The 144179-nt window shown below is 41.6% G+C and overlaps 5 protein-coding genes across 10 annotated transcripts in view; 3 read left to right on the forward strand and 2 right to left on the reverse strand.

The window, feature by feature from the left end:
- Positions 1-2240: 2240 nt before the first annotated feature.
- slc38a5 (solute carrier family 38 member 5) lies at positions 2241-56373 on the reverse strand. Of its 5 annotated transcripts, none has more exons than XM_062971652.1 (17): positions 56140-56373; positions 35925-35965; positions 32236-32458; positions 29299-29383; positions 26626-26741; positions 24247-24320; positions 22394-22486; positions 21933-22014; positions 18540-18622; positions 17844-17902; positions 17514-17636; positions 16265-16344; positions 15132-15232; positions 13120-13244; positions 11458-11602; positions 8290-8393; positions 2241-7776 (listed from the first exon to the last, which is right to left on the reverse strand). In XM_062971652.1, the coding sequence occupies exons 3-17, from the start codon at positions 32325-32327 to the stop codon at positions 7672-7674; spliced, it is 1467 nt and encodes a 488-aa protein (XP_062827722.1). In that variant the 5' UTR covers positions 32328-32458; positions 35925-35965; positions 56140-56373; the 3' UTR covers positions 2241-7671. The 5 variants fall into 5 exon arrangements, with proteins under 5 accessions (XP_062827722.1, XP_062827720.1, XP_062827719.1 ...); XM_062971650.1 differs by having other exon boundaries at positions 35356-35965; XM_062971649.1 differs by lacking the exon at positions 35925-35965.
- A 36958-nt stretch (positions 56374-93331) lies between these two features.
- Positions 93332-110811, reverse strand: tbc1d25 (TBC1 domain family member 25). Of its 2 annotated transcripts, XM_003216713.4 has the most exons (6): positions 110592-110811; positions 105115-105224; positions 104149-104303; positions 101875-101999; positions 101320-101508; positions 93332-101045 (listed from the first exon to the last, which is right to left on the reverse strand). In XM_003216713.4, the coding sequence occupies exons 1-6, from the start codon at positions 110721-110723 to the stop codon at positions 99672-99674; spliced, it is 2085 nt and encodes a 694-aa protein (XP_003216761.2). In that variant the 5' UTR covers positions 110724-110811; the 3' UTR covers positions 93332-99671. The 2 variants fall into 2 exon arrangements, with proteins under 2 accessions (XP_003216761.2, XP_008101787.1); XM_008103580.2 differs by lacking the exons at positions 104149-104303; positions 110592-110811.
- A 3623-nt stretch (positions 110812-114434) lies between these two features.
- Positions 114435-124944, forward strand: LOC134296520 (lysozyme C-like). Its single transcript, XM_062971655.1, has 4 exons — positions 114435-114785; positions 117300-117458; positions 121624-121699; positions 122768-124944. Exons 1-4 carry the CDS (start codon positions 114650-114652, stop codon positions 122919-122921), a joined length of 525 nt encoding a protein of 174 aa, XP_062827725.1. The 5' UTR covers positions 114435-114649; the 3' UTR covers positions 122922-124944.
- A 5360-nt stretch (positions 124945-130304) lies between these two features.
- On the forward strand, positions 130305-136421 carry LOC134296521 (lysozyme C-2-like). The gene is made up of 4 exons (XM_062971656.1): positions 130305-130739; positions 132461-132616; positions 133595-133667; positions 136182-136421. The coding sequence occupies exons 1-4, from the start codon at positions 130604-130606 to the stop codon at positions 136324-136326; spliced, it is 510 nt and encodes a 169-aa protein (XP_062827726.1). The 5' UTR covers positions 130305-130603; the 3' UTR covers positions 136327-136421.
- A 2333-nt stretch (positions 136422-138754) lies between these two features.
- The window catches only part of LOC103277705 (lysozyme C, milk isozyme), a 15155-nt gene continuing 9730 nt past the window's right edge, over positions 138755-144179 (forward strand). The window contains exon 1 of the mRNA XM_062971657.1: positions 138755-139437. Coding sequence (XP_062827727.1) covers positions 139302-139437 — 136 coding nt within the window. The 5' untranslated portion in view covers positions 138755-139301. The remainder of the gene's footprint in view (positions 139438-144179) is intronic.

Consider the following 144179-nt stretch of genomic DNA (forward strand, 5'->3'; position numbering starts at 1 on the left):
TGAGTTTACTCCTGTGTAAAAAAAATGTACCTCAGATTTTTTACAGTGCAAAAATGGGTATGACTGTTGTTCAGTTCCCAAAAACATATTTTAAGAGCAGGGTTAATTCTGAACTCAGCACTACCCACCTTGAACTTGGCAGGGAAATACAAAAGTTCCCAAGTATCCTTTTGTATCTTTAAGAAAAAACTAGAGTCAGCTTTTGTGGACTCAAGTTTGCTTCATTAGATGCAACAGAAAGGATTACCACTGCATCTAATGGTAATGGTAACCATGGAATGGCAGTGTGTTAGCTGCATGACGGACAGCAAATGTTAAGGGAACGTCCAACCACAAAGACCTTGTGGGAGTTACCTGGAACACCAAAACTCCGCTTTTCTAGCACTAAAGTTTTGAGCACAGCCTTTCAACACATATCCTCTTCAATATAGTGAAATACAGAAATAAAACCGAGCAGCTCAGTGCCACAAATGTTGCTTTGAGGATCAGATTTCATATCCTATTCTCCTTGTTTTGCAAAGTTATCTTGAATGAATGTCGGGGCAGAAACAAGAGTGAGGTGAGCATCAGATGTGGACTAGCACTGAGGTACACATATGTTACTCTTCCTTGGTGTTATGGATCCAGGAAAAAAATAATTTCCCCTGCTTTTGGATCTGGTCCTGCCACTGCCTAAAAATAATTATTATTGACTGGCTGCTTTCAATTAGGATGCACTTCTTGGCAGACTTATTGTCTGTCCACTTACTTCTTAATGTTTTTATGATGAGCCACCTCCCATCTTTGAAAAAGGGGGCTGAAAAAGAAAGGCACAATGGATTTTTATTTTAAAAAATGCATTTGCCCAAAGCCCATTCATAGAAAATATGACAAAAGCAACACAAAAATCCTAAGAAAAAAGCAGGAGCCTTGAAACTATGCCGTTTTCACTCTGGAGGTTTAATAGGAATTTGGACAGGAAAGTGTCCCAAACACAAAAATAGGTTTAATTAGGTGGGAAGTTGTAAAACAGTCAGTGGCTATGAGACTGGGATAGAAAACCAGGAGACATACTTTTGGGCTCCTTTCCTAAATTAGAAATGAACTGGCACTTGGCCTCATTAGACTGCTCATATGTTCAGCCCAGGTACATATTTAATAGCTGCAGGAGGATGCTGAGCTTATTTAGGAATGCAGTTATTTGCTAATACTGCATCTCACTAACTTTTCATTTGGTTACCTTGATTATACTTGGGTCACCCCCAACTCAACATTGCTGGCTACAGGCTTAGGAAAGAAAAATTGGGAAGAACACTCTTACTCTCTTTCACAGACAGAACTTTCTCTCACACAGACACAGAGCCAATGAGGCCTAAATGTGTTCATTGGCCAGGATAAAAGACAAGCGCAAGGAAGTTTTCCCTCCATATTCTGCTTTTCTGATAAACGTTGCAGAAAACACTTATACACACGTGCCATGGTGGCACAGCGGATTAAGTTTCAGAACTAGCTGACAAGAAGGTTGAAAGTTCAAATTTGCAGGGTGGGTGAGCTCCCATTGTTAGCTCCAGCATCTGCCAATGTAGCAATTCGAAAATATGCAAATATGAGTAGATCAATAGGTACTGCTTTGGCGGGAAAGTAACGGTGCTCCATGCAGTCATGCTGGCCACATGACTTAGGTGTATATGGACAACGCCGGCTCTTCAGCTTAGAAATGGAGATGAGCACCACCACCCAGTTAGACATGACTAGATTTAATGTCAAGGGGAAACCTTTATATATATTCACGTGCACACACATGTAAAAGTATGTATGTATGTATGTTTGTCTGTTTGTAAAACAAAGGCTGTTGCTAGGTAAAATGGCCCTCTGTGATTTCACTGGATTGGCTGTTGCTAGGTGAGGTGGTCATCTGTGATGTCACTGGGAAAGAATGGTGACGTGTATGAGGGGAAGGGGGGAAGGAAGGAAAGAGCCACAATGGAAGCCTGCCCACTGTTCCTGGTGGGCCATGAAGACATTGTAAAGAAGGCCTTATCAGAGACGGAGAAGGGAGAAAGCAGGTAGGCAGAGATCCCAATGACTCAGGCAACGTCAGGTATATACACTAGTATTTACATACAATTGAGCATATAGCCACATATGTAACTGTCATTAAAACAACTGTAGCAGCATCACATTGTTTTCCTATACATATGAATGTTGGTACAGTATTATAAGCATTAAAAACAAATAAATGACATTAATAATGGCATGAATCTTTCTCCTGAAAGTCAGCAGTTTTTATTGCATTCCAAAATTATACAAATACTGTGTCCTTGCATCCATGTTCACATTTTGAATCTGTGATTCCCTCCTCCCTTAAACCCGAATCCTGCCCTGACCCCAACCAGAATCAAGAGCTGTTAGGTCTATACGGGAAGAAATCCTGAGGTTTCCAGAGATAGAATGAAAAAGGGAAATGGCAACTTGCAGTCATCCAAATACAATGAATTGTATTGAGACACAAACAGTTTGCTATGAAAATGAAGAGAAATGTAAACTGGATGGGTCAGGCTCACAGACAGAACCCTTCCCAGACATTTGTCACAAAAGCTGAAAGTAACAAATTAAGCAAGGTTGTTAAATATAATTAGTTGTCTTAATGTATCCAGAATATACCAAAGTTGCATTTTAACACTAAAAGCAAAATATTGTTGTAAAAATTACAGTTTCTAATTATTTTCAAGTTAATGCATTTCAAGAGGCATTATGACAGGACGGTTTGAAGTGTTATGCTTCATTCTTATTGGTGAGGATAATTTTGCCATCTTCCCCTTATAAAGTAATGAAAAATACTGGAAAAGTAATGAGAAAAGCAACAAGAAATGTAACTTTCCATCATCATTATAGAATCACAGAATTATGAGTGATTGTAATAGGTTACTTTTTAGCCACTGTAATGACTAACCAAACAAATTCCTTTCCAAATTCTCTTTCCCAGCATTTCAAAAACAAAAGCAAAATATTGTTATAAAAGGTAACGGTTTCCAAATTTGAAGAGCCTTTTTGACAGGACATGCTGAAATTTTGTCCCCTTATCTTATCAGTCAGGAGGATTTGCCATTCCTTTATAGAATATCAGAATACTAGAAAAGTACTTGCAATGTAACAATTTAACTTGCTCATCAATTTGTCTTTCTCATCATCATGATAGGTTACTACAATGGATGAAGTTTTAGTCAGTGAAATAAGAAACAAAACAAATGATTGTCCAAAGTTATTTTCTCAGCATGTGCAAGTGGAAGCACTGCCTTGTTTGTCGTTGTCAAGGCTCATGACCAGAGGTCCTACCAAGAGTCTCCAGTGCCACCAGTTATACAGTCCTAGTTACAGAAAGAGTTGGATTGTCATTACTACCCAACTGCAATGTTCTCTCTAAGGCTCAAAATGTCAAACAACTCAAGAGAACTGGGAGCGCTCCTTTTCTTATTAAATAGTTGTGTAAAAGGGGCAAAGAGTTTATGAGGTTTAGCTTGCAATGCTCCCACCTAATGTGTCCTATAAATGACACAAGGCAAAATAATGTTTCGTGCACAACTATTAATGATACAGAATGGTGTCCTATCCTCTCTTGCATTTGGCCACCCTCTGGTCAGCTGGAAGATTAAAAAACTGTTACAGTGAGCCCAAGATCAACATCAACGGTCATTGTATGTTAGGAAATGCAATGCAATATGGCTATCACTGGCATCCAGAAATGTTAGCCACGTTGTCCTGCACCTCCATATATAATGCAAATAGCAGAGGTATGGGTTATATCAAGCAGTACAATAGGACATATGTCCCAATGTAAAAAGGTGGACTATATGGTGTGAGCAAGGATTTTCATCTCTAATTCAGATTACTGACAGCTTTAGGGAAGGATGCAACCGCTGCAGAAATTCAAAATGCAATGTATGCAATGTAAGTTCCAATGTACTTCACATTTTTGCAATTTCAAACCTCAGCATATATATACTTAGCAAAACTGCTAGTCCTTGGGTGGGCAATGTGCGTCCTTTGGATATTGTTGACCCACAAGCCATGAAATCCCTCAGCATTGACAATCCCAGTCAGGATTGAAAGAACCTCTGGTTCATCACCTTGAAGGTGCACACTGTCCACCTTGTACTAGCAGATCAGGTAATTTGGCCCAAACAAGAAACAGGTATACCATGACACATTTCAAGTAAAAGCAATGTGTGCTGTGCTGCTAAGTAATGACTAAAATGACATGATCAACACAGCTTTTTTCATTCTGTAATGCAGTGGTTCTTAACCTGGGGTACCCAGATGTTTTTGGCCTTCAACTCCCAGAAATCTTAATGGCTGGTAAAGTGGCTGGGATTTCTGAGAGTTGTAGGCCAAAAACATCTGGGGACCCCAGGTTGAGAACCACTGTGTAATGCATACCATCCAGATCTGTTGGGACTATAAATTTGGTTTTATTTTCCCCCAGAAGGTAAAAGCCAAATTAACTGGTTCAATTTACTACGGGAAACTGACTAAACAACAGGAAGGATTTCCAGAAGGTATGACCTTTTTGATAGTGGAGCAGACTGTCTCAGACTTTGCTTCAGGAGAGATTGGGTGACCACTGTACTGGCCATACCATAATGATAGCAATGAATTTCCAGCACTTAACAAAGGATATTTCCAATTCCAGTAACTTAAAATGGACACCCACCAGCAGTTAACAAAACACACCTACCCATATTGCAACAGTGCCAAAGAATGTTTAATAGCTGGAGAAAACTAGGTGATGTGTTGATGTAATAGTACTGGTGATATTACAGGAATCTATATGGAAGCCAGGAAGAGTTTGGGACATCTGTATAAAGGGTTGAGAGAACAAAACTAAAGAACTAAAGTGCCAAAGGGAAAAGAGAAACCAATAGGCACCGGAGTGGGTTAGGTTGCAAATCTAGAAAGTCACCCTAGCACAGATCCTGATCAGATTTGTAAAGGAAGCCTCTTGAAGATGGGACTCAGTGCCAATGCCTCTACTTGACTTGATCCCCCAGTGTATTAAAGCAGTCCAAGCCATTTTAGTACTTAAGGTAGAAAATCCAAATGGTACCTCCCTTCCATTCACAATGGCAGGAAATAAAGATTTTAACTGGGTATTTCTTGCCATGAAACTGCCTGAGGAAAGCCATACCACAGGGCTAACCCTGACCTAACAAGTAAAAAGACTCCAGGGCTATAGCAGACAACACCTTAAAATTCTGCTGCACAAAACTGGAAACATATTTTGTTGTTGTTTGGACAATATGTCCCAGAATTTCTTAGCCTGCATGGCCTAAGAGACATGTTGTCCAAGTTCTTTAAGCACAATGTTGTGGAGATAAGCAGTGCAGAAAATTCATACCATACCTTTCACAACCATCAGATGTTTTCAAATTACATGCTCAAAACATTACCCCATTTTCTGCTGCAAGCTTTATCAAAAATGGAAGGGCTTTCTTTCCTTCAAAACCTCTTCAATGATATTTTTATTATCTTTTTTGGTGTCTTCTGATTTGGATAAGCACTTAATTAATTGTAATATTGGGTTTACTCTGCCTTTATCTGATTGTTGCTTTTGCCTTATTTGAATATATCAATTTCATTTAAAATTTAAATGTTGTATTTTGATATTGTTTACTGGAAGCTGCTTTGGACACAGTCCACCGTGGAAAAGCAGTATACAAATAAGCTAAACACAGACTTTGTCTATATGCATCAAACCTATCTTCTAAATAGACCTTACAAGGCCATGTGACAATTCATCTGGATCTTTTAATCATTCTTTTTTTAAACAAAATTTATTTTAATAATTATTTCAAAGTTCATACCAAAGCGCTTTAAAAATTCCAGTACAAGTGCACCACTTACACCAATATTAAAAAACAGAAGGCAGAGAAGGACATGAAGGCAAAAACTTCTTTCTTAAAGCAAGTATTTTTGAAATTTAAGTGCTATTGTGCAAATATTTTAAGTAATGAAACATACAGAGGCAAAAAAACTGAACGAAAAAAACACTGAACAAAAAGCAGAATTAAAATGTCACAGATAAAAAGGAAATAGGGAAGATGTACAGAAGTACAGAAGCCTCGCTCAGCCATGAGACCCCACTGGGTGACTCTGGGCAACTCGCACTCTCTTAGCCTCAAGAGTCCCCATGATAGGTTCACCTTGGGGTCTTCATAAGTTGGAAATGACTTGAAGGCACACAACAACAAAACAATAACATAGATGCATGGTGAAAGACTGCACTATCAAAGCATGGCATGCCCTAAACCACATCACTTAAAGCAGATGGGAGAACAGTGGGTTGGCACTTCACAAATATGGAGAATGCTCTTTTGTTTTGCTTTCTCTTTGTTTCATGAAAATTTCTTCCATTTAGGAAGACAGGAAAAGCTCTCTGGGATCGATGTTTGATGTTTATGTATGTGCCTTCAAGTTGCCTGTAGACTTATGGTGACCTCATAAATTTCACAGGGACAAAAGAAGGATTCCCTCTGAACAAGCAATGGGATTTCTGTACTTCTTTCTCACAAGCTTGTTGCCAAAACTTTTTGCTGTAACTTGTGAGACTTATTCCACACACCTCACCCACAAAGCTGGGGAAATGACCCAGGAGTCCAGGCTTTGCCACATCCTTTGTTTTAACACCTTAGACCTCAACTCTATTTGGAGAAACCTGAAATCCTGACACGAACGGCTGGAGGCACTAGGATGGTAATATTATAATTCTTTGGTCTGGTAGCCAAGTCCAAATTAAATATGAGTTAAAAAAATAAATTAGATTGTCAAGTTGAGGGCATATCATAGAACCATAGAGTTGGAAGAGACCTCAAGGGCCATCCATTCCAACCCCCTGCCAAGAAGCAGGAAAATCACATTATCATTGGCTTTGCTGCCCTAACATTGGAGCTACACCCCCAGGAACAGATGGTATCACTGATCTAATGGATAGCAGACAAGGGAGAAGGCAGGTGAATGAAGGCTAGGACGTTGCTTATAAGTAATAAAAGGGCAGGGGCTGTTACTCAGCTTACCTACAAAGCAAGGGAGACAGGACATAAATCTATGTCACTGAAAGAGCATAGGAAAAGGAGACTAAAGGGAAGACTGACTAGGGATTCCTTAATTTGTGGAGAGGGGTGTCCCCATTTCAGTTGAGCAATAGTAGTGTTACTTTGAATCAACCCATCCCCCTCCCTCTCAACAAACCCCACACAGTTTTTTGCTGTGACCCACAGCAGGTGGCAACAGGTATCATACTGCCAAGGAGGTAAAAATGGCTAGGAGTGAGCACTGCACTGCTCCCACCCCCGGATCCAAAAGCGCACAGTGGTCAGTTGTGTTCTCGTAGCACCAAAAACCGACAACAGAGGAGAGTTTATCCATGGCCTCTTTTAGGTAACTGGATTTGCAGCCCCAGAAGGCCAGAGTGACCAAGAAGGAGGACTTCTTGCCTTTCCTGGCTACTCTGGGGTGCTCCTGCAGCGGTGGCAGCAAAGGGGGCCTTCCACTGTCTTCCCAGAAGGACAGGCAGGGACGGAGACCTCTCCAGGAGGAGCAAAGGTAGAACTGGAGGCAGTTGACGCTGTTTCTCTGGCACTGAATGGCCCGCCCTGGTCACAAGCACTGTGTCTCTTGGGGGAGGGAAGGAGGGTGTTAGTGCCCCACCCCACTGCTCTTTCCTGTCGTAACCCAGTCCACAATGATAAAGCTGAGACTCATCACCATGAAAATGAAGCCTAGGGCAGCAAAACAGGCAGCCTGTGGAAGAAAAAAGAAGAAGAAATTACATACACAACATACAACCTCATCTCAACAGCTCTGCCTGTTTCTACGTGGAATGAAAGAGCAGATGGGGAAGGAGACTGAGAATCTCAATCCATATAGGTTGAATATCCCTCTTTATTAATTCCTCATGTGTTCCTGTCAAACCAACTCCTGCAACCATTCACTATATTCTATTTTTGTGCAGACACTCCCATTCTCCACTCACTTTGCTACAATTCCTCAAGTTCATAGAAGCCTCACAAGTACAGTCAACCAAACAAGAGGTAAATGACTTTGTTCTGTTCATAGATTTCTAGCCATTTTGACAAAGCTTTAAAATGCTGACCAGCTCCACTTTGGCTTGGTCTGTCATCTTATTGCATTCCATGCCAAACTGAGTCCCTGGTTGCTTTTGGGTTATCACTGCATCACTTTCCCATTTAAAGTATCTCCCCCTATGCATACACAATGGTGTCCTATTCTCACCCATCTCATACTATCTAGTACCTGTATTTTGGACCTGGACAGCAATGGCTCCTTCTCATTAGGGACAATGCGGATGTAGAAGATGCTGGGAAGGATGAAGATGAGGCTGGGGGCTGATGTTGCACCTGCAAGTGGAGAAAGAGAGATAATAAGGAGTCTGAATATGCAACACGTGTCCTGGCCTCTGACTAGTGACAGCTAGGAAAAGAAGACTGCAAAACCAGGAACAGCTTGCTAGAAAACAAAAGGGGAAAGAGAAATGCTCTACAACTGGCTTTCTTATGGCTGTCGCTCAGTCTCCCCCTGCTTCTCTTCTCCTCATGCAGGCTTTTTAAATTCCTTTTTAAAAAGTTGTTGCTTTTCATTTCTATAATTCTCTGTAGTTTCCCTGCTACAAAAACAGATGGAAGGGGATTTGGATATAATGGAGTGAGTCTAAATATCCTCTTTAAACACCCCAAGTATATGTATGGTAACAGCTTTGAAATGAGCCAGCACAGTGAAGTGATTTGAGTGTTGGCTACAACTACAGAGAGTGTTTGAATCCCCCCTTCTGCCAGGGAAACCCACTGAGTGACCTTGGCAAGTCACTCTCTCTCAGCCTCAGAGAAAGGCAAAGACAAACTCTCTCTGAATTGTGCCAAGAAAACCCCAAGATATGTTTGCCTTGTGGTCACTCTATGTTGGAAACGAAATGAAAGCACATAACGATAGCCTTGAAATATTGTTTATAAAATCGAAGGAAGACCCAGATATTGAAGTATTACTCAAGCAGTAGGAATATGTAACATATTACTCAAGCAGTAGGAATATATAACGTCTACGTGAGATTATGTCTTTGGGAAAAATATAGTTGTAGATCCTATGTCTAGATACAAGGGGTTCCAGGTTCAATTTCTGTCACTGTCATGTAGAACTGAGAAAAATCTAAAGACACAGGAACCCACAAATAATACTGAACTTGAGGACCCAATGGTCTAAACTGGCTTTTTTTCTCAATCTTTCTTTTGTAGTTATGCAAGCTATCAATGTCTTTTGAAATGTTTTACCAAGATAATTAGCATGTGGTGGAAGCTCCTTCTTTGGAGGCTTTTAAACAGAGGCTGGATGGCCATCTGTCGGGGGTGCTTTGAAGGCGATTTCCTGCTTCTTGGCAGGGGGTTGGACTGGATGGCCCATGAGGTCTCTTCCAACTCTACTATTCTATGATTCTATGTTTCTATTAGCCTTATAATTTTCCAGCAAGTTTTTTTTATGGCAGCTGGCCATGACAAATGAAATAAGACCCATTTCTTGACCATGGATCTATTTTTAAGTATTGCATACTCTCCAGGGGCTATGGCTGCCAACTCCATAACCCAGTTTTCTATATTGGGAGATGAGGAATCAGGAAAAACTCCAAGGCTGCAGCAATAAACTCTGAACTGTGAATGTGGCTGAATACAGATCCTATTCGCTTGGTCCTATCCTGGCTTAGACTTGGCTGAAATGCATTGAGTAAACCCTCAAATATCACAACCAGAGCTAGGAATCTTTGGCCAGCTGATACACAACTATCCAGTTTGCAAATATTTATTCTGGACACTATATTGGGTTGACTCAATTGTTTCCCCCTTCAATGGGGAAAGGTAACTTCTTTAAATCTGTTGTCCTGCTGTGTTTAACAGGAGATATGGAAGGGTGAGCTTATGGATTCTGAGAGCGAATAGGAAAGAGGTAGAAGGGAAGATAGTGCTCCATCCCTTTCTAGCCACCCCTTTTCTTCTCAGTGCCCTGCCATGTTTTCCCACTCAGCTGTTTTAGCTGAGAAACAAATACTTTATTTTCTCAAACATTCCATCTTACACTATATATAAACATGCTTTTAGCATCCAAGAGGAAAGGGGGGAGGAGATGGAGATGTAATAGAGTTTAAAGCAGAGAAACTACATGAGAAGTAGCAACAAGACAATAAGTATGAATTACAGTGAGCCCTTGGGATCCACTGTGGTTTGGGTTCAAGGACCTCCTCCCCCCATGGATAACAAAATCTGTGGATATTCAAGCCCCATGATATTCAACAGCACATGAAAATGGCAACCCTTATATAAAATAGTGAACAACTCAAACAAATGACACATAGAACCTGGGGATCTGTGAAATGGTAGAATATAGCAAAGCCAAGCTTACATACATCAGTGTAGTGATTAGCAAGTGGCAAAATAAGATTTGCTTTCTGGAATCCACCCCATCCCCAAATATTCTTGAGTTGTGAATGGTTAAATGTGTGGATGCAGAACCAGTGAATATGGAGTGCTGGGTCTACGTGCATTTGAGTGCAATGTAGAATTGTGCAAATTCCACTTCAATGAGGTCTGGCTTAAGTATTACAATTATTGTTATTTGGCACCAAAGCCTTTGTTTTCTGCTAGTATTTTCTTAAATATGCTTTATACTTACAGCAATATATTCCATTTTATCTTAATGATTGTGTTTATTTTAATTCTAAATATTAACCTTGTGAAAGGTAGAACTGAAATCACAAAATGAATAAATGAACAAATATGTCATTGACCCCTTACGGGCTCTCGCTATGGGCAGCAGATGGGGAGCTGCACCTCCAGAGAAAATATCAGGATTCTCTCATTCTGTGATGTACATTTTTGTTGTATTATTTCTATTACTGTATGTATATTTTAGTCAGTAAAATAAAAAAAAGAAGAAAAAGAAACTGGGAAAAAAGAGGAGCCTAAAGGCAATTCGCTAGTCGGTGTTCACCAGCACCATAAGAAACTTTCACCTTCTCATCCTTTCAATATGTATCATGCAGAAATGATTGAATTACAACTCTAATAAACCTTTGCAGACACAGCCAAGCAAACAATGAAAATCTTCAAGTGTAACACAAATTTTAGACTTGTGCAAACAGTGCAGTTTTGGAATAACCTGACTTCAACCTGACTCTGGCTCATGGCAATCCTATGCTATAGGTGTCTTGACAAGATGTATTCAGAGAATATTTAAACAACCAGTTTTTAGATTTAGCTCTGTGAGATGCTTTGAGTCCCAACCATGTAAGAAAGAAATGAAATGAAATGGTCTCAAAGCATTTTAACAAGAATGAGAGATAAAAAGGCAGTTAAAGGAAAGCCAAAAGGGCCAATGCTGACTATCCCTAGCATGTGAAACTGAGGGCTCAAGAATGCTTACCAATGACTCCAAAAATGTCCTTGATGTTTGGTACAAAGATGACAAGGAGGTTGACAGTGACAAGTAGGCAGCAGGCAATGATGACATGGCGGACCCAGCTGAAGTCTTTCTTGTGAAACAGCAACTGATGGATGGCCCTGCGGATCTAGAAGGGAACGATAGTGTGAGCAACGCCCAGGGCTCAAGGGGAAATGGTCACTCTCTGATGCTGCAGGATGCTTCTCATCCACTGTCCAGCAACTGCTTAAGGACAGACATGTTACTAAGCAAGGAGGACTGCGGGAAGCAGCTGCTGGAATAAGTATTCAAAACCCAGTCCTGTATGACAGTCAAGCCCTTTCCCAGCCTTTTCAATTGCATCTAGAAAGATGTGTGTAGACAGATCTATAACATGAATCGCTCAGATTTCCTGGGTCTCTTCTTCTCCATGTAGCCTCAAAACACTGCAGGACAGACTGGCCAACTTTACAGGACTGTCGCACAATGATGTGAGAGCTGTTTGGCAGTGATGGAGGCTCCTTCTTTGGAGGCTTTTAAGCAGAGGCTGGATGGCCATCTTTCAGGAGTACTTTGATTGTGTATTTCCTGCTTCTTAGCAGGGGGTTGGACTGGATGGCCCATGAGGTCTCTTCCAACTCTATGATTCTATGATATACTGTACTTATTTGATAAACACAGAGCTGTTAATGTGTCATGAATGCACATCTGGGATAGGCAATTGTATCCTCCACCAATTGTATCATAATCTCATGCCACTGTATATATTCTTGGCCAGAGCAAAGGGGGTTTGTGGGCTAAATATATTTTAACTGTGATCTTTGAAATGAAATTCAACTATAAAATCCTTAATTCAATACAATTGGCTATGCTGGCCAAGGTCAATGGCATTTGTAGTCTGAATTCCTCTGGAGAGATAATATTTCCAACTCTTGATGTACGTGAAGCTTCCCAAAGAATGGGAAAAGTCAATCTCCAAAGACCCAACAGTCTAGAAAACATACACGGGAGGGGGCACAGACCATGGGAAAAGAAATGGAGGAAGAGTGCAAACAAGATAAAAGGAAACATGGTTTTTTAAGTTGTGTATAATTGAAATTAGTTACAGTAAGATTAAATATAAAGGCTCAGTATTATTTCTGATCATGCCAAACCTCTTCCATGGAATCAACTCGCATTAGTTATTGTCAAAGCCAGCCATTCTAACACCTATGTGAGGGGAAGTCATAGGGAGAAGGGAGAAATCTTGTTTTCTGCTGCCCCGCAGACTAGGACACGGAACAATGGCTTCAAACTACAGGAAAGGAGATTCCACCTGAACATCAGGAAGAACTTCCTCACTGTGAGAGCTGTTCGGCAGTGGAACTCTCTCCCCCAGACTGTGGTGGAGGCTTCTTCTTTGGAGGCTTTTAAACAGAGGCTGGATGGCCATCTGTCGGGGGTGCTTTGAATGCGATTTCCTGCTTCTTGGCAGGGGGTTGGACTGGATGGCCCATGAGGTCTCTTCCAACTCTACTATTCTATGATTCTATGATTCTATGACCTTAAACCATGGAAGCAGATTGTAGAAAATGCTTTTGCCCGAGGCTCAAACGCACACACTTGACGGGAAGGGACATTGGGATTCACAATGTGGACAACAAATACAGAAAGAGAGTCTCTTACCGGAAACAAAACCACAGGTACAGTGAGTGTCACTGCCAACAGCACAGCCAAACGGACACAGAGTATGAGCTTGTCCGCAGGGTCAACCTTGATGTAAGTGTGCAACATTTCTGCTTCGACGCCCCCTGTCAGAAAACAGAAGGTTTAAGCTCAGGGCATCAGGGAGACTATAGATATAAAATGGGATGGAGGGCCCAGAGGGGAGGACTCATTTCCTCTCTTCTAATTTCACATCAGAAGATCACATCAGCACAGTGGGTTAAACCACTAGCTGCAGGAAATCTGTTGACCGGAGGGTTGACAGTTCAAAGCCACGAGTTTGGCTGAGCTCCCGACTGTCAGCCCTAGCTTCTGCCAACCAAACAGTTTGGAAACATACAATGTGAGTAGATCAACAGGTACCACCTTGGAGGGAAGGTACAAGCGTGCCTCATGCAGATAGGCAAAACATGCCTGCAACAGATCTGAGATATCTATGGATAACAGGCCCCTAGGCATGGAAAAATGGAACAAGTGCACCTCCCCATGGCCGGAAGTTGAACATCGCCTCCGGATGCCAGAGATCTTTGTCTGTGTACTGTATGTCATTGTGTAAAAGAAATTGAAGATTTATCTTATATGTGTTTTGTAATCTGCTTTGCCTGAGTCTATCCAGGGAGATAGAGCAGAATATAAATAAAGTGTATTATTATTATTATTATTATTATTATTATTATTATTATTATTATCATTACTAGCTGTGCCCGGCCACGCGTTGCTGTGGGGAAGTATGGTGGTATGAGAAATAAAGTATTGAGGAATTGGTGATAGTTAAGGTACAGGGTAAAGGTGCCGGCCTGTTTATGTTGGATAAGTGAGACTCTACTGTATATTTATAATCTTATATTATCTGCTTAGAACTGGATTATATGAGGCCCCTTCTTCACAGCTGGATAAAATGCACACTGAAGTGGATTATATGGCAGTGTGGAGTCAAGATAATCCAGTTCAAAGCAGATAATATAAGATTCTAAATGGGTTATATAGCTGAGTCTACACTGCCATATAATCCAGTGCAAATTAGATAATCTGTGGAAGAGGCCTAAGTAAAGCCTAACTCTGCCTGTCCCCTGGGCTGAGTCGGTTGCTAGGAGACCAAGTGGGCGGAGCTTAGCCTTCTAACTGGCAGCAATTGGATAAAAACAATTATTCCTCTCCCTCTAATTAGGACTTTATTTTTCTTTTCTTTTTGTTGTATCAACCTAGAGCAGTGGATGATGGGTTGTGTTGTCAAATTTCGAGGTTGGGGGGCCTGTAGTTTTGTTGTTTTGTCCGCTGCCCTGATGCCATCACTCATATATATATATATATATATATATATATATATATATATATATATATTATTATTATTATTATTATTAAATCTATATCACCAATGCTGGTATCAAGACTCATGGCTACAAAAGGGAGTTTATTCTGAGAGTGGGTTTTTTTGTGTGTCAGGAGCAATTTGAGAAACTGCAAATCGCTTCTGGTGTGAGAGAATTGGCTATCTACAAGGACAATGCCCATGGGATACCTAGATGTTTTACCATCGGGTGGGAGACTTTCTCATGTCCCTGCATGGGAAGCTGGAGCTGATAGGCTCACCCTGCTCCCCGGATAAGATCACCCTGCTCCCCGGATTCAAACTGCCGACCTTTAGGGCAGCAGTCCTGCCGGCACAAGGGTTTACCCCACTGCGCCACTGGGGTCCCATTCTAAGAGTGTTGAAAAATCCAGAGTCAAATTGCCACTGAACCATGGAATTCACCAGATGGCCTTTGCATCAGGATTATTGTGAAAATGAAGCCAGGCGGAATGCCTTGAGTTCCTTAGAGAAATGTTAGAACAGCTCTTGATTTTTTTGAAAGCTTAAATAAAAGAAGGGCACAATAATGGGGAAGGGATTTAGGGAATTAACAAAACATAGCACCTTTTCTGTGAATGAAAAACAATTAAGCTTTATCCCTTTAGGGGAAACAGTTCCTTACCATAAAAAGTGAGGTAGCCAAAGATGGCAGTCAGGAGGTACATGCAAAACATTGCCAGGATAGAGACGTTTGCTACATTTTGCATCCGGTGCTTTGACGCCCTAGGAGAAACACAGAGAGCCCAAACACCTTGTTACAACCCGTCAGCCCCAAATGTTTCAGATAGAGCCCCTGTTGGCAATCTTTAAAAAGAATTGGGGCAGGATGCCATTTCTTCTTGCCTGTCACATGCCACATTAATTGTATACTTCCAATCAAGATGAAAAAGAACACAGCTCATTTTGTGCTACAAATTTGATACAAATGAGGGTTGAGTAAAGTAGCAAGAGAGAACTGCACTATTTATATATCAGTTTCATTCTCCATTAGTAAATGAGAACCCTCTGTGAAGCACCATGCTGGAGCACCCTGATTTTGGCCTGGTTGGTGGGTGCTGGCCCCAAAGCACAGCTGCTCTGGGATTAGTGTAAGGCAGCAAAATGTGCCACACAGAACTTCCCCTCTGAAACATGACTATGCATACGAGAATACTCTGGAATAACCAGAGAAGGGGCATTCTTCCATTTACTTGAATCAAACCCCAAATAGTGGTGATGATGTCAGGGTCTGGAAGGGAAGCATTCCCCTGGCTTCTTCCCATATTTGAAAAAGTTGTCCTTGATGACCCATGGCAGAGTGTTGGACTGGATGGCCCTTGTGGTGTCTTCTAAGTCTACGGTTCTATGGTATGATTATTTCCTTTGTCAAAAAGATGAACAGGATGCGATAGATCATTTTGCCCATAAGTGAGCCCTTTTTCTTTTTCCTCAGTGTTTTCTTTTACTCTGTGTTGTTTAAACTCAATCTTTGGTGGATATGGCCAATTGCAATGCTCCCTGCCCCACATTCGGACAGCTTTAATATCACTTTAACTACTCCAGTTACTTCTTATGGAATCATGGGATTTGCTGTATGAAAAAGAGAATTGAGAGTTCTCAGCAAGGAAGATCCTCTGGTGCTTTCGACCAAACTACACATTTCCACCCTCTGTAGAATGTAGTGGCAACAGTTAAAATGCTATATCTGGCCAGGGTGAGAGGCCTAAAAGCATTTTACTTTCATTCAATATCCTCCCTTGACTTCAGTTTACTCACCTGGATAGCTCTGTGTAAATAGGAAGCACCTCCGGATGGCAAACAAAAGCAAAGGCCAAGATAGGAATAGCATATGCTGTCTGTAAAAGGAGAGGAAATGGAAGTTCATTCTCTGTTGCTCCAACTTCACGCTGGAAATTCCACCATATGTTTTATCATTATTACTATGACTACCCCATCATTATACTCTACCTGATCTTCTGTTTTTAAAATGCTAAAATAAGATGTAAACATTTAAAACAACAATGTAGGGGTTGTTTTCCTAATAGTGCTTCTAATACAGGCTGAGTATCACTCACTTCTGCCTTGAGGGGAGTGTTCTGGATTTGGATTTATGCATGAAACCAAGTTTGTGTATATTGTGAGCCATCAGAAGGTAAAAGTATCCCTATATCACAGGCATCCTCAACCTGCAGCCCTCCAGATGAAAGGGCCTCCAACTCCCAGAAGTCTCTGCCAGCTTATTCAATGGTCAGGAATTCTGGGAGTTTGAGGCCCAAACAGCTGGAAGGATACAGTTTTAGGATGCCTGCTATATCAAATACCCATTGGACAATTTTGGATTTCTGAAGCATTTTAGATTTCCTGATAAGGGATACTTAACCTGTATGAGCTCTTGGCTGCCTCCTTGATGTGAAATCTATTCCCAAAATATTTAACTGCTACTTGCCTTTTCAAAAAAACCCTGTCCACCAGTAAAGTGTGGAAACTATTAATGATGGCTCAAGTATGATATAGATCTAAAGGCACCCTAGCCTGTTTCATGAGTAACTTCAGTCCTAGCTTCATTCAACAATTCTGATCTCAAATGCTCTGACAAACTTTCAGTAGGGATATTAATTCAGGGCTGAATTAAAATTCTCCTTTATTCTTGCAGTCATTTGTAGGGATTTGATATGTTTTTATTGCATGGCAAAAATAAACACGTAGCCCCTATTTTTGGACTGCCATGATCTGTGCTGTGCTGGTGGGCTAGATAGTCTTCAGTGCTAGTGTGTTGTGCAGCATGTGTTTTCTGTCTTTACTGGAGCATTAAAGGCTTATCTGCATCTGACACCGCTGGAATTTCTTGATCTTGTCTTATCAAAGAATACAATATCCTCTGCACTAGAGCTTTCAATGGGATATAATTTCTCAAGTAAAAAAAGTACAAATGTTGGTTTATAAAATGTAATTAAATGTAGCATTCTATCACTCAAAGGCCACTCTTCTATAGGTGAATTTCCCCCAAATGCTCTAGGATCCAAACCTGGGAGTTGACAGTGAAGACCTCCACACCACAGGCATCGTCTTCTGAAACCACAACGCTGCCATTCCCCAAAGTGTTGTTGAGAGAGTGAGGGCAAGAGATCTGGAATTTTTTGTAGATAACCTTTGGGCAAAGAACAAAGCAGTAACAGTGAGAACCACAATTTAAAAAGAGATGAGGAGTGGATGTAGAGATAAGTGGGTAAAGAGGTCCCTCTTGCCATATCTCCCCCTTCTAAACCATGATTAAAGTCTCCAAATACCCCAATAATGAGGAGACACAATCCTCTTGGGAAAAAGTAGAGTTTCTTATAATTTCTTGTCAACTTACCGAGATGAGAAAGAAAATCATGCAGGTGAGCGAGAGTCCACTGGTATAACCAAGATAACCTATATGAAAAAGGAAAAAGATACCAGACAATTTATACAGAGAATCAAGCTTATATGCAGAATCTATCAGAAATGTAATCAATACTCTAGATCAGCACTTGATGCAAGGGACTCCAGTGTTTCCCCCCAATATGGCAGAAAAGGTACCATATTTGTGCCCATTGGGGATAAGAAGTGCTGAGATGGGATCCCTGCTTCCTTCTTCATTTTAAGCATCTGACTTTGGAGTAAGAGGCAAATTAGTTTGTTACTGCACTTTTTGACACTGTCCTGAACAGTTCTACAGGTCAAAATTCAAATGGTGAAGTTTTTCTTTTTCTGGTATCACTATGTTAGTCAACCCCCACTGTTTGAATTTCCCTATAATGAAACTGTTAATGAGCATACAAACCCCATCTCAACTTCCAATGCCTCAATATGGACTGATTTGGGATGTACACCAGAATATTCATATAGTAATTCCTCCAGCAGGGGGCAGCAAGGGATGTTATTAACCTGAATCAATACGGTGGAAAAATCAATTCAATATTGCCTTGGACTCTCAGGTAGAAAGAACACCAGGTGTGACGTGGACAGACACACATCATCCCAGGTATGTTTATCCAAGCAGACCACAGCTGGCGCTCGTGTCACTTACCCAAATGTTTCATCATAGCCAGGGGCAAGATGACACAAACACTGACAATGATGATGAGGACGTTCCCATTCATATACCACTCACTGAAAACAAACAGTATCAGAGTCACTTTGAGTAGACAGAGGGACATGGCTACTGTTTCCCCAAAGAGGAAATCCTTTGGAGGGAGAGTCAGATTTTGTCACCCTTAACAAACAAGTTTCTATGTATAAAGAAAAGCATATTTTGTTTTTCTGTATCTGACCACTGATGCTCTAACCCTCCCATAACCTTAATGTAACTATTATAGTTGACCCTCTACATTTCAGGATTTGATTACACTATGTAACAAAATATGAAACATTTTCTGTTCCTGGTTTGAAAACATTATTTCCTGTAATTATGCAGTACTTAACTTTGAAAGCAATTGTTATACTCCAGAAATTTCGTTTTTGTGGCTGCCACAAGCTATGTTGAATTGGTTGAGATTCTAGGAGATATTCATTGAAAAACTAAAGCAAAATGTGCTGCAGATGTCCCACAAAAACAACATTTTTGCAGTTTAATAAACTTTTTCCATGTTTTCATGATAGAACCAATTAGGAAATGGCATTTATAACCCAAGAACAAAAATCATGTTACATTGTGTTATTAATGGATTTGATTAAAATGTTTTCTTGAAGAATCTTTTGGGGCTCCACCGTGACTTTATGGTGAACCTCTGCCACACAGTCATTCTGGAGAACCTGGAAATTCCTGCAGAGAACACCTCTCTAGGAATATCTAGGTCCTCCAGAATGATTTAGTGGACATTGACCCTTGAGTCTTGTGGGAAGACCAAGGGATTCCTGGAGAGGTATTCTTCCAGGTTAAAAAATAGCAATATTATTTCCAGTTTTTCATTTTTGCAGGAGTTATGTGCCCCCAACCCTAGTAAATGTGGACAGATGACAATAATCAGTACGAATAATTAGAAAAAAAACTTTGTTTTTAACATATAAGGGAAGGCCCACACATAGTGAGGACCCAGATGTATGTGTGTGTATATTAAATGTCCAATTGATGTCCCATGGGGTCCTCCTCCAAGGCCACCCAGTGTCTGGGGCAACAGGTTAACATCCGGCACATTCCTCTAACATCCCCAAGGGCAAGGTTTTCCTATCATCCAAAGAAAACAAAAAACAGCTGATTTCCTATGATAGAAAGCACACAAATACCAGATTCTAGGGATGGGGTGAAATCTATGGCCTAGCGACTCCAGTTTCTGGAGCAGGGTCTACAATCCCTCCAGAACTTTAACTTCATAGTATGAAGTTATTGGAGTTTCCTATAACACCAAGATAAGAAACATCCAGTCCTCGAAAATTTTGCTAAACTGCCATGGAGGCTAAGGCCAGCAGTAGCTGCGGTCTTATAACATCTGGGAACGCTGCACATTCCCTTAGGTGTCTTGTGTTAAGTAACAAGGCTATAACAAAGTCACACAATTCAAGAATAACATAACTTTTTTCACAACTATGAAGTGATGGTTTCTAGTTACATTTAAAAGTCAGCTTTAAAAAAATTAAAGAAACAATTGGACAGGAATTTTATACCATTCTCTTGTAAATCCTACCCCTTACCTTCCCATCTACAACAAATAATAATGAAAAGGTATGAAGTAAATGCAACAAGTAAAGCTGGTGTTAATAATTCTAATATTTTTTAAATGAGGAATTCCTCTTAAAACAGTGAATTAACTACAGTAGAGTCTTGCTTATCCAACGTAAATGGGCCGGCAGAACGTTGGATAAGCGAATATGTTGGATAATGAGAGATTAAGGAAAGGCCTATTAAACATCAAATTAGGTTGTGATTTTACAAATTAAGCACCAAAACATCATGTTATACAACAAATTTTACAGAAAAAGTAGTTCAATACACAGTAATGCTATGTAGTAATTACTGTATTTATGAATTTAGCACCAAAATATCATGATATATTGAAAACATTGACTACAAAAATGCGTTGGATAATCCAGAATGTTGGATAAGTGAGTGTTGGATAAGTGAGACTCTACTGTACTTTGAAAAAGCAAGCAGTCCTAATAGTCCAAGTCTCCATAGTGCTAGGCTTACCCTGTCACAGTGAAGTTATGATACACGTTGTTGACATAGGAATCATGCAGCTTTCGTGGTGTTGCTGCACTACAATTCCCAGCACTAGCCAGCAAAGACAAATCATCAGGAAGGGGTGATTTACAGTGGAAGGAGGAAAGAAAACTGAACCCTTTTCTTATACCTGCTATTTATTTATTTACTATATTTATATCCCACTTTCTCTCACTCCAAAGGGGACTTCCCTTCTAGAAATTAGGATTTTATCTTAGCAGATCAGAGAAATGGGGCCAGGAGAAAACATTATACACAATCACTTCATGACATGCAATGTGCCCACCAAGTTCAACATTAAAACACAAGTATGCCAGGGTTGGGGACAATCTGTTTCTTGTTCTAGTAATCACTGCTTCCTTTCTCCTTTTTTGTTTAAGAGACTTGTTGGAAGAGTGAATCCTCCCAAATCATTACACGGTTGAACACAGAGAATGGAAGCTTCAGCCCATAATTCTCCTCTCGGTCAGGAAAGGCATGTGAACAGGGCAGCAAGCCTCAAATGGATCCATTTATAGAAAGGGGAAGGGAGCCAAAAAGACCAGCTGCTTCTCTCCATAAAACTACTCCGAAAGCTTCATAGTAGCAGGCCTATCTTGAAGGAAACGCCAGCAGGAGACAGAGAAAGATGCACCCATACATTACATGTATCTATTCTTTCTCTCAATGTGGTGTGCAAACATATGTATATACACACACACAATCCAGGTCACAACAGCTGTAAGCTCGACCCACAAGAGAAGTTCATTAAAAGTTTGGGTTCTGATATGACTGAGTGTTATCTTCATGGTGACACCGAGATATTATTAGGTTTTTTCACTGAGCCAACACGTAGGAATGACACCATCTTGATTTCATATATACTGCTACCACCAAGTATTTCAATTCAACTCTCAGGCTCCTCATGAAGTGGCTAAGGAAATGCTCTAAGGAAGTCTTGCTAAACTTGAAGCCCTTTCACACTATGCAGTTATAGTGCTATGATTCCACTTTAGCTGACATGGCAACATCTTAGACCAGGTTGGGCAAGAGCACAATACAAGTAGGAGAAATCCAATACTTGAGTGCTTTAGTAACTGCTCCCAAGGCTTAGATAAGAATGACGTCCTTTAGGAAAGAGAGCTTACACTGACAGATTGATATCAAATTTTGACAGAATCCTCATTGAGTATTGATTGTTTTACATAGTTGCTGAGTCATCTGTACTTTAGAATGAAAAGAAATAAGGAAGCAGCGGATCAAAATGAATGCAGTTTTGCTTACCTGTTGTTCTTTGTCAGCCCTAAGAATGTTTGGATCACAAGTGGCAGTTCAGATTTAACAATAAACAAGTAACTGGACATTGCTGTGAAACAGAAAGAAAAACTGTATTGGCTAACGGGGAAGAAAAAGGTCAACAGATTGAGGTATATTTCCATTTCATAAGTACATTATTGGATACTGGCATGATATAAACCCCAAATCAAGGTTTGGGACCCTGCAGACTTCTTTATCCAACATTTCTTCACAGCTATCAGATCCCCAGGTAACAGAAATAGGACAAAGTTTGCAACAGTGGCAAATTAATGCAAATACATTTATTGCACAACACATATACAACATTAAAGTTCAAGCTTTTTTTAGTGCGGAGAGTAAGTCACCATTGAAGGGATTTATTTAACCTTAAAGTACACACCGTCCTCCACTGACCTGCCAGTGATCTATGAATAAAAATAAGACCTCACCTCCTATGTTGTGTATCGAGATTATCACAGCAGCAACCACTTTGCCACCATGGCCAAATGCCCTGAGTCCCAGCTGTTCATATGCTCTAATTCCTAGATTTATGAGAGATTGAGAAAGAGAGAGAGAGAAAAGTATTGAGATGAGAGATGTAAGGATTTTAAAGATATTTTCTAAAAAAAGTGGCTAAGATATTACTAATTATTATGCACAACTCCTGGTTGATATCACAATTGGTGTAACCACAAATGAATCTTCTCTCATTGGAGGCCTCATCTAACCTGTTATGTCAAGAAAGTATGCAACTTTATGGCAATAATGGTGCATGAATTTAAAAACTAGAAAACTGCAAACTGAGCATCATGTGTGAACTATATTCTTTATCTTATTTTACAGAAGATTGCTTGGTTGTCATAGCATCATCCAAAGGATTTTAGGAGCTGTAGTTTGGTGAAAGAGCCAAGAAAGGTCAGCTTGCCTCAAAGCGTAATACCCCTAAACAATACTTTCCAGCAATTTATAAATGTAGAAATTATGTCAGAGTATTTAACCCATGTTCAGTGTGTTATACTTTCTAAAAAGTAAGCCTCCATAGTCTTTTAAATGTGTTTTATGTTTATTTATAACTGCCCCTGAAGAAGGAATTACATACCTCCAAGAAATGTAACTGACATTTGAACTTGCACGGGCATCACACTTGTCTTGGTTTGTTTTGTAGATTCCGAAAATGTGGCCTTTCTCTTTGAATGAATACCATGGCCTGCCAAACTGTCATTTTATAAGTTAAGTGTCCATAACTCATAAAATGACAGTTTGACAGGATATGGTATTTATTCAAAACCCATTTGGCTTCTCACTGACATTGATACAGGATCACAATAAATATCTGAGTAGCCACATCATAAAAAAACAAGCCACACTGAGTTTTATTAAAAATTTCCTCTCAACTCACAGCAATTAAGACGGCTTAGATTCCAATTCTAACTATATTTGCAGGTTTTCCCTTTTGCGGATTTGATTATTCACTGATTTAATTACAGTAGAGTCTCACTTATCCAACACTCGCTTATCCAACGTTCTGGATTATCCAACGCATTTTTGTAGTAAATGTTTTCAATATATCATGATATTTTGGTGCTAAATTTGTAAATACAGTAATTACAACATAACATTACTGCATATTGAAATACTTTTTCTGTCAAATTTGTTGTATAACATGATGTTTTGGTGCTTAATTTGTAAAATCATAACCTATTTTGATGTTTAATAGGCTTTTTCTTAATCTCTCCTTATTATCCAACATATTTGCTTATCCAACGTTCTACCGGCCCGTTTATGTTGGATAAGTGAGACTCTACTGTAATATGTTCTCTCTAGGAATCTCTAGATCCTCAAGTGTGACCTCATGATTAACTTACAACTAACCACAGACTGGCACTGGAGGATCTAGAGCAGGGGTCTCAACCTGTGAGTCCCCAGATGTTTTGGCCTTCAACTCCCAGAAATTCTAACAGCTGGTAAACTGGCTGGGATTTCTGGGAATTGTAGGCCAAAACACCTGGGGACCCACAGGTTGAGAACCACTGATCTAGAGACTCCTAAACGAAATATTTCTCTAGGCCATTTGCAGGTCCTCCAGTGCAATGTCTGGTGGAAGCTTACCATGAAATTGCAGTGAAGGACCTAGATATTCCTAGAGAGGCATTATCTCAGATAAAAGAAAATTAATGTTTTTCAACTTTCATAGGGGTCCTGCATCCCTATGTCCCAGCAAATGTGGAGGGCTAACTGTACCATCTTGACCTTCTGTACCCCACTACTGTTAGAAATGGTCCCACTGCAGCATACTACTTACCCACAACCCCAGCACATTTCAGCAGCAAATGAATGGAATAAGAAGAAAGCAATGCAATGCTGATCAAAAGCACCCTGATAAGAGAAGAAGGACAACAGAGGTCAGACCCAAATTGTGCACTCAGGAAAGGGCAAATTCTAAAACTTCACAAGTCTCAACTTGAAAACCAAACCGAATACTAACTCCCATGCAGGGATGGCATCGTGTGTCTTGTGCAGGCAAAAGTCAACCTTGTATCTGCATATGTCTTCTCTGGTGAGAATCAGTGCTAAAGTTGGGATCCTCCCTGCACACTGAAAAAAGCCCCACTCCCAGACTTAGTGGAGAGTTGCTGCAGCCCTTCCACAGCCTTGTGGGCAGCATGTGAAATCAGAGAAGCATCTGGCTGTGTCCCTACAGATAGTCAGATGCTTGTATCATCTGCCGGGACTGCTAGAGCACTGCTTCTTAAACTGTGGGTCTTAATCTCAAATGGGGTCTTCTCAGCTTAATGGTGGGGTTTGGCAACAGTAAAAGGTTTCTGAATGCCACTTAGTGGCTGTCTTAGACATTTGCATATATTTGTTGCGCAGTGTTATAGTGGACTTCGCGTAAACATTTCTCAAGCCAAAAGGGATCATCATAGAAAAGTTCATGCTCTAGAGCAGGCCTTTTCAACCTGTGGCCCTACAGGTGTTTGAGCCTCAGACTCTCAGAACCTTAACCAGCTTGTTTAGTGGTCAAGAATTCTAGAAGCTGAAGTCCAGAACACCTGGATAGCCACAGGTTGAAGAGGCCTGATCTAGAGGACCCTGGCTGCTTTCAGCAAATGATTTCATCATTTTGCATCTGTCTACAGCAGAGCTGCTGAGTGTTTTGGACGTGAGTTCCAAGAATTCCTAGCCACTGAACAAGCTAGATAGGGCTTCTGGGAGTTGGGAGGCCCAAACCCCTGGAGGACCTCAGGTTGTGCAGGCCTGGTCTACAGGAACATAGCCAGATGCTTTCCCAATATCTCCCTGCTCTCTGCCAGTCATGGAGTAGCCACTGGGAGAGCAATTTGAAGAAGCTCTACAGTAATCCCGGGGTCAATGAATGATCAGCAGTAGCTTAATTCTGCATGCAAAACTACTAGGCTATGAACTTCCATATAGGGGATGGACTAGGCAATGGAGATGGGAATCCATCTGTCAATGAAGTAGTGAAACCACTCAAGATATTAGTCTGAATGTTAAATGAAGTATTCAGGGATGTGGACCTACTTTCAGAACTCCACCTCCCACCTCGAAACCCCCAGCATGTTCTTCAAATGTTTTTTTTTAACTAAAAACATCTCAAGGTACTCCACTTAAGCAGAAAAAATGAAATGCAAAGATACAAAATGGGGGATGCCTGGTTCAACAGAAGTACTTGTGGAAAAGATCTTGGAGTCCTCATGGACAACAAGTTAAACATGAACCAAAAATGCAATGTGTCAGCTAAAAAAGTCAATGGGATTTTGGCCTGCATAAATAGGAGTATAGTGTCTAGATCCAGGGACGTCATGCTACCCCTCTGTTCTGCCTTGGTCAGACCACACCTGGAATCACACTGCAATTGAAGGGAGATGTTGGGCATTAAATTTTGCCAATTTTTGTAAGCCGCCCTGAGTCCCCTCGGGTGAGAAAGGCGGGGTATAAATGTTGTAAATAAATAAATAAATAAATAAATGTTGACAAGCTGGAATGTGTCCAGAGGAGGATGACTAAAATGATCAAGGGTCTGGAGAACAAGCCCTATGTGGGAGTGGCTTAAAGAACTGGAGATGTTTAGCCTGCAGAAGAGAAGGCTGAGAGGAGACATGATGGGTCATATATAAATATGTGAGGGGAAGTCATAGGGAGGAGGGAGCAACTTTGTTTTCTGCTGCCCTGGTGACTAGGACGCGGAACAATGGCATCAAACTACACAAAAGGAGATTCCACCTGAACATCAGGAAGAACTTCCTCACTGTGAGAGCTGTTCAGCAGTGGAACTCTCTGCCCCAGAGTGTGGTTGGAGGATCCTTCTTTGGAGGCTTTTAAGCAGAGGTTGGATGGCCATCTATCGGGGGTGCTTTGAATGCGATCTTCCTGCTTCTTGGCAGGGGGTTGGATTGGATGGCCTACAAGGTTACTTCCAACTCTATGATTCTACTTTCAAAACAGAACATAAATGTCCAAAGGGGACTCAAGGGGATACAGTTCACATTCAGTTACCCAAAATGTTAGCTCTCCAGAGGACTGGATATCAAGTCTTGCAGCCATCTTGGTTCTGAAGCGTTCCCTCCCTGTCTTTAGTATGTCATGATATTCTTCTTTAAAGTAATTTTCCTAGTTTAGCTCCTGGTATTGTATGGTATGGAGAGAGGGGATCACTTACACAAAGAGGATGACGCCTGTGTTCCTCATAGCATAAGCCAGGCCCAGGATCCCACTCCCCATGATGGCGTTGCTTAGGTTAAAGACTGACATCCCAAACGAAGTCTTTCCCTCAAACTGCAAGCCAGAACAAAAGACACAGAAGCCAGGTCAGAGGAAATAGTTAGATATTTTTGTTTGTGTGAGGTTTTTTCTTTCTAGGCAGAACATAACCACTAACCTTTATTTAAGAACATTTCACTTTATTATATCAAAGTGATTTACTATAAAACTAGGTACAATAAAACCAATAGCTACTACTACTACACTAATAGTCATCCTTTCAATGCAGGAATTAATATCATTAATACTATAAATAAATAAATAAATAAATAAATAAATAAGAAAACAAAGAAATGATTACATGTCTGGGAACCAACAGCAAAAGAAAATAGAATGAGACAATGTTTAGGTTGGCAGGATCATAGGTGGGTATATGGAGAACAATTTTAGCAGATAAAAAGATCCTGGAAAGCAACTAGCTGCAAATTTTAAAAAATACATAAATATAAGTAGCACAAGGATTTAACTGGAGCTGTGGAAGAACTGGTCTTCCAAGTGTTTGTAATACATTTCCCAAAACCTTTTATCACTGAGGGAGCTGAAGGTCAAACCAGCTGAAATAACAAATCTTCCCATCATTTGACTGAGAATATGAGACCAGTTATTCTCATTTTTTGCAATAATAATAAGAAGAAGAACAGCAGGCAGGCAGGCAGGCCTCAGAGTCCTTTGAAAAAGACACTAAGCATTTGTCTCTAATAAAAGTTGTTAGCTTGTCCATTTCAGCCAAGTCCACCAGTTTAACAGTGACTTAGTTAGGTAATAGTTGCATTCTTAAACCAGTGGAAGGACTTTGAGAGATAAGGTGTGGAAGGGCAGCATATCTGAAGAGAGATTGGATAGAAAATTTGATTTTCTCTACTTCTCTTATTTTTGAAACAATACATTGTACAGCATGAGTCTCAGGCAAGTGCATATACCATGGATTTTAATGTACACTGGGTTGTTCTATATACAATACAGGTATGCTGGCAAATTTACTCCATTGAGGATGTTCTCAAGTCACCATCAGTCCCACTTTGGGGGGAAAGGCAGGATAAAACTGAAGTGACAGATAGGCAGACGTAGGCCAGCATAGTGATAGGATTAAGTGGCTGAACCTCTAAACTGGTATGGAATAATGTTGACCCTCCAGATGGTTTAGACCACGATTGCTTACCACTTGACATACTGGGCTGGAGCATGAAATGAGTGTAGACCACAACATCTGGAAAGCCAAAAGTTCCCAACTCTGTTCTGCAGCAAGAGGTGGCCTTGCATGCTGGGTGGTCTAGGGAACTGTAGTCCTCAGACCACCCATTAACAGCTTATTCATGTTTAATAATGTAATAGTAACAACATCAATAGGAAATGATAAAGAAGCAAAAGAGCAACAATAAAATAATAATAATGAAATGATGGTGTCTTTAAAAGAACATGAAGATGCATAAGCATGGTTGGAGGGGGAAATGGTAGTATGCCACAAACCACATCACAACCATTGTCTGACAGGCACTTGCCACAACACTTTATTCTATTGTCGTAATTACAAATGCAACAGAACAAGAATGGAGGGATTCAAATGGGATTTTTGATGGACATCTGGTTAGGGCAGGCAGATCTCAGGATCTAATGCCCTTCTCTGAGCCTCAGGCCAAAGAGGAGGAACCACAGGGCAAGAGCACTACACTGAAAGTTGTGTGTTTCCTCATTTGTTACACTTAAATGTTTTCTTTCCCATTTGAATGGCATACTCTGTAAAAAATATATAATATGCTTAATGACATCACCAAGGGCTGCCCCTTGTAGCATCACAAGGAGTTATCTCTAGGTCTCAGGTTTTGATTCTGAGACCCTAGGCCCTGGAGATAATCTTAACCTGGCAATCCTACAGTTGGTATAGGGAAAAGGCTCCAGTCTTGCTTCTTGTGTGAAAGAAGCAAATAACAAATATGCATTTGCTGTACTAAACTGAACTGTTACCACAGAATTAAGTACATCCAGACTCATTAATCCAAAGTGCATGAATGTAAATAGATACACATATCCACAGTAATTAAAAAACATTTTTATGGAGAAACAGGCAAAAGTAAGTTTAAAAAGTAAATAAAGAAACAAAGGAATGATCTCTGAACACAATAAAAAACAAGAATCCCAGACAAGGGAAGGAAAGTTGGCACATTCTATCTAGACAATTGTGTTTGGTAGCCATTGCTAACAAACACATGGTATTTAAAGTAGAATCATAGTGCTACAAATGGTTAGGGAAAAGGACTCTGTGTGATCTTCCAGGTTGGTTGTGTACTTAAGCTCTTAAGCCGCAAAGAGTCAAAAGCACTGGCAGAAGTGTGGACGAAAGAGGGCAAAGGTGAAAAGGCTGCAGTATCAGTTGGCCCTTTCAGATCTCTCTGCCAATAAAAATCTAGAATACAAATCCTATATATAGTTGGGAAAAGGTTAGAGAAGTCAAACAAATCCATTAGAGGCCAAAGAATCAGATCTCCTGCATTCTAGTCTCCAAAGCCAGGGAGTCAGGATTTGTATTCTACCCAGGGTGAAATGGGGTTATTTGGCCATGGCCCCAATCACCTACGTCAGTGAACTGGCTCAGTTTCTTGCTGTCAATATGGGGCAGGAACTCCTCTTGCTCGGGCAAACCATGCTCCTCATCCTCGTAGCTGAAAGGGAAGGAGATACAGAATGAGCACGTTGGACCAAGCCCTAATGATATGGCTGTTCATATCCAGCATCAGCCACAAAAATCCCCACGCCCAGAAAACAACCACGTGGCTCCATCAAGTAAAGGCATTCATTTTGTTATCAATTCAGATGCTCTGTTCCAAACTCAGAATTTGAAATTTGAGAGAAACAGAGGGAGAAAACTGAAGAGGAGACAAAGGAAGATACTGGAGTTGTGGATATGTATGCAAAATTTACAGGAGCCAGTGTGGCATTATGATTTGAGCACTGGACTACAGCTCTGGAGGAGACAAAGATAGAAACTAGAATTGTAGATATGTATGCACAAATGCCAGGAGCTAGTGTGGTGTAATGATTAGAGCACAGGACTATGATTCTGGAGACAAGTGTCCAAATCCCTGCCCAGCCATAAACCCCACTGAGTGACTTTGGGCAAGCCACGCTCTCTCAAGTCTTGGAGAAAGTAAATGGCAAACCTCTTCCCTGAACAAATCTTTCCAGGAAAACCCTGGGCATAGATTTGCCTTAGGGTCACCATAGGACAGAAATGACTGGAAAGCACACAACAACACATCAGTAGCACAAGAGGATATATAGCACAGGACATGGACCTATGGTAAACCAGTGACTAGACAACAGAGCCTTTCTGTTTATGTCAGTGGTTCTCAACCTGTGAGTCCCGGGTGTTTTTGCCTACAACTCCCAGAAATCCCAGCCACCTGGGGACCCACAGGTTGAGAACCACTGGTTTATGTGATGTCAAAGTATTTCTCCACAACTCTTCAACTCCAAGGGTAAATAAGCACAGAACAAAACCCACGGGGCAGGCACAAAGGGGAATTTCAAAAGAAATCTTCCTGAAATATTTCAGCATAATTTGGCAATCTGGATATTCCGTCAATGTTTTTGAAACACCTGCAACATGGCTCTGAAAGTAATCACGGATGTGGTGAATACAGTTATGAAACTCTGCTTTCAATGTAAATACAAAGAGAGGAATGGCTGCAGCAACTCTGACTTATCATTAGTAAACACAAACTTGTGTGCACTGCATGATTAGCACCACTCAGTTTTATCCAGCAAAGGGAATTGATTAATTAACAATGAAAAAAAATCCATTTATATCTGAAACTCAGACTTGCAGCTTGTTACTCCCTAACAAGCCACAGTTTATCATCAGTTTCCCTTTTTTGGTTTGTTAAGTGACCAGCAAATCAGGATTAGAGAAAACATTTTAAGCCCTGTTAAAATCTAGTAAGTTTAACCGCTTTCAGTGGTGAAAAAGCCAAGCGGAAATGGTCAAGTAAAATGCATAAAAGCAGATGATGCTATAGGAATTAAAGTAGAATCACAATGCTATACTTGTACAATGGGAAAGGTGACCTGTGCTTACAATTCAAGTATTTTATTCTCGAACAAGAATTTATCTAAAAGTGGAGCCTCCCCTTCTAGCTTCAGGTTGAGTATCCCTTATTCAAAACGTCTGAGGCCAGGAGTTTTGGAATTTTACTTCGAAATATCCATAGGTGTTAATGTCTATGTCTGATCTCCTAAACTGCACAACTGAAGGTGATTCAGTGTTCATTGCCATCAGTAGGGTGGATTGCTAAAAACAAAAGTGAGACTGTCACCTCCCAAAACATGTTGTTAATGGCCATGAAATGCCATCAGAAGTTATTTTAACATCTTAAGGCAGAAAGGGAAGCTGGGCTTCTTGCAGTTCCCCAGTTTCTGTGCTCTTTCAGTTCTTAATTAAGAAAATAAAAATACTCCATTCAACTCGGCTGTAAAGAACATCTGCCACGAATTTTCACATCCCATCAAGTACGAGTAATTTGAGGCTTTGCAAGTTTGATACAAATATAGTGTTCAGTTATGCAAAATAGTGTAGTCTAAGAAAAAACAAGCCAACCAACCAAATAATGGCTTTTGACAATGTTTCCTGATTTGTTACACTGCTTGTTACTTTTCTTTTAAAGAGAAAGTCCACTCAAAAAAGAAAATGGCTTTTAAAAAACCCCTCCAAATGCCCCCAAAGTAAGAATTAGCAAAGTGTAAACATCATGTGATATTGTTATTGAAGGGTAATGCTATTAAAGTTTGTAATGTGAAATTCTAAGAAAACTCACTATGCCTTGCTGCCCCCTTCCCAATCAGTTGTGCCTGTTACTGTACCATGTCATTTTTCAAGCATTAATTGGGCTGTGCCTTATTGGGCAGAGGTGAAAGAAAGCATTTTACAGTGTATCAGTAAGTATAATAATAATAAGCATGTAAATTTAAATTTGGTTGTGAAAGTTTGTGGTTTCTTGCTGGCAGGCAGAAGCTTTTAAGATTTTGTATGTGTTACTTGTGACTACTAGTAAGTGTACAAGCTTGCTATCTCTTCAAACAATGTTGTTGTAAACAAGCAGCTGATTACAAAAGGAACAATTTATTTTCTTTCCCATCAAGGAAACTCATCTCATAAAAGGAAGTCCTGAAGATTAATCTATTTTTTAAACATTTATATCCTGTCTTTCCTCCAATAAGCCTATGATGACAAACAAGAGTCTCTTTATTCCTGTTTTGTCTTCCTAACAACCTTGTGAAGTAGGTCAGGCTAAGAAAGTTAGACTGAACTGGGTTTCCCCCAGTGAGCCTCATTGTTCATCAGAAACTTTGACTCAATTTCAGTCATCTCCCAAATCCCACCTCTTTGTGTAACACCCTGAAATATATTCCTGGCTTGCAACATGTTGTCCCACCCACTTCAATTGGACCAGGTCTTTTTCTCCTACTGGTCCTCCCTCCACCTCCTTTTCCATCACAATTACCCCAAAAGACTCACCCGTCCTCCAAGACAGCCGTTTTGTCACTATCAAGTATGGTCCCATTTAGCCTCTCAGTGCCCATGTCATCTCCCATCTTCTGAAGCTCCATCCTGGATGCGCAGATGGTCCTTGGTTTGTTCAGGTGTGTTTGTGCGTAGTGTTGTCCGGAAGAGATTATGGTAAATCACCAAGTGGAAAAGGAACAGCAGCAAGAGTAATGCACCTGGATCAAAAGCACACCTGGAGACATGGGAGAAGATAAATTCAGAAAACCATGTGCTGTAACATTTGCAGCGGCTGCCGGAAGGGTTGGGACAGGGTGGTTCTTGGACTCCAAATACCTGCAAACTGGGTGTGGATGGGTAGCAGGGCAGGGGTGGGGGTATTGCCAGGAAGCCCATTATCCCTTTTCATTTCATTTTCTGCACAGCAAGGAACACATAGTGATTCCAACCCCACGCCTGAGGGAGAGTCTGTCCCAACAAAAGGTGGGTGAGGAAGGATGTTACCCAGCTCCCCTCCCACCCACACCTTCAGGCACAAACTGGCAGGCTGCCCTGTCTAGCATTTCCACACATCCTCATTTGTTCTTGTACGTGAGGCAGAGGTGACAATCTGCCAAACTCAGTTTGGATCAGCTTTCTTTCTTTTAGCCATAAATTTGTATCATTAATTTGTTTCGCCCATTAATGGTTTTCATTTTTAAAATTTGAATGGAAGTGTGCATTATCTTTTCACCCATTTGTTAATGTCTCCATTAGCATACTGTTTTGCAAGAAATGTCACCTTATAACATTGAGATTTTCTACATTCATTTTTGATGGTAATTGCCATCAAGTTGACTTCAATGTCTCGAGGCCTTATGAACGAGAGACCTCCAATTCACCCTACCATCTTGCAGAACTGGGGCCTCTATGGCTTCTCTAATTGACTTTATGCATCTTGAATGTGGTCTTGCTCTTTTCTTACTGCTCTCCACTTTTCGGTAATGAAATGAGCACATTTTTGTGCAGGGTTGCTTTTAATGTTGTTGTCTCATTTTTTTTTTTTTTGCCAATTTTGAAAGTCTACTGTGTCCCTATCACATGGTTTTCCTGGCAAGATTCACTCAAACTGTTTTCCATTGCCTTCCTCTGTGGCTGAGAGAGTGTAATTTGCCCAATCTCACACAGCTGGTTTCATGGAGGCATGGTGTCTCCAAGATCATGGTCCATTGCTCAAACCACTATACCATGCTGGCCCTTACATGACAAATAAAAATTCAAAGGGATAAAGTGCCAGGGAAAAACATAATGGCAAAGCCACAGTCTTGTTCTGAAACAAACTAAGGGTTACACCCAACACACTGTTGGATTTTTATCATGATTTTCTATACACTCAAATAACTGATGAAGGGTTAAATTCTCCCTTTCTTCTCAATGAAGCCTCACCCCACCTGCTATTTGCAATGGGAGGAAGGCTAGTATCAGTACTAACTGGACCTTTTCTAGTTTTAGAAAACCTAACAACTCCCATTCTGGTACTAAGGGGACCCTAGAATGAAGAAACTCAAGGGTTAACCTTGCCACCTACACCTGGGAAAGAAATCTGGAGGCTGGGTGTGGCAGCAAAAAATGGGAAGAGAGATGTCTGGTTGGTGTCTTGATCTTTAACCGCATCCTTTGCTCACAGTCATATTCCCACAGAAAGTGCAGAACACCTGCCAGGGACAGGTTGGTTTTTGGCCCAGATCTGGCAGGAGCATAGGGCCCAACAGGCTTGGGGAAAGTGAGCTGGTGAGCCAGAATTTCTTGGTTTCTGCTTCAAGCTCAAGGAGGTGGGATACATTTTGCCCTCTGGCTGTATTGGCCTACAATCCCTGTCAGCCCCAACTCAGTACTGCCAACTGTAAGGAATGAGAGAAGTTGTGGTTCAAGTTGTTGTAAGCCGCCCTGAGTCCCTTCGGGTGAGAAGGGTGGGATATAAATATTGGAAATAAATAAATAAAACCTATGGAGGACTAAATCTTTCTCTATGCTGTGCTTTTGGAAGGTGGCAGATGGTAAAAGCAGTAGATAAGGAGTATTTCTGGACTCTTGAAAATTTCCTTTGCAAGGTTAAAGAACACCTCTCCCTTTCTTCTGCCTGTTGTTTTCTGCCTTGTCACCTTTAATTCCAAAAACTCTTACCAAAACACACCTGGATGGGTGTTATCTTATCTAGAGAGCGTCTCCAGGAGCTGGGATCTAGGTAAAAGGTGATGCCAGTTTTCTGATATTGCTGCTGCTGTACTTAGACTGGGAAGCTGCCCACAAGGACCGTGTTCCCAGGGCACTGCAAGACCATGAAATGATAAGACCCAGGAGTGTGAACTCCTACCTGCTCTCCTTCTCAGCATCCTTTTGCAGTATTTCCTTTATACAATGAGAGAGACATGGCCAAAGCATGCCTGTTGGTTAAGTGTCATAGCCATCTGGGTAATGGTCAAACTGAAAGCAGAGGCAGTGAGACAGGTAGTACATCTGCTTCATGGTTTAATTTTAACTTTGAAAGTCCAACCCAAAACGATGAAGGCATTTTGGGGGATAGATCCCTTGAATGGCTCATTTAAAGTTTACACTATAGTCTGGAGCAGATTCACTACTTCCACTGACAGATGCTCATGAGTTGGACCTCCAAGGGGAGTTAATGCAGGAAGTTATATGTTTATTACCTTGTAATACTGGATAGCAGAGCAGGGATGTTCATAACAATAGATCATAGTCAGAAACTTTCATTGTTACCTCTGCTACAAGTATTGCAGTTAGGTTCAGATAGAATAGAGCAGTGGTTCTCAACCTGGGATCCCCAGATGTTTTTGGATGTCAACCCCCAGAAATCCTAACAGCTGGTAAGCTGGCTGGGATTTCTGGGAGTTGTAGGCCAAAAACATCTGGGGCCCCACAGGCTGAGAACCACTGGAATAGGGGAAGTCTGACTGGGGTGGCAGATAACATAATCAATGTTCAGCTTTGAGGAGATGTTGAGAGGAGACATGATAGCAATGTTTACATTTTTGAAAGGATGTCATATTTGAAGATGGACCAAGCTTGCTCTCTGCTGCTTCAAAGACTAGGACACAGAGAAATGGATTTAAACTACAAGAAAAGAGATCTCACCTGAATATTAGGAAGAACTTCCTGCAGGTAAGAGATGCTTGAGAGTGGAATATAGGCTTTAGAATGTGGTGAAAGGCTTCTTTTTTTTAAAGCAGGGACTGGATGGATATCCATCAGGACTGTTTTAATTGTGTGTTCTTCCATGGCAGGTGGTTGGATTGGGTGGCCCTTGGGGTCTCTTCCAATTCTGATTCCAAACAAAAAGTCCCAGTACTTCAATCCGGTATGTGCTGATTCTACAACACTACTGCTCATAAATTTAAAAATCACTGCAGAGTTTACAATAACCACAACTAAACAGGAGAGGAAGCATGCAGGACTATGAACCACCTCTCATGTGTAATCTCCACAAATTTAGGGAAATAATATTTTTGGGCAGCTACCACCAGATGCCAGCAAGGTCAGTGGAATTATCCAAATCTCTGATTGGATAATTATCTAATGGAATAATTTGAAATAATTTGAAATTATCCAACTCCCAACACAAATGAAAGGCTTTAATCTTTTTCTAATGGCCAGAAATATTACAGCGACTACAAGTCCTTGAATGACATCTGTGCCACACACACCTGGCAGCATCACAATGTTCACTGTGCACTGAAGTTTTTGTCTGAAAGATATAAGACAGAAAAAGTAAATAAGACCTCAGCTGTCATCATAGCCCACCTCAGAGTAAGGTTGCCATGTTTAAAGGGAAATGAAACAAAAGTATGTTCCTGTCTCATCCATGGCCTGATCTGCAGGCATTGGTTGGTGTGGTCTGCTTATCCCTCTTTGCCAAGCGTGAGAAACCTTTATAGCCGGAGGACAATGTTCCCTCTCATGGGAAACCTTCCAGTGAGGAGCACACCAGCCTTGGATGGGACCCGATCCAAACAGGGGAGAGGCCATAGCTACACACTCAATCACATCCCCCCCCCCAACCTTCCCCATGCTGTCTCTTCCTATCCTAGTTTCTCTCTGCCGGCTTCACCCATGTTCTTCACCCAGATCCTTCCTTCTTTCGCTGCCACTTTTAAAAAAAGATTCTTATTACTGCAAGACTAGTGAGGGACAGAAATGGATATGGTTTGAGAATGCTTCCTTCTTCTTTCATTAGGACTATCACACTAACCATGCAAAAGTTAAGCTTCTTTAAAGCCTCTGTTAATACAAACAAAGGCTTCTGGAATACCTAATTTGGAAAAGATTGTACACAGGAGGGGATCAAGGTACATGAGAGCCACTGTGGTGTACTGTTGTGAGTTATGGTCTAAGAATCTGGATTCAAATTGCTGGCAGCTTATAAAAAGCAACTGAGTGGCCCTGGATAGGTCGCACTCTCTCAACTTCAGGGTAGGCAGTGGCAAATGCCCTATGTAAAAATGTTGCTTGGAAAAAACCCATCATAGGTTCACCATAACTTCAAAACAACTTGAGGACACAGAACAAAAAACAGTAACATATAGGACACGGTCAGGGAAGAAGATAATCCTCCTTCTACACGCCATAGATTTCCCCTATGAAGCAATGGCATTTTAAAGCACTTATTAATAATAATTTAAGAATTTTAAGATTCTTACTGCCACAAGAGAAAGGGGAGCAGAGGTCCCCATTAGCCCTCAGTGCTATGAAATGCTTCACCAGTTGGTTTCTGCACATCCTCCTGCTATTTAAGGCCAATATTGCGATATCGCAATAAATCTAAGGATTGCTCTGAGGATAAACTCTCTGAATTCTTTGGAAGTTAAATAATATGCAAGCCTTTGTAAATAATGACATTTGCATTAATACGTGTTATTGCAGAAAGACAATCTTCTAGTACACACACACACACACACACACACACACACACAGGGTGCATGTACACTAGAATTAATGCAATTCAATGCCACTTTAACTCCCATGGCTCAATGCTATGAAATCATGAGTTATAGTTGAATGAGGGACCAGCACTTTTACCAGAGGTTAAAAACCTTGTAAAATTATAACTCCCATGGCTCCATAGGATTGAGCCATGGCAGTTGAAGTGGTGTCGAATGCATTAATTCAACAGCGTAGATCCACCCAGAGACTCTGTTCTAGAATGATATAGACACTGGATTGTTTCCATTGCAGGCTTGTAGTCTGGGATAGTCACAACTCATTCCTTCCAATCCTGAGAAGTAATTATTTACAGACATTAAATGAAAGAGATTCCTCAGACTGATCCTAATATTTCATGTTACTTTTCTTTTTTAAAGGGTGTGTTTTCATGTGGGAAGTGAGACAAAGGGGAAGTCATCTTACTACAGCTCAGAACATCATTGTATGTCTTGTAGTAGAGAACATTTATGGCCCTGTTTGTTCTTTCCTTATGAGAGTGTTTACTTATACTAAAATGTGTTGGGGCGATATTGTTTAGTAATTGGGGATTTTTTTTAGCAACAGGCAGATATAAAATTGTCAAACCAAATTGATATAATTATTCATTTATTTTAAATGATATTTTGGCAGGGTAAAAATACAGCATTATGCTATTATAGCACTATTGCCATCTTTCATTTCTTAAATATAGTCTGAAAAGCATTTTAGCACTACTTAAAAGAATTAAAACCAAATGGAGCCATAAACTTGTGCTCAGTACCATAGTTAAAATGGATATTTGTTGAGCATCAAACATCCACAGCTGTTATAACATGGGATGAAAAATTGCGGAATATATGTTGAAAAACAAAACATCCCACAACAGGGCTAAAAACCAACTTTTTCCTCATGGCTACATCAATTTTTTGCTGCAACATAAGTCTACCATCTCTGCCACTAGGTCTATCTTCTCTGCCACTAGGTCTACCATCTCTGCCACTAGGTCTACCTTCTGTGCCACTAGGTCTACCAGAGATGGTAGACCTAGTGGCAGAGAAGGTAGACCTAGTGGCAGAGATGGTAGGCCTAGTGGCAGAGAAGGTAGACCTAGTGGCAGTGAAGGTAGACCTAGTGGCAGAGATGGTAGACCTAGTGGCAGAGATGGTAGACCTAGTGGCAGAGATGGTAGACCTAGTGGCTTTAATAAAGGGGGTTAATGGAAAGAATAGAACTCCTTCATTTGGACTGCAATGGACAAGTTTTACCTATGTAGCACTTTTTCAATATGTAACAGTATAGGTGTTTCTTCAAAAATTTCAATGTTCTCTGCCAAATAAGGCTCAATTAGGCTCACAAAGGACATAGGCAGCCTGGATTTCAAGGTAAATTATTTTCCTGTTGCTAATTTTGCAACCTGTAATTGTATTACCTGCCTTTTACTGTTCTTTGTCCCTGGTCCATATGGCCAAGCAGAAGAACAGCATCTGCCTGCATTGAGATCCCCTTCTGCTTCTTAAACTGTGGGTCCAGACCAAAATGAAGTCCCCTTAACTCAATGTTGGGGTCACAAAACATTTGGCAACAAAAGTTTTCTGAACATCACCAAGTGACTGTTTTAGACATTAACACCAATCCTTTGTGCAGTGATTACAGTGAACACTATGCTTCAGCTGTAATTAAAAAGGCAAATCAGTCTGTTTAACAAGCCTTGAAAATGCGGATTTGTTATCTGTAAATGTCTGATTTTTAATATCTCTTATGTATCTACGGTATATTTGGGGTGACGTAAAAAGTTCTTGAGCAGAAAGGGGTTACAAGTAGAAGTTTAAGAAGCTCTCCTCTAGACAATCTTAACCACCAACAAAAATATTATTATTATATTTATTTATACCCTGCTTTATCTCTCCCAAAGGGGACTCAAAGCAGCTTAACATAAAAACATCAGCATACAACTTATAATATACAAATATTAAAACAGCATTGAACGTCATCAGTATTAAAAACAATTCCGATTAAATCCATAAAAACATATACTGTACAACCACAGTGGCCCCTGACATGGTCTTAAAAACCTTCTTCTTTAAAAGCCTGTCTGAATAAAAAAGTTTTAGCCTTTCTGGTTTCCCTAGGAAGAAGGGAGTTCCAGAGTTGAGGGTCAGCCACCGAGAGATAAGGCCCGCTTTCTCGTTCCCATCAAACAAGCTTACAATGGAGGTGGAACCAAGAGAAGGGCCTCTCCTGAAGTTCTCAGGGTCTGGCCAAGTTCAAGAGGATGCGGATGGCCAAATTACCTGGACCTGAACCATCCAGATCCTTAACCAGCACTTTGAATTGTGCCCAGAAACAGACTGGGAGCCAGTGGAGCTGCTTCAACAGAGGGGTTGTCAACTCCCTATAGCCAGCCCCAGTGAGTAACCTGGCTGCAGCTCTTTGGACCAACTGAGGTTTCTGAGCACTCTTCAGAGGCAGCCCCATGTAGAGTGTGTGACGGTAATCCAAACAGGATGTAACTAAGGCATGTACCACCATGGCCAGATCTGGCTTCTCAAGGAACGGGCAGAGTTGCCGCACAAGTTTTAATTGTGCAAAGGCCCTCCTGGACACTGTCCAAGAGGATCCCCAAACTGCAGACCGGTGTCTTCAAGGGAAGTGTGACCCCATCCAGCACAAACTGGATCCCTATTTCCTGGTCTGCCTTTCGACTGACCAGGAGCATCTCTGTCTTCTTCAGATTAAGTTTCAATTTTTTGCCCTCATCTAGTCCATTACTGATGACAGGGTCAGAATGGCTTCTTTGACATTCGGTAGAAAGGGGTTGTAGAGCTGGGTGTCATCTACATACAGGTGGCACCAAACTCCAAAACTCCGGATGACTTCTCCCAGTGATTTCATGGATATGTTGAACAGAAGGGGGACAGAATGAAACCCTGAGGAACCCCACAGGTCAATGACCAGGGATTCGAACAGGAGTCCCCAGCACCACCTTCTGGGTGTAAGACAGTGCCTCCCAGTTCCATCCCAGCTAGACAGTCCAGAAGGATACCATGGTCAATGGTATCAAAAGTCGCTGTGAGATCCAGGAGAAAACAGGAACACACTTCCCGTCTAGCTCTTTGCGGAGGTCATCCACCAAGGTGACCAAAGCTGACTCTGTTCCATAGCTAGGCCTGAAGCCAAATTGAAATAGTACTAGATAATCTGTTTCATCCAGAAATCCCTGAAGCCAACACATGCTCCAAAACCTTGCACATAACATCCGAGGCTGGACCTACACTGCCATATAATCCAGTTTCTGAATCCAGATTAGCTACTTTGAACTCTATTATATGTGTCTGTACTGCCATATAATCCAGTTCAAAGCAGATAATTTAGATTCAGAATTTGGATTATATGGCAGTATAGGCAGAGCCTGAGATAAAAAAAAAGTAGCCTTGTGAGTCCAACACTTTTTTCTTTCATTTGATTTTCAACATTTTTGCCAAATGAATCAGACAGTAAAGTGTTGAAAGCTTAGATGATGTATTTTCTGCATTTTGGTTGGCCAATAAAGGTATTTTTTTGTGGATTTCGTTGTGTTTATTTTTGCACTAGAAGGTCACATATCCGGAAGCAACCTTTGATGCAGCCATCAATTATACTACACAATCAGGTCACATATAGTTTTTAGAATAGTTTGTGCAGTTCTAGTAACTCTTATCTCAAAAGCAAATCTATGACAAGTTGGACAGGCTTCAGAAAATTGGACGTTGGAAGTCAGAATTAAACACGAGAGCATTTTTCCTTTAAGAAAGACAAATGCTTCGAAAGAAGTCTGGTTAGCCTCTAGCTAACCAGGAAGAGCTTTAAAAAGCGGTGTGTATGGCAGCAATATAACAGCTGTAGCCTTTTTCTTTATTACCTTTCTTGGTTGTTAACAGCTAATATTAAAAACACACAGGAGGCTTATCCAGGAAAAAAAGATTAAAAAAACAGCTTTGAGACTGCAAACCCACACCATGTGAGGTGAGGTGAAAAACTGCTCCCTTTTAAAAATATACAGAAATACATACATATTACAGCTTGGAAAAATTACTTTTCACTGTTGGGGCAAAAATCCAGTGGCTTTGCTAAAGGAAGGAATATGAGAATTGTCACCCTCCCATACAGAAAGAGAACTTTTCCAAGTACTGACATTTATATATACACAGTGGGAGGTTGCTACAAACTTGGAAAAGAGCACGCAAACTCCCAAAGAAAGAAACACTTATGCTGGAACACAAGACCACGTCACACTGCCTTCAACCTTGTTTGGCCTGAATATTTGCTTTGTGTGTTTACCCAGCCATGTGGACCAGGTCTACGAACTTCCCACATCTTCTGAGCAGGGCCAGGATATGGGCAGGGACTGAGAAAAAGGCACCTTTCTATTTTAAGGAAACAAAGTGACTGTGTCTTCTCCTGTGGAGGATACTAGCAGAATACTACTGTACACCCAAAACCAAAATGCCAGAGAAGAACGAATAGGGTCAAATCCTATACATTCATTTATTTGGAAGTTAATACTAATGTATAAAATCACCATCCCAGCATATATGTCAAGCAGTCTAAAAGCGATGGTGTCTTTCACAATACATAATTTCCATATACTGCTTCAATTCCACTTTTGCCATGTCCTATGGAAACTGGGATTTGTAGCCAGAGAAACCTAAAAGTGTATGTACTCTTAAGACATCTATATCCATGAGGGATATGTTCCTGGACATTGCATGGATACACAGATAATAGCAATGAAGGATCTTTTGTGTAAGTATGACATAGAGTTGTGCTGAAAGACCTAGACAATGCTTATAGAGCAGGCATGGGCAAACTTTGGCCCTCCAGGTGTTTTGGACTTCCACAATTTATAACAGTCTATCAGCTGCTAGGAATTATGGGAGATGAAGTCCAAAACACCTGGAGGGCCGAAGTTTGCCCATACCTGTTATAGAGGACACTTTGTCAGATATGGATAAATGAACATGTGGATACCATTTCCTTAGATATGGGGGTCATGCTGTTTATGCTTTAAGTTTCCATCTTCTTGATGACTTCCATGAATTTACAGAATTTTCTTAGGTAAGGAATATCCGGACTTCGACTGCCGTTCCCTACCTCTGAAATGTGGCCTATAGCACCTGGTCTTCCTTGGTGGTCTCCTCTCCAAGTACTACCCAGGTTTAATCCTGCTTAGTTTCCAAGGTCAGGTGGAACTGGTGCCTTCAGAGAATGTTCCTCACAAAACTGCACATCACAGAATTTCACAGAATGTTGCTATGGCAATTAAAATGGAATCATAGCAGTAAAACAGTGTGGCATTAGAGAGAGACTTGAGCTTCTCTGTCAATGCTTACTCTGTCCCTAACCCCAAAATCTATTTTAAGGAGTACCGCCATCCCTCCACATTTGCAGTTTTGACTTTTGTGGATGGATTACTCATGGATTTGATTTAAAACGTTCTCCCTAGGAATCTCTAGGTCCTCCAATGTGCCTCTATGGTTAACATCCTCCAATAATGCTGGAGGATGTAGAGATTTCTAAAGAAAACACCTCTTCAGGAGTTTCTAGATTCTCCAATGTAAGAATGGAAGGTTATCACAGCATTGTGCTGGAGGATCTAGAAATTCCTAGAGGTGTTCTCTCAGCTAAAAAAAAAAAAGCCCAACATCTACTTTATCCACATTTTGTAGGGGACCTGTGCCCCTAACCCCAACAGATGTGGAGGGCTGACTGTATTCATATTGAAATCAGTAAAAGCCAAGGAAAAAGACATCTTTTGCAGAATTTGACTGACAAACATATCAACAAGCAAAAAGCAGCTGAAACTGGTGACTCCCATAACAGTGGACCAGTCATTCCACTCCTGTTTTAGCCTAGATTTTAAATGAGCTCTTTCAGATATGCCCAACCTCTTTGAGGGACATGGTTCTGTGTATATCATTTTTAATAGGGACTTGTGCAAGTATGGATTTTGGTATCAGTGGAGGATCCTGGAACCAATCCCCCATGGCTACAAATGGCCCATTGTACACACAATTTTTATTCTTAATGAAATGGCTTAGAAAAACTGCAGTTGGCATGCATTGTCCTAAGAGAAGCATACTCCCTTTTGAATCATATGCTGGAACATTTCTTCGCAGATGTGGCACACAATGACGTATGTGCTTCCTACAAAGCAAAAGTATTTTCTTTCATATCTTGGAAAAGCTACTTTTAAAAAAATTCTAGAACTACGAGAACTAAGAATATATATTATTTAATGTGAAAGCCACACTTCTCAGACAAAAAAAAAATATCCAGTTTCATTGTGCAAAATGGGCCCAGCACTGAGGATAACTCCTTTTAGGTTTAGGTTTTAAAACTGCTTTAGGGTTTGAATGAGAATTTGAGAATAAATTCATTGTCCTACAGATGGAAGCCACCTTCTCACTGAATCCTGTTCTCTTATTTCAATAAAGGATACTTTAGTTGTTTCAAAATAAAGCATCAAACAGCTACAATCACATTCTAGTTGTATTTGTTAAATAATTTCATGTAAACAATTTGTGTTCAACTAAAAGGCACTCTTTTAGTTATAGTAAAGGAAGTTACCATCCTGCTTAGTAAACAAAAGTTTTCCAGCTCATTGTCAGAGAGAATGGCTACTATTTAATGTATATTTTTCATTCACTTTTACAAAAATACATGTGTAACAAAAAAGACAGGTTCAAAAAGAAACAATAGTTTCCAGCTACTCCAAACAAAGTTTGTTCAGAGGTTTTTCATCTTTCCCACACAAACAAACCCCACCCCCTTCCCATCCCTTCCCTAGGTAATCATAACACACTGCAAACCTCTTAAAACTGCATTTTTTCAATCTCTTCCATTGCTTATAATGTTACTGATCAAGGGCAGTGAAATTTTGAATTAACACAAGCATTATTCACCAAAGAAATCCTGTCAATGTTTTTATTCAGAGGCAATACATTTCATGGTGCGTTTAGCTCCTAGATGGAAGTTGGGGGAAGACAGGGGGCTTGATCAGAGCCATCAAAACTCCGATGGAGCTGAGCCCCCATGAAGACTACCAGGCAGAAATATATTACTTGCACTCACTTAATAATCTGTCTCCTTCTTGCCTTGAGTAATTAGTTTTCATGTTTTAAACTATTGCATCATTTGAAATGTGGTGCTAGACAAGAGTTTTATTAATACTATAGACAGCTATAAAAGATAAATGAATGGGTCCTGGAACAAACCGATCAAAACTCTCCTTAGAAAATATGACTAAACTGGGGCTGTCATACTTCGGACATACGATATGATTGCTATGACGTAACTCTCTAGAAAAGAGGGTAATGTGGAAGGCAGGTGAAAAAGAGGAGACCAGACTACAGCTGGGTTGACTCGATTATAGAAGCTACGGCTCTGAATCTACAAGACCTTAACAGAGCAGTTGATGCTTGGTCTCCTGGAAATCTTTCATTCATAGAGTCACCATAAGTCAAAGTCAACTTGATGCAAACAGTAACAACAACAAATTCCACTGTGTTTGACAAAGAAACATGCAGAAGTTTAGATTCTCAGACTTTAGTTGACTAATCTACTGAAAAAGGCACCCAGCCATAATAAACATCTGAAGTCTGGAGGTAAGACCATCCCCTTAGCTCTAATGATACAAATAAGCAAGAGCTAGTGCCAAGATGAACTCAGTGGCCTGCCTAGCAGGATCCAGAAATCTCAAAATGGTCGAAAAGAGCAAGTTGTGACTCAGAAACTTGGCAAACTTGAACCTTCCCCCAATCTCATTTCTTTAAGTTTAACTTTCAGGACAAGAAGTGTATAGTCCTCTAATCCTTGCTAAACTGAAAGCCCCACCTGGACAAGCACCCATTTCATGCTGGGTAGAAATTACATTTTTGATTGCTTTAGCTAAAAAAAATCACCCAAATAGCTTAAACTATATTAAGGAAACTGGTAAGAGGTATTTAATGAACTAAAAAGTACATAAAATGAAAATCTTGATAGTACAATATTTAGCTTTCAGAATATAATTTAATGGCACAAACTTCAATACATACTCTCATGTATGCACTGTTGTCTGGTAGCTCTGAAGTCAGGGGATAAGGAACCTACTCCAAAATTTAGTCTGAGTTTTGAAGGCACTATTGGAGGTGCTAAATCCCATCCACAAAACAAATCCTCACTGTCCCCACTGTATATGTGTATAGATGCCAAGTCTCATATCAGAGACAGGAACAACACTTGTGACACTTCCTGAGAATAACCAGACTGTGGCTGGTTAGTAGCCATCTGCAATAAATCACTATGACCAAGAGGTCATGAGTTCGAGGCCAGCCTATGGCGGAGTGAGCATCCGACCATTACAATAAAAAATAGCCCTGCTTGTTGTTGACCTAAGCAACCTGAAAGATAGTTGCATCTATCAAGTAGGAAATTTAGTTACCATTATGTGGGGAGGCTAATTTAACCAATTTACAACACCATAAAAATTGTCCAGCAATGTTTGGATGATGAAGCAGCTGCTCCCCCTGTGGCCGGAATCGAGCATACCCTCAGGAAACTGGAAAAGGTTAAATTGCCTCTGTGTCTGTCTCTATGTTCATAAGGCATTGAATGTTTGCCTTGTATATGTACATTGTGATCCGCCCTGAGTCCCCTTCAGTGTGAGAAGAGAATAATATAAATACTGGAAATAAATAAAAATAAATAATAAATAACACAGCATTATTTTGTGATATCATTTTAGGCCAGGTGGCACAGGGTCATGGCTCCCTCCAGGAAGCAACAGCTGAGAGCCCGGCTACAGCCACTGTTCATGTAACAATGATGACAAAATGAAGCTGAAATAGAGCTACAGTAGAGTCTCACTTATCCAAGCTAAACAGGCCGGCAGAAGCTTGGATAAGCGAATATCTTGGATAATAAGGAGGGATTAAGGAAAAGCCTATTAAACATCAAATTAGGTTATGAGTTTACAAATTAAGCACCAAAACATCATGTTATACAACAAATTTGACAGAAAAAGTAGTTCAATATGCAGTAATGTTATGTTGTGATTACTGTATTTATGACTTTAGCACCAAAATATCATGATATATTGAAAACATTGACTACAAAAATGGCTTGGATTATCCAGAGGCTTGGATAAGCGAGGCTTGGATAAGTGAGACTCTACTGTATTTACAAAGTTCTATAGCTACCTCTGTCAAAGCAAACTTCTTCCCTGGAAGTTTGCAAAGTTCCCAACTCATTTGCATTAATTTTTTAAAAATAAATGTTTTCCGAACTATCCTACCAGCTCTCTCCTTACGATGTGGCAAGTTTAAATATGCCAGCTTTTATGCATGTCTGTCTAAACACATGCACAGGCAGAGAACACATGGCGGAGGTAGGGGGCTTATCAATGTTGTCAAAAACGGACAGCTGTCTAGGATCCAAGACCAACATCTTCCCCAAATCCCTGCTGTCTAAAGGCCATTTCCCACATGAAGGGCCTACTTGCCTCCTCCACGTCCTCACAGAGAAAAGACTAACATGAGCCAGGGAATAACAACACAAAGACAGCTGGAGCTATTCTTGTCATGAATTGCCAGCCCCGAATGTGATGAAATTGCTTCCAGCTGTATCCCTTTCCATGCTTCTGTTCCTTCCAGTAAGTATAATTGTGGGCACATTCATACTGTGCGTATGAGCTGTACCTGACCTTTACCTGGAGATGCTGGAAGAAGGCAAGGGGAGAGAAATTGTACTAGGAAATGATCTCTCTAAAACAGCAAGAAAATGGGAGGGCACTTGTCAGTTTCAGACTGGTATTAAAGAAGGTGGTCTCACTGTGCAGATGATAACATAGGAAATCCTTGAATCATTTCAGGCCTGGATAGTGATTACACAAATCTCAGAGCACTGGTGTGCATTAAACGCTTTTATTTATGCACTTTTGTGGATGTTGTCTAGATGCTGCAGTTTGAAGCTAGCTGAGACCTACATTAAATGGTTGATGTAGATTGGACCGCAGTTATAGGGTGCATCTACACTGTTGAATTAATGCAGCTTGATGCCACTTTAAGAGCCATGGCTCAACGCTTTGGAAACTCAGGGTTTACAAGGTCTTTAGCCTTCTTTGCTACAGATGATGCCTCATGAAACTCCAACTTCCAGGTTTCTATAGCAGTGAGTCATGACAGTCAAAGTGGTAGCAAACTGCATTAATTCAACAGTGTAGACGCACCCATGAAAAACCTACTAGGCAGGTCGTACATACAATCAAGCAGAACCTCAGAGGAAAGTAACAGCACCTCTAAATAAATTAATGGGGAAAAAACTTGGGTTACCATGGTCAAAGTCATTTTGAAAGCATATAACAACTCTGCAGCACTGGAATCCATGTCAAGTGGGAAAGGGCAAGAAGTGACAGGAGGCTCTAATTTATGGCTGAAATCTATCCGCTTGCTGGGATTTGGGGTAATGACTGATAGACATACATTCCCCTACTTCACGAGGCTTCTAAGATGATCCTGACTTGGCTGAGGGACACTGGAAAGGGGAACATGCCTGTGAAGGGCAGGAGAGTTGTTGGCTCTGATCAACAGGGCTTAAAAACTTAAAAGTGTGAGCAACATGCAGTGGAAATGAAGAAAGAATGCTTCTAAGCCTTCACAGCATGTCAGGGCTCCTTTATACATGCAGAGGCTCATCATTTGATGACAGCAGTGCCTAGTTATGCCTTGGACCAAAGATCTAACACATCTCTATTGTCTGACACACATCGCTTCTAAACCAACCTTCACGTTCAGCAGTCGTTATTACTTACATTTATTTGTTACTTTGGTATTCTGCCTTTCCTCCAGTGACTTTAAGGAACCATATACAGCTTTCCTTATCACCACTTTATATTCACTACATCTCAATGAAGTATGAAATTGTGTGCCTTCAAGACTATCCAACTTATCTCAGGGTTTTTGGGCCTGAGAGGTATGATGCTCCCAAGGTCACGAAGTGGATTTCTATGGCTGAGCAGGGATTTGAATCCAGGTCTCCCAAGCCACAGTCCAACACTTAAACCACTATGCCACACTGGTACTCTTCCAATGAAGTACACCAGGCTTAAAGAAAATGACTAGTCCAAAGTCACCTGATCCAAACCCATGAATTAGCGTGGAGTCAAGTTTGAATTTCAGTTCAACACTAGTTCTAAAAAACTGGATTACACATCTCTGTTTGGCTCTGTCTGCGACACTGAACAATTATGTGATTAATACAGCAAATGTAAATGAACAAAATTACAAACTATGACAAACAGACATATTTCACCACTTTTGGAGAGTGTTTCTTTCAAAGGTATATCACTGAGTTTGACACTTTGTTAACACATTTATGGGAACATAGCAAGTTGGCATAAAATGCAGGTCAATATGTCAGAGAACGTGTTTAACTTGTTTTTTAACAGATGTAATCCCCCAAATGATGAAGAAAATCTGTCACAGCATGTGACTTTCCTCCCTTTTCTATCTTGGATTTAACACGCAGGAAGGTACATATAGACTTAATCTGCCTGTCTGATTACTTCTCTCTGAGGAAATCCCTTTGTGGAATGGAAAACAGTAATAGGAGATATACATTCTCCTTACCTTCTAAGTGTCAAATTATTGTTCCATCCAATTTAATATTGCTGAAAATGACCAGCAGTGGCTGGCCAACATTAAATGACCAACATTTATTGTTTTTTGTGGCTTCAGGAAAAAAAATTCCAGTGTTTCCTGTGGTGATGGAGATTGCAACTGGGACTGAATACATGTAGAACATATGATCAGTGATTAAATTAGGATACCCTCCCTACAAAACATCAAGGGGAGAGGTGCAAGTTAATGAAGCAGGAACTCTTTCAACTGAGTCCTGAAGTCTTGGCATTGCTCCTCTAAGAATTAGGAAACAGAATGAAAGCATCTATATTCAAAAATAGATAAGCTTCCTGTTTAGAGACCAAGGGTGCATCTACACTGTAGGATGAGTTTAGTTTGACATCACTTCAGTTACCACGGGTCAATGCTATAGAACCATGGGAGTTTTCACTACATAAGACCTTCAGCCTTCTGTGATTCCATAGCATTAAGCCATTGCAATTAAAGTGGTGTCAAACTGCATTAATTCTACCATGGGGAGCCAACCTAAGTCATGATCAGAAAGAAATGGAGCAAGGGTGGGAGAGAGAATGAAAGAAGAGTTGAAGCAAAACAAAAGGTGCTGATAACTGGCATGGGGGATCAGAGAGATGAACAGACTCAGCCAGGTAGAAAGTGTTTGCATGGGAGAAACTCTCTGTGTGTATTTGTGAGTAAGTGAGTGAGTGGGTAAGGAGTGAAAAAAAAAATCTGATTTGCACAATTTCCCACCCCAGTTTAGCTTAATTATGTTTCATGGCTTTTTAGTGGCATGGAAAGATATTAAAAAGTGTTCCCAGAGTAAAGAAGGACGGATTCAGAAAGCAACAAGCAAAGATTACGAAATATACGTATCAAGCATATCATCCTAAAGGATTATATATCCCAGCCTTTGCTAGATTTAGAAAGGATGTTGAGTCTATCCAGTCATTCTAGAAAGGGGACTCAGGTTTTGCCCCATAAATCATGCTAATCGAGATGTCAAATAAACCTGCTGGAGTTTGATGGGAGTTTTCAGCAGGCAGGGGCTATGTATCCTAAATCTATTTATTGTTGTTCATTCACAGCTACAACTATCAATCCAACTTACATAAAGCAATATCACAGTGAACATATCTCCCCAAAACAAATTAGCAGGCAGTTAAGAGAAGTGGAGCCCCTCTGAGCACTGAGCTGCTGAACTTGCAGACCGAAAGGTCCCAGGTTCAAATCCAGGGAACGGAGTGAACGCCCGTTGTTGCTCCAGCTTCTGCCAGCCTAGAAGTTCGAAAACATGCCAATGTGAGTAGATCAATAGGTACCACTCTGGCAAGAGGTAACGGCGCTCCATGCAGTCATGCCGGCCACATGACCTTGGAGGTGTCAACGGACAACGCCGGCTCTTCGGCTTAGAAATGGAGATAAGCACCAACCCCCAGAGTCAGACATGGCTAGACTTAATGTCAAGGGGAAACCTTTACCTTTACCTAAGAGAAGTGGAGTGGATGCAGAGGACCCCTTCTCTCTTTGCAATGCACCTTTACCATCCTGGCAAAATGAGATGAAAAGGGAGGGACAGTAGAGTCTCACTTATCCAACACTCATCCAACGTTCTGGATTATCCAACGCATTTTTGTAGTCAATGTTTTCAATATATCGTGATATTTTGGTGCTAAATTCATAAATACAGTAATTACTACATAGCATTACTGCGTATTGAACTACTTTTTCTGCCAAATTTGTTGTCTAACATGTTTTGGTGCTTCATTTGTAAAATCATAACCTAATTTGATGTTTAATAGGCTTTTCCTTAATGCCTCCTTATTATCCAACATATTTGCTTATTCAACATTCTGCCGGCCCATTTATGTTGGATAAGTGAGACTCAACTGTATGTTGAACATTATGGATGATAATTAAATTGCTCAGACAACTGAAAGAAATAGGGAATACATCCCTGAGTACACATGTACAGAATAAAAAAATACAGATTGAATTCTACCATCTGATATCTTTTAACTAACTTGTCTTTACAGTCATAAGGAGCAACCATTTCAATGCATACTTGGGTTTTAGTGATTGTAAGCAGAAAACTAGAAGTAAGTTTGTTTAGATTAAGTGTTTAGGAATAATATGCTGCAATCTCGTTTGTACTATCTAGACAGGGATGGGAAATCAAAGGCCCTCCAAATATTTCTGGGTGACAGCTCCCAGCATCCTTCATCTCTGCTAACTAGAACCATTGAAGCCGCAGTCCAGAAATATCTGGAGGACTACACAGACTTCAGTCTTGTAACAGAAACTACATTCACTCATACACTTGTATTTGTCTACTAACTAATCCAGATTAACTCACCACCTGCTATTTTTTACCCACACTCAATCACCCAGATTAGAATCAACATTCAAAAATATTAGGTGCTTCTAGAAGAAAGTGCACAATATAATTAATCTAACACTTGTCACTGGCTGCCTTTTATAACTATCCTGATATCTGAGGAATGACATTTTACTTGCCATAACTGTGCACTGACTTAACATATTCCTTTTTCCACAGCACTGTAAATACCCAGATTATATGATATCTGAAGGTTTTTAAATGGTAATTAATGAATTCTAATTGATTTAGTGGACAAGGTCACTAAAGCCTATGCTAGAAAATTCTTTCTGCTCAAGTCCAAAGATGCTATTGGAGTCCTTTACACTTTTTTAATGCAAAAACAAAGGAATATAGCTTTTTCTTTGGTTATTAATTATTTATATGTAGTCTGATATGTAACAAACCCACTGAACATGTGGAAGACACTCCCATTCACTATCTTGTATCAAATAATTATTTTCCCCATGTTAAGAAAAAAGAAATAGAAACCCCCAAACAACCCTGAGAAGGATGCATGATGTAGTGTGCTCTGAATTCTGGATTGGGACTCTGGGAAACCAGAATTCAAATCTCCATTCAGCCTTGGAAGGCCATGCTGAAAATGATCTATAAACCATGCCCTATGAGGAGCAGCTTAAAGAGCTGGGTATGTCTAGCCTTCAGAAGAAGAGGTTGAGAGTAGACATCATTGCCATGTACAAGTATTCGAAAAGATGTCATAAGGAAGAGGGAGCAGGCTTATTTTCTGCTGCCCTGGAGACTATGACTCGGAGCATTATAGGTTCGAATTACAGGAAAGGAGAATCCACCAGAACATTCGGAAGAACTTCCTGACCGTAAGAGCTGTTCAACAGTGGAACTCTCTGCCTTAGAGTCTGGTGGAGGCTCCTTCTTTGGAGGCTTTTAAACAGAGGCTGGATGGCCATCTGTCAGGGATGTTTTGAATGTGCTTTTCCAGAATGGGGTTGGACTAGATGGTCCATGTGGTCTTGTCCAACTAGTATTATTCTATAGTACTACGACTCTAAGGAAGTCACATTCTCTCAAGTTTAGAGGAAGTTAAAGGCACAATACCTTCTGAAAAAATTATGCAGAGAAAACTCTGTGACAGTGTTACTATAAGTCTGAAATGATTTGAAGACAAACAGCAACAACGTAACCAAATTCACTTTCAAATGACGAAATCCTTAAATGTTCTTTAGGCATGTATCTGTTCAGCAATATAACTACATGGGACAGCAGAAACATTCATCATTTCTACACTTTCTATAAACTCTTCCACAAAAAATAATACCCACAGATAATTTACGTAACTTTTTAAGGAGAAAATTAAGACAGTGAAATAATTCAAGATATTTTCTGACGCAGTGATCAAACAGGATGGAGACTGCAGTCAAGAAAAAGGAAGACAACCAATATTTGGAAGAGCAACTATGAAGGAACTACACAAGGTCCTGAAGTGTAAAGATACATCACTAACTTCAGGATGGCCAAAGCAATCTATGTGCAGTTGTGAAGGCTGGACAGAGAGAAGAGCTGATAAAAAGAAAATAAACTCATGTGGTGCTGGAGAAGAATTCTACGGATAGTGAATACTGCTAAAAAGTCATACAAATGGGTTAATTAATCCTGAAGTCTCTTTAGAAGCCCAAATGCCTACTGAGACTGTTATACTTTCATGAGTACAGAGGGCTCACCAGAAGACAAACACATTTGTTAAGGTAGAAGGAAAAATGGAAGACCCCATTCCAGGTGGATATTCTCAATAAATGAAGTCAAAGCTCTCAAGTCTGCAAGACTTGATCAGAGCTGTCAACGAGAGGATAGCCTGGAGGCCTCTCATTCATGGTCACTATTAGTCAAAGTCAATTTGATGGCAGATAACAACAAATATATCTCAGTATTTTTTTACTGTAGCATTTTGGCTCTAGGACCACTATGTCAATACTGGGAGTTAAAATCGCTGAGCTGAACTTGCTCACAGGAAGGTTGGAGGTTCGAATCTGGGGAGTGGGGTGAGCTCCCACAGTTAGCCCCAGCTTCTGCCAACCTAGCAGTCCAAAAACATACAAATGTGAGTAGATCAATAGGTACCACCTCAGAGGGAAGGTAAACAGCGCTCCATGCAGTGATGCCAGCCACATGACCTAGGAGGTGTTTATGGACAACGCAGGCTTTTTGGCTTAGAAATGGAGATGAGCACCACTCCCAGAGTAAGAAGGAGAAACGCTTTATCTTCATGGGTGTTTTGTTGCTTCTAGGCATTGAATGTTTATCTTTGTGTTTGTGTATGCTGGAATCTGCCCCGGGTCCCCTCTGAGAGATAGGGCAGAATACAAATAAAGTATTATTATTATTATTATTATTATTATTATTATTATTATTATTAATTAAACAGACTAAGTATGATTCTTTTTGTGTGCATGTGATTTCCTGCCAACTCCCTCTCTCGTGCATGCACAAACTTACACTGAGCATTTCAACACAAAAAGTAAGCCCAAGGTCTCTATTTTGTAAAAACTTTCTATTACAGATTGAGCATCATTTGTCTGGAATTCTGAAATTTGAAATACAGGCAGTTAAGTTACAAATAAGATAGATTCTGTAGGCTAGTTCTTAAGTTGAATTTCAGAAGAAATTTCAGAAAAAGTCAGAAGAAGTACTTTTTAAAGTGTAACTCCAGATATACATACATAGCTAGCTAGCTAGGGGTAGCATAGGGGAGGGCTAACACCCCTGTGGTGTTTGCTTTGCTGTCTGTGCCCCTGATGTTCAGAAGATTTCACCTCACTTTCTGTCCCTGAGATTGGATTTTGAAAAATTTGTGGAAACAAGGATTGGTGATAAAGCTTCAGTGGAAACATCTTTTCCCTATGATAACTCTTTCAGGAATGAATTTCCCTTCTGAGGGGTAGATTTCTTTCACTTTTTGTTATCTCACCCCCCCCCCTCCCCATTTTTAACTGTGAGTCATTTGTAAGCCGGGTATTTGTAAGTCAGGCACTGTACTCCAAAATTTTCCTTGTGGGTGGCTGGACTAGTGGCAGCTATCTATTATTAAATATTATATTTCATTAATATAATTAAATGTTACAAGTGTAATATTATTTTATTGCTTATTAATTAATATTTAAAAATGTGCAATGCTTAATATTAAATTGAATATTAAAATATTGTGTACAGAATTGCCTTCCAGCTCTCTGTATAATGTTGTATATTTAGACTTGGGGTCTACCTCCAAGATATCTATGGCCCCTTCCACACAGCTGCATAAAACCCACATTGAACTGGATTATATGGCAGTGTGGACTCACAAAAACCAGTTCAAAGCAGATATTGTCGATTATCTGCCTTAATATTCTGTGTGATATGACTGTGTGGAAGGGCCCTATGTTATATGCAAGTATTCCAAAATCCAAAACACTTCTGATCTCCTGACAAAGGATACTCAACCTGTATCTATCATACCTGGCTTTTAATTGTTTACATGTTGATTATTTAATTGCTATTATTTAAATTACTTATTTTAACTTGTGTAGTATATTTTATTGTTGTTACAGTAGAGTCTCACTTATCCAACATAAACGGGCCAGCAGAATGTTGGATAAGTGAAAATGTTGGATAATAAGGAGGGATTAAGGAAAATCCTATTAAACATCAAAATAGGTTGATTTTACAAATTAAGCACAAAACATCATGTTTTACAACAAATTTGACAGAAAAAGCAGTTCAATACACAGCAATGTTGTGTAGTAATTACTGTATTTACGAATTTAGAACCAAAACATCACAATGTATTGAAAAGATTGACTACAAAAACATTGACTACTAAAAGGCAGACTGCGCTGGATAATCCAGAACTTTGGATAAGCAAATGTTGGATAAGTGAGACTCTACTGCATTTCTTGTATTCTAGCTGTATTGGGAGGCTTTGTATGCAATCTAATGGTACTTCTTGTATTTTGACTGATTTCGGGGGTTTTGCATGATGTTAACTGTATTGGGGAGGACTCTGCATAGTATTTCTTGTGTTCTGTAGTGGGAGGTTTTGTATGCAGTTGTTAATGGTATTTCTTGTATTTTAACAGTATTCAGGGAGGGCTTTGCATGGTATTTTTTGTATATTAACTTTTGTATCGCCCCCACAATGCTTACTTATTGGCTGGTTGGGGTTTTTTGATCGGAAATGTTTACTAGGTGTGTTGCTTAGTTAGACGCCTTGAGTCCCTCTGAGGGAGAAAGGCGGGATAAAAATAAACAAGTCCACAGAGCAGGCATGGGCAAACTTGGGCCCTCCAGGTGTTTTGGACTTCAACTCCCACAATTCCTAACAGCCTACCGGCTGTTAGGAATTGTGGGAGTTGAAGTCCAAAACACCTGGAGGGCCCAAGTTTGCCCATGCCTGCTCTATAGTGTAAGTGCGCCTCCTGCCCGCTTTCTGGGCAGCCCACGTGGCAGAGCCTAAGAAAGCAGAGCCCAAAAGGGACTCATTCCCTCCTCCTTCTCTTCTCTTTCTTAAACAGAGTCCCCCCCGAGGAGGCCTCTCCAAAGGGACCCTCGCGAGCGAAGAACCACCACCCACCCTCAGAGCCTCCCGCCAAGACCCTGCCTTTCTTCTTCCCTTGAGCCACGAGTCCCGTCTGCCTCCAGCCTCCCACGCCCAAGAAAAGTTTGCCTTTCCCTGAGTGGGAGCTGGGAGGCTTGGGCCCCGGATGGAGGGGGCGACAGGGAGGGGAGACAGGGCTGGGAGAGAGGGGGGTCTTTCCCCTTCCCCTTCCTCCTCCTCCCGCTCTCTCCCCCCTCGCTTTTTCCTCCTCCTTCAGAGAGGCTGATGCAACCGCGCGCCCCAGTTGCAAGGGGCGGAAAGAAAGCCAAACAGGCGCGCCACGCGGCGCCTAGCGCCAGCTCCAAGAAGCGCTCACTCACCGCCTCTGGGTAGAGGAGAAGGGCTTCTATAAGGAAGACGACGACGACGACGACGACAAACTCCGGCCCGAAAAGCCTGCCGCGCGCGGAGGGAGGGAAAGCATACAAGAAGCCACGCGCCGAAGCCAAGCGCGCGCGGACAAGGGAGCGACGCGAAAGACAAGGCAAGGCGAGGAAAGGAAAGAAAGACGGACAGGCAAGCAGGCGCGCGCCCGCTCGCCCGCCTGCTCTTCCCCCTTCAGCCAATCAGGCCCGGAGGAAGTTTGACGCTCCTGAAAGAAAAAGTGTGGGGAGGGGGGGTGGGGAGCAGGAAAGGCTGGGTTCCCGCCTGGAACTGGCAGCAGGTGGTAGCCTCTCGTCTACACCGTGGGAATGAAAGCGGCTTGAACTGCCACGGCTCAAGGCTATATGGGGTCCTGCGAGGTGGAATTGGGGTCAGCTTCCACCCAACTGAATACAACCCCACATTATCTGCTTTGAACTGGAATATATGGCACACACAGCCATTTAATACAGAATATCAAGGCAGAAAATCCCACAACATCTGCTTTGAACTGGGTTATCTGAGTCCACACTGCCGTATATCCCAGTTCAAAGTAGTTAACGTGGGATTTTATTAAGCTGTGTGGAAGGGGCCTCAGGGCAGCCATATAACTCACGCAGCCATATAACTCAAAACAGAAAATCCCAGATTAACTGTTTTGAACTGGGATATATGACAGTGTGGACTCAGATAACCCAGTTCAAAGCAGATGTTGTGGGATTTTCTGCCTTGATATTCTGAGTTATATGGCTGCGTGGAAGATCCTCCAGATATTTTTTTCTGCGTCAGCAGCGACTTGAGAAACTGCATGTCGCTTCAGGTGTGAGAGAATTGGCTGTCTGCAAGGATATTGCCCAGGGAACACCCAGATGTTTTGATGTTTTTACCATCCTTGAGGGATGAATCTGAATCCCCGCATGAATCTGGAGCTGAAAGAGGGAGCTCATCCGCGCTCTCCCTGGGTTGGATTCAAACCAGCAACCTTCAGGTTAGCAACCCAACCTTCAAGTCACAAGGCTTTAATCCACTGCGCTACCGGGTGCTCCTAGCCCCTAGATAACCAAAGCAGACATTGTGGGATTTTCTGCCTTGATATGCTGGGCTATATGGCTGGATTATCTGAGTCCACACTGTCATATTTCCCAGTTCGAATCAGATAATGTGGGATTTTATTCAGCTGTGTGAAAGGGGCTTCAGGTAATCAAAGCAGATATTGTAGAATTTTCTGCCTTGCTAGTCTGGGTGATATGGCTGTGTGGAAGGGCTCTGGGTAGGTGCACTCTTTGGCAGAGGTGAAAGACCCTGTGGCACTCCCACGGCATCCAGGTTTGCAACTGCTGCCAAACTGTACTCGTTCTATGGTGTAGACGAGGCATGGGCCAATTTCGGCCCTCCAGGTGTTTTGGACGTCAGCTCCTACAATTCCTAACAGCCGTGTCTTTGTGCCTCTTAATTTGGATCCATGGAGCCGCAGTGGTGTAATGGGTTAAACCCTTGTGCTAGCTGAACTGCTGATCTGAAGGTTGGGTTGCTGACCTGAAGGTTGCCGGTTCGAATCTGTGAGATGGAGTGAGCTCCCATCTGTCAGCTCTAGCTTGCGGGGACATGAGAAGCCTCCCAACAAGATGGTAACACATTCAGGCATCCCCTGGACAATGTCTCTGTAGACTGCCAATTCTCTCACACCAGAAGCAACTTGCAGTATGTTCTCAAGTCACTTCAAACATGATTTTTAAAAAATCTGGATCCAAGGTTAGAAGACCAGGATTGGAAAGCCAGGGACAGTGATCTCCTGTCCTCGGTTAGGATTTGTATCCTTCCCTTGTGTATGCACTGTGCAGTGTGATGGCTAAATACTCAGAGCAGCAAGCTTTGATTTGCACACACTGTTCTCTTTTGCATCAATGAAACGACTACACCATGCTGGCTGCTTTTTGGATGACTTATTACTTCCAATTGACCAATCTCTCAAGATGCCATGCAAGGAGAAAGGTCACTTCTATTATTCTGAAGTCACATTTCAAATTTCATGTGTCGGCGGGATCAGTGACTTGCTGTCCTATCATAATTTTGACTGCATTACACTATGTAACAAAATTTGAAAAAAATATGTTCCTGGTTTGAAAGTGTTATTCCTGTTTAATTTTATGGAAAGTAGTTTGTATACTTCAGACACGTTTTTGTGGCTGCCACAAACTATGTTGAATTGGTTGAGACTCTACAAGATAGTCACTAAAAGCTATAGCAAAATGTGTTGCAGTTTTTGCAGTTTAATATACCTTTTCTGTGTTTTTATGATATTATCAATTAGGATATGACATTTATAGCCTGGGAAGAAAAATCATATTACATAGTGTTATCAATATATTAAGTTTTCTTCTTTACACTAAAAGGACTTTGGCACATCTTCATATTTCATGAATTCTCTGCATGAAGATGCTGTTATAAATCAGTCACCAGAGGTTGATGGTTTAACTGATGATTTAGAGAGGATTGTGAGCTTTCCAATGACACAAAGTGATAGGGCCTCAAGTCTGGGAAATGATGGTTCTCTCTGTGAGAAACCCGGCTCGTAAAGTGCAAGGCCTCAAGGGCATTCAGGGGAGTCAGAAGTAGCTACAGCAGAGAAGGATTTCAGTGAAGAGCTGAGTGATAAGGAGGGTTCCCAGGGGAACCCACCTGTAGCTACGGAGATCAACAAAAGTCTTTATTTACAAATCAGAGCTGAAAATAGATTGCATCGTTCAGAGAGATTATGTGGGAAAGTTGTGAAAGAAATTCACAGCAAACGGAATGATTTCATGGGTGTCTATTAAACAACAAGTTGTTTACCTTAAGGTTAGTTCAGGCAACGCTGCGTAAGAGTGAGATGCTAAGCCTGAGTTCTATTGTTCCAGGTTCAAATCAAGCTTTGGTTTTGGATTTAAAATATCCTGGAAGTTTTCTGTGTTTCTGTTCATGTACTCCTGTTCAAGTGTTACTAGTTATACCTTCATGATTGTGGACTTACACTGTATCTGTGATTCCTGGCTGTTCTTGGACTTTGCCACCTCTGGAACTTTATGAGATATTTGGATTATTGTTTGGATATCACTTGTTGCTAAACCTTTTTGGATTATCTATCTTCCTTTCTTTTTCCTGGTTTTTATATGCTTTTTATAGGGATTTTACAATAAACTGTTTGCTTATTTTCCTGGACTCTTGTGTGGTACATTGGTCATAGGTGTTTCCAGGCCTGGGTGCAAAAGATGCGTGCAAGCCATATTCTTGCAACATGTCATTGAATAGGCAAGGTACCTAGCATAAGGAGGATGTGCCTGCCTAAATGGACAGCTTTGATCTTTTCTTGGCCCAAGTGACCATTTTTCCTTCCAAGTGCAGCCTAGATATACTATCATCCTGGTGTCATTATTTTTGTAACAATGAAAATCAAAATTCAAGTTAAAAATAATTAACTAGAACTTTTGTGCAATTTGGGAGCTGAGACAGGGTGCCACATGGGGAAGGCTTTTCATTGAGGTAATTCATACATTAAGTAGCCAAGTATTGAATAGGTAATACACAGAGAAACCAAATTCAAACTACAGTTCTCTCTGAAAACACTGCCCATTGCACCGTGTAACAATATTTGAAAAAAAAATGGTTCCTGGCTTTAAAGTGTTATTTCCTGTTTAATTGTGTGGTACTTACTTTGAAAGTAGTTCTTATACTCCACAAATTTCATTTTTGTGGTTGCAACAAACTATGTTGAATTGGTTGAGACTCTAGGAGATATTGATTTAAAAAACTATAGCAAAATGTGCTGCAGGATATCTCACAAAAACAAAGTTTTGGCAGTTTAATAAACTTTTCCATATCTTTATGATAGAACCAGTAATGAAATGAATTTGTAACCCAGGAACAAAATTTGTGTTACATAGTGTTATTACACACATACAATTGTGTCTTCCCATTTTCAGATTTAATTTTTCACAGATTAGATTTGAAATGTTCTCTCTTTGAATCTCTCGGTGCTTCACTGTGATTCTATGGTCGTGTTCCTTCCAGTCATGCTGGAGGACCTAGAGATTTCTACAAAGAACATCTGTCTAGGAATCTCTGTCCTCCATTCCATTTATGTGGTCAATTTCCAGTGGAAGTCAACCATAGAGGCATGTGAAAGACTTTTAAATTACTAGAAAAGTGTTATCCCGGATAAAAAATAACAATGTCTTTATTCACATTTTTTCACTTTCATGGGTGGGGGAAGGGCTGTTTCCCTAACCCCAGTAAATGTGGAAGGCTGACTATACAATGGGCCCTCAGTATTTGCTGTTCCAGGATCCCTGTGGATACCAAAATCTGTGCGTGCTCAAGTCCCACTATATACAATGGCATAGCAAAATGGTGTCCCTCATATAAAACAGTGAACAAGTCAAACAAGTGCCAGGGAGAGCTTGAGGATCTGTGAAGTGATGGTAGTCTACATCAGGGTATGCCTCTACATCAGCACAGTGGTTGGCAAAATCAGGGTTTTTTATAATATTTTTCAAGCTTTCATTGTTTGAATCTATGGATGCAGCTCCCATGAATATGGAGGGACAGCTATAGACATACACAAGTTTCATTATGGGTTGTCCAACGTGTGTACTTCAAGCTCTGAAATGCATTGTACTGGATATGATGCATCAAACTAGAACTGGGAAGTTGTCTTTGGCAGTGGATTTCACATTTAAAAAAGATTTCCAAGTCCAGACCAAGGACCAGCACTTACTTCTCAAAGGTTGCAATGTCTTGGGACCTGCACAATTGCAAGACAGCACATTTTCCCCATATCAACCTTCAAGATGTTTGACCACTACCCCAATAAATGGGGGAGGGGGGCATTATTCCAACCCCTGATTAAGATAATGGTGGAAGGCTTTTCTTCAAAGACCATGGAGGACTATATACCTCAATTTCTTAGCAGCTGTGCCACCCCAGCTGTATAACATTTTCCATGAAGAGAAAACTGGAACTAGAACCTCAAAAGGTAATTGGGACAGAGCCAACTTGAAACCTCTTTGTTGGGCTTTTTCTCTTTTTCGTTGTTTTATTATCTTTCCTGCTTCACTTTCCAGTGAAGCCCTGTTTCAGAGTTTTTAGTGTCATTCATTTACCACTATGTTAGTATTTTGACCATACTCTTAAAGATGAAAGGTGGTTTAAAACATTGTAGTACAATAAATGTGTTGTTCTGTGCACCTTCAAGTCATTTCCAACTAACGGTGAACACATCACGGAGCTTTCGGGGCCTAAAAGTATGTGACTAGCCCAGGGTCACTCAGTGGCTTTAATGAACATAAAAGAGGCACCAGGCAATGTGTGTACATGACCATGTGGCATAATTACTTGATAGCAATCCTGGGCTTTTAAAAAGCTGTCTGAAGCATTTCAGCAAGTTATTTCGCTCAATGCTCAATTTCATCAATCTGTATTGCATATTTTGCAGATACTTTGCATGTCGGATTTTAATGGAGTAGTGCTGCTTCGCCCCTTTGAGGCTCTTTTTCCTTCTACAAACCTTGGGGCTTCCCAAGGCTGCTGATATTTCCTTTTGCGAGTGATGGGTGGAGTGTTTGGGAACATAAACAGCGTCACTCCCTGCCTGGACTTCATGAATGGCAGAGAGTAATGACTAAAGTAAAAAAAAAAGATCACAAGATGTCCATATGAAAAACTATTTTGACTACTGCCAACAAACAAATAGTCCTGAATGTGGCAGTTTAATTCAATGAAGCGTAGGCTGGTCACGGAGTACATTTCCAACTTTTCCAGGCCATTCTCAATTTTTCTGTAGGCAATTTACAAATTGAGCCAACACAGTCAAGGCAAGTCTTCCACCTGGCAACACAATTACATGAACAATCCTACAGTTTTTCATTGTTCCTAAAAGTATCGAGATACTTAGCCAGACAATGTCTTGAATCCCATTCACTCTCAGGAGCACACTATACACAGGGGATTCTCAACCATCCAATTAAGCAATTGCTTCCTACATGTGCCCGAGACTAATTGTGATGATGATGCCCAGACCAGCAACAGGGGACACTGCAAGCCAAGAAGGATTCAACTTGATCACTAACTGCAAAAAGAAGAAAACAAAGGCGCTGATAGCAGGAAATTCATTACTCAGAAGTATAGAGCTTGACAAGATGAATCAGGAAGCATGCTGTCCCTGGTGCACACATTCAGGATATCACTGACAATATGCTGAAGCTCATCAAGAACACATATCTGTCCCCTTTCTTCATTTGGTCACCAACAGAACTGTGAAGAAAACCTTTTACCAAATCAACTTGGCCTACAAAAACTTCAGAAAGAAGATGAAAGATTTAGGACCTTAGTCAGTGTGCTTGCCAGTTCTACCAGTGAAAGGCAGAATACCACATAGGGACAGGAAGATACTGTAAGTGAACAACTGGCTATGGAGATGTTGTCAAAAGAAAGGTTTGGCTTTTGGGGCTATTTTACCTTGTTAGACAGGCTACATCTCAAGAAGACCAGGAGCAATGTATTTAGTAAAAGCACAGCAAATCTGAACATAGAATCATAGAATCCTAGAGTTGGAAGAGACCTCGTGGGCCATCCAGTCCAACCCCCTTCCAAGAAGCAGGAAAATCGCACTCAAAGCACCCCCGACAGATGGCCATCCAGCCTCTGCTTAAAAGCCTCCAAGTAAGAAAGCTCCATCACACTCCGGGGCAGAGGGTTCCACTGCTGAATGGCTCTCACAGTTAGGAAGTTCTTCCTAATGTTCAGGTGGAATCTCCTTTCCTGTAGTTTGAAGTTGTTGTTCCACATCCTAGTCTCCAGGGCAGCAGAAAACAAGCTTGCATCCTCCTCCCTGTGACTTCCCCTCATATATTTATATATGGTTCTCATCATGTCTCCTCTCAGCCTTCTTTTCTGCAGGCTAAACATGCCCAGGTCTTTAAGCCGCTCCTCATAGGGCTTGTTCTCCAGACCCTTGATCATTTTAGTTGCCCATCTCTGGACGCTTTCCAGCTTGTCAACATCTCCCTTCAATTGTGGTACCCAGAATTGGACACAGTGTGATTCCAGGCGTGGTCTGATCAAAGCCGAATAGAGGGACAGCGTGACTTCCCTGCATCTAGACACTATACTCCTATTTATGCAGGCCAAAATACAATTGGCTTTTTTTTGCCACTGCATCACATTGTTGGCTCATGTTTAACTTGTTGTCCATGAGGACTCCAAGATCTTTTTCACACGTACTGCTCTCGAGCCAGGCATCCCCCATTCTATACCTTTGCACTTTTTTCTCTCTAAGTGGAGTATCTTGCATTTGTCTCTGTTGAACTTCATTTTGTTAGTTTTGGCCCATTTCTCTAATCTGTTAAGATCATTTAGAATTTTACTCCTGTCTTCTGGAATTTTCAAACTGAGGGAAGTCATAGTCCTACTATCTTCTGCACTGGTCAAACCATCATTTTCTAGGTGCCTCATTTTAAGACATTGGATATAGATAAGTTGGAGAAGTGCAACAAGGATGATAAAAGATATGGAGAGCAGAATATATGAGATGTTGTAGAAGCTGTGCATGTTCAGGTTGGTGAAGAGAAGACGCTGTGACGACATGACTGCACTCTTTAAGTACCTAAAAGGCCATTACAGAGATAAAAGAGTAGGCTTGTTTTGCTTCTCCAGAGGTTAGGACCAGGTCTAATGGTTTTACGTTACAAGTAGTTAGATCCTGATTGAATGTTAGACAGATCCTCTTGACAATGAGAACGAGTCAGCAGTTTCCTAAAGGTGTGGTAGGGTCTCATTTTCTGAACATCTCTTTAGAAACTGGACAGCTATATATCTGTGGAGTTTTAGCTCACAGAATCTTAAAATTATAGCATTGGAAGAGTCCCCAAGGGCTTCCAGACCAACCCCGTACCAGGCAGGAAAACACAATCAAAGCACCTCTAACAGATGACCATCTAGTCTCTGTTTAAAAACAGAAGGAGTCCCCACCATGCTCTGAGGCAACATATTCCACTGTCAAACAACTTTTGCTGTCAGGAAGTTCTTCCTAATATTTAGGTAGATTTTGTACTGAGCAGGAGGCTGGACCCGATGAGCCACAAGGCACCTTCCAAATTATTAATTCAGTTAAATCTATCATCCTGCTTTCTGGCACATTCAGATTTTTAAACAGCATACATAGATATTAAAGATGAAGGGCCTATTTGGGTAAAACTGGCAGCCCCAATTTGACACTAACATAGTTGGCAAGATGAGGATACAAAGACCATCTTTCATGACTAACAATGAAAAGTTTCTTTTAAAAGATCTGTAGTGTTTATTTTTTAGTGCTATATATCAATGTCAAATCTATATTAGGCCCCTTTTACACTGCCATATAATCCAGATTGTCAAAGCAGAAAATCCACATTATCTGCTTTGAACTGGATTATATGAGTCTATATTGCCATATACAGTAGAGTCTCACTTATCCAACACTCACTTATCCAACGTTCTGGATTATCCAACGCATTTTTGTAGTCAATGTTTTCAATATATCATGATATTTTGGTGCTAAATTCGTAAATACAGTAATTACTACATAGCATTACTGTGTATTGAACTACTTTTTCTGTCAAATTTGTTGTATAACATGATGTTTTGGTGCTTAATTTGTAATATCATAACCTAATTTGATGTTTAATAGGCTTTTCCTTAATCTCTCCTTATTATCCAACATATTCGCTTATCCAACATTCTGCCGGCCCGTTTATGTTGGATAAGTGAGACTCTACTGTAATTGAGTTCAAAGCAGATACAATGTTCCCTCACTTATCGCGGGGGTTAGGTTCCAGGACCACCCACAATAAGTGAAAATCCACGAAGTAGGGGCACTATATTTATTTTAATATTTATACATTATTTTAGTAGTCATACACTATTTTAAGTCTTTACCAACCAATCGTGTATTGATAAATCGCCTCCTTCTCTCGTTGCTGCTTGGGGTCCTCCTCTCCCTTCGGCTTCTCCTTCCTCCCTTCCTTAGGCTGTAAATTATATAATTTTTGATGATTTATAATAGTCTTTTAGAGTTTATTGAAAAACCATGAAACAGCAAATCCACGAAAAGTGAACCACGAAGTAGTGAGGGAACACTGTAATCTGGATATTATATGGCAATGTATAAGAGGTCTACGTTGTCAATTTTACGGGCAAGTATGTACACAAAGGAGTATCCCACAGAGAAGAAGCAGCCATTTCTGTGTGCCTACAGTAAGGAGTCACCAGTGGCACGGCGTGTTAAAGTGCTGAGCTGCTGAACTTGCAGACCAAAAGGTTTCAGGTTCGAATCCGGGGAGCGGAGTGAGTGCCTGCTGTTAGCTCCAGCTTCTGCCAATCTAGCAGTTCGAAAACATGACAATGTGAGTAGATCAATAGGTACCGCTCCAGCCACATGACCTTGGAGGTGTCTACGGACAACGCCGGCTCTTCAGCTTAGAAAAGGAGATGAGTACCAACCCCCAGAGTCGGACACGACTGGACTTAGCATCAGGGGAAACCTTTACCTTTACCTTATAGTCAGGTATGAAATGTTGTAAGTTGTCTTCAGTGGACTCTTGTACCCTAAACAATTATTGCAGAATGATTCCACTTTAACTTCCATGGAAACATCCTGTGGGGCGAGGAGGAGGGAAATCTTATCTAGTACAGTTTGATAGTCAGTTCTTGAAGCGGAGCATCCTGCCCTTTGCCTCAGGCAGCCTAAGGTCTTGGGTTGGCCCTGGCTGCTCCGGTGCCTCTGCTGCCGAGCTTCAGTTCAGCTGCTTCTTTTCTATATTGTTTACACTTTATGTGCTGTGTGTATGTGTGTATTCAGATTCTCCATGTCTGTATAAGGGCCTGTTTATCAGCTTAGCTGCAGCCAAGCCCCAGAGAAACCCTTCCCTTGAATTTCCATATTCCTCTGGGCGCCGGGGCTTTAAACAGGCTTGTGCCTGACAATGGATATAATTATGCCCCCTCACTAATTAAGGGTAATTATAAAATGTTCGTTAAAGCAGCTTGGGATTCCAAAGGGCAACGGATTATGAAGCTAACCCATGAAGAAAGCCAAAGGTATATGAACGCTGGGAACTCTCAGGGATTCAGGGATTCTCACTCCAACCATTGGATGACACTGCGCTCCATCATCCAATCAGGTGGAGAGGTTGTCAGTCCGCAATAAGGCCATCTCCATTGTATTTCTGCAAGAGGAGGAGATGTAGGGTATGGACTAAAAGACCGTACATCTCAACTAGTATAAACTGTAGGGATTATGGGAGATGCAATCAAAATTAGTGTGATGAGATCTCTGAACAGAGCTTGGAAAAGCTGCTTTGTTTGAACTAACTCCATGGATTCTGGGAGTTATCATTTGACAAAGTGGCTCTCCCAAGCTCTGTTCTTCACAAGCCATAGCCACATTCCACCACCCTCCTGATTTCTTGCCGTCTCAGCAGGCATTGTTCCCTATATGCTTCCAAGAATGTCAGCACTGTAGCTATAATTGTCAGAAGGTTGCTCATAAATGCATAATTATGTCCATAAATGTCAGGAAGTTATGCATAACTGCATAATTATGAGGACTGCATGCCCTAACTTGGGATTTCATTTTTTGACTCAGGTAAAGAACTCTGATCAAAAGAATTATAAAGGGAGCATCGGCTCAGCTCCATTTTGATCCCACAGCTGGCATCTCCGTCATTGTCCATCACATCTGTTAGTGGCTAAATGACAGAGCCTGGCTATCCAGATGGGGAAAGGAGGGGTCGCCACCCTGCAAGTCATGCCAGAAGGGCAGAATTTCCGGAAACAAGTCCGGGGCAGAATGAGCAGGAGAGCTCTTCCATGTAGGAACGATCATGTATAAGTCAACCTCAAGTATAGGTCAAGGGGAAGTTGGGGGCCCAGAAACATGAGCCATGATAAGGAAAGGGACATTTCCCCATTCAGGCATTCAAAAAGGCCAGAAGTGACACTACAGCGGAGAAATTAAATGAGTTAGTATTTCTTTTGGGTTCTCCTAGGAAGGACTAAGCACTTGCCTTTTGCCAACGGAATATGTATTTCCTTTTTTTTTTTTTTGGATAAAGTAATGTACTTACATTGACCCATGGATACATCAATTTAGGTTTTGGGTATTGCTTTTTTGACTAAAATTTCCAGAAACATGAGTACATACATTTTGCATTACCATCTAATGCAAATGAAGCAATACATTTTACATTACCATCTAACGTAAAATGTATTACTAATGAACAGTGTTGATGTGTGAGAGGCTAACATGCTCTAATAGCCCTACTGCATTTGAAAAAAAAAATCATTTTATTTAATTGTACGTGAACTTCTGTACTGAAAGAGTGTTAATGGTATTTTAAAAATTGTACATGCCCCTTGGATCTTATGAGTGTGTGTGTGTGTGTGTGTGTGTGTGTGTGTGTGTGTATATTTATTTATTTATTTATTTATTTCAGGGGTACGTCCTATTGTGTGTAATGACAATTACTCTCAAGAAGGTGTATTGCAGCCCTATTTTAAATCATGCTGTTTGAACAGATATGACAACTAAGTGGCAATCCACGAATTCACAAAAAGGATCAGTGGAAGGAATAATACCAGAACCTGCCAGGTAACCTGAAAAGATAATCAAGCTCCCTGTTTCATTAACACAAATTACGAAAGTGTCTGTATGCTGCTACCATCCTTCATTTCCTCAGACAAGTGGGTATGCTTAGACAAGTGGATACTTGCATGAATTCACCTTTCACTCGCTAACACCCCCCACTTTCCCAATTAATTGGCACTAATCATACGGCATAGATATATTTAGTTTGACAGTGATACATCATTTTAGCATACATATTCAAATCTGTCTTTGATGTAGCACACAAAATTCATATATTTATTATTGTCATTATCATTATCTTCATAATCATCTTTCTCTCCCACCTTCCTTCCAAGATCAAGTTGGCACACATTATATCCTCGGTAGTACAAATATAGCACAGCAAAACAAACTGAGACCTGGCTCAAAACTGAGAAGCACAAAATCAAAGGACTAGGGTAAAAATAATAATCCCCTTTTACGTTTTAATCCTTACAATAAATCTTTGAAGTTGCTTAGGCTGAAAGAATGCATGTTGAGTCACTTACAGTATCCCAGCAGGCATCAAGGTTCAAAGGGAGAACTTCACATCTCCTTGAAGTCCAATATAGTACACACTACACTATTTTTACTCTTTTGTATATATGACATAAGAGATTATTCAGTCCAGTTTAATGCAGTTCAATCTGGATTATATGAGTCTACACTGACAGTATAATCCAGTTAAACTGCATTATATAGCATTGTAGATGGGGCCAAAATAATGCCTCCCTCCCAGACAGAAAAAGCAACCAAACGGGCAGGTGAACCTTTTTTCCCAGTGATTTAAGGGCGGCAAGATACCTTAAAGGGCGCTCAATGCAGACCATGTGGTCCATGCAAGGCTCTCTCTCCCAAGACCTTGGTTCCTGGCCACCCTTCAGAATCTGCTACCTGAGGGGTCATTACACCTCATGATGCAGCTAGTCCTGGGGAAAATATTATCCTGCATCTTCTGCCCTTTGATTTGGTGGCTTATTTGCCTATCTGTCAGAGTTTGGGACATTACTTAAAATAGGAGCCTTCGGTGGCCTAGGGGATAAAAGCCTCGTGACTTGAAGGTTGGGTTTGCTGACCTGAAAGCTGCCAGGTTCGAATCCCATCCGGGGAGAGCGTGGATGAGCTCCCTCTATCAGCTCCAGCTCCATGCGAGGACATGAGAGAAGCCTCCCACAAGGATGGTAAAACATCAAAACATCCGGGCGTCCCCTGGGCAACGTCCTTGCAGATGGCCAATTCTCTCACTCCAGAAGCAACTCCGGTTGCTCCTGACACGATTTTTTTTTTACTTAAAATAGTTTATTACTGTTACTGAGAGTGCGTTGGACCGCAAGAAGATCCAACCAGTCCATACTCCAGGAAATAATGCCTGACTGCTCACTGGAGGCAAGGATATTAGAGCATTCTGTTAATGGTCTGGGGCACTCTTGCCCTTCATTGTTCATGTGTTTGAAGGCTGAAGGCTTCATTACACTAAAGTCTGAGACAGCAGCTGATGTGCCCTGTGGCAAACCCTTTTTCCAATTAAGCCCCGATAGAGGCAGTTAATGTTTGGCAAACCAAGGCTCCCTTCGCTTTGCAGCTGCAGCCCACAGGGCCTTTCCCAAGAAGAAGCGAATGAAGATAACCAAATCAGCCGACCACAGGCATGTCCCGGCCCTGCAGGAGCTCCACTCCCGTTTCCTCCTCTCTTGCTGCTCCTGAAGCACACAGAGAGGGTAATTTCCACACTCAAAGTGCCAGGCCTCCCATGCTGAAGTGGACACACTCAGAGCCTCTGGTCCCTCAGTGATCACATCTGCCCTCCACAGGTGAGCCCTGCAGGTAAACATTTCAAGGGCCTGATTTTGAAGGGCGTGCATATATGCCCACAGTAGTAGGACTGGAGGTGTGCCTCAAAACCCTAGCAAGATACCATTTCATCTGGGAAGCTAAGCAGGGTCAGGCCTGGCTAGCATCTGGATGGGGGCTATGGTTCAAATCTGGAGCTGTAGACTATATTTCAGAGCAAGGAAACTAGCCAAACCATTCTCTGCCCATTTTTTTTCTTGTCAGGAGCAACTTGAGAAACTGTAAGTCTCTTCTGGTGTGAGAGAATTGGCCATCTGCAAGGACATTGTCCAGGGGACACCCGGATGTTGGATGTTTTAACCATCCTTGTGGGAGGCTCAATAAAATCCTATGAAATGTATGGGTTCACCATAAGGTGACTTGAAAACACATGAACACAAACAGAAGTACTAGAAATCAGGAACCTGGAAAAGATACTTGGCTGGATCCCCAACTCTCAGTAGTTATGTCAAATAGGGAATTTTGCATGGAGTGGTCCAGAAAACGATAGATTTCTTGAGATCTGCTGGAAATCTCATCCCTTTTAAATTCTGAAGGCTAAAACCTTTCTTTTCAGCTTGGCTTCTAACAGAGAGCATCTTTAAGATTGAGCAAGGCATGCTGTGTTTTACATAATTTATCAATGTTTAAAACTCGGGGCTATGTTTGTTTTTATTGTTGTTTTTACTGTTTTTATTGTTATTTTAAAGCTAATTGTATTGTTTTAATCTATTTCTGTAAACCGCTCCGAGCCAAACTGGGAGTAGCGGTATACAAGTCTAATAAATAAATAAACAAACAAACAAATAAATAAAATGGTTTTAACTATGTATTTTCAGTGTCTTCTGTTTAATTCTATTTTAGTGTTTGCATGCTTTGGGTTTTAATTTACTTTTTTTCTCTTTTGAGTCCCCTTTGGGAGAGAAAAAGCAGGATTTAAATACTACTGCTATTACTAATGATGATGATGATGATGCAGCTGATTTGACTGACAAAAAAATTTCAGCTGTAGCCATGTACTTTTATTCCTGAAAGGTGTTGATATATTATAATAATAATAATAATAATAAAACTTTATTTATACCCCGCCACCATCTCCCCAACGGGGACTCGGGGCGGCTTACATGGGGCCATGCCCAAGACAATACAATAGACCATAACATAATACAATTAAATAATACATTACATAAAATAAAACAGTACAACATAAGATCAAAACAGCAATATAACACGAGCGGGCCGCATGAATACTACATTTAAAAACTAGATTAAAAATTAAAACTCTGGGTGAGAAAGGGATCAGAATAAAACCTCGAGGGACGGGACATCAGATAGTGAACCAGTCTAGAGGATAAATATCAGGGGGGAGTAGCATAGAACATTTACTCTCCGAAAGCACACCGGAAGAGCCATGTTTTTAAATCTTTCCTGAAGGCTAAAAGGGTGGGGGCTTGCCTGATTTCAATGGGCAGCGAGTTCCACAAGCGAGGGGCCACCGCAGAGAAGGCCCTCTCCCTTGTTCCTACAAGGCGAGCCTGAGATATAGGTAGTGGCGACAGGAGGGCCTCCCCCGATGATCGGAGAGGTCGGGCAGGTTTATGATAGGAGATACGGTCACGAAGGTAGGCGGGTCCCAAACCGTTTAGGGCTTTATAAATGATGGTCTGCACCTTGAATTGGGACCGGAAGATGAACGGCAGCCAGTGGAGCTCCTTAAACAGGGGAGTAGATCTCTCCCTGTAACTCGCCCCCGTTATTAGTCTGGCGGCCGAACGTTGGACCAGCTGTAACTTCCGGGCCGTCTTCAAGGGAAGCCCCACGTAGAGCGCATTACAGTAGTCCAGTCTAGAGGTAACTAATGCATGCACCACCGTGGTCAAGTCAGACTTCACGAGGTATGGTCGCAGTTGGCGCACAAGTTTGAGTTGTGCAAAAGCCCTCCCGGCCACCGCCGACACCTGCGCTTCAAGCGTCAGCGCTGAATCCAGGAGGACCCCCAAACTGCGGACCTGTGATTTCAGGGGGAGTGCAACCCCGTCCAGCACAGGTTGCCACCCAATACCCCGATCCGACGAGCGACTGACCAGGAGGGCCTCTGTCTTGTCAGGATTGATCCTCAGCTTGTTCCTCCTCATCCAGTCCGCCACAGCGGCCAGGCACTGGTTCAGCACCCAAGGAGCTTCCTTGGAGTCAGGTGGGAACGAGTAGTGGATTTGTGTGTCATCTGCGTAGAGATGGCAACACCCTCCAAAACTCCGGATGACCTCTCCCAGCGGTTTCATGTAGATGTTAAAAAGCATGGGGGATAAAATAGACCCTTGCGGGACCCCACAGGTCAAAGGCCAGGGGTCCGAGCAGGTATCCCCCAGCTTCACCATCTGGGAACGGCCCTCCAGGAAGGACTGGAGCCACTGCAAAACAGTGCCACCGAGTCCCATCCCGGAGAGCCTCCCCAGAAGGATACCATGGTCGATGGTATCGAAAGCCGCAGAGATGTCCAGGAGAACCAGCAGGGTCACACTCCCCCTGTCCAGTTCCCTGCGGAGGTCATCCACCAAGGCGACCAAAGCCGTCTCAGTGCTGTACCCAGGCCTGAAGCCAGACTGCGAGCGGTCCAGAAAATCAGTGTCATCGAGGAACTCCTGGAGCTGCGTGGCCACCACCCGCTCCAGAACCTTGCCCAAAAACGGGAGGTTGGAAATTGGTCTGTAGTTGTTACATACAGATGGGTCTAGCGAGGTCTTTTTTAGTAACGGTTTTACCACCGCTTGCTTAAAACAAGATGGAAATGACCCCTGACCCAGGGAGGCATTTATTATAGCCACAAACCAATCCAACAACCCCTCTTTGGCCTGCTTAACCAGCCAAGAGGGACAAGGATCCAGAGCACAAGTGGTCGCCCTCACAGACCCAAGAATCCCCTCCACGTCATCCGGAAGAACAAGCCGGAAAGAATCCCACAAAATCGGACAGACAGGTGCCTCGGTTACCTCCGCTGGAACTACAATTAAGCTGGAGTCCAACTCATGGCGTATCTGAGCAACTTTGCCTGCAAAGTGGTGCGCAAAATCGCTGCACCTAGTTGCCAAGTCATCAGGAAGCCCCTGGGTCTCAGGAGGCCGCAGGAGCTCCCCAACAACTCGGAACAACTCCGATGGCCTGTTGGCCGCAGACGCTATGCGGGCAGTCGTGAAAGCTTTCCTGGCTGCTCGCAGAGCCACGGAGTAAGCCTTAATAGCGGCTTTAGCCCGTGTTTGGTCAGACACATCCCGAGATTTCCTCCAGATGCACTCTAGTCCCCTCCTCGCACGCTTCATCACAGCCAGCTCCTCAGTGAACCAAGGAGTCGACATGACTCTACGCAGCGAAAGAGGACGTTCGGGAGCGATCGTGTCAAGTGCCCTTGTCAGCTCACTATTATAGCGATCAGCCAGGACATCGACAGGATCGCCAGTCTCCAGAACAGGAAGATCCCCAAGAGACCTCAGGAGTCCATCCGGATCCATCAGCCTCCTGGGGCGGACCATCTTAATGGGTCCACCACCCCTGCGGAGGTTAGAAGACACGGCGAAACTCAAACAGATCAGATGATGGTCAGACCATGACAATGGAAGAATATTTTGCTCTTCCACTCTGACTGTCCCACCGTCCACAATGAAGACGAGGTCCAGCGTGTGTCCCGCCTGATGTGTGGGCCCAGATATAACTTGAGTCAGCCCCATGGTCGTCATGGCAACCATGAAATCCTGAGCTGCACCTGTCAAAGAGGTCTCGGCATGAATATTAAAGTCCCCCAAAACTATGAGTTGTTGGGAGACCAGGGCCGAATTGGAGACCACTTCTGCTAGCTCGGACAGAGAGACTGCTGGGTCGCGGGGTGGACGGTACACCAGCAGAATCCCCAAGCTGTCTCGGGCTCCCACCTTCAGGAAGACACACTCAAACCTCGAAGACTGCGGAACGGCGCATCTGATCAGGGCGATGGACTGCCGAAAGATCACCGCGACTCCTCCTCCCCGCCCCCCAGCCCTGGCCTGCTGATGCACCCCGAAACCTGGTGGGCACAGCTGAGTGAGATTCACACCACCCTGCTCGTCCAACCACGTCTCGGTGATGCATGCCAGATCCGCCCCCTCATCCAGGATCCAGGATTATGCCACAAAAGTGGTCCTTGAAACCAGTCAAAGATGAAAAATAATGTTAAAATGCTTCTGAGAAAATGCAGAGTATATTTTTTTGCCCTGACAAACTACAGGACACTCCCATATCTTGGATCAATGCTTCCAGGCATGTATAAGGCCCCCTCTACACTGCCATAGAAAATCCAGATTATCTACTTTGAATTGGATTATATGGCAGTGTAGACTCACATAATCCTGTTCAAAGCAAATAATGTGGATTATCTGCTTTGATAATCTGGATTATATGGCAGTGTAGAAGGGACTGAAATTCCATTTCATTTGTATTGACAAATTGATTTCTGGTGTAAATGATTATACTATATTATTCTAGATAAATTACTATAAATTATTCACTCTCTGTGTTAAATAATAATAAATTAGGTTACAGACCACTGCTATAAAGCATATATCTCCATAAAGCATTTCTTAAAACATTTGTCAGTATATTTATATTTTTAAATTGTATTAATGTAAAAGTATATGTGCATTATCATTCATTAAACATGCAAAAGCACTAGTTTAAATATACGTCAAAGAAAAAAAAACCACACATCTTAAAATGCCAGTCTACAACATAGGACACAAAGTGCAGACATGTTGGCTAATTAAATGGCAAATGTACTGTATAACTGAAAAGCATGAAGCCGCGATGATGCAGTGGGTTAAACCCTTGTGCTAGCTGAACTGCTGAAGGTTGAGTCGCTGACTTGAAGGTTGTCGGTTCGAATCTGCAAGACTGGATGAGCTCCCGTCTGTTAGCTCTAGCTTGTGGGGACATGAGAGAAGCCTCCCACCAAGATGGTAATACATCCAGGTGTCCCTTGGGCAACGTCTCTGTAGATTGCCAATTCTCTCACACCAGAAGCAACTTGCAGAATGTTTTCAAATCGCTTATGGCACAATAAAACAAAAATGAAAAGTGCCTTTGCTTTCCTCTGAGGCTGAGAGGCTACCCAGTGAGTTTCCATGGCCAAGCAGGGATTCCTATCCTGGTCTCCAGAACCACTGTTCAATGCTAAAACCACTACACCATGCTAGCTCTCACAAACTTTCAGGTGACCTTATACAGGGATGACCCTAATCTAGGTGGCTGAATTTATCCAAAGAGATCTGAAACTTAAAAGAATTCCATTTGTAGTTGCAATAAGCTTTGAAACAGGTAATTTCAGTGTTGTCTCTAAAATCTTCTTCCAAAGGGAAAAGAGAAATGCTAAACAGGACAGTGAGAATCACATAACCCTCTAGAAGCAGATCCTCCAACATTTCATATAAGAAGCTGGGATATGTGTGGCTAAGGAACGTTGTGTGGCCAAGATGTCTGAAGTTAATAATGGGAAAGGACCCAAGAAAAAGCTGCATCAGCTTGCTTTCACCTGAGCGTCTTTTGGAAGGCAGCTTTCTTCCCTCTGTTTTTTTTTATTGTGTCAGAAGTGACTTGAGAACATACTGCAAGTCGCTTCTAGTGTGAGAGAATTGGCCGTTTACAGAGATGTTGCCCAGGGGACTCTCAGATGTGTTAGCTGGGAGGCTTCTCTCATGTCCCCACAAGCTAGAGCTGTCAGATGGGAGCTCACTCTATCTCACGGATTCGAACCGGCAACCTTCAGGTCAGCAACCCAACCTTTAAGTCAGCTAAGTTCACTTTGCATCAAAGTGGCAGGAGAGAGTAGTAAAAGGTAAAGGTTTTCCCCTGACGTTAAGTCCAGTCCTGACCGACTCTGGGGGTTGGTGCTCATCTCCATTTCTAAGCCGAAGAGCCAGCGTTGTCCGTAGTCACCTCCAAGGTCATGCGGCCAGCATGACTGCATGGAGCGCCGTTACCTTCCTGCCGGAGCCTATTTATCTACTCACATTTGCATGTTTTCGAACTGCTAGGTTGGCAGGAGCAGGGGCTAACAGCGGGTGCTCACTCCGCTCCCGGGATGTGAACCTGGGACATTTCGGTCTGCAAGTTCAGCAGCTCAGTGCTTTAACACACTGCGCCACCACCAGGGCCCGGCAGGAGAGAGAAACGGACATTTTCAAAACAGCCAGAAAAGTGGGACAGAAGATGATTAATCAGGATGGTTGAAGGATATGTAGATGTGTCAATCCCAGCAGCCCTAGCCAGGGTGACCAAAAGCAAGGAATTATGGGAGTCTCAATCCAACCACATCTGGAGAGCCACATGACTCCTTCCTTTGCGTGGGAATGTCCTTGGTTTAAAACATATGGCTCTTTTTGAAAACAACACTAAGGGATTTTAATGCTGACTTTAATCTGCCCGCAGAAGATCCAGCTGCTCTAAATGTTCTCATTGATCATCAAAACGGGCCCACCCAGCTTCCTCGCTACCTGCCCACATCATCGCTCTGGCTGTCTGAGCAGCTCTGCTCCTGAATGGGGAGTTAAGCCCAGCTCAAATGCCTGCATGCTCCACTACGGTAGACACAGAAAGTCTCAGGGGAAAGTATTCCAGCCATTCGCACATATCTCAGATTCCAGGCCGATCACAAGCATCTGTATGTGCTTTGAAAGCAAAGGGAGGAAACAAGGCGCAGCAGGAGAACTCCCTCCCGCTGCTTTTTTGGTTGCTCTTTCCTCCCAGTATGCAGTGGACTCTGGCGACGTAGGTGCTCAGAGGAAGAACAAGTTCTCCTGCATGCTCTCCTGGGACCTCTGTACTATTCAAGAGAGCGGGAGGCAGGAGGGGCAAAGGCAGTCCCTTAGCTTCCAGCCTCTGACGTCTGCAAAGCCAGACGTACAGCAGGTGGCCAATTTCAGGAAAAAAAGGCAGAAGTCTGCCAGGAAGACAACCCACTCTTTCTTCCTTAGATCCTTGATGTTGGCGGCTAGGCCTGACGTGGGCAGGAATGGAAGATCTATTTCAGGCACGTGTTTAGGGGCTCTCTCTTCTTTGCAGAGGTTGTTCCTCCTTTGCAAGCTGTAGGCCTAACAGACATGGTTCTGAGCAGAGCTTAGAAGTAAATAGTGGCCAACAACACTATGTGTTTCTACACTGTCAAGTTGCCCATTGATTTTTGGCAACTTCAAGAACTTCACAGGGTTTTTTTAAGCAAGGAATATTCAGAGGTGGTTTTGCCAGTCTTTCCTCTGTCTTTCATTGAGGCTTCCCGTCCAAGTACGGATTATGCCTGCCATTGCTTACCTTCCAAGATTACACTGGATCTGGTGCTTTTAGGGCTTTTTGGTACTTGCTATAAGTTGATTCCCTTCTTGCAACAAAAAGACATAACTGTATTATGATGTGTTAGGTGTCATCCTGGACTCCACAAGTCTCCAGTCCCCAATGAGTAGATAGGCTGTGAAAACAGGATTAGAATGAGGGATTCCTTTCTCTATTCCTATGCATGCCCTTCTAGAAGAGCCTTTCTGTCTCTACTCCTCTCTTCCTGGTACTATCTCCTCCCCCATTTGATTGATGTAGCAATGTGTTCTCTTTGAGGTATAAGGTAACTTCCTCCCTATTGCCATCTTGTTTGGGCCTAGGCTTTTTTTTAAATAATATCTTTATTAGAGATTGTATATATAAGAAATAGAAGAAAAAGGACTATATATTAGTAAAAGATAATATTTTCACATCGAAAGTGGGAGAACACTTGTTGTTATTTAAAAAGTAGGATAAAGAAGAGAGAGAGAAAAAGAAAAAAAGTAAAAAAGAAAAAAGAAAAAAACAAACAAACAAACAAAAAAAGCCGTAGACTTCCATCACACTTTAACTGGTTCTTAGAAAAAAGAAAATTCTGAAGATTGGTCAAATCCATATCCCCTTATAGAATCATAGAATAGTAGAGTTGGAAGAGACCTCATGGGCCATCCAGTCCAACCCCCTGCCAAGAAGCAGGAAATCGCATTCAAAGCACCCCCGACAGATGGCCATCCAGCCTCTGCTTAAAAGCCTCCAAGGGAGGAGCCTCCACCACAGCCCGGGGGAGAGAGTTCCACTGTCGAACAGCCCTCACAGTGAGGAAGTTCTTCCTGATGTTCAGGTGGAATCTCCTTTCCTGTAGTTTGAAGACATTGTTCCGCGTCCTAGTCTGCAGGGCAGCAGAAAACAAGCTTGCTCCCTCCTCCCTATGACTTCCCTTCACGTATTTGTACATGGCTATCATGTCTCCTCTCAGCCTTCTCTTCTGCAGGCTAAACATACCCAGCTCTTTAAGCCGCTCCTCATAGGGCTTGTTCTCCAGACCCTTAATCATTTTAGTTGCCCTCCTCTGGACGCTTTCCAGCTTGTCAACATCTCCCTTCAACTGTGGTGCCCAAAATTGGACACAGTATTCCAGGTGTGGTCTGACCAAGGCAGAATAGAGGGGGAGCATAACTTCCTTGGATCTAGACGCTATTCCCCTATTGATGCAGGCCAGAATCCCGTTGGCTTTTTTAGCTGCTGTATCACATTGTTGTCTCATGTTTAACTTGTTGTCCACGAGGACTCCAAGGTCTTTTTCGCACACACTGCTGTCAAGCCAGGCGTCCCTCATTCTGTATCTTTGATTTCCATTTTTTCTGCCGAAGTGAAGTATCTTGCATTTGTCCCTGTTGAACTTCATTTTGTTAGTTTTGGCCCATCTCTCTAGTCTGTCAAGATCGTTTTGAATTCTGCTCCTGTCTTCTGGAGTGTTAGCTATCCCTCCGAGTTTGGTGTCATCTGCAAACTTGATGATTGTGCCTTCTAACCCTTCGTCTAAGTCGTTAATAAAGATGTTGAACAGAACCGGGCCCAGGAAGGAGCCCTGCGGCACTCCACTTGTCACTTCTTTCCATGATGAAGACGACGCATTGGTGAGCACCCTTTGGGTTCGTTCGCTTAGCCAATTACAGATCCACCTAACCGTAGTTTTGTCTAGCCCACATTTTACTAGTTTATTTGCCAGAAGGTCGTGGGGGACTTTGTCGAAGGCCTTACTGAAATCCAGGTAGGCTACATCCACAGCATTCCCTGTATCGACCCAACTCGTAACTCTATCGAAAAAAGAGATCAGATTAGTCTGGCATGTCTTGTTTTTTGTAAATCCGTGTTGACTATTAGCAATGACCGCATTTGTTTCTAAGTGTTTGCAGACCACTTCCTTGATGATCTTTTCTTGATGATCTGATGACTCTTGCCTGGCATCGATGTGAGGCTGACCGGACGGTAATTGTTTGGGTCGTTCTTTTTTCCCTTCTTGAAGATAGGGACCACATTCGCCCTCCTCCAATCTGCTGGGACTTCTCCCGTTCTCCAAGAACTCTCGAAGATAATTGCCAGTGGTTCTGAAATAACTTCCGCTAATTCCTTCAATACTCTTGGATGTAGCTGATCTGGCCCTGGGGACTTGAATTCGTTTAGAGAGGCCAGGTGTTCCTGGACAACTTGTTTCCCTATTTGGGGTCGGATTTCCCCCAATCTTTCGTCCATTCCATGTTGCTGAGGTTGAAGATGGCTTTCTTTTTGTGAGAAGACCGAGGCAAAGAAGGCATTGAGCAGTTCTGCCTTTTCCCTGTCCCCTGTCGCCATCACCCCATCTTCTCCTTGCAGAGGCCCTATCGCCTCCTTTTTCTTCCTTTTTCTACCAACGTAAGCAAAAAAGCCTTTTTTGTTGTTTTTTATGTCCCTGGCAAGCCTGAGCTCATTTTGCGCTTTAGCCTTGCGAACCTTTTCCCTACAGGTGTTGGCTATACGTTTGAATTCTTCTTTGTTGATTTCTCCCCTTTTCCACTTCTTGTGCATGTCACTTTTGAGCTTTAGCTCAGTTAGAAGTTCTTTGGACATCCATTCTGGCTTCTTTGCACTTGTCTTATTTTTCTTCTTTGTTGGCACTGTTTGCATTTGTGCCTTGAGTATTTCACTTTTGAAAAACTCCCATCCATCCTTAACTCCCTTGTTTTTTAATATTGGTGTCCATGGAATGCCGTTCAGTAATTCCTTCATTTTTTGGAAGTCAGCTCTCTTAAAGTCGAGAATGCGTGTTTGACTTGTCTTAGTTTCAGCATTCCTTTGTATTGCAAACTCCAGGAGCACATGTTCACTTGCCCCTAAGGATCCAACCACTTCAACTGTATTGATCAGGTCTTCCACATTTGTTAAGATTAGATCAAGAGTTGCTGATTCTCTTGTTGCCTCTTCTACCTTCTGGACCATAAAATTGTCTGCAAGGCAAGTGAGGAATTTGTTGGACTTTGTACTCTAGGCTGAGTTTGTTTTCCAGCAGATATCGGGATAATTGAAATTGTCCATGACTACTTTATCTCTTCTTTGTGCCTGTTTGGTCAGCTGTTGACAGAAGGCTTCATCAAGTCCTTCATCCTGACTCGGAGGTCTGTAGTAGACACCCACGACAAGATCTTTTTGAGTCCCGGTTCCCTTGATTCTTATCCAGATGCTTTCAAGCTGGTTTCCCGGATTACAGTCTTGCATTTCTTCTGCAATGTAACTGGTTTTGACATATAAAGCTACTCCCCCTCCTCTCCCCTTTGTTCTATTTCTGTGAAAGAGGTTATAGCCCTCAATGGTTAAATTCCAGTGATGGGAGTCATCCCACCAGGTTTCAGTGATGCCTATGACATCGTATGTGTGCTGCTGTGCTAAGAGTTGGAGTTCGTCTTGCTTATTTCCCATGCTCTGAGCATGCTTCGTCCTCATCAGTTAATAAGATTGTATTAGTTCAGCAGATAGGATCAAGCTTTATTTGTTTTAAATAGACCTTTACCAGGTCCCAATTAGTTTCTTTCTTTGGCAGACCTTGGCTTGGAGATAACCAGAAAGTGAGCCTGTCCATATTCATCACGTCCATGACTTTATTTAACCATTCCTCCTTATTTGAGATCTCTTTTTGTCTCCACAGCCTGGCATATGTTATTTTCGCAGCAATAACCAAATAGTTGAACAGAATCTCTTTGTCTTTATCATATTCTATGTCTAGCATTCCAAGTAAAAAGTACTCAGGTTCTCTTCTGATTTTTATTTTTAATATTGATTGTATAGCTTCATTTATATCTTTCCAGTATTGTTGGGCTTTTGGACAAGACCACCATAGGTGAAAAATCGTGCCCGTTTGGTGTTCACACTTCCAACATTTATCTGAAGTGTTTTTATAACATTTCGATATTTTATAGGGGGTTATATACCACATATATTGCATTTTTAGCCAATTCTCTCGCATGTCGTACGCATAAGTATATCTAAGGCCCTGATTCCATACCTTCTCCCAACTTTTTAATTGAATCAGATGTCCCACGTTTTGGGCCCATTTCACCATACACTCCTTTATCTGTTCCGTTTCTGTACCCCACTCTAATAATTTTTTATATAATTTCGTAATTAATTTATGATCAGTCTTCATTATATTGTCCCAGAACCCATTTTTGTCTGCAAAACCTGTCTCTTTATCTTACCTAGGCTTTGACCACATGGTCGGCCTCCATTTCTTTTTCTTCTGCCTTTTGTCTCCTCCTATGAGGACACATCTTGCCATTCTCCAGACAAGATGTAGCTGCATGCACATCATTGATATATTTACCTTTTGCCTTCCTTAGAATATGAGATTTAGAAAGTCAGTTAGCTCCAAGACCTTTCCTATCCAGAATGTATTTCTTTTACTTCAATAAATACTTTTGAACTTATATTTTCGGCTCTGCAATTCTGTGCCATCCTAAGCAATACAGACTTATCCCAGCTCACCACACATACCTTTCTGCTGATTGTGAAGTGTGCTTCTGGCACTCTGCTATATTTTTGGGAGAATCACCCCAAGAGAACATTATTCTTGAGTCTAACCCACTCATAGATTCCCAACATGATATCACACTCTTTCATTTTGAGCAAAGAGGTACACACAGGTGTGCAGCTATGGGAAGGAGGTGAAATGAGAGCATTGTCCACCCAAATTCTCTCTTCCCCTCATGAAATATTTTTTCAGTCCTCAAATTTCTAGCATTGCTGAAACTTAAAACTTCAGTTGAGCACTCAGAAATACAGCTTAAGCATTCAAAGAAAAGGGGGAAGACAAAGGGATGCAAATGCAGCAAATATGAGCATTCTAGATATGAATGATTTTCTGCAATGCTAGAATTTTTAGACGTAAAGACAATTTTTTTCCACAGAGCAGAATACTTATTGGGGTGCATGGCATATCTGCATTTGCCCCCCCCCCCCCCAATAACTATACCCATGGCAGGTATCTATCTTGCTCTGATTCGGTATAAAAGGAGATTAAAGGGCTATTATTTTTATTACACTTTAGTTGCCTTACTGCTTCACTATGTTTGTGTATCAAGGCCAGCATTATAGACACCCATAAATAGTGTTGAACATATATAATTATTTAATTTGTTTTTAAAAGCATATTGGTTCTAATGGTAGCAGGCTGCACTCTTAGGGCAGTAATAGCAAATAATTACTTTTGAAACATCACTTTCCAAGCTTTCCAGATTCAGCTTATTTTCATGTCAGGAGTGACTTGAGAAACTGCAAGTCGCTCCTGGAGTAAGAATTGTCCATCTGCAAGAATGTTTCCCTGGGGATGCCTGGATGTTTGAGATGTTTTACCATCCTTGTGGGAGGCTTTTCCGGAGATGGCAGAGGGAGCTCATCTGCATTCTCCCAGGGTTGGATTTGAACCAGCAACCTTCAGTCAGTAATCCAACCTTCAAGTCAGCAGTCTGCCAACACAAGGGTTTAACCCATTGTGCCACCGGGGGCTCCTGACATTCAACTGATATCCGAGGAGGATTGTATAGTAATTTCTGATAGTGAAAAAGCAGCAGGAGATCTTCAACAGTGCTTGGTGTCTTGTTCTTTGATTCTTCCAATATTTAGTGTAAAGATACAGTGGATTTGATGCATATTTAGTATGGGAATTTGAGTCCCATTACAACGAGAACTAAAGAAGGGCCATAAACACCCAAGTCCATCAGAGACAAAGTTTTCCATGTCAGTGGAGTGGCAAATACACTCCTAGTTTTAGTTTCAATTTTATGGAACCTATCCAAGGAGCCCCGGTGGCAAAGTGTGTTAAAGCACTGAACTGCTGTACTTGCAGACCGAAAGGTCCCAAGTTCAAATCCCGGGAGCGGAGTGAGCGCCCGCTGTTGCTCCAGCTTCTGCCAACCTAGCAGTTCGAAAACATGCCAATGTGAGTAGATCAATAGGTAATGCTCCAGCAGGAAGGTAACAGCGCTCCATGCAGTCATGCCAGCCACATGACCTTGGAGGTGTCTATGGACAACGCCGGCTCTTTGGCTTAGAAATGGAGATGAGCACCAACCCCCAGAGTCAGACATGACTGGACTTAACGTCAGGGGAAACCTTTACCTTTACTATCCAAGGGGCAGAATCCTACCCGCAATAGATTTAGGACCTTGGATAGTTTCTCAAGGTCGAAGCAAATATGTGGATTCAACATCCTAACGACAGAGAAGCTACTAAACAATTCTTAAATGGCAGCCTTGTTGGAAAGATTCACACAAAGACTGGGGGCAGAAGTATCCAAAACAGGAACTGAGAAATTGGAAATAATCACCAAGTGTCTATGATATGGACACTACATTTTAATATGTATATTTTGTGGTATTTTTTTTACAATGTTTATGTGTTTTAATTATTCTGTAACTCACCTTGAGCTACATGGAGAGGCGGGTAAGCAATACAATTATTGGGTTGCTGAGAGGTTTCTGGGCTATATGACCATGTTTCAGAAGCATTCTCTCCTGATGTTTCACCCACATTTAAGGCAGGCATCCTCAGAGGTGTGAGGTCACCTCTGAGGATGCCTGCCATAGATGAGGCATAGACCTCAAAACCTCTGAGTATGCTTCTGGAACATGGCCATACAGCCCGGAAAACTTACAGCAACTACAGTGATTCCATCCATGAAAGCCTTTGAAAACACAATAAAATTATTATTATTATTATTATTATTATTATTATTATTATTATTATTCAAGGGGGAGCTTGGAAAATAGGGAATTTCCATAGGCATTGCTTGTCATACAAACAGGTAACAAAAACTTGCGGAAATTCTCATTGCAAAACCACAAACTGCACAGGAACTTTCTCTGGTTTTCACCCCGATTGCTCCTGATCTCATCATTTTTCATCCCTGGTTGGGGCTTCTGGGACTTGTAGTCCACAATGCCAGAGATGTTGCATAAATGGTACACACTGAAAGCAGCAGGAAAGGAAAATATTCCAGATCCAGTAGAATCAGTTTCACTAACCTGGATAATCTCAGGAGTCCTGGCTCTCAGGATTCTCCAGAATTGTTGCTTGACGGTGTTGCTGAATCTGCCAGTAAAAGGAAGTATTTGATTGTCCTGGTCTTATGCTTGTCATGCGGCCTGTTGCAGCAGGGAGAGAGTGAGTGAGAGAGGCATCACATCCAAACCATTAGAAAATTAATTCTTTGCTCACTGACAGTCACACTGTTCCACTTAGAAACGCAGTCCAACCCCTCGATGTTCAGCCAGTGAGAGGACCACTATCAGCAATGGCTCAAGGACAGTGTTATAAAATCCTGAAGCAGAGCCACCTCAGGAGACCTTGTTGTTGAAGGAGGAGGCATATGCAAAAAAATAAATCCCCCACAGCCAAAAGAGCTTCTGTTATGGATGCCACATGAGAGTGAGAAACTTATGCTGAAGAAGTGGAGTGTCGTTTCCCCCCCCATGGTTCTGCAGATGCCTTGAGTTTTCATGGACCACCATCACTTCATGTCCAGGCAGGGTGGAAGTATTGTCGGTTATTTGCCAAGCATAGAAATAGAGACGAATGTGTGGGTTGTGCCCACTGCTGTGGCAAGATTAGAGATGCTGAACTTGAACCGCAGGGGTCTATTCCCTGTTCAGTCTAAGGGTTCCAACTTAAGATAAATTTATAAACACATACTTTTGTTTTATAAAACAAAACCATCATGAATATTTCATGTTTTTTTAAAAAAACAACAACACTGTTTCAGAGATCCAAATTGAAATCCAGGACAACAGAGAGATACATATAGCCAGCTCTCTGTCTCCATGGATTCTGTAGCCACAGTTTCAGCCAATTTTTGTTGGGTAATTTCAAAAAAGAAAAAGCATTTTAGTAAATCTGCAACAACAGGAGGTTTAGCAGATCAGAAGCTTTTTGAGTATAGGAGTAGAGTGAATGAGCATCAGCAATTATAGGAGCAGAATCAAGCTTCAAAAGTTATTAAAGACTATTGAAACGAATACATTTCTGTATAGAAAGCTATCTATCTATCTATCTATCTATCTATCTATCATCTATCTATCTATCATCTGAACACCTTGCCTCTCTCCATGCTCACAGGAAAAGAACAAAATGGAGGATTCAGGGGCTTGCCATGCAGTCTGGAAACTTTGACTAAAAAGAGGTGTGTCCCTGAGAAGTATTAGGCCCCTTCTACACTGTCATATAATCCAGTTTATCTGCATTGAAGTGGATTATATGTCAACGTAGATACAGTCATAGTCTAACGAATAGAAATAGGAGAAGAGAATACAGACAGGTAGACAGAGAGGCCAATGGGGAAAGCGCTTTTCTTTGCCAGCTAACTCATCTGCCTATCTGTTTCCTTGATGAGGACTATAAACTTGTTCAGGATATAGTTGAGTTCCAGCCAAAGCAAACCTTGAGTTTGCTACTTTAAACAAGGGACACCATTTTGTAGTGATTTCAGCTAGAACCGCGATTAAAAGGGTCTGTGCTTGGTGAGCATCTGCAAAACCAGATCAGTCAGGACAGAGAACCGTTTTTTTAAGTTGAAGCCAAGCCACAGAAGTTTAATACAAGTATACAAGTACAAGCAAGGTATTTCAAAAGGTACAAGCACAAATTCACAGAAAAATACAGGACATCTTATGAAGTTCTGACACCTATTCAGACTTCCCGCTTTCTCTCGTGATTGGCTGAAATAGAGACAGGCTGGGATCTATGCCCGGATTGGCTGGGGTTCCCTTGACATCACAGCCTGCAAGAGGAGATTCCTGTGGTGGGAAGAACAGCAGCGGGTGGTTGTTCAGTTCAAAGAACCAATCAGTTGCAGAGATGTCCCCAGGGAGGGCACAGCCAATGAGGAAATAATGGTGTAGATATGCCGTTGAGTCTCTGATTGACTCAAGTGTCCGGTTCCATGTGAGACAAAGGTGCAAGACTCAGAAGACAAAGGTAGTGATTTTAGACAATCAAGGACTTGGCTGCAGCATAGAATATTAATGAATGCACATCTATCAAGCCCTCTCTCCTCAGGGGCGGCAGATTCTTAAAAGGTAAAGGTAAAGGTTTCGCCTGATGTTCACTCGCAACCAACTCTGGGGGTTGGTGCTCATCTCCATTTCTAAGCTGAAGAGCCGGCGTTGTCCATAAACACTTCCAAGGTCATGTGGCCGGCATGACTGCATGGAGCGCCGTTACCTTCCCGCCGGAGCGGTACCTATTGATCTACTCACACTGGCATGTTTTCAAACTGCTAGGTTGGCAGGAGCTGGGGTTAACAGCGGGCATCATTCTGCTCCCGGGATTTGAACCTGGAACCTTTCGGTCTGCAAGTTCAGCAGCTCAGCGCTTTAACACACTGTGCCATCAGAGGCAGATTCTTAGCCTCAGGTTAAATGGACAAACATCCTGAGCTTATTTTGTTGGTAAAGAGGATCATCTATTTATTTATTTATTTATTTACAGTATTTATATTCCGCCCTTCTCACCCCGAAGGGGACTCAGGGCGGATCACATTACACATATAAGGCAAACATTCAATGCCTTAACATAGAACAAAGACAGAAGACAAACGCAGATTCCAAGCTGGCCTTGAACCCATGACCTCTTGGTCAGAGTGATTTGTTGCAGCTGGCTGCTCAACAGCCTGCGCCACAGCCCAGGTGCATCTATCTACATACATATAATGTTCCTGATATTCTGTTTCCCTGAAAATAAGACATACCCATAAAATACGCTGTAGCAGGATTTCTAAGCGTCTGTGAAATTTAAGCCATACTCCGAAAATAAGACATAGTGACAATGCAGTGTACAATGTCGGCTCCCCCTGTCAGGTCCCGCCGCAGGCATGTAGCCGGGGTGGTCTGCGAGAAGGCCTTACTGGTATTATTTAAATTGTTATGTTTATTCATATCATGATCTGATCAATATATCCCATATGCAAGGGGGTATTGGGATAATGATACAAAAGGTTTGCTAAGGTAGACCCTCTCTCACTCAGACTCACCCCCCCCCCCCCCGAATCAAAATCCTGGTTACGGGCCTGGGTCTCGGTCATTCTGTGCGTGCTGGAAGCTGAGGCACAGGGGGAGACATAGAAAGTGGAAATAAAAGTATCCTCAGTGAAGTGAGGAGCATGATGCTCTGCTTTAGGTATTGTATGTCCTCAGGGGGAAGAAGTAAAGCTGTGGCTGCTGTTTTACTCAGCACTGTGGGTCTCTCTCCCCCAGCATCAACCACCAACAGTCTGTAGGTCTCTCTCACCCCATACAAACACCAGTAAAGCTGCTACTGCCCTGTACTGACCAGCAACAGTCTGTGGGTCTCTCCCACTCCACACAAACACCAGGAGATAGGGGAAAAGCTTCAGCAAGCAGCCTGCTACTGAGCCCAGAGAGATCATCCCATAAATGCAGATTGTTGTACCATACTTAATAAAAATAATACATCCCCTGAAAATAAGCCATAGTGTGTCTTCTTGAGGAAAAATAAATATAAGACAGTGTCTTATTTTCAGGGGAACACTATGGTTATCTGTCTTGGGAAATGGCTAGAGGGATCCTGGCCACAACCCCCTTTCCTAAGGGATTATGTAAACTAGGTCATGGAGAAGTGGGTGTCTTCAAGTTACATATATTAGAAACAGTTTATACACTTCATCTAATAGGAATTGACACACTACACAGCATATAAAAGACAAAAGTTATATTAAAATCCTCAAATTGATACATTTTAAAGAGTTAGATTTGATAGCGCTTGCAGGGTACAACTGCTGCAAGGTCCATTTCAGAGCCTCTAGCGCAGTGGTTCTCAACCTGTGGACCGTCATGTGTTTAGGCCTACAACTCCCAGAAATCCCAGCTAGTTTACCACACAGATTGAGAACCACTATTCTAGCGCTTTAGCATTTTACAATTCTGGATCTCTGGAAAAGATTTTAATAATTTTTTGTGTGTGTCAGGAGCAACTTGAGAAACTGTAAGTCACTTCTGGTGTTTTGATATTTTTACCCTCCTTGTGGGAGACTTCTCTCATGTTCCCTCATGGAGCTGGAGCTGATAGAGGGAGCTCTCCGGGTTGGATTCGAACCACAACCTTCAGTCAGCAACCCAACCTTCAAGTCATCAGTCCTGCCAGCACAAGGGTTTAACCCACTGTGCCACCGGGGGCTCCACATACTATTTGCTTGAAGTGTCTTGATAAGCTATAAACCTTTTTTGGGGGGGTGGAGTATTGTGACTCAAAAACAATGTACTCTCCTGTCATATATAATGGACCTTGAGCATCCACTGAGACTATGAGCTCACTGTACATTAACAGAAGGAGAAACATCAAGAAGGAAGTCTATAAGCAGAAATAGGCAGGTGAACAAAATGTGGTGATGTCCTCCAAATAAATATTCAGCCTTCCCCCATGAATTTTTTTTCATTCCCTAAATTTCATAGCATTTTAGATAGGGAGACACTGAAAACCTATCATACCGAATACTCCTATATTTGCTATGGCTGCATTCCTTTGGTAACTTTGCCTGTTCCTCTGCTTTGGACACCTATACAGCATTTCAAAATGATTGATGTTTTAAGTTACTGCAGTGCTGGCAATTTGGAGACTTGATAGCATTGCAGATATATTTAATCTGAGGGGACAGGATTTTTATTTCTAAAAGCTATGCTCCTGTGATGATAAAATACGGACACAGCATGTAATACAATCACTTATTGCAAAATCAAATCTCAAACATGGATTAACTCCCTTTGAACTAAACTAAAGGATTTTTTAGGAAGAAGAAACTGCTTGGTTAGACTTGAGAAACACTAACCAAGCTGTTAATAGAAATCTCAACTCTGGTAGCTACTAGTCTGGACTTTCCGTAGAATATTTTGGTTGTGATCAAAGTGCTATTGCTATGAACTCAGTAGAGCTACACAACCCATATTAATAATTCTTACTCTGTAGCTCTTGATCATGACTGTTTTCTGGATGTGTGGAGCCTCCTTGTGGTTAGCAATATAATTACGACCAAATTAATTTCATGCCTGGGTAACTCATGGTCCAGGATTGTGAGTTATTTCCCCATGAGAGTGAACCAACAGCATTCCCCCCCCCCCATATTTTCAGACACAAAATAAAAGTGGAAAAGAGCTGAAAGAAGGTAACTAACTCTAGATGTAATAAGAATATTTACATCTATTATTTATTTAAGTTTTGTCTAGTCTGTCTCCTAATGTAGGGCTAAGAGGAGGGAAATGTTGTCCATATCTTCAAGAAGGTGGTGCAATGGGTTAAACTGGCTGGACTGCTGACCTAAAGGCTGTGTTGCTGGCCTGAAGGTTGCCGGTTCAAATCCGCGAGATGGGGTGAGCTCCCATATGTCAGCTCTAGCTTGTGGGGACATGCAAAAAGCCTCCCAGCAGGATGGTAACACATCTGGGTGTCCCCTGGGCAACGTCTCTGTAAACGGCCAATTCTCTCACAGCAGAAGCAACTTGCAGTATGCTCTCAAGTAGCTTCTGTTGGAAGCAAATATGAATGCTGCAATTAGCCAGAATAATTAGCATGTAATGACCTTTCAGTTTCAAAGCCTGGCTGCTTCCTCCCTGGGGTAATCTTTTGTTGGGAGGTGTTAGCTGGCCCTGATTGTTTCATGTCTGGAATTCCCCTGTTTTCTGAGTGGTGTTCTTTATTTACTGTTCTGATTTTAGAGATTTTTTAAATAGATTGTGTTCATTTTCATGGTTCACAGCAACACAATAATAATAATAATAATAATAATAATAATAATAATAATAATAATATTGTTGAGCAGCTGCAATAAATCACTCTGACCATGAGGTCATGAGTTCGAGGCCAGCCCATGGCGGGGTGAGCACCCGTCAATTAAAAATAAAAAATAGCTCCTGCTTGTTGCTGACCTAGCAACCTGAAAGATAGTTGCATCTATCAAGTAGGAAATAAGGTACCACTTATAAAAGTGGGGAGGCAAGTTTAACTAATTTACGACCTGGAATGAGGAAGTGCCATCAGAGTGGATGAAGCAGCAGCTGCTCCCCCCATGGCCAGAATCGAACATCCCCTCAGGAGAAAGTTAAAAATTGCCTCTGCGTCTGTCTGTCTCAGTCTCTGTTTGATGAGTTTATGGGCATTGAATGTTTGCCCTATGTGTGTATAATGTGATCCGCCCTGAGTCCCCTTCGGGGTGAGAAGGGCGGAATATAAATACTGTAAATAAAACAATAAGCTCCTGGTGGCGCAGCGGATTAAACCGCTGAGCTGCTGAACTTGCTGACCAAAAGATTGGTGGTTCAAATCCAGGAAGCAGGGTGAGCGCCCACTGTTAGCCCCAGCTTCTGCCAACCTAGCAGTTGGAAAAAATGCAAATTTGAGTAGATCAATAGGTACGGCTCCGGCTGGAAGGTAACGGCGCTCCATGAAGTCATGCCAACCACGTGACCTTGGAGGTGTCTATGGACAACGCTGGCTCTTTGGCTTAGAAATGGAGATGAGCACTAACCCCCAGAGTTGGACATGACTAGACTTAATGTCAGAGGAAAATCTTGACCTTTTTACCTAATAATAATAATGACTGATTTTTCTAGGTTTTTTTATTGAAAGACATAGATTGGATGACTATGTTTTTTGTGGCCAAATTTGGTGTGATCTGGTTCAGTGGTCTGTTGTTTACTTCATGGGAGAAATGCCCATTACATTTATATATATATATAGACTACACTTAGGCAGAAAAAATGAAATACAGATACAGGATGGGTGAGCAGCTAAAAACGCCAATGGGGTTCTGGGCTGCATCAGAAGGAGTACAGTGTCTAGATCAGGGGTCCCCAAACTAAGGCCTGTGGGCCGGATGCGGGCCTCCAAGGTCATTTACCTGGCCCCCTCCCTCCGTTTTAGACTTAGGCTCACCCAAAGTCCAATTTAGGAGGAATGGGTTCAAATTACAGGAAATGAGATTTCACCTGAACATTAGGAAGCACTTCCTGACCATACCAGCTGTTCAACAGTAGTACTCTCCGCCTCCGAGTCCTCCTCCTTCCTTGGAGGCTTTGTAAAGTTACGGGTGCTCCTTCCTTGGAGGCTTATAAACAGAGGCTGGATGTCCAGGATGCTTTGATTATGCTTTTCCTGCAGCGGGTTGGACTAGATGGCTCATGTGATCTCTTTTAACTTTTATTATTCTATGATTCTATGGTACAAATGTACATTTCCTTTAACTCAGGACTATGCAAACAAGACAGAATGGGGGCCTTCAACACAAATTTGGATCTCAAGGGAAATATTTTTATGCTAATGCAGATGAAATGTGATTATATGTCTTTTATTCCCCTTTGTCCCCACATGACCAAGATGGGTAATGGCCTCAGCCTGCATTGATAATCCCCCAAAACATTAAACAGACCTGAACAAAATATGGCCCACAGCCCACATGCGCCCCCTCATTCCAAGGGTTTTGAGTGTCCCGAAGAGACTGCCAGTCTCCATGGTTTCCCTGCATAATATACCCATCGTGACTTACTCACACACAGCACCGTCTCTGCCTTCCATTGATGCTCCTGCTGCCGGCGCCTTTTCTTATCCCAGGAAGCCTCCATGCAAAAGCTGAACATCCTTTGGGGAGCAGGTAGAATGAATGCAATTTGGCACCACTTCAAGTAAAATGGCTCAATATTATGGAATCATGGCCATTGCAATTTGATGGTGCTAAAACCTAACTGTGGACTGGAGAAGTTTAGCATATTTTAATTTTGTCCCTTACCTACTGCCAACTTGTGCAGGTCTGATTTAAATTCACAGCAGAAGAAAACATCTAAGAGAAAATGTAAACCTGAGAGTTGTTTAAAGATTCATTCAAGATGTAGAAATGGCCATAGATTGGCTGGATTGATTGCACCTAATTCGAAGTGAGGGTTTCCCCCTTGTCTACATAAGTCCCTTGTCTATGTACTTACCTCTTCTTCCGACTAATGAAATCAATTGGTTTGAGACCAAAAAAGAATTTGGTGCACAGAGCTTCTGCCCATTAGCTAAGAAGTTATGAGGTGTCTATAACACGTCAGCGGATAATCTTTTCTCATGGCACAGTACTTATAAATAGTAAATATGCACTGTAAGACCTTTTGTCTGTTATAAGTAAAGGGAAAGGTTTCCCCTGACATTAAGTCCAGTCATGTCTGACTCTGGGGGTTGGTGCTCATCTCCATTTCTAAGCCGAAGAGCCGGCGTTGTCCGTAGACATCTCCAGGGTCATGTGGCCAGCATGACTGCATGGAGCGCTGTTACCTTCCTGCCAGAGCGGTACCTATTGATCTACTCACATTGGCATGTTTTCGAACTGCTAGATTGGCAGGAGCTGGAGCTAACAGCGGCCGCTCATGCCGCTCCTGGGGTTTGAATCTGGGACCTTTTTGTCTCCAGCTCAGTGCTTTAACGCACTTCGCCACCGGGGCTCCAATATGAGGTATTAAAATGAAATCAAGCTATGGAGAAAGCAGGTTTACAATTCTGCAATACTGAGTGGTGTTTTTTAAAAAGTTGGGAGCAGAATAACAATTCAGCTTACCTTGACACAGTCTGTTATTTTCAAAGCAGATCAGAGCATTCCCCATGAAGATCACGAGTATGTAATGGTTTGAGTGTTAGACAAGGACTTGGGAAGAACAGAGTTCAAATCCCCCCTTCAGTGACTCTGGAGAAACCACATATTTTCAACCTCAGAGGAAGGCGATGGCATCCCCCCCCCCCCCCCCCCCGTATCACAAACCTATGATAGGTTTGCCTTAGGGGCACCATAAACAACTAAGACGCAGACAAACAGCATATTCCTCATGAGAAATCTGGATATGTGTCATGTATGTGCATATTAGTTTAGGTCTGACTTTTAGCTATTTGCTCATTCGCTATGGTTGTGTGTGAACCTCTAGTGCAAAGGTGGGAATCATGCCCTCTGAATAATCAATTGCTTACCATCAGCCCTAGCCAGCATAGACAATAGCAGGGAATGTTGGGTGTTATAAGCTAGCAATATCTGGAAGGCTACAAGGCTCTCACACCTGCCCATGGTCCTCCAGATGTGAGTCTAGTATTCCCAGGGCAGCTAACTACTGATCATGCTGGCTATGTCCAATGGAAGTTAGAAACGAATGGCATGTTTGAGTACAGGAAATGTCTGTGTCATCTTCCATACCATCTGTATTGGTTTGGCCTAATAAAGTCTGTTAACACACCATGCCATTTAATCAGCTCTGAGTCAAGTCAACAAGCAGAACCGCTTTATTTAGACTTTCATTCCTTTACTATATTACCTTAAAAACAAAAACAGACAAAAGTGCCTGAGGCCTGGAAGAAAAAAGGCCATGTCAATTGAACAATACATTAAGACGGAGTCAAACTATAAAGAGGTTACATACACACGGGAGCCATCACTGTTCAAGTGGAGAAGGACTTTCAAGCCTGCAGCACTGCGAACCAGACTGCCATGTCCAGTGAGAGGAAAGATTGAAGGCTTCCCAAATCCTGAATTGCTGGTTCTTTTATTACCATTTTGGGCCAGCATAAAGTCATTCACCTGTGACTAAAACCCAGGACAAAGAATGAAGCCATCTTGTCCCAGGAATATGATCCTAACTCAATTCCAAAGTGACAAGGCTTCAAGGTTTACAAAAAAAAATTAAAAAGTTTGATTTATCAAAAGAAAACTATAGCAGGCCACAATTTCTATATTCTTGGCAAATGAACATAAATTAACCAACCATGTTCACTTTTTAAAATCCAGGGCTATAAACAAGGCAAGTACAATAAATTTGGATCCCCAGGCCAGAAAATCCAAATTACTTCCCAATGGAATGGAGAGTTTTTCCAGTGTTTGGTGCACTGACATGAATGGAGCACAGGAAGCCAGCTGGAGGTCTTTTCATCCCAATAAGGTTTCGACAGCAGCTCTGTCCCGTGCACACTATGGTTCATGAGTTGGATGTTTTTCCAGTTCTGTAAGTCTTAATAGAATGGATGAAAATCAAGTAGCTTTGATGATGTTAGACTGAAAGTCCTAGTATACCCAATAGTGAAAACGCACAGGAAATGCAATGCAACGTCTGGAAGGTCACTTCTCCCATTACTGAAATGGCCATGGCATTACTTGAAGCTTTACTTCCACAAAGGTGTTTCTTTTGTCTCTATTGTTCAATAAATCTCATGTGTCATACAGTGTTCATGGGTAGGCAAAGCCAGAAATGCTACAGGACAGAAAATCAGGCAAACGTGAATACACTATAATTCTGGCACAACCCATTGATAAAGTTAGCAAAACCTTCCTTTGAAAATTTTTGTGCTGTCCGCAAGTTTTGGCTTGAAACATAAAGCACCACAACCCCGCACTCCCAAAAAAGTCTTGTAAAAATAAATACGCTGCAGGAAAAAATAACACCAAGGCAAAGTAAAAAAAAAATGTACTTATAAATAGATCATAGAGCAACAAGTTTGGATAAGTTAAAACATCTGATTGTAGGGAGAGAAGATGAGAGAAATGCAATGAAATCTGGCTGGAGGACTAAAAAATGGAATCACAGAAAATGGAGTCAACCTCACAGCATGTAGTAAAGCTATTGTGATATGAGTTAGTGTCAAGCTTCTGACTTCAGTTGTAGTGCGGGCCTCAAAACTACCACGATAGTAGTGAGGCACAATGAAAACTGGAATTTGGTTGGAGGAAAAACAGATAAAGTCTGTAAGATATGATCTGCTTGTTCCAAGTGGACCACTGACAAGATACCCAGAAGCAGGGAAACAGCCATGTGCATTGTCTACATATTATGACCACCAACTTTGCTTCTGAGCATCTACCAAGATGTTCCTTTGCATCTAACCCACTAAATCCAAAAGACATTGTGCAAATATCAAGCCCCTCGTCTCTTTGTGCCACAGATCTTCCTGATTTATAGCTGTGTCCTGGGGGCAGCCAACTTTTCATCAGATTCCTCTGCCTGAGGCACATACATGGGGCAGGAATGATTTGGTTCTGATTGTGGCTAATGGAGAGGGAAGAAAAAAGTGATGCAAGCAAACACAATTTCACCTAATATACGCAAGGCAAGTACTGTCCAGGCATCTTTCAACCCTATACATAACCAATTCCACAATTTGTCTCCTCCACTGCCCAGTATGAGATTCACCACCCTTCTGGTCAAAGCCACTGTCAAGACATCAGACTTGGAAGCAAACCCTAATTTAATCTTAAGGGATGCTTTCTGAGTACATAGAAAAAGGAGAAATCCAAGTCCAACCTGTTATCAAACAAAAAACAACCATATACAAAAAAATCTATCCAGATTTTGTTAGGAAGTTAGACAAATATCCAAGGGAATCTGGCTAAGACACAACAACTTTCATAGCCTCATGCAGGAAGCAAGCCACCAAGGGGAGTCTGTGATCCACCCTTCCCAAGCCAGGCCTGGAATTAGCTTATTGTTACAAGGTATACATACATGTAATAGATGTTATTCCAGTGGTTATTTTTCTACCCAGACAACCATCTAAGTCATCTCTTAATTTCACAAAGCAAAAAGGGAGAGCCTAAGAAGCAGGCCTGAGAACAGTGACACTAGCCCTTCACTTACAAGGGTGAGCTCCAAAATTAACAAAGCTGTCTTGGGCCTTTTAAGCAAATCTACAACCTTTGGCCACTGAGAGGGTTTCCCAAGCATCCACAACTTTCAGTGGGGCTAGAGGAAAGGTGACAAAATCGAAATTCACGTTAAAGACATTAAGGTCAAAAAAAAGGATGGGTTTTATTCCTTATGTCATGTTTTTTCCTTCATGGCAGACAGAATAAATATTTTGTGGTGGAACAAGAGCCCCAGCTAGAGATACATAGATCAACATCTATATGCATGCTATATAACTAGTAATACATCAGCCCTGCCAAGTATCTGTAGGTCACAGAAGGCTCAGGTCTGCTGAAAAAGCTCATCCACTTATTCTCCACACAGCCTGGCACCCACAGCAGCTGATAGCATTGAGCCCTAGACTTGTCTTCTGTCCCCAAGGACAGACCTAAAAGGGGTACTCAACTGGTTTAAATTCCAACATCAGTAACCATCTCTGTTATGAGTCATTACAAGTTACTATAAACTGTTTCTATCCCAACCTTAGGAAAATCCACCTTTTAAAAATGCAACCCTTAAAATGCCCCAACCACATTGTGGGGTTCTGAATTATAGTTTTTAAAAGATTTTTCCCTCCAAGTTTTCCCCCTCTGTTTTCCTGACTGCAATCTATGAATTTCTTCACTATTACGAGCTTGTGTTACATACATCATATAGATGATAATATTATGCAGATGTGATCTCAGGCTGAAGCATGATGCTTCTCTAAAAGGAAAATGTTTCCACATCCTCAGGGAGGATTTATAATATAGACTATATCAGGGTTGCCCAAGTGGATCTTTTCTCTCCAGGAGGGCTCCAGAGTGTGGTGGTTTTGTCAATTTCAGCATCAGGGGACCCTGCCCCCATGTTTCGAAACTAGAAAAAAAATGGAAGTGGACATTTTTTGGGGGGAAAGTTGAATTCATACTTTAGTTCTGCACTTTAGAGTAAAGCACAACACGGGGTTCTAGAGGCTAAACATTGGGCATGAGAGCCTCTGCCTTGGGAAACATTCTCTCCTAGATGGAGAAAACTGCTTTGTTCAATGCTACACAAAGGTTGTAGCTCCAAACAATACAGATTAATGCAATCAATGATTTGAGAATGTCTGAAGTCACATCACTGCTAAAACTGATGTACTAGTATGCCTTTGTTTAGCCTCTTTGACAGAGGTAAGCAGCTTCAACAAAGGAAAGCTTAAGTGAAAAACAGAACATAAAAATATACGGCAAAATGGACCTAGCTCATCTAGTGATAAAAATGTGAAGAGATACTGGTGAGAATTCACCGCAGGAATAATCAGTCATGAGATCTGGATCCTTTCTTCTTATTGCCTCATCTTGTATCGAGAAGTCAGATAATTAACCTAGAATGGGGATGAGGGTAGGGGTATTGGACCCATAAATGTTCTAGCCTACATCCCTAAGAATCTCCAAGCAGCATAGCAAATTCTAAGGATTTATAGCTGTATTGTTGATTTCCCCAACAATTAGCTAATGTGTCCAAGTCCATGATACTCGGAAGACATGAGACATTGCTGCCCACGCTGCACAGGACACCTACTTACAAAGCATTTTTTTCAGCAATATGCCTCTTTGGCAGGGACACCTGCTAGCTTCAGAGCTCTTAAACAACTGTCATTTGCAAGCCCCATGAAGACAACCCTATTAGTATGAATCAACTACCTCTAAAGAAACAGCAAGTTCTCAACTTTGGTCTTTTATCTGTATCTCTTTGTTCACATTTTTTGTGAGAGTGAGCCCGTTTTCCCATCATCAGTCAGAAAAAAGGAGCAGAGGACTCCAGAAACCTCCTGTACTCTTACTACCAAGTTCAGTATAAGCCGAGCTAGAACTCCTTCTGGTGGCCATTTCTCATTTCATTTTACACAATCTACAATTGCATGTTCCTTCAAATTCATCATAGTTGGCTACTGGGAGAACACTTTTATTTCAAAGGCGTTTCTAACTCTTTGTGTTTTGACCCCTCTTATGCAGACTGAGGCTGGTGTCTGCCTGGGATGTATATTTTCTGACAAAAGTGCCTCAACACAGGAAGCTACTCACAAGATTACACTTCTGATAGGAAGCTTCCTGTGAAGTCCCTCTAATCAGAAGAGAATAATAAAGCAATGTCTACAAAAACATAGGTTTAATGTAGTGATTTCCAAATTCTTGTCTTTCAGGTGTTTTGAACTTCGACAGTGATCAGGAATTCTGGGAGCTGAGGTCCAAAATACCTGGAAGACCAGAGTTTGGTAAACACTGATCTGGTGGAAAAGATGTGACTGGGCAGCTGAAACTCAAACACTTTAAAGCACATACTTTTCTAAGCTCTTTTCTTCCATATTTGGATTTTATGCCAACCATGAGCAAAATGCTTATGAAGGCATGAAGAAAGGAAGAGACAGAATGAACAGGACTGGCACTTTCTAAATGAAGCTGGGGAGAAGAGAACACCTTTTCCCATTGTCTCAAAACTGCCTGCCACCGAATCTAGGAAGCACTAATTTTAAATGGGGCCCAAATCCCAATAGTGGAATTCAAACAAATATATGGTGTTACCAAGCAGAATAGTGACAAGAATGGAGATGGCCAGGCAATATCAGAAAATTCCTGCTTTCTGCTCTGCGGATCTAGCTACTAGAATAAGCATAACAAGCTTACTCGAGAAATGCAAATTCTAATACAAAAAGTAGCAGTAAAACTGCTTACTTCATATTTAGCAGAATTCAATATGATTTTGTCCTGTAAATTAATAATTCATAGGGAAATCATTGCTAGGACATGGCAAGCTGACCAAGGACTTGCATCTGAAGAAGGAGGCCCACCAAAGGAATCACTAATAAACAGGAAAGGGCACTCTCTTGGCAAGGGAATGGCTCTTCTGTAGGATTTTTTAAAGGAGTACTGTATCTAAGCAGGGGGAAGGATCATCAATTAGATGGAAGCCAGACACAAGTAGTTTACTTACCGAGACACTGATCTACAAGGGCACTAAGGCAACAATATTCCTCACCAACCCTCTTAATTAGTTAATTTGTAAAAGGTCCCAACATGGCCCTCTTTAACAGAACTACCTATCTAGTCATTGGGATATAGCCAAACAGCTTATAAAAACACCCAGTGTTTTTCTCCACAAAGCTTCAAATAAATTCTTTAAAAATGAATTGAAACAGAAAGGCAATACTGTAAAAAAACAACATCAATAAATACAGAAAATAAAGTGCTTTTTAAAAAAACTTAGGTCATAACACTTGAATAACTCAGCATAAAAGGCAACTTCTTGAGAAAGGGCATAAAGCACTTGGATTCCGCCAAGCCCAACGTGTCACTCTATGCAGGAAATTAAGTTACATCAAGATTATGGATTTAAAAAATGCCTTCAGAAAACCCACCTAGAACAAAAGACTCCAGGTTCCCAATGGGTCCCAATCTTGGTTACTTAGCAACCAACATCTTATGGCAGCATTCCCCAATCAGGAGCCCTCCAGATGTGTTGAAAACAACTCCCATCATCCCTAGGATGGCAGCCAAAGTCCAACACTGCTGAAAGGGACCGGTCAGTGAAGGCTGTTCCAGAAGTACTCTCAAAGTAAAGCAGATGGAGAGACAGAGAGAGAGAGATGCATAGGAGAGCAAGGAGCTGAAGGAGAGGAGACTACCAAAGGGCAGAACCTGGCTTCTCCAAGACAGATCTTCCCAGGAAGATCATCAGCACTTGGAAGGTTAGGAGGCACAGAAAACAGATGGGACATCTGTGCCAAGGTATTTGCACAGAGATAGTTTAAAAACAGAGTACATTGGACACAAATGGTATATTGAATGCATTAGACCAATGCAGACCAAACCCAGTTATTCATCAGCCAATCACCCTTCCACATTGATGCTTGCACCACAGTGGAAGCAGGGAACCGGTCCCCACGCATCAAGAGAAATGGGAAGAAGGAGAGTCATGATGTGGCTGGAGATTCAGCTGCCGCCTCATCACCCTCCTCAGAGTCCCAGACTTCAGACTGCAGGTAATTGGCAAAGAGGGCCTTGGCGCGGTGAAGGATCTTGTTCAGGTTGTGTCGACGGACCAAGCGATCAAAATGCATGGCCAGTTCATTGTAGTCCATGTTGTTCTTGATTATATGGTCTCGGTGCTCCAGAAGGATGGCAAGGCACAGGAAGAGTACAAAGGGGTTGCCCTTGCCAAACTCCTGGGGGGGTGGGAGGCTAACTGCTGCCGGAGGAGTAGGAGCCCCAGGGGCAACTGGTACACGGGAGGGAGACAAAGGAGTATGAACCACTGAATCCCCCTTCTTCTCCCCTGATTGGCCTTCCTCGTTGACAATTGTTGAGGAGGAGGCCAAGTCTCGAGAGGGGGGTGTCACAGCCCGAAGAGTTGGAGCAGAGAAGGATTTGGCCACATTCATTGTCTGGATCAAAGGGTCATGCTCACTGCCGCAATCCTCATCTTCGTCCATCGAGCGCTGAGACCTGGGTGAGGTGTCATCCTCTGAACTGTCCTCATTCCGAGTGCTGTAATATTTGAATTCCCCAAAGCTGGACTGCTTCACTAATGACTTCTCCTCAGGAACTGGCGGCGGGCAGGGACGATCCCCAGCTGCCTCAAAGCTGCAGGTGGGACGTAACATGTGTCTCCTTCGGACAGGTTGGGTGCTGTCTCCAGGCCTGGCTGGCAGGCCGAGTAGCTCCACTTCTTTCTCAGGGGGATCAGGAGGAAAGGAACTCCAGGTGATTTCCAGCATGCGCAAGGCGTCCTCAAAGGCAAACTCCCGCTTGAGCTCCAGCAGCAGCCAGCGGTAGCAGAAGAAGAGGTCATCCGCCCCACGGGAGAGGAGGTAGGAGTAAAACTCAGGGTCAGAGTGGCGGAGGAGAAGCTTGAGGTGGGAGAACTTGACAGACATGACTTCCCCGTCCACTTGGAAGTTACCCTCCAGCCGCTTCATGATGCCACAGAAGCAGATGAAGGTATGGGCCTCGTTGTCCATGACAGCCAGGATGGGGGAGGCAATGTCACTCATGCCCTGACAGTAGGAGATCTGTGGGTGTGTCACAGCATAGGTGGTTAGCAGGTCATGCAGGGCTGTCAGGTGGGGATTATCGTCAGAGCCGGCATAATAGGGATGGGTGCGATCTGTGCGTAGGACATCCTTCAGCACATTGCTACGTATGAAATCTAGGTCCTCGGGGCTGGCCCGAGCTTCCCATTCCCCCTTCAGTTGCTCATATTCCCGTGTCTTCCGCTTCATATAATCCATGCGCTCTTGACCAGTTAAACCATCAGGATAGACATTGAGCAGGTATCGCCACACCACCTGCAGGAGATAGGACAGACTCAGTTTTGGCAAGTGGTTCCTCCGCCAAGAGTGACAGGCTGGAGGGGGAAGCCATGCTGCTCAAAGCAGATTTTAGAGAACTACCTGGGAGGTGGCCATCAAGCAACCTTAATGTCAAAATGGAAGCAAAAGATGAAGGAAGGCAAAAGCAAATGCTTGCTCCTGCCTATTACATTCTGCCTATTCTGCTCCTGCCTATTACATTCATCAGTCACTTCAGACACAACACTGGATTTAAGGCTCCCACTCTCACCTTACGAAGTGAAGGCTCCACGCCCCCATGGAAGATCCGGAGACGTAGTTCTGCAGGTTTAGTCAGCTGTCCTTCATGGTTCAAAAAGGTGTGGAATTCTGAATCACTCAGTGGGGGCTTGAAAGGCTTCACATCCTCACCATATGACCAGCTGAGAGCTTGTTGGACCTTTGACAGTGTCCTGCCCACCTAGCAAGAAACAATGGGAGGGACAAGGTCAGCAAGCAACCTGTACATGGCCAATTAAAAGAAAGAAGGTAAGACATCGGGCACCCATCCTCAAAGAGGTCAGCATTTTGTCCATCTATGGCTTCTAGACTGCTACCACTATCAACAACAGCTTAGAAGTCAAAGCAATACTTCTGAATAAAGGATAAACCAAAGAGAAATGGGATTTTAATCGTTAGTTTGGAAGATAATGACAACCAGACTTAATGGTGTCCCTCCACTACAGTGTTTTATCCAAGGGGTTAGGTATTTACTAGGTTTTGGTTTATTTAGTACCACATCAAGAAAGTCTAAGCTAGGAAAATGAATTAATCCCTTGAAGCCTACCTGAGAGATGATGGACTGAGTAAAAGGCAGGGCAGCTGCTGCCAGAGACCGCTTTTCCACCAGCAGCAGGTCAGTACTGATTACATCCTTGGGGCTGATGATATCCCAGTCTTCAAGCAGGGGGCCTATGGGAACATGGCAATGTGAACCAATTCATCAAACTAAGCATCTAACATTTCTCCCAAAGTCTCTCCTCAAATTAATTCTTTCACAGGATCACACCCTACCACACCTTCATAAGTGATAACAGAACGGAAATAAAGATAAAAATCAAGCCTTTGTATCCTCCTTCGCCCATTCCTTGCTTAGAAGAAAATAATTTGACACCAAGAGAAGCTAAGTTCTGTGATATGTATACATCCCGAAAACTATACTTTTAAATGTATTTTCTTGATGTTCCATAATTTTCCTTCTGCTACACAAAAAATAAATAGAGGTAGTTCTTTTATAATTCTTTTTATAAATTATTTTATAAAAAGTACAATTCTCCATACTGATTACCCAAACTTGTGCTACTGTAATGCAGGGTCTAAATGTCCTAAAGCAAACCTGCATAACATGCAGCCCGTGGAGGCCTCTCTCAGTGGAAAACAAAAGCCAATCCCCTCTGAAAATATCTTGACATTTGACAAGAAAACTCTGATAGGGTCGCCTTAAGTCTGAAATAACTTGAAAGCATGCAGCAGCAGCAACAATAGTAATCCTAGTTACTAATTAATTATACCTTACTTGGACAGTGAGGTGCTAAAAATATATTTGTGGCCCCAATAGGCTTAGCCTATCAAATTTAAGCCCCTTACTCCTCAGAAGTTGTGCAGACCTGTCCTAAAGTCACCAAATCTTATCTAATCTTGGAAGCTAAGCAGAGTCAGTACTTAGTGGTGCTTGGATGGGAGACCAACAATGAATACCAGTTGCTGTGGGCTATATTTCAAAGAAAGGTATGTTCCTGGCCGAAGAAAACCCTATGAATTCATGGGATCACCATAAGTTACCAGGCTATTTGAAGCTCATACAGTGGGCCCTTGATATCCACATACAATAGTGTTCCGGTTATCCGACAGTCCGTATTATTTGAGGCGCCAGGAGGGGCTTGGTGGCACATCGCATTCTCCCCCCCCCCCCCCCCCGCAGCGCTCATGGCTGCCTCTATCGCTGCGTCTGCCTCCCCATCCTCCACACCTCCTCCTGGGGCAGCCCAAGGAAGGGAGCACTGCTCAGCCAGAGGGAGCTCGAGAGAGAGCTTTTCTCTCCCTCTTCCTTGGGCGAAGAAGGTGGCGGCGGCAGCGGAGGGGGAGGCAGACACAGTGGCAGCCATGGAAGGTAAGTAACCCGTCCCAGGTTTCTCTCAGCCAGGCCCTTGCTGGAGGAAAGAGTTTCCTCCCTCCAGCAAGGGCCTATCCCTACGAGAAAGGCAGAGCATGCCCTGTGTTTTCCTCGGCCAGGCCATTGCTGGAGGGAGGAAACTCTTTCCTCCAGCAAGGGCCTGGCTGAGGGAAAACCAGGGTGCACTCCACGTTTCTCGGAAGGACAGGTCCTTGATGGAGGAAAGAGTTTCCTCCCTCCAGCAAGGGCCTGTCCCTCCGAGAAACGCAGAGCGTGCCCTGTGTTTTCCTCCATCAAGGACCTGTCCCTCCGAGAAACGTGGAGCATGTTGCTAGGCCTCCCTATTATCCAACAGATCTGGTTATCCAACATTCGGCCCGAACCATTTCAGTCGGATAACCGGAACTCTACTGTAATACCAAAATCCATAGATATTCAAGTTCCTTATACACAATGGCAAATCAAGGTTTGCTTTTTGAACTTAAAAAAATATTTTCAAGCCATGGATGGTGGAATCCATGGCTGCAGAATATGTGCATATTGATACCAACAGTACACACAAACAACATAAATCTTTGAAGTCCTAACCAGAGATTCAGTTTTTTAAAGCTATCAGCAGAGGATAGCTTTAAAAAAGTAGACAGGATGCATGGAAAATAGATTCTGAGTTCCTTTCTTCAATCCCAGAACGGCTTTTCCCAAGTCTCCAATAAGACAGTAATTATTATAACCGGGTGACTCACTTTTTCCCATTTTGAAAGCACCAACCAGCCAAAGTCTCTATAAGAAAAAGAATAATGTGGAGAAGACAAGGAAATGGAATTCCTTGCCCACGTTGGCAGCAGTAGGAGCCACGGGAATATTTGTTCATCATATATAGAAAAGTAAGAAATAAAAGGATTGGAATTGTGAATACTGCTGCTTTTGCTTAAACTAGAGATTACTCACTGTCCTCCGAAGGCTTAATGTCTATCTTGAGTTGTAAGTAAGGCTTGGAGGCTCCAGCAAAGGCTATGCTCAGATCCCAGTCTGACATCAGCGGTAGGTATATATCTTGTCCCTGCTTATCTCGGCCCAGATAGCTGATGGCAAAATTCTTCTTCCTGAGGTAGGCAGAAAGAGACATGTTTGCCTTGTGGGTGGGCTCATTCAGCTAATGAAACTGCTATGTTACATTGAACCAGGATAACAGTGGTGGAGGACTCCTCCCTCTGATGAAACATGAACCTGAAGACTTGCACCACAAGATTTGGAAATGCTCTAGAATAGGTTTGGGAGCTGCATGGAGGACTCCAAGCAGGAAGGAACACAAACAAGATACTCACTAGTGCAATTTTGGACATAGGCAAATTCTTCTTAAAGTAAAAAGAAGCAAATCTCATGATCACTCAGAAAGTCTATGATGGGGTTTTCTTTTCCGACCTGTATCCCTCCCTATCTCATTGTCCTAGGGCAGCCCCCTTTGCTCGCCGAGAAACTACAAGGTCGTACTTTAGCTATAAGAAACTACATTTCTCCACTTACACATCCTGAATACAAACTGCTTTCAGCACATATGGCAAGTGAATTCCTGTGGTTTGTGTGTAAGTAGAAGACAAATACTTTGACACCCAAAATTTTACATGAAATATGCATGCTGCCCCCAAGAAAAATCAAATCTGTAGAAGCAATGCTCTGGTTGACAGCTCTATGCTGCCTATAAAGAAAGGCAGCTACATTACATGAGAGGTTATATGCTATGAGTTCTTATTCTGTGCTCAGATGTTAAGAAAGGATACCTGACTCTGTGTTCTAACCTTACTGACCTGCTGTGAAGTTTGCTTTCAGCCAGCAGAAAAAGAGCCCGGGCGCTCAAAGTCACGTCTGTCAATTTCCAATCTCTCTTAACCAGTGCATTATCACCCCAGGACTCACCCATTGAGGTCAAAGGCCCTGATAAGGATGTGCTGCAACACGTCCAGCGAGGTGATCTGTGGATCCACGGCAAAAGTACGGAATTCAGGTTGCAAGAAGCCTTCACATTTCTGCAAAAATCACAGAGAGTAAGAGTGAGAACCGAACCCCATCTGAACAGTCCCCATAACCTATAGATAGGAGCCCCCAGATGGCGTAGTGGACTAAGTCACTTGAAGGTTGGGTTTGCTGACCTGAAAGCTGCCAGGTTCGAATCCCACCTGGGGAGAGTGTGGATGAGCTCCCTCTATCAGCTCCAGCTCCATGCGGGGACATGAGAGAAGCCTCCCACAAGGATGGTAAAAACATCCGGGCGTCCCCTGGGCAACGTCCTTGCAGACGGCCAATTCTCTCACTCCAGAAGCAACTCTGGTTGCTCCTGACACGAAAAAAAAACAAAAAAACCTATAGATGGCAACTTGGTGAACTAAAGCTTGATTAGGTACTTTTCCTAGCTATGCAAAGCCACCAAAACATTCTGATATCGAACAGGAACATGATTACTGTTGTGAGCCTTCAACTTGTGACTTACAGCAACATTAAGGTGAATGTATCACAAGATCTTCTTGACAACATTTGTTCAGGAGGGTTGCATTTTTCTTCCTCAGAGTTTGAGTCAAAATGGCTTGCGCAAGGTCATCCAGTAGGTTTCCAAGGCCAAGTGAGAGCACAAACTCTTTTCGAGAGTCAGAGTGCAACATGTAAATCTCTACACCGGCTCTTTAAGGAATACTACTCATTGTGATCCCACTCACCATTTCCATCTCCTATGGCTTGGCAAAGTGCTCTCCTCATCTATAACCCAGTGGTCTATGAAAACACCTTTTCAAGGCATATTTAAACTCACAGTTTAGCCTCCTGCAAATTAATACATACGGTAGAATTTCTCTTTGTAATATTTATTTATTTATTTCCATCATTTATATGCCGCCCTTCTCACCCGAAGGGACTCAGGGCGGCTCACAATCTGGCAAATTCAATGCCAGTATACAGTACAAAAATAAAACATAGCAATTAAACAATCAATTTAAAACAATCCAATAAATACATTTAAAACAGTATAATAAAATACTTAATCCATTCGTCCACATAAACCTTGCACGTAAACCTTAGTCCGGACCGAGTTAAAGCCATCATAATTCATTCATTAAATGCTTTTTCGCAAAGCCAGAATGACTATCAATACAACATGGAAAAATTCAGAAACAGAAGTACTTTAAATGTTATAGGTGATAATGTATCAAAGGTAGAACTAAGGTTCCAGCTTGTAATACCCACAACCTTAATAAAAAAAGAAAAGAAAATCCATGATCATTACAGAAACCCGCCCTTACAGAAACCAGGACTACTTCACAGTTTAACTCCAAACACAAGCTGCATTCTCATTACTACTAAATATGGACTGAAGCAATTTAAATACTAATGTAGGCCAAAGATAGGGAGAGATATTTACGCTCCTAGGACAGGGGCGCCTATGTCCCCCACCCAGATAATTCTTTCCATACACCTCAATTCCCTATCTGTAACCAGTAACTACTTTATTTATTACTTTCTAGAATAGCTGAATTATCACAATGCCTCTGTTTTTCAATAAAATGTGATAAACTCGGACTGAATAGTGTTACGGTGTCCAAACAATAGTTTTGAAGTGTGTGTTGCAAACTGTGGTTTCTATAAATCATGGCTTTCTATGAACCGGCACGGGCACTAAGATCTACCTCTTGGTCTCTCCTCTTGGTCCTACCGTTTCAAATACGGTTGGTGGGGATGACAGACAAGCACTTCTTGGTGATAATGACTTTGGAATGCCCTCCCGAGGGAGATTAGGCCAACCCCCACTCTCCAAGCCTTCCGTATACAAGTGAAAACATGGGTTTTTTTAACAAGTCTTTTGAACATGGTTAAAATCTCTTAATGAATATATTTGAGGACCTAGAGATTATTTCATCATGCACTTTATGAGACTGATATTGATTACAGTTGTTTTATTTATACCTGCAGCTATTGCTGTATTTTATTGATCTCATCAGGGAGGTTTTGTGATGCTTATATTGGTTGTTATTGTTTTTATGTGATTGTTTCTGCACTTTTTGTATTTTGTATATTTGCACCTTGGATGCAAGCAACCCCAGGCACCTCTGGAAGATGGTGTTATTAATAACTTCAAATTGTTGTTTTATATACTACTGGTTTTATTCTGTATCGTACTGTGTGTTTATTTTGTGCATTGTTTTAGGCACTTTGTGCTATATATAAGCTGCCCCAAGTCCCTGTGGAGAGATGGAGGTGGGGTACAAAATGAAGTTATTATTTGTTGCCTCAAGCATAGTTTGAGCCTTTTCTTTAGTTTCAGAGGGAAATGTTCTGTGGAATGTGTGAATGTATGAAACTAAATGATAAAAAACCAAAAACCAGCAAGATGGACTTATTTGTTGTAAGAGTCTTAACCACCAACGTACACTAGAGGTTTTTTTCAAGTTTGCTTTAAAAATGTAAAAAAAGTATAAGTTAATTTAAGTATAGTTAATTTCACAGCCAACTTGTAAAGTATGATTTTATTTATGTGAACTGCTGAAAAATAAATTAGCCCTATTTTGGAGAATAATCCAGTGATTTTCTTCCTCAGTGTTTTCCCACAGATACTAACTGACCAGATCCCATGTCTATAAAGCAAAATCAAAGGTTATTTAATTGATTTTTTTACAGTAAAACATTCCCAACTTGTGGATGGTTGGCTCTGGATATGGAGGGCTGACCAAAGGTTTGGAAACACCCAACCCCTCCATCGCAGGCTGATGGTTTCTGGGACCAGGATGGAGAGAGGCCTGTAGAAAATGTTCCCTTGATTGGCCCCTACTCCTCTTGACACAAATGAAAGGCTTGCTTTACTCCCAGAGCCCTAATTCAACAAGAACCAATTGTGGTAATCATGGCTGACTGTGTCCCATCAAGTCATTTTCTTCTTATGGTTACCCTGGGGGCATCTACATTGCAAAGTTAATGCCGTTTGACATCACTTTAACTGCCCTGGCTCCTTGCTATAAAATCCTGGGAGTTGTAGTTTGGTGAGGCACCAGCACTCTTTGGCAGGGAAGTCTATAAAGGAGCTTATAGTAGATTACAGAAGGAATTGATCAGAAATTCAGCCTTTGATTATAAATGAAGATCGATTGGAACGGGTGGCCAGTTTTAAGTTCCTCAGTGCTATTCTTAACCTGGAGCAATCATACTGCTGCATTTCTTAAGAGGGCCCAGGAGATTGTATTATCTGAAACTTTTAAGGAGCCAACAATTGAATGAAAAACTGCTGGTGACTCTTTCGCTGTGCTACAGAAGAGTATTCTAACCAATTGCATCTGTGTATGATTTGCCAATTGCACAGTGGCAGGTAGGAAGCCACTCCAGAGGGTCACCACTACTGCCCAGAGAATTATCAATTGCCCTCTCACCTCTTTGGAAGAACTTCATAATTACAGCTGCTTTAAGATAACTCAGACTGTGTTGTCAAAGGCTTTCATGGCCCCCAGTGGCTCAATGGATTAAAGCAGTGCTTCTCAACCTGTGGGTCTCCAGATGTTTTAGCCTTCAACTCCCAGAAATCCTAACAGCTGGTAAACGGGCTGGGATTTCTGGGAGTTGCAGGCCAAAACACCTGGGAAACTACAGGTGGAGAACCACTGGGTTAAAGCCTTGTGCCGGCATGACAGCTGACTTGAAGGTTGGTTTGCTGACCTGAGGGTTCGAATTTGAGGATTGCGTGGATGAGCTCCCTCTGTCCCCATGTGGGAATGTGAGAGAAACCTCCCACAAGGATGGTAAAATATCAAACATCTGGGCATCCCCTCGACAACGTCCTTGCAGAAAGCCAATTCTCTCACACCAGAAGCGACTTGCAGCTTCTCAAGTCGCTCCTGATATGGAAAAAAAATGGCAGGAATCACTGGGTTGCTGTGAGCTTTCTGGGCTGTATGACCACATTCCAGAAACATTATCTCCTGACATTTTGCCCTCATCTATAGCAGGCATCCTCAGAGGTTGTGAGGTTTGTTGGAAACTGGGCAAGTGGGGTTTATATATCTGTGGAATATCCAGAGTGGGAGAAAGAACTCTTGTCTGAGGCAAGTGTGAATGTTGCAATTGATCACCTTAATCAGCACTGAATAGCCTTGCAGCTTCAAAGCTTGGCCGCTTCCTGCCTGGGGGGGATCCTTTGTTGGGAGGTGATTAGCTGGCCCTGATTGCTTCTTGTCTTGAATTCCCCTGTGTTGTTCTTTGTTTACTGTGGACAAAACGTCAGGAGAGAATGCTTCTGGAACACGGCTATACAGCCCGGAAAATTCACAGCAACCCAAAACTCAGAATATTCTTAAAGATCTATTCAATTATTTATTTTTATTTTTTTTTAAAAAACACCCATTACCCTCTGGCAGACTCTACAGGACAGTGGTTCTCAACCTGAGGTCCCCAGATGTTTTTGCCCTTCAACTCCCAGAAATCCTAACAGCTGGTAAACTGGCTGGGATTTCTGGAAGTTGTAGGCTAATAACACCTGGAGACCCCAGGCTGAGAACCACTGGTACAGGACGATAAAAACAAGGGCAAAATAGGCTGAGAGACAGTTTTGGTTTTTTTTTTATCCCAGAGCTGTGACTGTACTGAATTCAATGGTTTCACACTGATGTGGCATTAGGGGTTGTGCAATAGTGATTAGAATGTGAAAGGATAAGTGTTTTTCTTTGGTAATTCTACATATGGAATGTGATTGCGGATGGCATTTCAAAGAATCATAAGTGGAAAAGACCTCTTGGGCCATCCAGTCCAACCCCCTATCAAGAAGCAGGAAAATCGCATTCAAAGCACCCCCAACAGATGTCCATCCAGCCTCTGCTTAAAAGCCTCCAAAGAAGGAGCCTCCACCATACTCCACGACATTAAATTTCGTTGTATGATGTACAATGACAATAAGGTTTATTCTATTCTAAAGACCCTGCCAAGATACAACTCCAGGGATTCCGTTCCATTGAACCATAGCAATGCAACTGCTGTCAAACAGCATTTACTCTAAAGTGTAGATCAGGCATGGGCAAACTTGGGCCATCCATGTGTTTTGGACTTCAACTCCCACCATTCCCAACATCTTCAGGCCCTTTCCTATGGAAAAAGTCCAAAATACCCGGAGGGCCCAAGTTTGTCCATTCTTTGTGTAGATGCACTCCTGAAGCAAATTTGGATCGTGTGTGTTTGATACAGCCTTCCTCCCCTTTCAGCAACACAGAGGTTGCCAGGCGCTTCTGACGTCAGTGTAGCCCCTCTGTGGCATCATCCCCCTCCCCTCCTTGGACCCAAAGTCCTTGTCGAAGGCTCCCCCAGGCATACAGGCCTACACTGGCGAAGCTGGTATTGGCTGGTCACCCCCTCTCCCACTCGACTGGGCTCACCTTAACCCGCACTCGAACCACTTCGTGCTCCTCTTCCTCTTGCGGCCCTGCTCCGGCTCCAGCCCCGGCCCCGCCACCGCCTGGAGTAGGAGGAGTAGACGGAGCAGCAGGCGGCGGCGGGGGCGACGCCATCCCGGCCCCTCCGCCGTGGCTCTGCGGACCGGGACCCAGGCGCCTCAGGGAACGGCCGTTGGAGGCCCCGCCCACCCTGCGTCACCCGCCCCTCGCGCCGCCGTCGCCACCCCTTGGCGCATGCGTCAGGCTGAGGACTGAGGAGGAGCCTCTCTCACCACGTGGCGCCCGGCCGCCACATCCCCAGCGGCCTGGTCTTCGAGACCCAAACGTCATCACGCAGTCGAGAGCAAGCCGTTAATCAGCCACTAGGTTTTATGGACTTCAACTCCCGGCATCCCTGATCATTGGCCAAGGGGAGATGAAGCTGCTGGGAAATAAAGTTCAAAACACTTGGACGAATGACATTTGAGAATTGTCGCCGCTGTGGAAACATGGGAGGAGGTGGGGCGAGGCTAAAGCGGGAAATGGCTCTCACTAAGGCCCCTGGTGGTGGCACAGTGTGTTAAAGCGCTGAGCTGCTGAACTTGCAGACCAAAAGGTCCCAGGTTCAAATCCCGGAGTATCCTTTAATGTGATCAAGTCCCAAGCGTGCTTGCATGGAATTAACAATATTTAAAATGTTCTTTGTCCATTAGTATCAAATATTCAATCAAGATTTTAAAATATGTAAAAATAAACAAGCACATTATGCAAATTGGTATTCATCTTTAATAAGTGGTAAAATTAAATGTATGCCAAAGAATTGTTTTAAAATAAATTTCTTAATTTCTTATTTTTTATTATCAGTAAATGTTTGATTTGTGTGTCTAGTTTATATACTTGTATATCCAGGGTCACGTAAAACTTTCTCAGGTGAAGAAAGGTCACGAATGGAAAAGATTTATGAAGTCCCGGATTGCATCATTACTCTGAATCAACCTCCAGAAACCAGTATAATCTTTGAGATTTTTTTCATGTCAGGAGCAACTTGAGAAATTGCAGGTCACTTCTGGAGTGAGAGAATTGGCTGTCTGCAAGGAAGTTGCCCAGGGGATGCCCGGATAGTTTTGATGTTTTTACCATCTTTGTGGGAGGCTTCTCTCATGTCCCCGCATAGAGTTGGAGCTGATAGAGGGAGCTCATCCATGCTCTCCCTGGGTTGGATTTGAACCAGCAACCTTCAGGTCAGCAACCCAACCTTCAAGTCATCAGTCCTGCCGCACAAGGGTTTTACCCACTGCACCATTGGGGGCATCCATCTTTGAGAATTAAAGTCTCTGTACATAAGAAGGTGAGTCATTAATATCAAATACACTGATATTGATGACATCAATAAATAGCAGAGTAGATAAGTTTAATGCACTCTCTTCCAGAAATCCATACTTCTGTAGCAGCCCTCCACCAGTCCATGCAGATTTGTTGTCTTTGATGGAGGAGGCAAAGGCTACATATCCAAGGGCCTGCCTTCCTGGGAAATGTCCACTTGAGGGCTCCTGACCTCCACAAACAGATCCAGCCTAAGCAAGGACTAGAGAAGGAAACAGTTTTTGAAAACAACCCTGTATCTCATAATCCCTGTTTACATTTGTGACAAACTGCAGATTAAGAAGTGAAAAATAGTTTATACATCCATAAGACACTATATTTGGGTGGTTAATTTTTCTTTTTTAAAAAATTATCTCCTCACTCCTTATTGGTCAGACCGATCCTGACTTGGTATTACTTCAACCTGTCAAATTGTTATCGGAAATTAGACCCCAAAATTATGCATTATGAGAAGCAGCTCCTTTGGGATATACAGCACGCCCAGATTGCCTTTTCCATTTATCCTCTCATGAATTTCCTTGGAATGTTGCCACACCACACCTCAGACATTAGGAAATTATTCCCCAAATTATTGTAATCCTGTCACAATGCACCAGGAGACTCGGGGGAGACATAGAATGGACTTGTGCAAGAGCCCTTGGCCCCTTTTCTTGTTTTACCTGATATGATTTGGGTTATCTTTGGGAACACTTCCCCTTCTATGCCCCTAAACTATACACCCATTGAAATGGGCAACACCTTAAGCACTCTTTGTTTATCTGGACTAACACCATTGTATAAGCTGGAATATTAAGACTCATTTCAGCCCATTATCTTTGACTACACCACATTCCTTTCTGTTTGTACCCTTCTTCTGGTTGGATGAATAAACAGACAAGCCTTCAAATATACCAATGACAGTTTATTACATTTCCCTCTAAACCCGGCGACTAATCAGCATCGACATCAAAACAGCACATCCTAACAGATCCTAGCCTGCCACGATCTGGACCAATCAATATTCAGGGTTACAGAAGTCCAGTGTTTCAAACTGTTATCACAGTGTTATGAATATTTCCGCCAACAATATTCCCTCCAAATCTTTTCACTTTCTAAATGCAGAGAATCTAACCATTGGCTATGTTGACTTGGGCTTCAGATAGCTGAAGCCCAACAACATCTGGAGAACCAAACATTGAAAATGACTGCTTTATATAAGTGCTGTTGTTAGTATTCTGTTAGTTTATATCCTTACCATTCCCCACAAGACCTCAGAGTTCAATGTACTCTAAAGGACTACAATCTCTTTCATGTGCATCTCACTTCCCAAAGGTCCACTACCAGTCTCCCCCACCCCATGCTTTTATCTAGCTATTCAGAACACTAACTAGCATTCTGTATTGCAGTTATGGATTCAAGAAGCTGTTATTCCTGTCTTCAGCAACATTATATAGTCACAATTATGGCACTATTGCCACCATCATAAATGCCTTGCAACCACTTAACAGCCAGCAACCACATTGAGCTGAATATGAGGTGCAAGAAGGATGATGTTCTCACTAGAAACTACAGCTATGAAAACCAGAAGCAGGACCCTATAATTCCTCATTGTAGCCTCACTCGCTAGTTCTTGAACCTTATTTGACAGCTGAACAGAGACTTTCTTCACTTGATGCGGTTGCTAGCAGTTCTGGGAAGGGCCAGGGGATTTTTGCCAGAATTCTCTTAAGATAGTTACAAATGTATAACAGATATCTGCAACCATGTGTTTTCACAATCCCTAAATAATTATTAGTTTAGGAGGCACACGGAAAGTGAAAGTCCCTCAGTCTATAAATTAAATTATTATTATTATTATTATTATTATTATTATTATTATTATTATTATTATTATTATTATCCTCAGCTTTGAGGCAGCAGCTTCTGTGGGCAACAGGGATCTATTTCCCTATGAATCAGGAAGCACCAGAGTGATTTTTCCACCTTTCTCCTATAAGCAAATCCCAATACAAGGTGGAATTGCAATATAGTGCTTGCTTCTGACTGTCACATGAGATCTCTCTCATGGGATCGAATGTAAATATCAGCCAGCTGCTTCCTGACCAACAAGGAAAGGACTCTTGCCATTTGCAGCAGCATCAGCTGGCCTTAACTGAGGATGGGGGACTGGCTGAGAGACAGTCCTTGAGCAAATAAATAAGGTGGTCACTTAGCTAAATGGATAATATAGAATCATGGTTGTTATTTAGTTACACATATGTAACGAAGTACCCAGTGTAGGCTAATGGTAACATCTTTCTAGGTCTTCTTAATAATTAGAAATCAACATGTTTTCTTGCCTATCGCTCTTTCTGCACATGCTGTGAATTCTAAGAGTCAATTCACTTTGGTAGCTAATAGCTGATATAAAATAATAAAGTTTTATTGATTTTTTTGTGATTTCAGCTGTGTGTAATTGTTACTTCTCCTTGCCCCTTTTTTCCTCCTCTCAAAATTCTTATTACTTTTTTCTTTGACGTTCTCTGTAAAAATGGCTGAGAGCCCTTGGAGAATTGACACTCCACTTGTATGGTGACAAGCCAACCTCTAAGGTTTAGAACTAGTTCCAGAGTAAATGGGCAGCCTACAGCCCAAAGCCATGGGCTATAAAGTCCTGGAGTTAGTCTGGAGAACACACTGATCTGCAGAGACAAGCAGCAATGAAGGCATTTCATCTTGCCCTATTTCTCCTGCTTCTAATAGCAAATGCAGCTAGGAAGTTTGAATTATGTGAATTGTATTATAAACTGAGGGCCTTTGGAATGGATGGTTTTCGTGGCGTCAAAGTAAACAAACGTGAGTTCTGATTGCTGGGTGCACAAAGCCCTTTGTGCTTTTAGAATACTTTAAATCTAACTTTCATTTAGGGGGTATTAAAGGGGATTCTTCTGTTTCTATTTTCTGGATTGTGTGTGTGTGTTGTCATTGTCATTGTTATATGTCTTCCAGAGAACTTTGAATAATATATAGGTAATGAAATTTCGGCCTAGGACAAAACAACAAAACTACACATCCCAGAAACACTAAACTTGGCAGCACAACCCCTCATCCATGCCTCTACGTTCATACAACAAAAAGAAAAGAAAAATAAAGTCCTAATTAGAGGGAGAGGAATAATTGTTTTTATCCAATTGCTGCCAGTTAGAAGGCTAATCTCTGCCCACTTGATCTCCTAGCAACCCACTCAGCCCAGGGAACAGGTAGAGTTAGGCCTCACTTAGGCCTCTTCCACACTGCCTATAAAATACAGATCATCAGATTTGCACTGGATTATATGGCAGTGTAGACTCAAGGCCCTTCCACACAGCTATATAACCCATTTATAATCTTATATTATCTGCTTTGAACGGGATTATCTTGACTCCACACTGCCATATAATCCACTTCAGTGTGCATTTTATACAGCTGTGTACAAGGGGCCTCATATAATCCAGTTCTAAGCAGATAATATAAGATTATAAATATAATATGTAATAATTACTGTGATATAATAATACAGAACAATATAATATCTAAAATCAGGACAGTAAATAAAGAGCAACACTCTGAAAGCATAAGCCACAGCAATGCGTGGCCGGGCAAAGCTAGTATATATATACACACACATACACAGATACACACACACACAAAACATATACAGAAAACATGTCAGAAAATGTTCAACATCTACCATAACAAAAGCAAACTATATTTTATAGTCAATCTTGGGCCAATAGAGCACCAGGTTGCTTTTATTCTTGTACTAGGACTCTGGGTTTGAATTCCTGCTCAGCCCTGGAAACCCACAAGGTGAGCTCAGACAAATCAAAAGCTCAGAGAAAGGTAATGTCAAACCTCCTCTGAATATATCTTTTTATTTTATTTTTTAAGTCTCTAATAGGTTTACCTTGTGGATCACAATATGCTGGAAATGACTCAATGTCGCACAACAACAAGATTTTTCCAAACTTTGTTTATTTTAAGGAAAAAATAGAATCTAGAATCATTAGGGCACAGTGGTTACATGTATTGCATTTATATTTATATTTACATAAGCCAAAAAACCCTCAGCTTACCATGACTGGAAGGCTGTCTGTTTTCATATTGCACAGCTATTGCCAGAGAGTATCCAGTGCTTTTTAGCTTTGAACAGGTTTTGCCCCATTTCAGACAGGGAATACTCCAAAGAAATTCCAGGGTATCCTGAAACTTTGGCTGCATCTATACTGCCATATAAGGCATCTTGAATCTGCTTTATATGGTCAGTGTAGAGTCATATAATGCAATTTAACTGCATTGAATAGCAATATATGAATCTACACTGAACACATAATGTAGTTTCAAACTGCATTATATGACAGTGTAGATGAGACCATAGCAGCAGTCAGGACAATGAAATTGCATCTGAGCCAGAAGCACCATTTGCCTGCACTCATCAGTAACCAGCACATCTCTTTGTCTTTGTGGTTGCTTGGGTGTCTCTGCCCATGTCAGAATGGTGCAGCTGCAAAATCAGAAAGATAGAGTGGGAGATTGCTTTCCTTTTTCTTCCTGGTCTTGGGGCACTCCTTTCTCATGTCAGAGGTGTCTGTGATGACCATGAGCTCCATGGAGGTGGCCCAGAGGAGGTAAGACACGTGTCACCCCAGATCCAGGGACTGTTCTGGAGCACATTTACATGGGCTAAACTGCCCCATGTAGATGAACCCTCTGATGTAAAGAAAAATATTTAGAAACACGAGGTAGTATTTTATATACAGCATTGCACCCTCCCATTTGACAGAAACAGCAGTCTCTGTGCTCCAACCACTACAGAATGGATCTCTTATGTAGTTGACTCCTGTTAAATTACCGTAGGTTGTGGAGAAGGACTTAATAGTGGCAATAATTTAATAATTTTGTCCAAGGAGCAATCATGAATGCAGAGCTAGATAAATCAGCGTGTATAAACTGTTCTGTATTTGTGATCACTTGGTCATCATTGTGACATCATTGTGACATGATCAAAACCTCCCTTCCAGTCTAGTTTATTGGGCATCAGCTGCATGTGAAAGAAATGACCAGAGCACAGGGGACTGACATTTACATCTGGTTTGAGAAAAGTCAGACCAGCAGAGGTTATATTGTTCAACATTTTGCAAAGCCACCACAGAAAAGATCAAATTGAATGTCAAAACTGGGAATAATTATGTCAGAGGATGGGGATAAAACCTGGGGTTGAAATGTAAATTATTGAAAGAAAACACATAACTTTTCTTGTGTCTTTGTCTTGGAACTGATTCTTAGAAAAGGAAAATGATTTCCCTTTCTAATTGTCTGCTTTCCCACCAGTGGTCTGCTTATCTCAGTTCCCAGCTGAAGGTAACACTCGGCACTATGCTGTTGATCGTCATAATGTTCCTTACTATGGAATATTCCAATTGAGTGGCCGTGAATGGTGTGATAATGGAAGGCAAACTACACGGAACAAATGCAACACTAGCTGTGACCGTAAGTGATGTTGTTGTTACACCTTTGCTTTCTGACACTCAGGGAAAATGGATCATTTCTAAAAGGAGAGGGCCAAAGTATTAAATTCCAGCCACACAGTCACGTTATCAGATTGTGACTACCAATACTAATAATTATGAGAGGTCTGAGTTGTCCCTTCTGAGGTAATATAGAAACATTCTGTAATTGTTGAACAGCCTCCCTAGCTCCTATTTCTTTTTGTTTGATAGATATCGGTTTTCAGGCTCAGAGTCCAAGACAGGGTACAGAACAGAGCCTAAAGGACATTATCACACGAGACAGGAAAAACTGCATTGCAGCCAGGCCATCAGCTTTGTTGCTGGTCTTTATCACAGCATGCCACAACAGTCCCATCACTTGCCTCCCCTCAACCTCTTGATTCACCCATCCCCAACTATTAATGTGTAAAACGTATCAATAGCTCTCAATCTTGCAACATCTCCATCACCTACCTTGGCGCAAAGAGTCCCTTATGCTTCTATGCCAGCAGTAACATGTCAGAAGGGGATGGATTTCTTCCCCTCTCCCCCTTCCCCTTGTTTTTACCAAAGGAACCATTTTCCTTTTATTTTATTCACAACTTTGTCTTTTTGAAACTACTGAAACTTCACAATTGCTTTAAACAACAAAAACAACAGAACCACAATAGTCCAGGAACATTAGATTACGAGGGAGTTTTAAAGTATGATTGTGGGACCACAGAATACCAAGGTGCTCAACCAGTATGTATTCATTATTTATTTATTTTTATTCACAGTATTTATATTCTGTCCTTCTCACCCCGAAGGAGACTCAGGGCGGATCATATTATATACATATAAGGCAAACATTCAATGCTATATACACATAGAACAAAGACACAGGCAGACGCAGAGGCAATTTAACCTTCTCCTGAGGGGATGTTCGATTCTGGCCATGGGGGGAGCAGCTGATTCATCATCCACTGCGATGGCACTTCCTCATTCCAACGGCGGCTGGATGATTTTTATGGAGTCGTAAATGAGTTAAATTAGCCTCCCAACTTTATAAGTGATACTGTACCTTAATTTCCTACTTGATAGATGCAACTTTCTTTCCGGTTGCTAGGTCAGCAATGAGCAGGGGCTATTTTTAATTGTTTTAATTGTCGGGTGCTCACCCTGGCCTCGAACTCATGACCTCTTGGTCAGAGTGATTTATTGCAGCTGGCTGCTCACCAGCCTGCGCCACAGCCCGTGACGCAGGCTGGTTATTATAACTAGATAATTAGTTATTATAACTAATAATTCATTAGTTATGCTAACACAAGTGTAGAGCAATTGTGGGTTGTTGTCACATGTCTGGTCCAGACGGTTAAGAAAAAAAGTTACCCCATTCTGATTTTCTTCCTTTATTTTAAATCATATAAAAACATTGACTGATATCCCCAATTGCAAAGTTATGAATGCATTACCATAAATCATCTCCTGATTCAGTTCGTTAAATCTGTTTTAACAATCAGCACTCACATCTAGTAAGAAAGGTTTCTTCTGTGAGTGATCAAGGTGCTGTAACATTCCCATCCACTCCTACAAGTAACATATGATGCAACAAGCAGTTGAAATAGGGATCCTACTTTTGGTTATCACATTGCAGCTGATTGGCAGGAGGCATATTGCTTGCCCTAAATATCAACAGAACATACCTCAATCATTCAGCTTGACTACTGGCTACCAAAATAAGTTTGGACAGCATTTGCAATCATAATACAACAATCATAAATATGAATAACAAACTCTAATGAGTGTGTCTGTCTAGCTGACCAAGTTATTGTCTTGAGTATGGTATTGATTTTCATCTCTCTGTTTACACACCTGAGGGTTAGAACCATAGAATTACAGAGTTAGAGGATATCACAGGGACCATCCAGTCCACCATTTGCCATGTGGGAATGCACCATCAAAGCATTCCTGACAGATGGTCATCTAGCCTTTGTTTAAAATTTTCCAGAGAAGGAGACCCCATCACCCATATTGTTTTGAATCATACCATCTATGCCATCTTCTTCTTTTTTGTGAGATTCTGCCAAACCTCCTAGGTCTTTTTTGTATCTTTTAAGGAAGTTTTAAGCTTTCACAAATTGATTCAGACTATGTTTCTTTGTTTAAAGATCAATTAAATCCCTTTCAGCTTTTACCATCTGAAAAATTGTTTTAGTTTGGTTGTTAAAAAAATATAGTCTTTCATCTTCCTCAACAGTCTGGTTAGTATGTCTTTTGTTATAATCATCTCATTTTCATCTATTTTCATATTTTCTTGGGAACTGAGTTGTAGCACAGAATTATGTTTTCCCACAAAATAATAATATAACATGGTGGTGTTCTCTGTGCCACTAATCTTAAACCGAGTCTAAAGATGCATTGACTCTCTAGGTCTGCTTCACTCTAACAATTTTGCTCATGAAGATATCGTCATTTTTCTTTGGTTGCCACTTTGATTTTTTTCCCCTGTCCTTTTAAATCACAGACAATTTTCTCTCTCTCTTTTACTTCAGAGAGTCACAGAACCCAGATTTGACTTATGGTTTTTATCTAGTTTTTCATTATTTGTACTAATTTGCAAGTCTGGTTTTATAGTACTTGAACTTGTGTTGCGATCTGTTTCATATCTACTGACATTGAGAATCCTTTATTTCTTTGATTTCAGCTTTCAATTCTTTTTAGATATCCATACCCACATGCATCGTTTGATTTCTCATCACCTGTATCTCATCCAGCCATATTATAATATCATCTGCTTCCAGAGACTTCTGTTATTAATGTTCTCCTTTTCTCTTATTTTAGCTTTTGATTGATAGAAAAAAGAATAGACTTTTAAGATAAGAGTAGTGCTGTGTTTAAAATAGGAAGGCTCCATTTTTGAATTGCAGACATCTGGCTATTTACAAACTTAGCAATAAGGAACCAGCACTGTTTCCAAACTTTGCCTGGAATAGGACATAGACATGTATACATGTCTGTGTCTAAGAAAACTGTTTTCTTCAACATCATTCTACCGCAGTGATTCTTAACCTGTGGATCCGCTGGTTTTTTGACCGACAACTACCAAAAATTCCAGTCAGTTTACCAGCTTTTGGGATTTCTGGGATTTGAAAGCCAAAACATCTGGGGACCCACAGGTTGAGAACCACTGCTCTACCGCATTATGGTTACTTTCTGACTGTTGTGACCCAGCCACGGGCTGGTCAGATTCACAATGAAGATGAAGGGGATTCTGAATTTGAGATTCAAGAACTGCCAGAGGCAGAAGCTGGTTCAGAGATGGAGTCTGACTCTGAGGCCGGAGATTTGCAGTTTCAGTTTGAGCAGGATGACCTGTTGAACCCAGGAGCTATAGATAACGGGCAATCTGACATTCCCTTGAGAAATGAGGGAGTAGATTCAGCTCCATGCCAGGTGCAAGATAACGGTAGCACAAGCAATGAACTATCCAGAGAGGACCGTTTGTCTTGGATGGGTTCCCAGGTTCGAAGAAGTGAACGTTTGGCGCGCAAAAGAGAAACGAGCTGTGGGAAAAGGAATGCCTTTCTAGGTTGTTATTAAAAGGATGCTTTGCAGATTGCTCCTTGTCAGAGCAATTCCTCACTTTATCTAGGTGGATGTTCTCTTCATCTGTGTTCTTGGATCTTTGGATTTTGGGCCTTGTTCTTGGACTCTTGGATCTTTGGATTTTGGGCCTTGTTCCTGGACTCTTGGATCTTTGTATCTTGAACCTTGTTCTTGGAATCCATTGGACCTCTGGATTTTGGGATCTTGTTCTTGGACTCTATTAGACCTCTGGATTCTGGATCTTGTTCTTGGACTATATGGACTATTACCTTGCCTTGTGGATTATTGCTCTTGCTATGCTCTTTGGACTTTTGGACCTTGCATCATGGATTAATGGACATTACTTTGCATTGTGAACAATTGGATTCTTATTGACTATTTCCTATATCTTTGAACTATCTTTTGATTGCTTGCTTGAAATATATCCTGCTTTGCTTAATAAAAAACCTCAAAAGACTTCCCTTGTGTCTGACTGGGTATCTATAGCAAGGTAAACTTAGCCTGAGGTGCAAAACTGACTTTTTCTTTTCCCCAGGATCTATTCATGGATAACCTGTCTTCATTCTCCTCCTTCACAGGTTTCCTTGATGATAGTATCAGGGATGATGTCCAGTGTCTTAGGAAAGCTCTCAGAGAGTATAAATTAAATCATTGGTGAGTGGCAAAAGCTTCACTGTACTTAAAAATTAGTAGCTCATATGGAGTAAAAGTGGAAATTTGTTGATGACAGGATCCTTGCTACGAGAGTAATGCAAGAAATGTGTCCAAAAACCACCCATGATACATTGTACCAGTTTTTTCAGAGTTATGTTGCCTGATCTTGAAATTCATTACATATATTATGCATTCCTCAGAACTAGATTCAGGCCATTCTCATATGAAAAAGGATGAGACAAGAAGATAGGGATGGATGAGATTTTGGGTTTTTCTTTAGAGTGGGGTTTCTCAGAATTTGAATTTATTTGTTTGTTTGTTTGTTTGTTTGTTTGTTTGTTTATAGTATTTCTATTCTGCTCTTCTCACCCCAAAGGGGACTCAGGGCAAACATTCAATATCCGGCAAACATTCAAAGCCATTTATACACTGACAGGACAGACAATTGTACATAGATAGAGGTATATATAGGCTTTTTAAAACCCCATCTTCAGTATCTTGCAGGCTTGTGCTTGGTTCTGGCCACAGGTGGGGTGTTGTCATTCCATCTCCCTGCCGATGATCTTTGTTCGTAAACTTCCTCTGTAATCGAATTGCCAGTATTTTTCTGGCATTTCTTTATGGATGCCTTAATACCTCCCCACTTTTTAAACCGGTACCTATTTATCTACTCACATTTTGCTTTCGAATTGCTAGGTGAGCAGAAGTGGTGCTAAAGGCCAGGAGCTCACCCCAACCTGGGCTTTGAACTGTCAACCTTTCAATTGGCAAGATTTACTGCAGCTGGTGGTTAACATGCTGTGCTCAAGCCCGGCCCTGAATAATTCTAATGTATGAGAGAGTAAAACTGGTCATTTTTATCTATTTTTTAAAAAATCAGGATTCCCCAAAAGTTGCAAAATTTGAATACAAGTACAACTATGATATGATTGTACATATGATATCAGGAAGATTCTTTTTACATATCATTTTAGCATATCTGCTCATCTATGAAAACATGTTACGTAACCAATGTTGATATGGACCATCTGATTTCTTTTTGTTTATTTGTTTCTTCTGTGCCTTTAGGAGCAACTACAGGAAAAATTGCAACCTTAACACCCTCTTGATATATAATTTAAAGTGTGCTTTTTTCTTCGAAAATGATAAGTGGTACAAAAATACAATACAGGAAGAACCCAGGAAACCCTTAAAAGTACACATCCATTTTCCTAGGCCTTAGCAAGTGATTGTTTATGTACTTCAAAATTATTCCAGAAGATAATAAATGTAGATTAATAGTTTCATTCCAGTTTACCTTTCTGGCTTTATCAAACTGGATAATTCATTATATAAACGACTAGTTTCTTATTGCAACCAAAGTTGCAGCCTAGATAGCTACTGGTATCATACACTTCCATTGCTAGATTCCTCCTATACAAAGTACCTATCTCTATATTTGCATTTTTTCTTTTCTCTTTATGCGAATACAGTAGAGTCTCACTTATCCAACATTCTGGATTATCCAACACATTTTTGTAGTCAATGTTTTCCATATATCGTGATATTTTGGTGCTAAATTCGTAAATACAGTAATTACAACATAACATTACTGCATATTGAACTACTTTTTATGTCAAATTTGTTGTATAACATGATGTTTTGGTGCTTAATTTGTAAAATCATAACCTAATTTGATGTTTAATAGGCTTCTCCTTAATCTCTCCTTATTATCCAACATATTCGCTTATCCAACATTCTGCCGGCCCGTTTATGTTGGATAAGTGAGACTCTACTGTATACGCATAAGTGCAGAGGAATGAATTAAAATAAATAAAGCAAATAACCTTTCCTGCCCTCCATGCAGCCAAGGTGAGACCCCTCTCCCTTCACCCTTCTTTCCATCTAAGGACCTATATTGAAGCACCACATGAACTCAATCTCTCATATTTTTATTACTTTGTTTTATTGAACTAAGTGAATTAGAAGGTAGACCAGCATGAACTCTAATAATCTCATGAGCAGCCGTTCCAGATACTCCTTTCCATAGGAAAAACATAATCCGTTGGACAAAGAATCTTTCTGCTTGCCAGTGGGAGGCCATTTGCCTGCCACCCTGAACTTCTCCTTTGGGGATCTTGGCTATCTGCTGGACAAAAGCTCAGGAAGAAACTCTGATGGCACTCTCATCTCCAATAGACATTTCTGGGAGATCCACTGCTCATTGTCCTTGCACCCTGGACCCGATAATCCCACCATTTATCTTTTCGGACTCCCATTGTCTTCAGCACCCAGGGGGGACACAAGTCCCTGGAGGTCTCTCTGCCCCAGAGACTACCTCCTTTGGCTCATTAGAAGCCCCAGGGCTTCCTCGCCCAGCTGGGAGGGGATCCCCAGCCGTGTCATCGCTGCATCCACCAGTCAGGGTGCACATTGGCTAAGGCCTCCTGAGCAATCAGAAGCTTGGGAAATGCTGGCCGGCTTTTTGGTACTGGCCAATCGGTGATGGGAGGGAATGTCAAACTGTAGCAATGTTAATGCTTGAAAACTCTTATGTATAAAGATGGCTGCTTTTCCCTTGTGTTTTATACTTGTACCCTTTGCGCACCCGCTACTGTACAAGTGTCCCTTCTGTGCAAATTGAATAAAACTTCTGTCATTGGCTGTCAACCTGGTGAGATTCCTGATTCATGACTTGAAACATTTGTGGTTAGCAAAGCTCGCCAGGCATCCCTTGGTATCTACAGGTCCTTGAAAAACCTCAAATTTCTGGCATCACACTTCTAGAAAAATGAACTCAAACTTGCTTATATTGTTCTGTCTCATTGACCACAGAGAATTCTTTTTCAGCAATAACAACAACAACAACTTTTGTTTTAAACTTTGTATATTGTATTTTATGACTATTTTATGACTGTTTTAACTGTTTTAATCATTTTAGTTTATTATATATCAGTGTAACGGCATCAATTGCCACTTGTAAGCCGCCCTGAGTCCCCTCGGGTGAGAAGGGCAGGGTATAAATAATTGAAATAAATAAATAAAATAAACAACAGCTGTTGCATGTGTTGGGAGTTAACTGAAGTCGACTGAATTGTACTTGGTGGTTGATTGATTTACTGCTGTATTAACTCTTGTTTTATTGTCTTACTGTGTTTTATTATTTTTTGTATATTGTTCAATGTATTTATGCTGTTGTTTTTGTAAATTGTTCTACTTGGGCCTGGCTCCATGTGAGCCGCCCCGAGTCCCCGTGGGGAGATGGTGGCAGGGTATAAATAAAGTTTTTATTATTATTATTATTATTATTATTATTATTATTATTATTATTATTATTAAAGATCTGAGTTTAGCTCATTTTAAACTGGTTGTGGAGGCAAGATCTCCTTTTTGATGAGAACAAACTGTGCTTCATTCCACAACCCACATATTAACCAACAACACAAGATTATTTATTAAGGAAAGGCATATTATCAGGTTGTTATTTTTTTTGAAGATAATTAAAGCTGCATCTGCTGTGCTACAAAAAAAGAGAAAAAATATCTCAAAATAACAACAGGAACATGATGGTCTAGACTGCACATGTGTCAACTGCAAGGCTCATGGGATGAATCTGGCCCGCGACATCATTTTATGTAGACCTCAAGGCTTTCAATGCCAGAACAACATAGTTACATTAATACAGACTTACAGTTACAACTGGTACTTTGAAGGATGCCATAAGGCTGATGTGGCCCTCAGTGAAAATAGGCTTGACACCCAGGTATAGGGTCTTGCTTTGAGATGAAGTATTAACACCTGGCTCTGATAACACTATGTAACATGATTTTGGTTCCTGGATTATAAATGTCATTTCCTAATTCGTTCGATTATAAAAACATGGGGAAAGTTTGTTAAACTGTAAAAACTTGGTGTTTGCAGGACACCCTGCAGCACCTTTTGCTATAGTTTTTCATTGAATATCTCATAGAATCTCAACCAATTCAACATAGTTTGTGGCACCACAAAAATGAAGTTTCTGGAGTATAACAGCTACCTTCAAAGTAAGTACAGTAGAGTCTCGCTTATCCAACGTAAACGGGCCAGCAGAACGTTGGATAAGCGAATATGTTGGATAATAAGGAGAGATTAAGGAAAAGCCTATTAAGCATCAAATTAGGTTATGATTTTACAAATTAAGCACCAAAACATCATGTTATACAACAAATTTGACAGAAAAAGTAGTTCAATACGCAGTATTGCTATGTACTAATTACTGTATTTACGAATTTAGCACCAAAATATACTATATATTGAAAACATTGACTATAAAAATGCATTGGATAATCCAGAATGTTGGATAAGCGAGTGTTTGATAAGTGAGACTGTACTGTACCACAAAATTAAACAGGAAATAACACTTTCAAACCAGTAACAGAAACATTTTCAAATTTTGTTACATAGTGTAATATACCACGAGAAGCTACAATCTTCATCTTAAGCCACACAAGCACTGCACCTTAACCTAGGAAAAGATCATAGTTCAGATGTTGAATGTGTATTATTTCAGGAATCCCAGGGCAGGAACTTCCATTGTCTTTTACCACTGATTGAGGTGATTTGACTGATTGGAACTGTAGCTAAACAATTCATGGAGACCAGGCATTTTCTATGTCCCCATAAACCTAGCAAGCTATGATGACAGATCATAGCTTGCGAGGTTCATTAAGTTCTCAGAAAGAGACCTAAAGAAGGTAGAAAGAACTTGGCAGTGGAAAAGGACCCACATCTGGAACATCAAGACTCCCAAACTAGATTTGATCACATTCTATAAAGGAAAAGGAGAGTATTTTTGAGTAACTGAGAATTCTGTGCATATGCAAAGCTTATTGATACACAACAATCCCTATAACCAATGGGAATCCTTTCCTGAACATATTGTGGAAACAGAAAACCTGTGGATAACCGTGAATTGTGTTAAAATGAATGACTTCTAGGAGAAGTTAACATAGAGCAGGGGTGTCAAACTTATTTTCATTGAGGGCCACGTCAGTCTTCTGGTTGCCTTCAAAGGGCCACTGAATCAATGGATGGAGAATTCATCAATACAGTGGGTGAACTATGTATTTTTTTTACATAGTGGTCAGTGTTTTTACCCAGAGTGTGTTTGCAGATATTATTGAACAAATGACAATTCCCATCACTTTTGAATATCCGCCACCCAGCAGCACTTGTGGCTCTGAGGTTGGGAAGAGAATAAAGCACATTTTAAAGTTAAACATCACATCCACAAGCCTTGTATTTAAATTCAAAACCCACTATCCTTACTAAACAGAACCAAGAGCAACCTTCCAGATGTTACTGTTTCACAACTGCTGTCAGTTCTAGTCATGCTGTCTAATGATGAGGAAAACAGGAGTTGTAGTACAGCATCTTAAGGACCACATAAAATGATGTGGTGGGCAGGGCCGGCCCAATGTGGAGGCCACTGAAGCGCCCGCTTCGGGTGCACGGTCCCGGGGGCGCCGTGGAGGCGAGCCGGGCAAGGGCGCGTGGGGCGGGAGGCAGGGCACCGTCTGGGCGGAGCCCCGCCTCCCGCCCTGTGTGCCTTGGCCCCGCCTTTCATGCTGCGCGAGAGGCGGGGTCAGGGTGAGCAGCGCGGGAGGCGGGGCCAGGGTTGGCCTCGCCTCACGCGCTGCTCGCCCTTGCCTGGCTGGCCTTTCCCAGCTGGCCAGACTGCAGTGGAGGTCCCTCCAGGCCGCGATCGCCGCGGTCTGGAGAGACTCCTGCCGCTTCCTAGCCGGCTGGCCTGGGCCAGGGCGCGCGGGGCTAGAGGCGGGGCCCCGTCTGGACGGGCCAGGGCGTGGGAGGCGGGGCCAGGTTTGGCCATGCCCCGCCTCCCACGGAGCATGGCCACACCTCCCGCAGCGTTGGGGGGGGCGCATTGCCCCCCCCCCCGCTTACTATTTAAAATTTTCTCAGGCCGGCCCTGGTGGTGGGCCAAATTTGCCACATGTACCATAGAGTCATACTTGAGGGCCTAGAAAATTCCAGGAGATAGACCTATATTTACTCAAGTCTAATATACCATCTAATCTAATGTGCACCTCAATTTTGAAAACCCTGAAACCAAAAAAGTATCTGCTGGTGAATGTAATGTGCTCATCTTGTAATTTGGCCCCAAAGATGCACATTACAGTTGTTGCATGTTTCGAATTCCTACTTCAAAAACAAAAGTGTTAGAATATCAAAGCTTCCAGCAATGGAAAGGAAAGCCTTTGGGTGAATCTATGATGTAGAATGAATCTACTTTAACTGCAATTCCAGACATAATGATAGAGCTGATAGTCTGTGGGAGTGTGCCACAGAGCAGGCAGTGTAGGCCTACTGGGTCTACTTTTTTCAGGGCCCAAGTAAGGGGCCTCATAACTTAACTAGCACAGGGCCTCATTTGTCCTAAATCTGACATGGGCTCCAGGCACTCCTGAAGCAGCTTTCCTTTTTGCTTTGTAGTGGTTAGCTAGATCTGCAGATAAAAGGATCCTGTGAGTATATGCTAAACTGAAAGGGCCGGGATAAAAAAACAACTCACCAGGTTAAAGACAAGCCATAGAGGTTTAATTCAATGTGGCCAAAAGAGATGCAAGTACAAGCAAGATGCTTCAAAGGTACAAGCATAAACATACAGAGAAAAAGCAAGACTTCTTATATAGTTTGACAGCTATTCAAACATCCCGCTCCTTTCCCTGATTGGTTGAAAAAGGGGCCGGTCAAGATCTGTGCCCTAATTGGCTGGGAGCTCCACTGATGTTGCTGCCTCCAGGCAGGGATTCCCTTTGACGATAAATGACAGCTGGGGATTGACTGGTCGTGGGACCAATCGGCTGGTGTGACGCTTCCTGGGAGAAGTGCAATCTGAGGGGGAAATGCTAAGGAAATGTTAATGAGCTTTTGATTAGCTCAGTTGTCAAGTTCTGTGTTGAATAAAGATATGCTTTTCTGGAAACAAAGGTGCGAGACTCCTGAAACAAAGGTGTTTCACTCCTGGGTCATCAGAAATTTGGTTATGAAATAAAAAAGTTAACAAATGCACATGCTCTTAAGTCTCTGTTTCTGCGGACAACAATCTCTTAGCCCCAGGTAGGTTATTAAGTTACACAAACAGATTTGGCTTTATCTGAGCGGGCACAGAAATTCAGAGATCTCTGCATATATATGAACAATGGATTACCTGTCTTGGGAAATGGCCAGAGGGGTTTGCCAAGCCTTCCTGTTTTAAGGAGATTATATTTGCAGGGTCATGGAAGTTTAACTATCTCTGGGATACATCTCTGATACATTTTATAAAGCAGTTCATATATTATTTAAAAAATAGATACAGTCTATATCGATCAAATCAAATCATTTATTTCAGTCATAGACCAGCACATATACAGTAAAAGGATGCGAGCTACACAAAAAGTCATGAAAAATAAATACAATTTACAGTATTAAACGGTTAGAAATTATAAGAGTCTTTAAGGGGTGAAGCTGCTGCTGGTCCACTCCTGATCTACTGATGCTTCGAACTTGGCATGTCTGGAAAAACCTATTAAAATCACATATTTGTAGTGGAGCCCTTGGTGATCTATGAATCTTGGGCAGGGGGGATTACTGTGGTTCGACAATACTTTGACTCAGCACTAAGATTAACACATTAGATTTGCACCAAAATTAGTGAGCAAATCTAATGTGTATCTTAATTTTGGTTAGGTAATATAGCATTATTATTATTATTATTATTATTATTATTATTATTATTATTATTATTATCATCATCATTATATTTATATTTCTACCCCGTTTTATCTCCCCAAATGAGGTCTTAAAGCGGCTTGACAAAAAAGCAATAGACTCAAGTAAATATGGTATCATCCCTAGAAATTTGTTAGGGTCTCCAGGGGCTTCTATAGCAACATGCATACCATAGAATTGCACAGAGGACCTAGAAAATGTTGACCAATGCAGATAGGGGAAAGTGTAGGTAGTGCTACTGCACACATGGGGATTGTATTTCCATCTTAACCATTGCAAGATAAAGCCTAACATGGAAACAGGTTGTCAGAATTACAGAATTACAGAAATAAAAGGAAGGGCAAATCGCGGTTTTTCATGCTAAAAGTGTATCCTTGCCTTTCCTTTTTACAGGATAGCGGTACTGTACCTTTTAATTGATAAGCTTCATAGATTTTGCCTAGTCCTCATCCCACACATTCTCCATAAGAAAATAATAATTTCTATAATACACATGAATTGTTGATAAAATGTTATGGTTGCCATCATCAAAATAGCTGTCACTGCGAACATGCAAAACTGCTGCCATGGTGGGCATGATGAATCACGGAGCATGCTCTTCACAGAAAGCAAACTGATTAGGCTAAGAGATTAGAAAATTGCATTAAAACCTGACAAAATGTAGAGTGCCTGCATGGAATATGAGACTCTTCTTACATTCTTTTAAATGTCACATTACATTTTAGAGTATTGTTTTGCTCCAGAGAAGTGCCTGGTGACACAGGGGCAATGCTGTGCTTAACCAGGTGAGGTTCAGTCATCATTGTCACTGTATTATGCAACAATTGTTTGTAAATAAAGTGGTCTATGGCTTAAAAAAACGTGTGGAATTAATGAATATTTCAGTTAGGTTTCACAGACATGTGCATGCTCAGGTGTTCCCAAAACAGATATACGGTAGGATTGATGTGGGAGGATGTGGGAGTTTTAAAAAAGTTGTTCCTGCAACAAAGGATATGGGTAGGCACCATCCATTCACTAGAAGAATTCATCTACCTTGGCATCCTTTTTGGTGGCCCAAGAATACTTTTTGTACCCACTGAAAAGCCTCAAACCATGAACTAAAAAAAACCCTGGGGCTCTGGGCACACTACTCTCCAAAGAACAGTGACAATGAAATTGTTTTGTTTTTCCTTATTCTGCTTGCTGATTGTAGCAAGTGAAGCCAGAACATTTCAGCTATGTGAATTGTTTTACTACTTGAGAATTCTTGGACTCGATAACTATAGAAACGTTCCTCTAAGTCACTGTGAGTTTTGTTTGTGACAGTACATCTTTCCTTCCACTCTTAGGATAAACTGAATTGACACTCAGTTTGCAGTTGATTTCCTCCCTTTCACTTCTCAGATTGTACAGTTTATATATGTGTGTTTTTTTCTCTCTCTCAGTGTACAAATGATTGCTTGAGAAATGTTTGTTAACTTTATTGATATGAAGGAACTTTTTCATGTCATATGGCCCATTTCAGAATATGGGATTATGTATATTCTTTTCCACAGTTATACTAATATTGTGCCTTACATAACAGCTCCAGAGCAGATAATGACAATGTTAAAGCAGACAGAAATGAAAAATGAGGAAGATGTAGGGATGTAGGCATGGCCTTAAATCTCAAAGTGGGCCTCCAGGTCAGGATCTTCGGTGGCCATCCCGTTCCCCCCACTGCAAAAGGATAAAATAATTTAAATGATGACACAAAAGTAATATTTATACTTATTAAAATTATATGGATTTACATATTAACTACCAGTAATATCAAAAAATAATCTCAAAAGTATATTTTCTAGCCATTTTTTTCAATAACCAGTAATATCAACTTGCTTAGCTAAACCATTTTCATTGCACAAAACTGCTAGATGATTATGTTGTTCTTGATTCTAAAGGCTTCTTTGACAGGTTTAAATAAATTGCTGTCTGCTGCAGTCTGCTGAATGGTCTTTCTACTGAAGAAACAGTAAATAATACTGTACAAAGCAGTTTGATGGCGAGACAGATATTGACAAATAAACCTTCAAGTTTTATTTTTTTATGATCTAATGGACACTTTTCAGAGTCAAAACTATTTACTTTTAAGATGAAGGATTTTGCACTCTAATTCTTTTGACAGATCTTTCTCGTATTTATTTGCATATTTGCTGCACATGTTGTTATCAGTATGTATAAGAGTATGAATGATGAATAACATGCGGCCCTCCATTGTTGGACTATAACTCCTGTATTCCTCATCATTGGACATCATGACTAGAGCTGATGGGAGTTGGGTTACAGTAACATCTGGAAGGCTGCCATTTTTTCTGTTTAGTCAGGAGAGTGGGGTTTGGATTTAGATACAAGGATATGAGGTCTAACTTTAAAATGTCCTTTACCCTTTCCCTAACCTCAGAGTCACAAGTAATATTAGGCTCCAATTCCTATTATACCCAGCCCACATGATGGAAGTTATCCTTCAGGGGACCCTGAATTCAGTAAAAATGAAAGAGCAGCAACCACTATGTTAAAAATTATAGTTGGTCCTCTATAGCCGGAGCCCCCGGTAGCGCAGCGGGTTAAACCGCTGAGCTGCTGAACTTGCTGACCGAAACCGCTGAGCTGCTGAACTTGCTGACCCACTGTTAGCCCCAGCTTCTGTCAACTTAGTAGTTTGAAAAAACATGCAAATGTGAATAGAGTGGGAAAGTAACAGTGCTCCATGCAGTCATGCCAGCCACATGCCAGCACCAACCCCCAGAGTCGGACATTAGACTTAATGTCAGGGGAAAATCTTTACCTTTACTTACTTCTATATCCATGGATTCTCCACCAAGAACACCAAGAACGGCTGATTTCATTATTTTCAAAATGTTCTCAATGAATCTAGCGCTGAGTTTCCATTACCTTCAAATTGCGGTTCTGGCTCAATGCTCTCAAAATGATTTTAGGAAACACATATTCTTCTGCATTTCTAATTTTGACATTATGCTTTCCTGGCAGATGTGTGTTTGGCCTGGTTCCCAAGTAAAATGAATACTGAGTATTATGAGTTTGCAGATGGCATTTCTCACTATGGAATATTCCGGCTGAAAAGCACCGAGTCATGCAATAATGGGAGGTCTAGATCAACAAACACATGTAAAATTAACTGCAATAGTGAGTGTAACTTCATGACTCCTTTTTCTTTTTTTAAAATAGATTTTTTTATGGAAGGTTTATATTTACGAAAAGTAAAAAGTATGGGGTTATTAGAGGAAGGTAGGGATAAGGAACATTGGGTATTAGGTGTTTCCTAGGTATCTACATGCTAAAGGGGAATCTACAGGAAGTATTTAAGGAGAGAAATAGGGTAGGTAAGGGTGGGGGGAATTGAAGACTTTGACTTCCAATCTTTTCTATTGTGGTTACTTCCTTCTTGGTTTTCTTATATTCTAGTCTCGATCTCTTTTTCCTTTTCTTGCCTCTCCTATGGGGTCATTATTTTATTATAAGTCTTCTTATATTTCAGCTATCAATTTGATATTTTCTTGGGTCATATAGTCTTTAATTAATGACCAGTCCGTCATTTTACTTTTTTTACATACATTATTTTTCATCATCTGTGTTAGTGTCCATATTCATTATGTCCATTATTTTCAAAATCCATTGTTTTTCGTTGGTATTTACTTCATCCTCCAATGACATGCATAGTTAATTCTTGCTGCCATTGTTAGGTAACGGACGAGTATTTCTTTGTTCTCTTCCATGCCTGTCTTTGTTACACCAAGTAGTAGGAGTTCTGGTTTTCGTGGCAAGTTTATTTTTTATAGATTTTTCTGTCTCTTCATGTATGTCTTTCCAATATTTGGGGCTATTTTACAACTCCACCACATATGGTAGAAGGATCCCATTTGTTCATCACATTTCCAACATTTGTCGCTCATTTTTGGATACATTTTGTGAGTTTCTTCATGACCACTTTTTCATGTGGGTCTATTCAAGTTGAGAAAAACAATAGGAGTTAGTTTCACATAATGGGAATGTTTATCTTCCCGGTCCACATAGACTTTGTCATGAGATACATCATTCTTGCTTCTCTAAAGGTGGAGCTTACTATCTTCTTACTTAACTTGTCTCCATTCCTATCCTCTACAGTGTTCCTAGATGATGATATCACAGATGATGTTGAATGTCTGAAGAAACTGATTACAAACAAACTGGAGCCTTGGTGAGTATTTACATCTAAGAAAAAATAGCTGAAATATATGACTTACTCAATATATGACTGAGCAAGCTTGGGTGAGTCACACATTCTCAGACACAAAACCCCCTGTGATAAGGTCACCTTAGGTTCACTATATGTCCAAAACTACATGAAGGCATACAACAACATCAATCAATATATGAAACAAGCACATATCATAGAGCAAAACCTCTAGCAAAGAAACTGGTTTTTTTTGTATAAGCGTTGCTTTCGTATTATAAGTTAATGTAATTAGTTCATCATACCATAGCCCAGTCATTCCTTTATCTATTTCTAATTTCCTTCTAATTATTCTATCCAGGGGGGTTTCACCTGCTTCTCTTCTTTTCATGGCCTGGACTTTACTGGACAGACCTAACCATGCTATTCAGTTCCCTTGGCCACATTTATCTCTTATTTTATCCCACTTTAATATTTCTTCATTGGGGTCCATAAGGTCCCCAATCCTTTTAATACCATTTTCCTTCAGTGCCTTAATTATATTCCTAAATGTCTTGTCCTTATTTTCCAATGTTTCTAATGGGAAAGGGTCAATTTTATTTATTTGTAATTTAGTTTGCCATTTTTTCCAGATTGACAACATTGTTAAACAAGGGCCTGCTTTTATGTTCTTTAGGTCTTTTCTATCTATTCTCTCTCCCATTGATGTTCTCTTTTGCCAATTATTTGCTTCCTTTTCTATTTGCAAAGAAACTGTTTTTATACAGTCTTTTTATCCCTGTCCAGCCCTCTCTTTCCTCCTCATGGTGAAATCCCTGGATGGTGAAATCCCTCATGGTGAAATCCCTGGATGTATTTTAGAAGAAACCTTGAAGTGATCTCTAAACATTTCCAAACATTTTTGTCTATTTATGCAACTAACATACTGAGGTGATTTCACATGTGTATGTTATCAGCTTAGGATAAAATTTTGAAAACCGTTGAACTTATCCTTATTTTTTCCCTTCCCCCTCCCTCCGATACTAATTTTTCTGTTAAAGAAGTAATGCTCAGGGATGCATCTACTTTGTTATCATCAACTAAGGGATATCTGTCATTTAAATTAGGGGAACTACAGCCCTTTAATGATGCCTATGGTTAGCTGCTTGAAGGGGCTGTCTGTCTAATGCAGGGGTCCTCAAACTTTTGAAGCAGAGGGCCGGTCCACAATCCTTCAGACTGTTGAGGGGCCGGATTATCATTTGAAAAAAAGTACAAACAAATTCCGATGCACACTGCATATTTGTAGTGCAAAAACAACAATGACAACGAAAACAAGAACAAGAACAATGAAAGAACAATACAATATTTAAAAATAAAAACAATTTTAACCAAAATACATTTATCAGGATTTCAATGGGAAGTGTGGGCCAGCGTCTGGCCAATGAGATAGTCAAGTTAATTAGGGTTGTTGTTGTTGTTGTTGTTGTTGTTGTTGTTGTTGTTGTTGTTGTTGTGTGCCTTCAAGTCATTCCAGACCTTGGGTGAGCCTAAGTCTAAAATTTATTTATTATTTATTTACTGCATTTATTTACTACATTTGTATCACACCCTTCTGACCCCAAAGGGGACTCAGAGTGGCTTACAAATTATATGTACATACAATATATTATATTATTAGCATAGCACAATATTAGCATTATATATTACTATATTGAACTATACCACTATACTGTAATATTATTAGTTATATTATATGTAATGTAGAATATATAATTAATATTATTATATGGAATTATTATTAGTGTTATATTGTATTACATTATAATATTATTATCAATATTATATGTATATACTATATATTATGTTATAAAACTGAGGGCGGGGGCCAGGTCAATGACCTCGGAGGGCCGCATCCGGCCCCCGGGCCTTAGTTTGGGGACCCCTGGTCTAATGGTAGGGCGAATCATGACTAATTCCAAGAATAGAATGGGATACCATCAGCTCTCCATATTCCTGAGATTAGGTATATAGGACTCACATAAAAGTGAAAAAATACCACATTTTTTAAATGCTATTTTTTTTATCTTAGAGAAAGCCTCTCTAGAAAGTCTAGATCAGTGGTTCTCAACCTGTGGGTCCCCAGATGTTTTGGCCTTCAACTCCCAGAAATCCTAACAGCTGGTAAACTGGCTGGGATTTCTGGGAGTTGTAGGCAAAACACCTGGGGACTTACAGGTTGAGAACCACTGATCTAGATACTCTAGTGTAACTCTGTGGTTAACTTCCACTGGACATTTGTCCACAGAATCACCCTAGAGACCTAATAATTCCTAAATTGAACATTTTAATCAAATTTGTGAATAATCCTATCTGCAAAAATGGAGGTGTAGCAGTAGAAAATAATAGAAGAATAAAATAGACTGAAAATATGGATGTACACAAGGTGTTCTTGAAAGTCACTTTGTACATTGTAGTAACAAACAGGCCAATAAGACGGTTGGCCATTACAAATCCTGATGGGCCTGACTCACCTGTTCACTTTCCTTTCCCCTTTAGGCCACACTTCAAGAAATACTGTAACAGAAATCGTATCGGCTACATTTTTACGCAGTGCACTTACTTCTTCCAAAGGGACGAATGGTTCCTCTCATTAACCAAGCAGAGATGGCCACATCCATTACATGTAATGGTTAATAAATGATGGCCGATACGTGTTCAGTTTTTCATGTGATTTACATCATGTATTTTACATCTGTCCATGAACATAGCATTAAAGCAAACCAAGGATACAATCATGATGTTGGGTCTCCTTGCTTTTCTTCCAAAACTGGTTTTTCCTTTTCGTGATTCTATATTTGCTTATCATGGTGCCATGGACATGTTTGTCACTCTTCCAAAGATTGAATAGCATACTGAATAGCAATTACAACATTCACACTGGCCTCCAACGGACAAGAGTCTTTTCTCCCACCCTGGACCTTCCACTGATATATAAACCTCCCTTGCTTAGTTTTCCAATATACCTCACAACCTCTGAGGATGCCTGCCATAGAAGTGGGCAAAACGTCAGGAGAGAATGCTTCTGGAACATGGCCATACAGCCTGGAAAATGCACAACAACCCAGTGATTTCGGCCATGAAAGTGTTTGACAACACATATATCCCCATAGTTAGACACTGAATTACAACCTTCATTCAGCCTCCTGAGAGGCAAATTGCACTGGATAATATCCTCAGTTTGTGCTTGGCTACAAGAACATAGCCGGGTGTTTTTACTTATTCTGGTGCTCTCCACCAACTACGATCTGGGACTGAGAGGAAAGATGTAGGACAGCTCCATCTGTGGCACTATCATTTCACTATACTGTGAAACATATATTAATATGCTGGTTCTCATAGAACTTGCATACATATATGTGTGTGTGTGTGTGTTTTGAGGGGCAAAATTATGGATTTTGGTATGACCTGTGAATAACATGGGTGGTCATTCTGCAGAGAGGGGAAGCACAGCACCGCCTCAGAGGGTCAACCATGCATGAACACTATCACCATTTTCCTGCCCAAGCATTTGAAAAGTTAAGGCATACTGGTAAGACATAACTCTTTTCCAAGCAAGGAACCATCACCTGAGTAAAGTGGTGAGAGGTATGATCTTAGTTCACCCTGGTCCACCCCCATTCCTTAGTTGAGAACCACTGATCTAAGGGCAAGAGAATAATATGTTTGCGTTTATATCAGATAATTCTTTAACAAATACACTGTGATGCCAAAATCCACAGACTGGGAATATGGAATTATTTTTCCCACCTCCACAAAATGGAAGTTAACTTATTTATGCTGAGATTAATTCAGATGATACACCTAAATCAGAGCTCCCTAAAGAAACACTGTTTTATCTCTCTGAAGTCTGTTCTCCCTGGAACAAAAATCACATCTAGATAAAGATGAAATGCCCCCTTTGAAGCAGCTTGAATGTCCAAATAAAAGATGAATTCTTTGTCCTCGTTTTTTAAAAAAAGATTTTAATGAGAACAAGCTGTACTTTATCCCACTTACATACTTTGTCAGATACAAGGAAAACAGTATTTTAAAAGAAGTGTTACAGTACTGTATCCTTATATTTAAGAAGATGGAAGAAGTTGGAATCAGTGTCTAGAGAAAGAAAGAATATACAAATGGCCCAAAATTAATGCTTTATGATATCTCATCTTCCCTTCTCATAAGACAGTGGTTCTCAACCTTTCTAATGCCGTGACCCCTTGATACAGTTCCTTATGTTGTGATGTCCTCCAACCATAACATTATTTTGTTGGAACTTCATAACTGTACTTTTGCTAGTGTTATGAATCGTAATGTCAATATCTGATATGCAGGATGTATTTTCATTCACTAGACCAAATTTGGCACAAATACCAGATACACCCAAATTTGAATACTTGGGTGGTTGGGGGCAAGGGGAGAGAGGATTCATTTTGCCATTTGGGAGTTATAGTTGCAGGGATTTATAGTTCACCTACAATCAAAGAGCATTCTGAACTCCACCAACAATGGAACTGAACCAAACTTGGCACACAGAACTCTGATGACCAACAGAAAATACTGGAAGGGTTTGTTGGGCATTGACCTTGAGTTTTGGAGTTGTAGTTTACCTACATCCAGAGAGCACTGTGGACTTCAACAATGATGGATCTGGACCAAACTTGGCACAAATACTCAATATGCCCAAATGTGAACACTGGTGGAGTTTGGGGAAAATAGACCTTGACATTTGGGAATTGTAGTGTTTTCTGATGGTCTTTGGCGACCCCTCCGAAACTCCCCCAAGATCCGAACATCAGGTTTAGAAACACTGTCATAAGAGATATCTCTTTGAAAATTCATCTTGCGAAACCAAGACACCTATATAGAAACACCTCTCTCACAGAATGACCCCAAATCTATTCAACTCCTCATCTCACATGATTTAGACTCTAAATGGTCCCTGGAAATCAAAAAACCATAGAAGAGGATCTGATTACATCCTATAACTCAGTGGTTCTCAACCTGCGGGTCCCCAGGTGTTTTGGCCTACAACTCCCAGAAATCCCAGCCAGTTTACCAGCTGTTAGGATTTCTGGGAGTTGAAGTCAAAAACATCTGGGGACCTACAAGTTGAGAACCACTGCTATAGTTCAATGCAGAAGGAAGATGTCTTCTGAAGCAAGGTGTCTTCTGAAAATCCCAGATAATTTTTATTTTTACTCTCAGGACACTGAACATCTCTTCTGATTCTTTGAATTCTCTCATTGGCCACTAGATAGATGTGTTCTGGGCCCTAGCTTCCACTCAAGGATAAAAGTAGACATTAGCGGAATGAAGGAAAAGTTCATGGAGAAACAGAGATATTGAAGTGCCTCTAAACTCAGCATGGCTAGTATCTATACCTTTGGCAGGAAGGATTAACACTTGACACAGACACACATGCACTGTATATTCAATATCACCACTTCCAGCAGCCATGTAGTCTCCTGGAGATATGCCAACTATTTGCTTATCATTATTTGTCAACCCGTCAGATCTTACTGGTGACATAAGAATATAATTTGTTGGGGGAATGGTCACTGGGCAACTTTCTATCGCCCAGTAACACAGAAACCCTGGCAGTCTGTGGAGACCATTTCCCAGAAACCTACAGGAATGAAACTTATTAATTTTGCCTTTTTCTACCTGCTCTTTGTAACAAATAAGTCCAAAATACATCATGCTTGTGACGTCTATTACACACTGAAGCTTCTAGGGATGGATCCTTTTAACAGAATCTACTCAGAACAATGTAAGTACCATCTTTTAAGTGCAAAACTTCCCTTTTTTTGGTAGTTGTGAGACTGATCAAGTCAGATTTGTTAGCTACTCTGTTATTTTTAGTGACAGTCAGTATATTTTTAAACTTAAAATATTTGACTGATGTTGATAAATATTGATAAATATTGTCAAATAACATGATTTTTAAAGGACTACATTGAATTTATTTATTTATTTACTACATTTATATCCCGCCCTTCTCACCCTGAAGGGGACTCAGAGCGGCTTACAAATTATATGTACATACATTATATTATATTATTAGCATAGCATAATATCAGCATTATATATTACTACTAGCTGTGCCCAGCCATGCGTTGCTGTGGCGAAGTCTGGTGGTCTGGGAAATAAAGTATTGAGGAATTGGTGGTAGTTAAGGTCAAGGGTAAAGGTTTTCCCCAGACATTAAGTCCAGTCGTGTCTGACTCTGGAGGTTGGTGCTCATCTCCATTTCTAAGCCGAAGAGCCGGCGTTGTCCGTAGACTCCTCCAAGGTCATGTGGGATGACTACATGGAGCGGTGTTACCTTCCCGCCGGAGCAGTACCTATTGATGCACTCACATTTGCATGTTTTCGAACTTCTGGGTTGGCAGAAGCTGGAGCTAACAGTGGGGGCTCTCTCCGCTCCCCCAATTCAAACCTGTGGCCTTTCGGTCCAGAAGTTCACCAGGTCAGCTCTTTAACACGCTGCGCCATCAGGGGATATTATTTCCTAAAGGTTGTGAATATACAATATTTCTGATTGGTTTTTTTGTTTGTTTGTTGGAGGCAAGTATGAATGCTGCAATTAGGAAAAATGATTAGGATGTAATGGCCTTGCAGCTTTAAAGCCTGGCTGTTTCCTCCCTGAGTGAATTTTTTGTTGGGAGGTGTTAGCTGGCCCTGATTGTTTCCTGTCTGGAATTCCCTTGTTTTCAGAGTGGTGTTGTTTGCGATATTTTATGTGCTTCTACTGTCTGTGGCCCTGAGAAAACAGAGGATTTTCCAGACTTTGATGATGGGAATACTTTGTTGGGAGGTGTTAGCTGGCCCTGATTGTTTCCTGTCTGGAATTCCCTTGTTTTCAGAGTGGTGTTGTTTGCGATATTTTATGTGCTTCTACTGTCTGTGGCCCTGAGAAAACAGGATTTGCCAGACTTTGATGATGGGAATACTTTGTTGGGAGGTGTTAGCTGGCCCCGATTGTTTCCTGTGTGGAATTCCCCTGTTTATTTACTGTCCTGGTTTTAGAGATTATATTGTTCTGCATTATTCTATCCCAGTAATTATTTCATATTAAAGAAGAATCTCACTTATCCAACATTCGCTTATACAATGTTCTGGATTATCCAACGCAGTCTGCCTTTTCATAATCAATGTTTTTGTAGTCAGTGTTTTAAATTCATTGTGATATTTTAGCGGTAAATTTGTAAATACAGTACAGTAGAGTCTCACTTATCCAACATAAACGGGCCGGCAGAACGTTGGATAAGTGAATATGTTGGATAATAAGGAGAGATTAAGGAGAAGCCTATTAAACATCAAATTAAGTTATGATTTTACAAATTAAGCACCAAAACATCATGTTACACAACAAATTTGACAGAAAAAGTAGTTCAATGCACAGTAATGTTATGTTGTAATTACTGTATTTATGAATTTAGCACCAAAATATCATGATATATTGAAAACATTGACTACAAAAATGCGTTGGATAATCCAGAACGTTGGATAAGCGAGTGTTGGATAAGTGAGACTCTACTGTAATTACTACATAGCATTACTGCGCATGGAACTACCTTTTCTGTCAAATTTGTTGTATAATATGTTGTTTTGGTGCTTAATTTGTATAACGATTACCTAATTTGATGTTTAATCAGCTTTTCCTGAATCCCTTCTTATTATCCAATATATTTACTTATCCTGCCGGCCTGTTTATGTTGGATAAGTGAGAGTCTACTGTATATTTCTAATCTTATATTATCTGCTCAGAACTGGATTACATGAGGCCCTTTCTTCACAGTTGTATAAAATGCACACTGAAGTGGATTATATGGCAGTGTGGAGTCAAGATAATCCAGTGCAAAGCAGATAATATAAGATTATAAATGGGTTATATAGCTGTGTGGAAGGGCCTTGAGTCTACACTGCCATATAATCCAGTGCAAATTACATAATCTGTGGAAGAAGCCTAAGTGAGGCCTAAATTTGCCTGTCCCCTAACTGAAACCTGGCTGTCCCTTGGTTGCTAGGCAACGAAGTGGGCAGAGATTAGCCCTCTAAACTGGCAGCAATTGGATAAAAACAATTATTGCTCTCCCTCTAATTAGGACTTTATTTTTCTTTTCTTTTTGTTGTATCAACCTAGAGGCGTGGATGATGGGTTGTGTTGTCAAATTTCGAGGTTGGGGGGCCTGTAGTTTTGTTGTTTTGTCCACTGCCCTGATGCCATCACTCTTTTATATATATAGATATTGTACTATACCACTATACTGTAATATTATTAGTAATATTACATTTAATATATAATTAATATTATTATATTGTATAATTATTAGTATTATATTGTTTTATTATTATCAATATTATATGTATATACAATATATTATATTATTATATATTATTGTACTTTATATTGCATATTATATACAATATACTATATATTGTGTCAGAACCCTGCTACTAGAGCCTGGATGTGGCTCTGAGTTTCAGGGTCACTGACATTGATAAGACACCTGCGTCCCAGGACTCGGAGGAGAAACGGCTGATGGACTTGGCGGGGAATTTGCGCGGGGTTTTACTGAGCGGGAAGAGACTGTTCAAATGAGGGGGAGGGTATATAAAGGAGGGTTGGCCGGAGCCTCCCATTCTTGGCTTTTCTGATGTTCATGTTTCCTACAGTAAAAGTTCCTGGTGATACCACAGAGAGTCTCGTGTGTTCATTCAGGAGCGGCTGTGGTGAGCTGACACTAAGCCAAGAATACGGACACCATCCCGCTGTAGCGGTGAGGTGTAACATGCAAGTGGAGGATGAAGAGCTCTTGGGCGCCGGAGGAGGAAGGTCGGAAAGGGCAACTCCCGAGACGGACGCTGAGTTCCACCAGCTGGCGGCCCTGGCGTCATCCACCGCTTATGCCCAGCCAAATGGGGTAACCCAGAGGCGCGGAGTGGTGCGGGGAGATAGCACCGGAGGAGAGGAAGGTTCACCTTCCCCAGGCCCGCAAAAGATGGTGTTTCTGGAGGAGAGGATGTCGGCGATGGAGACCACCCTGGCAGTGATGTCGAGGGCGATGGAGCGCCTGGCGGTTTTGGCGGAGCCGGAGCGAGGAAGGGAACTCCGGGCTAGCTCAATGTGGGACGTGAGCATGGGAAGCAGCCAGGGCTTTGCAGACCTCCCAGCACCGAAGGGAAGGGAAATGCGAAAGGAGCCCGGTGCCCGGCCCAAGATCCAAACGAGCCTGACGCGGGTGGAGGAGAGTGACGACGAAGGGGAAAAGCCTCCGAGAATCCCGGCTACGCTCCCAACTGAGACCCTGGTGCCCCTGGCGAATGCCGGGCGTGGCACAGGACAAAGGGAAGCAGCAGCGGGGCCCACTGGCCCGCAAGGGGGCTTGCGACGGGCGGAGAATTGGGGATTGCCACCACAGGGACCCCTACCGAGACGAGAGGAACTAAGGATCGAGTTTGGGGGAGAGTCCTCTGAACTGGATTTTTTCCTGACCACGGTGAGGGGCTATATGGAGGACAATGCCCACACTTTTAGAACGGAATCCAGCCGGGTACGGGCCATTGGTGCAGTGTTGAAGAGGGGAGCGGCCAGCTGGTACGTTCAACTACACGCGCGGCGCGACCCATGTCTGGGGTCACTCCGACGCTTTATGGGGGCCCTGGAGACCCGTTTCCGAGATCCACTGGAGCAGATCCGGGCGAGGGAGGAGTTGAAGACCGTCTCCCAGGGGCAGAGGTCGGTATCTGAGTATGCGGAGGAGTTCCAATGCCTCGCTGAAAAGGTGCCGGAATGGTCTGCAGTGACAAAGATAGAACTCTTCAAAGAGGGGCTCAGGCGGGAGATCCTCTCCTGGGCGGTGCATCGTGATGAGCCTGACACACTGCGCGGATGGATTCAGCTGGCGGGGCGCATCGAGACATCGCTGGCCCAGGCGAGGAGGCACCGAGGAGGGCTACAGCAGCGGCCGCAGATGAAAGAGGGGAGCCGGAAGGAGGGATCAACCCCAGCCGGGAGGAGAACGGAGCCGACAGGGAACGTGAGCACCAGCAGGAGGGGCTGCTTCGTGTGCGGCCGTTTGGGCCACAGGGCTGCCGAGTGCTGGCAGAGAAAAGGGGAAGGCGGAGGCCCGCCCAAACCAAGAGCCGTGGCAGGGAAACGCGCCGAGGAAGAACCACCGATGAGGCACCACTCGGGGGGGTTGGTAAGTCAGGACAAAGCCATGATAGTGGTCCCCATTCAGCTGGAAAGTGGCAGCAAACAAGCAACCTGCAAAGCATTTGTGGATTGTGGATGTTCCAGGAACATCATCTCCCCTGAATTAGCCGAGGGATTGGGATGCGAAAGAACGAACCTAGAATCCCCAATAGCTTTTTCGCAGTTGGACGGATCCACAGCATCGGGATCATTAGCTAAGTACAGTGCCGAAGATGTAAAGTGTAAGATAGGGAGTTGGGAAGGAAAGGTGTCATTTGTGATATCACAAATAGCCAGCTATAATGTTATAC

This window comes from Anolis carolinensis, chromosome 2 (assembly GCF_035594765.1).
Source record: "Anolis carolinensis isolate JA03-04 chromosome 2, rAnoCar3.1.pri, whole genome shotgun sequence".
Lineage (NCBI taxonomy): Eukaryota > Metazoa > Chordata > Lepidosauria > Squamata > Dactyloidae > Anolis > Anolis carolinensis.

Coding starts and splice junctions, on each gene's coding strand:
- slc38a5 (XM_062971649.1), bottom strand. CDS start 32,327: ATGGAGCTTCAGAAGATGGGAGATGACATGGGCACTGAGAGGCTAAAT. Junction 17,637..17,843: donor TGATTTTCTTTCTCATCTCG/GTAAGTTGACAA, acceptor CTTTGCCCAAAG/GTTATCTACAAAAAATTCCA. Junction 16,345..17,513: donor TCTTCACTGTCAACTCCCAG/GTTTGGATCCTA, acceptor CTCCTTTTACAG/ACAGCATATGCTATTCCTAT.
- tbc1d25 (XM_003216713.4), bottom strand. CDS start 110,723: ATGGCGTCGCCCCCGCCGCCGCCTGCTGCTCCGTCTACTCCTCCTACT. Junction 102,000..104,148: donor CATTAAGCCTTCGGAGGACA/GTGAGTAATCTC, acceptor ATGTTCCCATAG/GCCCCCTGCTTGAAGACTGG. Junction 101,046..101,319: donor TGGAGCCTTCACTTCGTAAG/GTGAGAGTGGGA, acceptor TATCTCCTGCAG/GTGGTGTGGCGATACCTGCT.
- LOC134296520 (XM_062971655.1), top strand. CDS start 114,650: ATGAAGGCATTTCATCTTGCCCTATTTCTCCTGCTTCTAATAGCAAAT. Junction 114,786..117,299: donor TGGCGTCAAAGTAAACAAAC/GTGAGTTCTGAT, acceptor CTTTCCCACCAG/TGGTCTGCTTATCTCAGTTC. Junction 117,459..121,623: donor ATGCAACACTAGCTGTGACC/GTAAGTGATGTT, acceptor CCTCCTTCACAG/GTTTCCTTGATGATAGTATC.
- LOC134296521 (XM_062971656.1), top strand. CDS start 130,604: ATGAAATTGTTTTGTTTTTCCTTATTCTGCTTGCTGATTGTAGCAAGT. Junction 130,740..132,460: donor AAACGTTCCTCTAAGTCACT/GTGAGTTTTGTT, acceptor CTTTCCTGGCAG/ATGTGTGTTTGGCCTGGTTC. Junction 132,617..133,594: donor ATGTAAAATTAACTGCAATA/GTGAGTGTAACT, acceptor TATCCTCTACAG/TGTTCCTAGATGATGATATC.